The sequence below is a fragment of the Chelonoidis abingdonii genome, chromosome 10 (assembly GCF_003597395.2).
Source record: "Chelonoidis abingdonii isolate Lonesome George chromosome 10, CheloAbing_2.0, whole genome shotgun sequence".
Lineage (NCBI taxonomy): Eukaryota > Metazoa > Chordata > Testudines > Testudinidae > Chelonoidis > Chelonoidis abingdonii.
Window position 1 is genome coordinate 37,616,145 of NC_133778.1, and position 144,179 is coordinate 37,760,323.

Genomic DNA, 144,179 nt, shown 5'->3' on the forward strand with positions numbered 1-144,179 from the left:
GTCTGATACATTCATGTATTTTAAACAAGGTACTTTGTAAGTCTATAAGAGCTTCTATTTCCAGCTCAGTTGTTTTGTTATTGGATGTTTTGGGAACTCTCTAAGCATTCTTGATGTCTAGAGATTTAAATATGGTCTGGAAGAGGGAAAAAAACAACCAACACACAAACAAAGAAAGCTTCCTGTAGCTTAGGTGCCCTGACTGACCTTTCCAATTTCTCATTTATTTTGCATACATTATTTCACTAACCTCATAAGAGAACTTAGTGGCAGAAGTCTAAAATCTACTCAGGAAAGAAGGCATTTGTTTTGGAAAACAAACCATGAAGTATCAGAGGGGTAGCCGTGTTAGTCTGGATCTGTAAAAGCAGCAGAGAATCCTGTGGCACCTTATAGACTAACAGACGTTTTGGAGCGTGAGCTTTCATGGGTGAATACCCACTTCGTCAGACGCAGGTAGTGGAAATTTCCAGGGGTAGGTATATATATGCTAGCAAGCAAGCTAGAGAACGGTTAGTTCAATCAGGAGGATGGGCCCTGTTCAGCAGTATAGATAGTGAAAACCAAGGCGAGAGACTGTTCTGTAATTGCAGCCATTCACGCTTTGTTTAGTTACGAGCTGATGTGTCAATTTGCAGATGAACTGAAGCGCAGCAGTTTCTCTTGAAGTCTGGTCCTGAAGTTTTTGACTGCGGAGCCACCTTAAGTTCTCACTATGTGGCCAGGAGCTGAATGCTCTCACAGTTTTTTATATTGCCATTCTGATATCGTTGTGTCCATTTATCCTTTTCCTAGTGACTGTCCAGTTTGGCCATGTACTTCAGAGGGATTGCTGCATATTGCTCTATTACATTGACTGCAGGGATATGAACCCAGTATGGGTGCTGAACTTTAGGTCCTGGATGTGTCCTGTGTTAGATCTGTGGGCAGATGCATGAGTTGTTGCTGGATCTTCCTGAAGCTAGAAGTTACTATGAACGTGTCTGCGTTTGACCTGGGTGAGAATACTTTCTATGTTGGCAGGTTGTCTGTGAGCAGGATTGGCCTGCCACCAAGACCTTGAAAGTGTGGGATTGTCAGGATGGGTTGTAGATCCCTAGATGTGTTGAGGGTTTTGTGGGCTGGTATGTGATGCCAAGTGGCGTCGTTCATTTGCTTCTTGTTTGCTTGCATAGGCTGGTGTGTCATTCGGCTTGTAGCCATTCTGTTTTCCTAATCTCGTGCGGTATATGTTCGTTTATGATGAAGGCATGGTGAATAATTGAGGTGTTGGTCTCTGTCTGAGGGGTTAAGCAGATGCGGTTGTACCTCAGTGCTTGGCTGTAGACAATGGATCGTGTGATGTGCCCGGGATGGAAGCTGGAGGCATGAAGGTAGGCATAGCGGTCGGTAGGTTTTCGATATAGGGTGGTGTTAATGTGACCATCACTTATTTGCACCGTGGTGTCTAGAAAGCGGACCTCCCGTGTAGATTGGTCCAGGCTGAGGTTGATGGTGGGGTGGAAGTTGTTGAAATCGTGGTGGAATTTTTCTAGAGTCTCCTTCCCATGGGTCCAGAAGTGGCATGTACCCCACTGTAGAATGGTCACATTCTAACAGAGACACTCCAGATATATGTTAGAGTAACTGAGGGCAGAATTTGACCTAGTGTTCTAGTCAAATTCCCTTGAAATTCTCAAAATATTCATTTAATTCCTGTTCCTCACCACAGTAGAGCTGTATTTGTGCAGAGTCACCTTCATTCTTCCAGAATCAGTTGCCTTTCTAAATTGTTCAAATCTCTGTTCCAAAGTTGCCTTGTTTTTCTTCCAGATCAACTCTGGCAAAATGCCTTTGATATATCCTTTAATGGCAAATGCTTGAACAGAACTCTTCACCACATATGACTATAAGAAATTATTTTCAAATAGCAAATGATCTAGAGCAGATATTTCAGGTATCACTAGGGAGGATTTTTACCCTCATACAACCTTGAATATCTTTATGCATTTATTTTGCATATCAGCTCTGCAAAATTGGGTAGATATAGTAGGTAGGTAAGGTTTTGACCTTCTCTGAAGTATAAAATATTAGCTACTGCAAGAGTCATGACAGTATATGAATCATAGAAATACTTTTTGGAGTTATTTGGGGTCATCATAAAATCTGTTCTAGGTGGGTCTACATTCAGAAAGATCAACGCAGTTAATACAAGCTAGAAAAAAGCGAACAATTCTAATTTAGTTTCAAATAAGTCAGTGAGGGATGTAGAAATGAGTAATTTAGGATCATGTAAAGCTTGTCTCAGGGAGAGATGTTTGCAAAAGGATGGCTCTGGGTACATCAGGCTTGTAAGAAGCCCATTTTGTATGATTCTGGAGTGTTTATGAAAAATCAGCTCTTGTATAAAAGTAACCAAAGGAGAAATTGGTGGTGGAGGGGGGGACATATGCCCTACCATATTTTTTAGATCCGTTATATTCTTATATTCTTACTGTAGGAACTGGTCCAAAAATGCAAGAAAATCTTTGCTGTAGGTATGGACTCCTATATCTCTTTCTTAAGCCTTTACACCATTATATCATTGATTGTTGGGTAAAGTTGGTGTTGGAAAAGTCTGTTCAGTTTGGTGGGACTGGGTCATGCAAAGCCTGTAGTGGATGGCTTGGGAGGGAAGGAGGGAAGGAAATCTTTATTGTGTGGCTTCCCCTCAATGAAAGTTTGTTTTGGTGGCTTCATTTATTGAAGAAACCATTTAAGAATGAAATGGCCTTTCTGAGAAGCTTTTTGTTAGTAGGTTCCACATCCAGCAGCTTCAGCTCACAGGAGGTCTACACTTCAGATTGTTCTTCATCTTGTAAAGCCTGTTCTGCATGGTTCCAAAGTAGGAAGGCGTGTTCTAGGTCCAGGAGACTTCCCCGTGCATGTGTTAGGTTTGCAAATGCCAAGTGCTTAAGCACTAGGTGTGAAACAATTAAACTTCTTAGAACCATAAGTTTCAATTCCAGCAACACCCACCTAAGTCCTTCATCCTTCTGAAGTAGACAGTCTTCCATGCACTTTACTATGTGAGCATTTTTTGAATGACACCTTAGTAGATGAGGTCCGAGCTGCTCCATGTGGACATTGTATATCACATGTCAAGGATAAGATGACAAATAATAGTGTTTGTGTGAGTGCATTTATGTACATATGTATGTAACTAATATTTATAGTTAAAATACATTTTAAATCAATAAAAATAATGCATTATTTAAACCATCACATGGTATTTTTAATAAGGTAGGGTGTGTTGTTGACCAAAAACGTCCCAGCCTACGCTGTTCTGCTCTTTTCTGTTCTGTTATGCTGTGGACTAGTTGGCTGCTATCTTATTCTCCAGACATAGCTGACTTTCATTTGTGCTGTATGTACATAAGACCAGTCCTGTAATTGAATCTGAACAGGTTGAAGTTAATTGTGTTCTAGGCAGACACAGTGGTCCACCTGCACACATTCAATTGTAATAAGAGGTCTTTTAAGGTGATTTTTTTTAATCATAAATTATGTTAACCCTGTACGAACTGGTCCAATAATCCACCAAAACTTGCTGCATTATTATATCATCATATTCTATATATAGAAAGCAGGTCCTAGATCTTTCATGGTCGCAGAGTCTGTTGTGGGGATAATTCTAGCATTAGTGAAGTCCTGGAAAGCTGATTCTGGGTAACTTCATACAGTGTTAGAGGTTGTGAAAAATATTCTTGTAAACATGGATATTGGTTTAGTTAGGTTTTTAATATGTCCCTAAAGTAACAAACCAAGAAAACAGTTCGAAGAAATGACATATGAGATTATAAAAAGGTTAAAAAAAAAAAGCATATCAGTGCAGAAATCCTCTGAAGTGTTTATAAAAGCTATATCTAGGCATATTAATAGATTCACTTTAACCAACCGTTGATTTAATTGTCTGTTTAATGACAGAGATATAGCTAGTAGAGCAATGCAGACTTTTAACTCCAGTACACACAGTTGTTCATGCATACTCCCTCCTATTTATACATTTCAGTGCTCCATATTGTATTTTAGCAACCAAGTAAGGGTTTTGAAAATTGTATAGTGAGTAAACTGTGTTTAAAGATTTTGTATAATTTACATAGGAGTATTAAAAGTTTGTTTACCATCTGCCTGCAAAACTTATATAAAAGAGAGCCTTACTCAGAGTGTACAATGTATAAGAGTTTTCTGAAACAGCTTTTGTGTTGTAACATGTTTGAGAAACCACACTTTTGTTGTGTCCAAGATAGATGCTTGATTTGGTATCTCATTCTAAATCAGACATGCATACTGGTTGTGTGGGGAAAAAACAAAACCATTTTGTACATGATAATATAACCTAGCCTACTGGATATCTTTTGTGGCAATATATTGTACGACAACTGAATTGTGTACATATGAAAATTGGAGGCACTTTTTATGTTGCTTCTCAGGAAAGAGGGCAACAAAAAGTAAAATACTTTCCATATTAAATTTGTACTGTTAGGAATGAAATTGTATATGAAGAGTTGCTTTGGAAAAATACATGCTACTAATGAGACTTTATAACCTACTTCACACCACTGGAATCCCTATAAAAATATTGCAGAACCTTGATCCTATAGGTGACCCCAAACTTTGAGGAAGTAAAGATCTGGATCTGAACTTTGCATATGGCTCCTCTCTTTGAACTGAACCAAAACTGTGCGCACACTCCCAGTCTTCAGGATATTTTGGATCCGGTTCCAGGCTTGGTGGTTTGTACATATCTCTATTTGAATTCAATACCGTATTCCAGATACTACTTAGTGTTACCTTTGTATTATGCTTGATTTTACATCAATGGCAACACAGTGGAGTTAGAACTAATAGAATACCCCAAGTCATTTAGAACCCAGTCTTGTAGCTCAGATGGTAGATGCAGGAACTGCTGCACTTGGGGGACTGGAAGGAAAATGGAGCCCAGGCTGTATCAATTCCCCCTTCCCCACCTCCAACATTCCCTCTGCCCTCTCCAGAGCTGTGCCAGGTAGCCCTCTCCCACTTTGGGGGCATTAAAACCCAAGTGGTGCCTTTCCTCTCCTCCCAATCCCTCCTCCCTCCCAAACATGTGGCCTTTGGGGGAAAAAACTACAGAGAGGAACCAGCCAGGGACTTCAACCAGTAGGAGCAGCTGCAGAAGCAGCCAGAGCATTCAGAGAGCTTTCTACAGTTTTGTCAGGACTTTTATCTGACTTGTGCTGATTGGCTGCTTGCTCTATTTCTGTTCCCTCCTTCCCCTTCCTCACAGCCTCCACATGTCAGCTCAACTCTACATATGCTCTATCCAACTCACCCCCTTCCCTTCAGTATCCCTTCTGCCTTCACTCTCCTTCTCATTTTGCTTATCTCCTCCATCCTAACGTGGAACTGACCTTGCCACCACATTGTTCACTCTGATGGTGTGTGCTACTCCTTTGCCCACTTTGTCTCTGTCTTGTGTAGGTAGATTGTCAGATCTCTGGGGCAGGGACTGCCTACTACTCTGTTTGCACAGGGTCCTTGGGCACTACCATCATATAATAAATAATAATCACAAGAAGGCAAAAATGTCAGTGAAGTCAAGGGGGAGAGGTTGGTATTTTAGGCATGGTGCCTCCAGCTGTTAGACACTGAATGAGCCTGTGCATGGCCCTGTGACAGAAAATAGCTCATGGATGTGGATCTGCTGCTTCTTGTTCATTATTTGTATTGCCCTAGCACTTGGGAGCCCTAGTCATGGAGCAGGACCCCACTGTAGTAGGCACTGCACAAACACAGAACAAAAAGATGATCTTTGCCCCAGGGAGCTAACATCTATGTTTAAGAAGAGACAATAAATGGCAGGGCTAGAGATGGGCTGAACCAAAACCCCAGATCCAACCCACCTGAACTTTGGAAATTTGAATTCATAACAGATATGCTTGCCTCTCTGCTAACTCTAGAATGGGCTCAACAAGGATGCTCTCAGATCCAGCTCCACCTCCCTAAATTTGGAGAAGCTTGGATATGGAATCCTAAAATTAAAGCCTACATTAATGGACAACTTTCAAAGCAGGTTAGATTTTAAGTTAAACTGAACAATGACAGTACTTCAAGTAATGGCAATAATTTAAAATGTACAATGAAGCCAGCAAATGGCTGTTGAGACTTGCAGATAATACAGTTTAGTCTAGGGGAAGTGGCTGTTCTGCTTACATTAGAGTAATCTGTACTTTTTTTTTTTATTGCTATAAAGTAAAATTACCAAATATAGAAGTATTAAAAGGAGAATGCTCTGTGTTTCAAAGTTAGGGTATAGTCTCACCTCGTTGTACTGGAATTTGGGCTCATAAATTGATAAGAACACACCCCTTCAACTGCTGTTCACAGAAAAAGCACAGACTAAAATGGAATAATGGGCAAGGAGAGACTGAAAGGTAAAACATTAAGTGGGAAAGAAGAGAAACAAATAAGAGTCTACTGAACTAAATTGGAACATATGAAGGTAAATGACTCACTATAGGATTTCTTCCCCCAGGAAACAAATACAACCACAGTATGTTTCACATCTGCAGGATGCTACCACCATCTTTATTTAAGGGACATGAATAATTGAAACAAAGCTGAAAGATACAATGCTGACGTGCAGAGGAGTGATCCACTGCAGGATGAAATGTCCTAAATATAACACTTTTTGAAATATTTCGTCTTCTTCATGATCCAAACATTCATGAAAAGTTATCATCTATGTAAAACAGTGGTAGAGATACTTTCTAGAAGATTTACAGGTTAGGTATAAGTGCTTTATCCTACATCTCATAGGCATTACCTTCCCACATCAGACTAGTGGTCTATCTAGACCACTATCTATCTGTACCACTAGCATCGAGTCTGTGATTGTTGAGTCCCAGATATTTCAGAGGAAAGTGCAAGAAACTCATTGTCTGGGTACACGGCAAGAAGGACTGGAGACACTTGTTATGGATTGTAATTAGGACACAACTTTATTATATAGATGTCTGGGACTACCTGGCAGATAAAGTCTACAGTGCAGGCAAATCCATGCTTATTCAAATCAATTCTCTAGGGCTTCCACCAGTCCCCCTTTGTTTAATCCATGCTTATTCAAGTCAGTTCTCCAGGGCTTCCACCAGCCCCCCTTTGTTTCCATCCAGGTCCTCCAGCCGACCCATGGCTTGGACCTTATCATCCACCACCCTGGTAATAAGGTTAAGGTGGGCTATGAGAACAGGACAGGGTAGAGGGGGTTGGCTCCTCGCCGTACCAATCAGAGGAGTCCCCAACCCCCTCCTTCATTCTGTTCCTTTATTCAGTACCTCCTTTTAAGTCCTTTACCCAGGCCCTTTATCTGGTCACTGGCTGCCTTTCCGATGGAGTACCTACACTGGACATTTGCCGAACCTTACAAAATAAGTTGCAACATATGGCCTACCACCTTTTTTCTTCTCACCAGAAAAGGTCCGTCCTCACACCTGCTGTGGGAAAGGCGAAAACCTCACTCCACAGAAGCCAATTCTGGTGGTACGGGAAAAATTTCTTCCCAGCCCCCCTTTAAAAGGAGTGACTAGTGTAATGCCCACAGCAGGCCCTAACCCAGCCTGGCATTCAGCTCCATGAGGGGAGGGAGGGTGGATGCTGGCTTCCTCGCTGTGTGGAACAAGGAGACTTGCCCTACCCAGGTTTCATACCTTTATGCCCTTCAGACTTCACATTCCTGGAAGAGGAGGGGGGAGTCTGCTGCAAAGCTGACCACCGACCACCTCCTCCTTCTCCCCCACCACCCCCCATAAAGCAGAGCTGTCCTTCCTGGGTAAGCCCCAGACAAACTCTGCCCCACCTTAGTTGTGGTGCAGTTAGTATAGGTCAGCTATAGAGTAATCAATCTATAGGCAAAGTTTCTTCCTAACCTCCATCAGTAAGGGGTTGGTTTATAGCCTAAAGTAAGTTGTTTTACTCTCTCCTAATTTTTTTTTTTTTAAAATGCTGTCCAGTGGCACGCTGACTGCTCTTATTATTCATATTGTGTAATCTGTGTTTTGAATATTCTTAAGCTCCTGACCTCAGTGATTTCTAGTGGCAATGAGTTCCATATATTTGTTATGAACTGTGGGAAAAAATTCCTTTAATCAGTTTAATTTTTTTTACATTTTCATGTAATTGAATGCCTCCTTGTTCATGTATTATGAGAACAGTATAAATAGTAGTTCCCTGTTTACCTTCCAGTTCCAGTGTTTTCTTCTCACATGGTACAAAGATACCATGCACCAGAACATTGTGGCTAAATGCACTTGGCATACTTTTCATAGACATCATAGATTTCCTTCCTGATTGCTTATTAACTCACATTTGTTGCCACTGTTTTGTTGCTTTTCTTGATCCGTTTGTGATGGTCATTCTGAAAGTTAAAATGAAGATGAATATTTATGCAGGGTAGCCACTCTCAGGCACAACTTTTCCACTTAGTTTGAAAACATGTGCAACTTCACTGAGTTAAGAGCCAATAGGCATGGCTTGCCAATCTTAATGATGGCCAAAGTATTGCAGCGTTTAGAAAACGTTGTTACTTATAAGCCAGATAACAAAGATGGAGGTTCCCTATTCTGCTATTTCCTTCTTCAACTTCTACATAAAGATGATGTTGATTTTCCAGAGTATGCATTGAGAGAGACTGACACTTGATGGTAACTGTGGAGTACATATTATTACTAAAGTGTGAGTAGCACCCAGAACAACCAGTAAGGATGCATTATGCAAATAAACTAAATCAGTTCTGAGATGAGCAGAATTACCTCTGATATCACTGTCCTACTTTGCAACTCTAGTTTTCATAGTTTCACTCAGGCTGCTCTATAAACCACAGACTCAGAAGCAGTGGACAAATCTGGAAGTGGAGTAGCAATTTTAGTCCCATCTGGAGTTAAAACCAGGAGGTACTCACTCAAAACAAAATCCTTCAAGTGTGTCCACATAATCTGAGACACCAGAGACCAGGCTAATTTGAATGTACTGCTAATCTATAGATCCCCAGACACCTTGGTTTCCCTGAGGGGCTGATTGAGACACTGTCTGACATGGTGATGAAGTTTACAAAGCTCATTGTCTGGGAAGACTTCAGTGCCTAGGCACTGAAAACAGGTCTAACAGAAAAGCACAAAACTACCTTTAAATTTCTCCCGTTCAGTCTCTGGATGCACAAATGAAACAACAGGCCATACCTTGAGCCTTTATCTTGTGGATGATATGTGGGCATAAGGAGTACAAAGACCTTCTCACTTGTTTGATGACTTCCTCCTTTCGGTGGAAATCAGAACTCTCCTTGTCACGTGGCAAGAACTGTGGCTGACTTCCCCCAAAAAGCTCATATAAACAGCCAAATCCCAAAGCTTCCTTAAAGAAACCTCTCCCTAATCAGGAGGCCAGAGTGTAGAATCATTAGTGAAGCTGTGATCATGGAGATAGGTGTGGTCAGTGGAGTGCCAGGGGAGTATTTTGGTGCTGGGTGTCTGGCCTCAAAATGCTCTGTCACCTGGCTGCCCACATGCATCTCCATTGTTCTTGGACTAACTGTGACAGAAACAGCATAAGGAAAAAAGATTCTGAGATGGCAAACATTTAGATTACACAGAGAGACTCTGGCGCAAGGAATTATTGAAAAACCTGTGCCACTTCAGTACAGGATGGAAATAGATTCTACCACTCCTCTACCATAGACATAGAAAAGTCACACACTGCAGATCTCTTCCAAACTGTGAAATGAAGCTGTCTCCACTCAATCCTAGAAACCAGCACTTCAAGCTGCAAAGAACTCTCCCCTTATTTCACAAAGATGGCCTCTTAGGACAGGAACAGCAACCTGAAGAGAGAGCTAAGCACACAATACCCTCCCTCCAAGAATTTGATGCATTGACACCCAAATACTAGTTCTGGAAGCATTAATGGCAGTCAGGGTTAGCACCTGCTACTGTAATCCCTGCCATTCCTGGCTAGTAAAAGAGTTACAAATATTTGGGATCCCCAACAGAGAAGTAAACCACCTTCTTGGAAGAGGGAAAACTACCCCCAAATCCAAAGCTTGCAACAAGGTTTAGTATTACACCCATGCTAAAGAAGCCATCAGTCAGTGCTAAAATCCTCCAAAGTACCACTCAGTGTCTAACCCCACTTTGCTAAGCAAGCTGATTCAGAAGTAACCAATGAGAAATCTTCAGCACCTCCTATCAATGGCCAGCATTCTGGATCCTCGTCAGGTGGCAGGCCAATGCGCAGGATGCAGGTAGCACTTGTTGAATGAATGGATAACTTCTGTCCACGGACACAGGATGTACATTGATACTTGTCCAGCTGGTTCCCTCTGCAGTGTTGGCTGAGTGGTTGATCACCAGATACTTCTGTCCCACCTCCAAGAAGCTGCAGGGATTAACAGAAATTACTTGAAGTAGTGCAGGTGTTTTTCCTCTCAGATCAAATTTACAGGCTCATCAGTGAGTAACAACTTCACCACTTCTCAGAAGTTAGATCAAGAATGTGGAACTCTCTTTACCACAAGAAGATAGAATGGCTATTGATTTAATCAATTTTAGAGCTAAATGCCATCATTTTATTTATTTATTTTAAAACCCTACAGTCAAAACAAACCAAGTAAGTCCTCCCAATTCAAGGAGGAAAGGGAGAGTGAGTGAGTGAGAGAATCTTTTAATTTATTAAGATGCTCAGATACTACAGTGACAGAAGCAGAATAAAAACCTACCTAGGAGGTTGCTCATTCCCTGAGAGAGAGAGGGAGGGAAGACCCTCTCTTTTGCACTGAAGAGATGTTAGTTGGACTATGAGGTGTAATTATTATGACATTGCTATTCAAAGCCAAGCAGGATACAGGGTGGTCCAGGTATGTAAAAGCATGACTAGCGACTATCTGGGAAAATGTCTGTGTTTAGTGAGTTGTCAGGCTGAGTACATAAGAAATCCATATCCTCCAAAGAGTGAGTCATTTTTTCAGTTTATTGATACACCCCCTTGAATACACACTCCCCATGGAGCAATTACTACCCACTGAAAATACTGTGTGGAGGAGAACAGGGATCATTGAAACTGGGGCTGCTTTACTTTCCTCACTTCTTGTCCATCTCCATGCATTTCTTTTGCAGGGGAGCATAGTGAAAAGGAATCTTGGTCCTGACCATGTGTAGATAGTACAAAATGATCATTAAATAAATCATCAGGTGAACATAAAGCTTGCATTGAAGAGCATGAAGATATTACAAAGCTCCATTTTGGCCCTGTAATACTGCAGGGAAAAAAACCTTGTTTACACCTAGGCTGTAACTTCCTATCACCTGGAATTCCAGCAAAGTATGTGTGGTAAATTGATGAGCCAAGTCATCAGAAAAATGTCTGAAAATTTATGTTAAACAGAGTGTCTTCCTGTTCCCAAACATATGGACATTTAAGCATTGCCTCACCTTCCAAAACCAGTCCGAGACGATAAAACTCTATTTGAAGTGAACATGGGTGATTCACGTTTCTTTCTTCTCACTGAAATGGGGTTACCATTTACTGTGCACTCCCTCAGACTCAGAAGTGCCTCTGCCCTGCCCTACCTTTGCTCCCCCTCTTTGGGACTCCTAAGGAACAACCCAGAGTGTTTCTCAGGATCACCACCAGCCACTGCGTGGGGCTGACTAGTAACTGAAAGCAGTTCAAAATTGTCCTTAACGCTCTATATGCAAAGTCCATCAGAGCAACACAATAGTTCATAGTCCCCTCTGGCTCTTCTGCCACGTACAGAGCTCTTATTCTGCCCCAGACTGCTATTCAAGGAGCCACCAATCTCGTACTTCCATGCAGAAGCTTAGTCTTCTGGCTTTGTCTTTCTGTCCTGAGGGAAAAGGCAGCATATGTACAGCGCTCCTTTGGAGAGCTTCCACCCTGAATTGGTTGTGAGAGAGGGGAGCTTTAACTAACTCTACACTACTGAGCTCCTTGTCCTGGACCCTTCAGACCAGGATACTGTACCTTTCCCATCCAATTACTATTTCCTGGGATCACTTCCTGCTACAAGGCTGTTTCCAAGGCCTTTCTTTATTCCATTGTCCTTGGAACCAGGTCTTCTGGCCTCCCTTAGTCTTAAAGGGCCAGTATACACCATTACAGTCCCAAATGCATATTCTTCCCCAAAAAATTTGGCTGCAAGTTCTTATTTTTAGATATCAGGACTTTCAGACTAGAATGACACCATAAATGAGGGTTTTACCCTTTCCCTTCAAAAACCACTAAATCCTCTTGACTAAAAACTACAAAGGTAAACTATTAACTAAATTTTAAGATATCTCATAACATCATAATTAATGCATCTAGACACAAATGATGTCCCAAATTACTGCCCTTTACTTTCAGCAGTCAGCCTGTAGTTATGTTTCCGCAAGCGTTGTGCATAACATTAAAAATTACCACACAGTTAACTAATGTTCTGTTTAGCATTTTCTCAAAGAATAATTGACATGCATGCACAATCAATGCTGTCCATACTAACTTAAATTTAGCTGCTTCAGCTCTCATTAATTCAACAATTACATGAAAATGCTATATTCTTATGGTGAAAAATTTAATAAATGAAATACAATTCCATATTGAACCTTGTTGTAAGATTATGTAAAATAAACTAGGATTTGTGTGTGTGTGTGTTTGTTTTTAAAAGATGGTTTCAAAAGAGCCAAATATACTACAAATTCCTCAATGAACCTCATAGGATTTCTCTTTTAATCTGACTGTTTAACAGCAGTTTGTTGTGAAATTTGAATTATACTCCTTGATTTTAATGGATAATCTGTTTAAAAAACTACCCAAGCTTAATTGTGACATACGAAAGCCCTTATTTAGGGTACATTTCTAATTTGATTGCTGTCTGCCCTGCTGTGTAAATAGTCTCTTGGGTAAGGATTTTTAAAAGTATGTGTTCTCCTTTACATTTCACTGTATAACAATTCCTCTTTACACAGTCCTGCCATCCTCTAAGCAAGCCAAGAGCAGACAATAGATACATACTAATGGAGCTGTGTATTTACCATCTGTAAGAGCAGCTGCTCTCCTGCATCTGTACAATATGTTGGAACTGAGAGCTTCACTAATCTGCATAATAAGGAGAAGGCTTATCCCACTCTAGCTAATAATCACAAGCAATTGATGCACTTCATTCCCTCACTGTGGAACACAACAAAGTTTCAATATGTTTACCATATCCTCCAGATATACAGAGGTCAAGCAAAAGAGTGGACTGTTCATTCTGCCTCAAGCTAAAAGTCACATTCCATATCCTCTAAGCTATTTCTTAATACCACCAAAACCAGAGTTTTGTATTCTTTTTGTATGTAACTTAAACATAAAATAATAAACCCCAGAAAATAGATTAAATAGTGAATGTTTACAATCAAGGATACTTTTGGGCTGTCTAAAATGTTGAGTGTTTCATCACTGTAAAAAGTCCCCCCCTCCTCCCGCAGTACAAATGTTAAAGTAAAATTTTAGTTGTTATAAAATCCATTATAATGCAAATAGAAAGGTGATGATTCTGATTAATTTCTTGTAGTGTTAATTCATTTCAGAAAAACACTTGTGGAACATTGAACAGATGTCCCATTTCTAGCTATCATGCATATATGTGGGTAATTTAACATACACAGCCATTTTTAAACTGGAGGTTTTTGTCAACAAGCATGATTCCTTTACAGGCAGAACTAAGTCTAACAATATATTACACTGAGGAGCAGCAGAATGAGAGAGAAAAATTGCCAGACAATAGAGTGATGAGCAGCATTTATTTTCATTTCATTTATGATTCCAGCATGATATGTATATCTCATTTCTACCAATATCTTGCAGGAAACAATACTGGCAGTACCAAAAACAATGAGGACAATTATGTATAAACCCCCCTGTACATTTGAAGGCATAAAAAAATCTGTATTCTTTCTTAAAAATACAAGAAAAATAACACCCACTTAAAAGCTATTCACATAGATGCATAGATTTTTAAGGCCAGAACAGGCCTTTATGATCATCTAGTCTGACCTCCTGTGTAACTCAGGCCATAGATTCTTAGAGCAGATCTTTTAGAACAACATCCAATCTTGATTGAAAACTGATCAGTGATGAAGAATCCACCACAACCTTTTGATAAATTGCTCCAATGATTAATTACTCTCACTGTAAAAAAATTTGTGCCTTATTTCTAGTATAAATTTGTCTAGCTTCAACTTCCTGCCGTTGGGTCATCTTATATTTTTGTCTGCTAGATTGAAGAGCCCATTATTAAATATTTGTTCCCTATGTACGTACTTATAAACTGTAATCAAGTTACTCCTTAACCTTATCTTTTTAAGCTGAATAGGTTGAGCTCTTTGGGTCTATCACAATAAGTAGGCTTGGAAGGATTAGATTTTGTTGGTAAATGTCGGTAAACATCAATTCTACCACACACACAAATCAAAACAAATATTTCATTGATGATAATCAAAATTTACAGATAGGCAAAGTAAGAAAAATGCTGCTTGAGAACATCTCGAGACAAAATTCAGTGATTTAGACTATTGAATTAGGTTTGTTACAAATGGACTAGCAAATGAATAGTAAAAGCAGGTATGATTTCTTGATTTAAGGATATTTACTTTATACACTTTGACATGATGTTGACCATGTGCATTTCAACAGTTTATAAAGCTTTCACTTTTTGACTCTCAATGTCTATATTAAATAATTGTCTGACTTGCCCCCACCCATAATTTTCTTCAACTGTGAAAATATAAGTTGATAAAAAATGCTTAAAATAAACATCAATATTATCCATCAAAATTATAAAAAAATACAGTAAAATTCTGCCAAATCTAACTATAAAGTATGTTTTGTAATCCTTTAATTGTTCTTTGGGCTCTTCTCTGAACCTTCTCCAATTTATCAACATCCTTGAATGGTGGGTGCCAGGACTGTACACAATATTCCAGCAGCAGTCGCACCAGTGCCAAATATACAAGTAAAATAACTTCTTTAGCACTTGAAGATTCCCCTGTTTATGCATCCAAGAATCGCATTAGCCCTTTTGGCCACAGCATCACACTGAGAGCTCATGTTCAGCTGATTATCTGCATGACCCCCATTTTTTTTTTTTTCAGAGTCACTGCTTCCTAGGCTAGAGACCCTCATTGTGTAAGTAGGACCTTCATTTTTTTTTTTTTTTTTTGTTCCTGTATGTATAGCCATATTAAAACATACTGTTTGCTTGCGTCCAGCTTCCCAAGCAATCCAAATTGAGCTGTATTGGTGATCTGTTCTCTTCATTATTTATCACTTCCCTGATTTTTGTGTCATCAACAAACTTTATCACTGATGATTTTGTTTTCTTCCAGGTCATAGATAAAGATGTTAAATAGCATAGGGTCAAGAACGGATCCCTTCAGGATCCCACTAGCAACACACCAACCTGACAATGATTCCCTGTTTATAATGGTTTTAAAACACATTTATTTTAAACTTTTTAATCTGTTTAATGTGAACCATGTTAATTTTATATCTTTTTTTAGCTTTTAATCAAAATATCATGTAGTAGCAAGTACAGTACTCCTTACAATAGTTAAAGGAAATGGGGTTGCTGTAGTATACTTAATCAACACAACTTATTGTCCTGAGCTCTGTGAGTCATAGATTTCTCCTTGTCTCTCTGCTTCCCTTATCAATTTTCTACAATTCCTATCTTCTGATTTATAATTCATTACTATCCACTTTACCTTTCACCCATTTGTTATACATTTTTATTTATTTTTTATAGCAGTCTTCACTTCTTCTCTAAACCAGCTTGGTTTTTTTTAACCAATATGGCCTTCCTTGGTTTGTGGGATTGTGGCTTTGGGACATCTAGTAAAGTGTTCTTAAGGAATTCCCAATTACCATTCACACTTTTCTAACTAAATTCTTCCTCAGAGCTGGTTTGGCTCATAATTGTTTTCAGCTTTGTGAAATTCGTTCTTTTAAAGGACAAAGTGTGTGTGTGTATGGACTTTATTCTAGTTACACATTATAAATGTGATCAAGTCATGATCACTTGTTCCTAAGTTACCATTAATTTTTAGTTCTGTAATCAGTTTCTTTTTATCAGTCAAGAAAAGGTCTAATATAGAATTCCCCCCATGATAGATGCAACACATTGAGCAAGGAAACTATCATCTCTAATATTTAAAAATTCCAAGAATGTTTTAGTACTGGCAGCATGAGACCTCCAGCACAGGTCATTCAAATTGAAGTCCCCCAAGATCACACAGCTTTTCCCCTCTACACATTGTAGGTAGATACATAAGGAGCTGGACATCCAAGTTATCAGTGACTTGGATACAGGTAATGCCATTTTTGACATAAAGTATCACTGCCCTGCACTTTTGCTGCCTTGATCCTTCCTAAATAGCTTATAACCATTGAGTTGATTCCTTCTGAATCAGTTGCAGTTATATACGTTTTCTAATATTAATGAGAATTTAGTCTAGACTACATATAATGGAAATACTATTTTAAAGCAAAATTGAATCAGATCATATTTACAATGTTGAACTATATATGCAGTCACTATAAACTGTGATGCGGCAAGGCCAGATGGCTACAGTAAAGTACTGAGAAACAGGTATGTTAGCCCCAGGCTAAACAAATCCCTAGGACCATGGTAACCAAATGGCAGTTGCTCCAGGTTAATCAAGGCACCTGGAGCCAATTAAGACCTTTCTAGAAGGCAGTGGAGATAGCTACTTTAATTAGAACACCTGCAGCCAATCAGGGCAGGCTAATCAGGGCACCTGGGTTTAAAAAGGAGCTCACCCCAGTCAGGCAGGGAGGAGCCAGAGGAGAAGGAGTGCGAGTGAGGAGCTGGGAGCAAGAAGGCAAGGAGCTGAGAGTGAGAGAGTGTACTGCTGGAGGATTTAGGAGACAAGCATTATCAGACATCAGGAGGAAGATCCTGTGGTGAGGATAAAGAAGGTGTTTGGAGGAGGCCATGGGGAAGTAGCCCAGGGAGTTGTAGCTGTCATGCAGCTGTTACAGGAGGTACTATAGACAGCTGCAATCCACAGGGCCCTGGGCTGGAACCCAGAGTAGAGGGCGGGCCCGGGTTCCCCCCAAACCTCCCAACTCCTGATCAGACACAGGAGAAGTTGACCCAGACTGTGGGGAAGATCACTGAGGTGAGCAAATCTGCCAAGAAGCGCAGGACCCACCAAGGTAGAGGAGGAACTTTGTCACAAAACATAGTTAATATGTATCTCATTTCTAATGGCAACACTATTTTCATAATGCAGCGCTAATCAATGAAGTGCAGGGAAATGGGTCATCATTAATGCATGAAAACGAGGATCAAGTACTGTAGAAAGAATTGTTTCAAGAAGTATCTTGCTCAGCAATAGTTTCTACTTTTAATCATTTTGCCAACTTAAAACCTCATCTTCTAATGTGGGATGAAAGAAACTTTATTAAGAGGAATTCCTTGCTGCTAAAATCAATATTTTGGAACAGATACAGCAGCACAAGGAGTACAATCCTGACAACTCTGGGAAATTACATTAGTCAGTGTTTCAGAAAAGTCTTATGCTGTGTCAAGGAAAACGAAAATAGCTCACTTGTTCCCACCCATCTTGCTGACCTGCCCCCCACTGCAATGCAATTAGAGAGCAGTGCACCAGATGAGATTACTGGACCATTTCCACTTTCCCATCTTTAAAGCTGTATGCCTCTGCATGTCAAAAACTACACATTCTATTTAAAATAATTACTAGAGAGTTGTTGGAACTGAAACACCTCAAAGGAGAATACTCCTGGCGTATTCTTAAAAACACGGGGAAATGGCCAGCACCTGTAAAAATTAACCTCCAGTTTCTGCACGGATTCTTATCAAACATGATATCTCGTTATAGAAAACTTCCACAGGAGAAAGAGAGAGAATCCATACATATAAGGAACAGAGGCAAAAGGAGTGATGACACTTACCCATCCTCCTTCCATTGTACTGTTCATTACACTCACATTGTTGCATCTTGTGTTAAACTAGATCAGTGATTCTCTTTTCCATACTGGGACCCTTGCAGTCCCACTCCCGATCTGGCCAGGCTATAGCACGTTTGCTCCCATTTAGCAAAATGGGAAGGACAGGTTGGTCGTGACACGCTGAAACCTGTTTGTGGCCGCCAGGAAGTTACAGGTCCTGGGCCGAGTTGGATAATTAGCTCTGGGCGACAGGGAGTGTGTTTGTACAGTGTCTAGAACAATGGGATCAAGGCCTGTGGGTGCTACTGCAATACAAATAATAAATCAGAACATTAATGATGAGAAGAAAAACTGCTTCTGAACTGTGCAGTGAACTTTCTTTCACATGCTTTCAGGTTTTTAGCTTAGTCTAAACCAAATGAATGGCACACATTTTGCTCCGCAAATGAGGTAACTGGATATAATTACCAGGGCTTCTCTATTCGTAACAGTGCAAAGACATGGTACTACTGTAAGGAATGAGAAAGAGGGTAGGGCATGCTTAAAGAAGGTACTAGAAATAAGGTAGGGCATGTATTTGAAACCGTACTAAGCGGGTTGGTTAAAGAAGTGCCTGAATGTAAACAAATCTTTCTATGTCAGAAAAAATTCTGTGCAAAGCCCACATCTGAGGAGCCTCACACGCAGGCTTCTTTGAAGTGGCATTCTGCCACAGAAAACTTCCTAGGAAGGTGATACTCCAGGTGAACTAGTTCTTGCATCCTCCCAGCTGGCCTGATGTCCAGCTTGGGCCTTCCACTCACATCGCAGTCTTTTCAAGCATAGTTCATCAAATTTATTTCTGGAGTGATGAGGCCAGTAGAATTACATCAGGATGAATGTCCTGAAGAACTGGAAGATTCCTCTATCCCCAATAGTGTTTTTGTTTGGAAAAACTACAAGCTACTAGCCCACCACGCTGAGATTCATGTGAAAGCTGGGACAAAGCAATTAATTCACCTGGTCTGAGAAAAGCAGAGGAAAGTTGTTTTCATGCATCCATTTGTTCTTCCATTACATGTTGCATTTTTCCCAGCATGGCACTTGTTGCAGATAGTGAATAAGTGGCAATAGACACCTCCATGAGATCATTGCTGACTTTCTAAGTAACTAGTTCACATTAGCTTAGGGTGTTTGGCAAGTGGATTTCAATGGGTCACGGTGAGACTAGTCTCTCCCTTTGGGTTCAGCCCTCTTCCTTGGGGCCTGTGGGTCTCAGTTGTGAGAGCACCTGTCGTTTATGTGAGCTTGTCTCTTTATGAGCACCTTCCTGTAACTGAGCCATGATGGCCTTTTTATCAGACCCAGGTGCTTGTTGCTCATTTAACTACCCTGGATGGGCTCCTTAAATTAGCTGGTCACAGGTAGCTTGAAGCCAGATTCCCCTAAAAGGGGCCATCAACTTGTGAGATGGTTCAATCAATGTAGAAAGCAGGGTATGTATGGTTACCAATGATTTTGTCATCAGGCCCCCCGGAGCTGGCACTGAGCAGAGACCCAGCAGTCACTGCCTCCCCTCCTGGTCATGCCTGAGACAGCATCTTCGGGCAGACCTACAGCCAGGGGCTTGCCTCCTGCACAGGAAGTAATGAACTGGGGTGCCTGCATCCCAGCCTAGTGGGGGAGCCTCTGCTGGATCCCCAGTGTTATAGATTGAAGGGGAGCCCTGGCACTTCCCTAAGCCCCAAGTCTCAGGCAGGGTAGCAGCAGGGATGGGGGCAGGTGTTGCCACCCAGATGCCAAGACTTTCCATGAGAAGCAAGTGTTGGGAACTAGGGCCTGTAGCAGAGCCAGTCCCTGGGCCACCTAACAAGATCAGCTGGCCTGTAGCAGGCTGCCTGATTGGTCACATAGCCTGACTAGTGAAAAGAGGCAGCAGACCAGCTCTTAAGCCCAGCAGCAGCCATAGTTGAGTGGCTGCTCAAAGCATTCACCCACAGCTGTGAGAGCTCCTATGCCTGCTTGTTCCCAGTCCTGCTCCCACCCTATTCCTGCCCCAGACCCAGCTCTGCCCCTGCTTTGTCTCACTCCAAGTAACCCAGTGCTGACCCTTGGCTCCAATCCCTGACTCCAGCTCTGGTTCTTGGGTCTGGCCTTTGGCTGGTGCTAGGCTCCTATTCCTGGCTATTGACTCCTGCTCCAGCCACAAGGCATGACTGCCCACATCCCGCTGTCTGACAGCAAGGGTGATGGGGACTCAGAGAGCTGCACAGTACCAGCCCCTGTGTTCTCTGGGCTGCACCCGCTCTGGCATTGAGAGCATGGGCTCGGCATGTCCCAGTGCTTCCTTCCCTCCCTGCAGCTACCCAAACCTGCCTAGGGCTGGCTTTGTTCTCTGTGAGCCATATGCTAAGCTGGGCTGTACCCGCGAGGCATCCCATGCACCACCAGTTTCTCTGCCTCATGACTGGGGTCCCTTCCTTAGCAAAATCCTGGTTGCACCCCTGATTGGGAGTAAGCTATGCTACAAACTGCTGCTGAAACTCCACAGTAGCTTGACTGCAGAGTTAACAAAAAACAAAAATCAAACCACCATTTAACACTTATGTTGTAGCGGCAGATTTAGCAAACTGAACAATTGTCCAGGTGGTTTAACAACATGAAGAGTAAAAATTTCAAAAGTGTTTAAGCAATGTAGGGGCCTCAGTTCCATTTGACTTTCACTTGGTAAAGTCACTTGGATAACTTTGAAAATTTGTCTGATCACTGGTCTACATATCTCTGCTGTGAGCATGGCATAGAATAATGGGACTGGATGGGACCTCAAGTCCCCTGAACTCATGGCAGGACTAAGTCTTATCTAGACCATTCCTGACAGGTGTTTGTCTAACCTGCTCTTAATCTCCAGTGATGAAGATTCCACAACTTCCCAAGGCAGTTTATTCCAGTGCTTTCTCCTAATGTCCAACCTAAACCTCTCTTGCTGCAATTTAAGCCCATTGCTTCTTGTCCTATCCTCAGAGGTTAAGAAGAACAATTCTTCTCCCTTCTCCTTGTAACAACCTTTTATGTACTTGAAAACTGTTATCATGTCCCCTCTCAGTCTTCTCTTTTCCAGACTAAACAAACACAATTTTTTCAATCTTCCCTCATAGGTCATGTTTTCTAGACCTTTCATCATTTTTGCCGCTCTTCTCTGGTCTTTCTCCAATTTGTCCACATCTTTCCTGAAACATGACACCCACAACTGGACACAATACTCCAGTTGAAGCCTAATCAGCGAGGAGTAGAGCAGAAGAATTACTTCTTGTGTCTTGCTTACAACACTCCTGCTAATACATCCCAGAATGATGTTCACTTTTTTTGCAACAGCGTTACACTGTTGACTCATACTTAGCTTGTGGTCCACTATGACCCTCAGATCTCTTTCTGCAGTACTCCTTCCTAGGCAGTCGTTTCCCATTTTGTATGTGTGCAACTGATTGTTTCTTCCTAAGTGGAGTACTTTGCATTTGTCCTTATTGAATTTCATCCTATTGATTTCAGACCATTTCTCCAGATCACTTTCAATTATAATTCTATCCTCCAAAGCACTTGCAGCCTCTTCCAGCTTGCTTTACTTCATGCATTGCTCTTCACTGCACCGTTTTATAAAGTTGCCAGATAATCATTGCTTAGGAAAATGTGTGAGGAGGATCATGATAAAGGGATAGGACATTTGCCATTTTTTCTTATGACTAGTAAATTACAAGGCCCAAATCACCATGTGATCTAGACACTAACATAGGAAATAAAGGGCATTTAAAAAAACTCCAGAATGAAACTTCAAAGGAGAAACTACTTGACAGTCGTTTCCCCACTTGCTGGGATGGCCAGAGGCAAGAGGCCTGGTACTAAGCTGTGCAAGGGCTGGTCTACACTACGGGGTAAAATCGATTTTAGATACGCAATTTCAGCTACGTGAATAACGTAGCTGAAGTCGAATATCTAAAATCGATTTACTCACCCGTCCTCACCGCGCGGGATCGATGTCCGTGGCTCGCCATGTCGATTCCGGAACTCCGTTGGGGTTGGTGGAGTTCCAGAATCGATATAAGCGCGCTCAGGGATCGATTTTAACGCGCTGATATGGCGCGTAGTCTAGACGTGGCCCAAGAGATACCTCTGAGGACAGAACTCAAGACCAGCAAAGTAACTGTTGTCTTGTTGTTTTCAATTTTGATTTGCTGTATTAGGAAAATGAAAAAGGAATAAAAGCCTGGCCAGAAGGACCTGGAGACTGACGACTGGACAGAAGGGCCTATGAGACTGTTTGGTGTTAATGTAATGGGAGAGTTCTGAGGGGGGGAGAAATTGTTAGCAAGGAACCATAGAGGCACACGGGGGTGCAGAAGAGGCAGCTGACCCTACTATATGAATTTCATGACTTCATTCCATCAAGGAGGGAAGTGGAAACTGACAGGATACCATTGCAAGAGGGATAGAGGATATTGTCCACTTACTCTCAGAACTGCAACCATCGAGTCAGGCCCTATTGCTATAACTTTTGCAAAGGCAACAGAAGTAGCAGAAAGATACAGTATGCCAGCCAGCAGCAATGGCAGGGGTCTCAATGCCAACAAAAGAAGCAGTTTCTGCAGTAACTAGAGACTTTTAGAGGACTAATACAGGGTAGGCCTGGCCTGGCCTGGGCAAAATGGGGGCCCTGAGGATGACATTAATGCCTTTCTCTGCATCTTTGAGCAGGTCTCCCATGCTGTGGGCCAGGAAGACTCCACTTGGGCAACCAGAGCGGTGCCACTTTTCACTGGCGAGGCTCAAGCTGCTTATGGAGCTTTGAGTGACTCGCAGGCAAACTGAGTCATACCCCAAATTGAAAGCAGCCATTTCAGACAGATTAGGACTGATGCCAGAAGCATGCCAGCATAAATTCTGCATCGAGCCATTTCCACAGGGTGCATGATCCCATGTAGCAGCCCGGAGGTTGTGGAATCTGGCTGAACAGGGTCTGAGTCCAGAGATGAAGTCTCTGGGGAAAGTCATGGACTTCATAGTTCTAGAACAATTCTTGTAAGTCCTGCCTGTGGGAGCTCAAACCCAGTTAGTGTTTTTGGCTGGGGAAGGCAGAGGCCTGCTTGGAAGCAGAGGGAGCTGAGCTGTTGGAGCAATGGGCCAGATCAGGACCACCCAATTTGGGGGGAAGGCCAGTAGCAGGGATACCCCGACTAGGAGAAGCCCACAGAGGGAAGAAGTTAAGACTAGCCCAGGACATGGGGCCTCAAAAAAATGATCAACATCTTTACTGTCCTGAACCAATTGGTAAAAACTCCATAAGGAATGGTAGAGAGATCCCAGTAGTATATTTTTGTTGTGGGAAAGCAGAACGCATTCAGATGAACCACCTGTCATGGAATGTGACTTTGCAGGGTATTATTTCAGCCACATGGGAAGCCTAGGGTCATCTTCTAAGAATCTATCCCCTCTGAGGAGGCAGAAGAGCCCCTACAAGGTATGTTTCTCATGTGATGCTGATAGGTCAGGTGCCAGCTCATGCCAAGGCCCTTAGGCCTCACTGGACACTGACAAATGGATATCTGGAAACCAGTCTGGCTCACCTTTGTGGCAGTATTGTTAAAATAAGTATTAGATTTATACACGTTTAGCATTTAGACTTTGTGAAATGCTTATAAGTTGCTGCATGTATTAATCTCAGTTATATCTTCTGTACTCTGTGTTATAAGGTTATATTGCGTGTTTGCACTGTAGACCTCTGTAACTGTGTAAGTCATCAAAGAGGAAAGGAGCAATAATTAATGTAAAATGCTGACTTCTTACAGAAAATATTAGGTCCTGCTCACCAAGAAGACCCATTAAAATCAGATGAGCCATTTTGGAACATCAGAGGACAAAAGACTTTGTTGATTACTCCTCCCTACACCCACAAAGAGGAGATGTGTAGGTGGATTCATCCCATCAGCTTGAATTCTGGGGGAAAGGAATAAAAATCCCTGACAAGAAAGAACTGGTTCTCTGTGCTGCTTGGACTTTGGGATGGCTAAGCATAAGCATAAGCAAGGGATCCCCAATGCTTGGCCTGAGTTAGCCCTAAAGGGCTTATGGAGCTTGCTTATTATAGAAGCTTTTACCACCTTCTGGAACCTAACACTGTAACTCATTTGTGTGTGTATGTTTACCTGCTTTTACTTTGTAAATAAGTCTAATTTCTTTTTCTTAGTTAATAAATCTTTAGATAATTTATAGGATTCACTAGAAGTGTTGTCTTTGTTGTCGGACCTAGAGTGCAATTGATCTGCAGTAAGTGGCCAGTCCTTTCAGACTGAGAGTAACCTGAATATTGTTGTTCTACTTTGAGTGTCTCATCTTCTTTCCCTGGGTGATCTGTCCCACTTCCCTGTGGTTCCAGTCTTCAAAAGAGCAAGTACTCCACTTATGACCTTCCATCCCAATGTCAAGCTGTCTGGGGTGGTTCATGAGCCTGGGTACCAAGTTCAGGACAGGCTATTACAAACCAGGGCACAAACCCCAAACAGGTTGTGAGTTCTATACTTAGATTTCACCAACTAAGCATCAAGTGTGAATTCTAGCACTATAACAGCCTTAACATGGAGTCACAGACAGTCCTCTTGGGCACTCCAGTCTATCTTACCACCCAGGCAAGACTGCCTTTGTGATATATTGTCCCTTACCCCAAAAATCACAGAGTAGAAGTTTTAGTGTTAGGTCCCAGACAGAGAGGAGTCCTGGGAAGCAAGTGCCAGACCAGGGACAGTGGAACCCAAACTGGGCTCCAGGGGTTGCTGTTGGGACCTAGACAATATCCTATGGGGAGGCTGAGGGCACCCAAAGGGTGAATCTTGAGGAAGCAAGGGAAGTGTGAATAGCTCAAGCTCCTTCTCAGGGAACATGGGAACAGTTAGTTGAGGAACATCAGGCAAGCCTACAGGAAAGGAGCTGGAGTTTCTGAAAGCCCCATTCTTGCATTCATATGGCCAGTGACGCTGGTAAATTGTGTGTAGGTGGGTGGGAAGTATCTCCTCAGGTAGAACTTGCCCTGGGGTGGGTGATGATTTAGGGGAGGAGTGTAAGGAGGGCTTACTTGTAAGGGCTGGAAGGCCTAAGGCTAGCCAGCCCTGATTATGAAAGAGCCACAGCTTGTTCCACTATGAGAGCAGCAGGAAGCTGCTAGTCAGGGAGGTCATGAGAGTTGCTGAGGCTGCCAGAGGCAGGAGGCCTGGCGGTAAGCTGTGGACCAGCAGAGTAACCCTTCTGTTGTTGTTGTTGTCAGTTTTGGTTTGTTGTATTAGGGAAATGAGAGAGTCTCCAGAAGGACCTGGAGGCTGTTTGTTTGCTGAGTGTGTAATGGAGAGTCCTGAAGAGGGGAGGAATTGTTAGGAGGGCACTGCAGAGGCTGTCCTGGCCATGAGAGGATCCTGCTACACTCATCTAGGAAAGGGCCCGGAGTGGCACTATATTTCACATTTAGAGAAGCTGGGAAACTTACACTGACCTAACTACTGGACATAATGAAATATTTGTAAATGGCAGGAGGAGCAGGGGAAGTCTGGGTATCTTGATGCCTGCTGGAGAAGGATAATTTGTAAGTATATTCCTAGTATTGGAATTCTAATTATTCCCTCATCTAGGCTGAAATCCTGACCCCACTAACATCAGTGAGAGTTCTGCCAATGTTTTGAATGGGGCTGGGATTTCACATCGAGAGAATAATATTTTTAACGATCATCACCCAAATGTTTCATAACGAGAGTATTTTATAGGTCTGGACTTAAGAAATCTATGCAAAATTAGAGCAACCTCACTGCATTCAAATATAACTAAATTGACTGAGAGACGTTAAAGATTTTCTCTGTTGCTTTTAAAAGGAATATAGTGAACTTCATCACCAAACACAAATTAGGGAACAGGGCAGTAAACAAGTCAGACTAGTGAATTTAAAGCCAGGGAGTACTGCATGTCACTTTTGTCTGCTGAAAGGCTGTAGGAAGCACAATTTTATTTATAAGATCTTTAGGAAGCAGGCATCTGGTCTCCATATTTGTCTACATCTAGCATGTTTGGTACATTAAAATAAATACCATCCATGAATGAAATGAATGATTGACTGATTTTTGTGTACTTGGGTATCCTCAGGGGACAACCCAAATCTTGGAGGCTTTTCTCCAAATCATGCAATCTTCTTGACCCCTTTCCTCTGACAAGTTAGCATTCTCTCCATTTTAGCAAAGGTTCGTCACTTTAGTGCACTGCCACAAAATTGTAGTCTAACATAGTGAGATTGACTATATCAGTTCATGTTCAGCAACGTGAAAGGGGCTGTGGCTGCTGCTTTAGCTAGTTTCACTGGGTATAATCCATCAAATATATACCTCCTGAAAAACAATGTGTCTGTGCCACTGCCACTCTGAGAAAACCAGTGGTGCTATTGTATGGAAAGAAAGGCCAACTGTATCTTCCCCTCCCTCCTCCACAACAAGGCAAACTAAGCAGATCTTGTTGAACAGGAGCCAAACAGTAAATGATTACCAAGTGCTATATGTGAAGCCATTGGCTGTGCCAATAACTGTGCATCTCTAAATTTATTTCTAGACATGGAGGAGGACAAAGAATCTGGTTGTGTCTTAGACTGAGGAATCAGTCACTGAGTCAGAGAGAGGGGGCAATAATATTGATTGAAACTCCTAATATTCACAGTGTTTCTTCTAAGGAGGAAGAGGGGTCTGGGGTGCACTAAGCATACCAGTAAGGAAAGCAAAAGGGTGTCTACTTCAGGCTGGAGAGTTTCAACCTACATTATTTTCAGATTTTGGACGTCTGTCTCACTGAGCATCCAATAGTGCAACCAGGTGCAACAGCAGAGAATCAGCAGAAAGGTAAGATGGGCTGTGGTGGGTTTTTTTTTAACGTTGATAGTACAAATGGCCCAGCAGGTATTTTCAGTATCTGCTGCACATTGGTCAATTGATGAAAGCAGGATGGACGCCTGGGGATGTCACTGCTTAAATGACATTTAGAAAGGAAACACCAGCTCCAATGGGGCAAGTCCACAAAAACAAAGAGCCTGTGTGGCTCTAGTGAAGAAGAGTAATAGGCATATTTGACACTATTTTTAAATCCTCCTGGATTATCTGAGTTCCCCTCCAATTTTCTCTATTATGTAGAACTTTTCGGAATGAAAACATTGTGATCTTTCTCTTTGTGTGTATGTATATATATGTAAGAGTGTGTGTGTGTATATATAAATCAAAACTCTAGTTCCCTTGGAACATGAATAGCTATTTGATGACAAGCAACACTATGTAACATGGTATTACAGCAGCGGTTCTCAAACTGAGAATTGGGACCCCTCAGGGGGTTATTACATGGGGGTCGTGAACTGTTAGCCTCCACTCCAAAGCCCACTTTGCCTCCAGCATTTATAATGGTGTTAAATATATTAAAAAGTGTTTTAATTTATGAGGGGAGAGGGTCGCACTCAGAGGCTTGCTGTGTGAAAGGGGTCACCAGTACAAAAGTTTGAGAACCACTGTATTACAGCAAACTAAAGTATCTACACAGAGCACTGCAAACTCCAGTATGAATTAATAATGTAATTTAACATGTTCCCTACAAAAGTATTCTCACAAGTACTGATTCACTCTCAAACCCCAGCAGGAAAGGGTGAGGAAACACTCCAAAGACATTCCTGTTCTTCAGATCCCAGGGAGTTGGAATGTGCAACTGGTCCTCCTCTTCAAAACTTCTCATTTTTGTCGCACATAGATCTACCATATCTTCTCTCACTGACACACACTTTCTCACTATTAATAAATTGAAGAGTGAAACACTCAAAAGTTAGGGCATAGCAGAATTAAGGTTGCCTATGCCAGTGCAATCTTAATTTGGCACCTTTGTGTTTACATTATGATACAGTTTTTAATTACATGGTCACACATTATTTTTTCCACAGGGACTTCTACTCCAGTCAGTGCAAAGGATGGATAGTGTCCACTTACTGAGAAGCTATTCAATATTGTGTTTTCTCTTCATTGTTTAATGTAAGGGTCTAAGCCTGATGAACTGGATGCTATTAAAAAAAAAAGGTGGGGGGAGGCTCCAGAACTTTTTGACAAGAGCAACACAATGTATTATTTTGTTAGCTTCATTCTCACAAAAAATCAGCTAAACATTTAAAGTTTGTCAAGATTATAAGCAGCTGAAAATGTGGTCTTATAATGGGACCTGTCAGGCAACCTTAATAATAGGTGGTTCCCACCTCTGGGAACCTCCCCTGGCTGCAGGAAGCTCTGCACCACCCCTCTCTCTGTTTCTTTCCCCATTGCTTCCCAGCCACAGTGGGAGCAGTCACTGGATGGGGAGCTGCCTTCCCTCCCCCCATCCGCCCAACCCCCGTGCATCTGGACTCAAAGAAAGGGTGCTAAAAGTTCACCTAGGCTGTGATTTTCTCCTAAGTCTGGCCCTTCCTCCAGATGTACCATAGGACCCATCAGACCGCACTAGGGTGCAGAAGCTAAAGGAGCCTCAACAAATAAAATAATTTGAATAAAAAGAATGAATGAATGAAAGAGAACTAAACTTCTAACTAAGAACAACTACAAGTAGCTATATCACTGCTGATTGAAGAAGTGGATCTAGGCTGGATCCAGACAGGTTCCAGTCTGTCTGCAACCATAGTCAGAAAGAACTGAGGCAGCCAAAACACCACACCCCCTTTTATAGGGCAGCGGGGGGGCATGTGAGATTGCTCCAACAAAACTGCTGTGAAGTGTTCCACTGTCAGAGTTGCACCACTGACACTTCAAGCATGGGAATCTGTAGGGATGCTCAAAGAACAATAACAGGAGAAATTGATTTTATCATCTCTGGCTAGCCATGAAGCTGCATCAATTCCTATCAGAGGGCAATAGAGCAACTATGATGCAGGCCTTTCTCAGCTGGTTGAAGTATAGTGACTTACTCTATCTGAGGTTGATGGAAGGGGCCTGGCTGTGCTACACTGGCATGAATACATTGCTAAAGTGCACCCCATGAACCTCATAGGCTCCTTATTTGATTCCAGATACAGTTCAAGGCCCTGGCATCAGCCTACATGACTAAACTGATTGTGGCCAGGGCATCGCATAGACTTCCTCTGCAAACACATCCCATCAAGCAAGCTATATTCATCAGGGACAATGGAACTGTCAAGACCCAGGATGAAGCTGTCAGAATATGGAGGCCGAGAGCCCTTTGCAGAGATCCCTAGACTATAGAGTATTCTGCCTTGAAGAAATCATGCTGAGGCCAAGTCTCTCAGTATTCAGAGCTGGCTTTCTTATTGTGATGAGACAGAAGAGAATCATCACTTCTCACAAGAGGAGAAAAACTGCATGTGTTTTCACACAGTTTTCACTTTTTTTAACTCACGACTCCCCTGCACTGCACTGCATCTTCTCTCTCTCTCCAGCTTCCTCTTCATTATAGCGGCATGCCATTCTTATAGTGGAACTACCTGATCCAGCCCACATGTGCCTCCTTCTTAATCAGGGCTGGCTAGCCATAGGCCCTTCACCCCTTAAGGGCAAGCCACTCTGTTTCAATGAGCTTTGTGATTCATAGTTGTTTTTTAAGGCCAGAAGGGACCATTAGATCACCAAGCATTGGCCTGTATAACACAGGCCATAGAATTTCACTCAGTTACCCCCTACTGAGCCCAATGATTAAGTTTTACTAAAGCACATCTTCCAGAAATGCCTCGAGTCTTGGTCTGAAGACATCAAGAGATGGGGAATCCACTACTTTCCTGTTCCAGTGGTTAATCACCATCACCATTAAAAATTGGTGCCTTGTTTCCAATTTGAATTTGTCTGGCTCCAGCTTCTAGTCTTTGCCTAGTTCTTAATAGAAATGGGTGCAATAAAGATATATAGTTGCATATATAGTCTTTATTTTAACGCATTTCAAAACATAGCTCTGTAATTTGTAGTAATTTAGCCCATTTAGAAGCCAATAGCTCTTTAAAAAAATTGGCACATACATTTTGGGGGGCTGTGAGCTGGCATTATTTTGAGTCTTTGGATAAAATCCTGGCCCTGTTAATGCAAAACTCTCTTTGACTTTGACTTCTATGGGGCCAAAATTTTACCTCTGGCTTTTGTTTATAGGCAGTGATGATCTGTCTTTTGTGGGCTATTTGTGATTTCTTTTTTTCTGACTGCTATCTTTGACTCACAAATTCCTCTTTTAGGTGCTGGATTTGTGAAAGTATTATATTTTGTGTTGCATTTAATAAAGAGTTTATCATTAGCACTGAAGCTTAAATGGAGAGGAAATGCCTTTGACAGTAGGGTCAGACACTGGTAAATCTGATGGCCTAACATGAGGACATCACTGAAGAAAGATTTGGAGTGATTTTAATAGAGAAGGTGATTGCTGAAGGATGGATGCATAGATGGCTCAAACCTCAGAATACTTTTGGTATGGATTTTTTCCCTTGAGTTCAGTGTAGATTAGGATCAATAGCTAGAGATGTTCTACATTAAATGGAGTGTTCTCCTTTTGCAGTTCTTTTTTTTCAAGACTGGCTAAAATTATGGTATTCTACATGACACAAAGTTCTTTGACTTTCTCCACCTCTTACCCAATCCAACAGGTCTATTCCATGCTGTATTAAGAGAATAGCCTTCCACGGTTGATGTATTTCATTTAATTTAACCCTGCACATTTTTTCTTTTAGTCACCTTCTCCTGAGAGTGATTTCTTTGTTGTTGCAGTATTTGCTTTGTATGTACTTTATTTCCATTTAATATATTGCCATTGTTTTTCTGAAAGGTATGTGTGAAATCATGAAAATTAATCTAAAACCTTATTGGTGTGGCACTTTACATGCATTTTCCTCAGAAAAATATGTAATAGTTTGTAACGCTGAAAGAGCACAAGGTTTGAAGACAGGAAGTTCTGAGTTTTAATCCTGACTGTGCCACTAATTCATTGTAGATTTGTCCACACTGCACATTAAGCCCAGATTTGAATCCAAGAACTCCCTACATCCATATATCAGTCTGACTCAGCTCAGCAGTCACTCAGGACCTTGGACCCAGGACCTGCTGTAGGAGAGGGGGTCAGAGCCCAACTCTCACTGTGGCTTAAGTCCTAGCCCTATCATTTTGCAATGTGAACACAGTTCAAGCCACAGACCCAAGTTAGAAGGTCTGCATAGTGCAATATGGATGCTTTAGCACAGCTGTGAGACCCAGGTCCAGGAATTGTAAATCCAGGTTTACAATCCAGTTGGAAGCTCCAGCACAGGCTTGGAAACACCATGTCCACACCCACAGACCCAGGCTTAGTGTGCAGTGTAGACATCTGCCTGGTCTACACGACAAACGTATCAGTACAACTACATCACTCGGGTGTGGAAAATCTCCCGTTGACATAGCTACTACCTCTGGAGGAGGTGGAGAACCTATGTCAATGGGAGATGCTCTCCCGTTGGTGTAGGTACATCTTCACTAAGCGCTATTGGGGCCCAGCTGTGCTGCTGCAGCGCTGTAAGTCATATGCCACGTGACCTGGGGCAGTTCATTTTGCCGTTCTGTCTCAGTTTTCCCCATCTGTCAGATGATAATGCTGACCCTACCCGGATTACTTAATATATGTATGGTGCTTTTAACATATACAGTGCTATAATATGCCAAGTGTAAGTAGCAGTTTGTACTCGTAAAACACATGCTTCTATTATCATGGCAACCTTTGTCCTTTTATGCAAATGGCAGATTACCTTTAAGCACCCAACTATGGATCAGTCGTGGGAAACCTGCTGCCCGCAATCAGATTATGCATGTGGGAAGCAGCGCCTGCAGGCAAAGGGGCTGCAGGGACTTGCTGGCTGCCATTTCCCACAGCTCTCATTGGCCGGGAACAGAGAACCACAGCCACTGGGAGCAGCAGGGAGTGGTGCCTGCGGACAGTCAAAGTCAGCAAAATGTCTCGCAGCGCACAGTCAGATTACCCTGATGGGCTGCAGGTTGCCCACCTCTGCTATAGATAGTACTGGTAAAAGAAAAGGCACTGGTCTAATAAGTAAAATACAAGTGTTCATTAAAAAAAGCTAAATCAGTTTGGAAGTAGATTTAATTCCTATAATAATTATTCACATTTTACTTAGATATTTATATTGTTTTTCAATAAAAATAAAAAGTTATGGCAACTGCTGTAACTGACTATACGCATGCTACTCCTGAAATACAGTACAAAGCATCTTTTGAAAGCTTTTTTTTGAAGGGCTCAGTGTTCCAACCTGGACATCTTTAACAAAACATTCGGATCCACAATGGACAGTCAATAGTGCTGAGTTGTGCTCCATGATAGTATGAAAGTGGAGTTTTGAGGTGGGCCAGAGAAGGGGCAGTGCATTTGCAGGGTTAGAAACCTCAGAGACTTTTATAGATCCTGGGCAATAGCAGTGGCTGAACAACAGCTCAAGATGTGCTCCACAGATGGACAAGAAGGATTTCTTTCCCTAGCCTTAGCAGACAGCTCCTGTACACAGCTCCTTGACTTGGGCTTTGCTTAAGAAGAAAGAATTTGATCTTTCAATATTATTTTTTTTAAAAAAAAGTAATAGTGCAAACAAGTACAACTGCATCCCCATTAAGTGTGCCATCATTAGTTTTAGGCATAATGCGCTGGCGAATCTCAGAGTATTTAGCCCAATCTAACTGGAAAAGAGTAGCTTTAAAATATAGCAATTTCCATTAAGCTTAAAAGTTATTTAATTTTTTCTTTACTGTGTAGTAGGGAGACTTGTTTCTGTTTGGAAAATATGCAAAAACGAACATATTTTTAGCTTCACGACAAGCAGTGTGTGCTTATCCTTAGGAGTCCTTGGCTTGAGTGTAAGGTATTGGATTGGTGCCAGCAGGAGCTGTACTTAATAGACAAGGTAGAATTCTTGATTTAAGAAATGTAAAACCAGCACAGAAAATGACAGATCTCTTTACCCTTAACATAGAAAAAAGCACTTTCTCCCTAAATCTGCAAAAGTGGGGAAAGCTTTAAAGCATTAAGTAATGCAAATCTAACAGACAGATTTAGATTAGATTTGGAAATTTGTTACCTCCACTGCCTATAAACATAATGGGCCAAATTCTGCTCTCATTCACATTGCAACAACCCTCCTGAAATAAATGAGGTTTCCATTCTGGTATAACTGGAAGCAGTATTGTCAGAGTCCCCTCAGTTTAATTTAGAGCAGATTTAATAAACCTATTAAAATACTTTTCTTCTCTTTGTCCCCCTGTATGCTGATAAAAGGTGTTGTCATACAGCAGGTTATTATATTGAGGTGAACTGTAATTAGCTCATATCAAAAAGAGAGACTTTGATCATGAGCTCTATAATTAGTGAATTACATTCTTTCTGGGAGTATCTATCAGAAAGTAGTTAGCAGCCACGAGCCACCAGTATCCTTGGTGGTAGTTTCTGTCAGTACACTGTTCATGACTCTAGGAAGTGCTTACACTTTTAAACCAATAGGAATTTAGTGAACAATTTTCCATTGCCACTACAGCAGTGAGGCCAGAATCCATAAACTTTTCTGTCACTCAGGAACAAAGTGCTGACTTGAATAGAGAGGCTGGGACTAGGAATGGGGTATTGAGAGAGGCTTATTAATAGTCCTGTTCAGCTGTTGTGGTCACAGTTTACCTTCACAGGATTAAGAAAATGGGTGATCTTTGTGCTTCTTTATTATTGGAGAGTTCTAATTTTGCATAGCATATATTTATGAATTAAAAATAGTATAGCTTTTAGCCTTTAAAAGCTATGCTGAAAGTATTTCATTGTGCTTTTCAAAGTAGCTATAAAACATAGGAAGGGCTTAGGGGGAGAAGACTCTGCTCCCACAGTAAATTAAAAGTGAACAGACAAAGGTCAAAATACCAAAAGCCACAAGAACATTAACACTTAGGATATAAAGATTTCCTAAGAAACTAATGCTTGTTCTTGCTTTAGATAAAGCAGACACCTTATCTTTGTGAGTTTACAAAATGGAGCCAAACTATACAAGTAACCACTTTAACTAAACCAAGGCCTGGATCTTTTAGCAGTCTGCAGTCATTAAAGCTCTCAGAAAGTCTCCCAGGAGCCAATATGCTTGCTTAAGTATATGCTGTAAAAGGTCCCTGAGATTTACAAGGAACTGCTCCATGCTAAACTAGGCACCATCTGATAAACAAGCAATTTTAGCTGCAGGCTAAATGATGCTCTTTGAGGCTTTGATTTACAATGCTGCAGATGATATATTTGTAGTTCTAGGATGAGTTGTGTTGTGGACCTGCTGTGATTACTCATCCATGAACCAAAGTTAGGGGCTCAGATCTTCAACTAGGAGGTCAGAAAATTGCCAGTGGAGCAAGAAATGTTTGATAAGGCTTATTTAGATGCAAAACATATAAAAAGCTTAAATTAAGCAAACATTTGTGAATACGTGCGCTTTCTAGGGACCAAGCTATTTGTTAGCTTGATTTTAGATGTATTTTAAGTCCAAAATATATGAAAATAAGTCCCAAATTGACTCTGTTGGGTAATTTTACTTTCATTAGATTATATTTTGAAAAGCTGCATATACTTAGTTTATTATTATTGACATCTAAAAATAGGAAATACTCGCTTGGAACTTATGGAACGCTTTAATACTGCTCCCAAAAATCTAACATATCAGCTTGGAAGTAAATAAAGCAAACTATATCACATATGTTTAAGAGTCTTAGATCAGAAACTCTGAAAGCTGTGGAAAAAATGTGAAAACAGAATCCAGCTCTCTGGGATTGCTTTACTTTCATAATTCTTTCAGGCAGGTCAAGACATGTGGGTCCCATCCTGCAAACAGTGAAGTACATCCAGCAAAGTGGTGAGTGCTCTTAAACTGTTCCTAAAGTCAAGGATTTTTTAGATATGCTAGTGACTTCCTTATCAGGAGCACATGATTAATGGATTAGAGAATACGTGATTAAAACTTGCCGCTACAAATCCTTAGATTTATCCAAAAATACTATCACATAGGTTATGCCTTGTCTATTTGACCAGCAAAAATCTATAGCCCTCCCTTTCTACTTTTCAAACACAGCCCTTGTTCCTTTATTTCACTTCTGAAATGCAAACCAGGCAACCAAGCTGACTTACTCATCACTACTGCTGGTCGGGAAGTGTACTTTATTTTCCATGACAAATGGAGACAAAAACAGTTTATATTCACCTAGTTTTTTTGCCTAATTTTTCACAAACACTGAAAACCTGATTTTTTTCAGTTTTCAAAATATGATTTTTATTTTTATGGTTGTTGAAAGAATTTATGGGGTTTCAACAAGGACCCAAACACTTCCTGCATAAATTGAAGTTTTCAAACCAAATTTCAGTTATGTTGGAAAACTTTTTGACTAGTTTTACTTGCCCTTTTTGGACAATCTAGCTTATTAAGGACTCAATTTTGTGAAGTGCTTCATGTCCTTAACTCCCACGGGCTTCTTCGAGGATGTGTGGGTGAAACTGAGTTCAGATTTCAGTTTATGAATCCAGCACATCTGCTTTCATGGGAGGCAGTGTAATCTAGAGCAGGGGTATCAAACTCAAATTTTGACCACGAGGACCACATGAGGACTAGTACATTGGTCCGAGGGTCACATTACTGATACCTCCCCCCTCCCCCCGCTGGCCCTCGGCCCCCCCCACTCCATGAAGCCCCACTCTGCCCCGCCTCTTCTCACCCTTCGCCCCCATGCCAACCCCTTCCCCAAAATCCCCACCCAACTCCACCCCTCCCTGCCCCAGGGGGTGCAGGAGGAGTGCGGCAGGGGGCTCATGGCAAGTGGGTTGGGGTGCAGGAGAGGTGCAGCAGGGGTTCAGGGCAGAGGTGGGGGGCAGGGTATGGCAGGTGGCTCAGGAAGGGGTTGGGATGCAGGAGGGGTGCAAGGTGCAGCAGGGGGCTCAGGGCAGGGGGTCAGGTACAGGGTATGGCAGGGGGTTGGGGTGCGGCAGGGGGCTCAGGGCAGTGGATTGGGGTGCAGGAGGAGTGTAGCAGGGGGTTTGGACTGCAGGAGGGGTTTGGGGGGGCGGGCTGCGGCCCGACGCGCACTGGGGACAGGGCAGGCTCCCTGCCCGCCCACCTGCCTGCCCGCCCGCCCTGCCCCCGTGCAGCTCCACGAAGCGGACAGAACCTGGGGGAGAAGAGGCACAAGGGTGTGTGTTGCTGTTGCTTCAGGCACCACCCCCAGCATCTCCCATTGGCCGGGAACAGGGAACCGTAGCCAATGGGAGCTGCTGGGTGCGATGCCTGAAGCAATGTCAACACACATCCCTGTGCATCTCGTCCCCCAGGTTCTATGTGCTTCCCAGAGCGGCGAGGGGGCAAGGCAGACAGGGAGAGAGCTTGCCCTGCCCCCGGTGCGCGTTGGGCTGGAGCTGCTCTAGGTAAAACCTGGGGGGAGGGGAGGGGGCCCGCGAGGAGCTAGTAAGCCGCAGAAAATAAGCTGGCAGGCTGCATGCGGGCTGCATGTTTGAGATCCCTGATCTAGAGGAACAAGCATATGACTGAAGGAAGGAAGTCCTGAGTTCTAATTCAAGCTCTTACAAGGACTTCCAATGTGACCTTGAGCAAGTCATTTAACCATCTGTAAAATGCCAGTAAGAAATACTTAACTCCCTGGAGTATTGAAAATATAAATGTATGACATTTTAAGTGAGCAGACAATAGGGGAAATCTTCAGTTGGTATAAATTGACTTCAACAGAACTATATTAATTTACACCAGCTTGGCATCTGGCCCATAGTTTGTAAAATGCTGTGTTGTAGCAGTCATGCTGATAGCAAATTGCTGTAGTTAAGGTTGGAAAACACTAACATTAACCTCCTTTTCATATCTTTGTGTAACTCATATCCCACAGGATCAAATTAATATAATTACACTTTCCTTGGAATGCTGCTAACTCCTAGCACCTGAAAACTAACTGATCTGCATAAATGTCAGGTTCTGGACAGGCCGGCCACACTTAGAGAAAGCAATATATTGGGGCAGAGTTTATCTTGTACATATTAAATTGCAATGCAGATATATACAATTAAGTCCTTTCACCACACTCTTTAATGGAAGTTGTAATTCATTTTTGTCACATATACAGTATTGGCTACATAATGCAAACCTCCCCTGGGAGAATTATATTCCATGAAGCTCACTATTAATATTCTAACAGCTACAGTGTAATGATTTTTAATAGAATCAAACCAGGCATTGTGTATTGGCACCAATTCTGAGGCACTTCTAGTCAAGGTCCCCAGGGGCCTATTCTTCTCTTGATGCACTTGTATAATTCCCAGTAATGTGAATGAGATTTACAAAGGCTCTGCAAGAGGAGGGTATATATACATGCTGGCTACGGTAACAGGCTTTAATTAGCAATGTGTTGCATCAGTTAAAAGGAACTTGCTCTTTGAAAAACCTTTGAACTTGCCCTTTGAAAAAGTGCGTCAGAGCAACAGAGACACCTAGGAGGGTTATTCACTCAGGGCTCTTGTTTCTGTCTCAAACCATGACATGAAATAATATAATTTGTTTAAATGACAAAAGTGTCAGGCCTGAATGTCTCAAAAGTTGATAAGATATACAATGTATATTTTGGGGGGGAAAAAACAACTTTTTGAATGGTGTTTTTGCTAAAAGTTATTATTTCGGTAGTTGGGGTCTGTATAAAGTGTTTGTCCAAGTATTATTTCTAACAGTACATCTCATTTGCATGTCCTTATAACAAAAATCTATTTATTAGAACTCGGTGTGGAGAGCCCTCTAAAAGTGAATATTTTTCACATGCTGCTAACTCAGAAATACTTTTTCTTTTTTTAAGGTACCCCATTAGTTTCAAACTGGTAAATTATTTCTGTTTGCTACATACAACTTTGTGGAGCCAATCTAACTTTTTACGGAAATTGTTTATGCAACACAATGAGATTCTTTGCTGGGACAAGTTTACTAAAGGAGAGTTATTTAGGCTTGACCTTTCGCTTTAGACAGGAGAAAATTTTCAAAAATCTTAAATGCACATGTTCCAACTCTCTGAGAGAGAATGCCAAGAAGAGTGGGGCTCAGACCTTTGTTAAGGAGCTGGCTGTCCAAATGGGATTTTCAAAAGTGCTTAGAGGCCCCATACACTCAGCTGGGTACTTCATGACTTTGTCACAGTGCCATAATGAAGGTGAGGTGAGCGAGGCACTTGCCTCGGGTGCACAAAGCCGAGGGGCGCAGAAAGTGGCAGAGAAAAAAAAGGCTGCTATCACAGAAACATCAGGGGAGGAGGTGCACGCAGCACCCCGCAGCACCCACCATGGGGGAGGCAAGGGAGATTCCTGGACCTGAAAGGAGCCCTAGGAGCACAGTGGTGGGGGTGAGTGTGCTGCTGGGGGAAGAGGGGAGGGAAGGAGGGCTTCTCCCCAGAGCTTGCTGCTGCCAGCAGGGAAAGAGCTGGGAGAAGTCGTCCTCTCTGGCCCCTGTCCCAGAGCAGCCTACCTGCACCTCAAACTCATCCCCAGCCCTGCCCCACCCCAGAGCCACACCCCCAGTCAGAGCTTTCACCCCCCTCCCACATCCTCAACCCTCTGCCTGAGCCCTGAGCCCCTCTAGCACCCCAAACGCCTTATCCCCAGTCCCAGCCAGAGCCCTCATCCCCCCGCACCCTGACCCTCTGCCCGAGCCCTGAGCCCCTCCAGCACCCCAAACACCACTGTTAACTGTTGTCATCCAACCACCATTTCCGCTGCAACTCTGCTCTCCTGCTCGTGTCTCGATAGCAAATTTCTCCATGTTGTCTGTCATGAGCTCCTGGAAACATGTGTTCTTCCTCGGGAAATGTGCGTGGTGCTAACTATCATCCTCCATTGCTTCTGCTGCAACTCTGCTCTCCTGGTGCCATGAATCCACCTCACAGGTTGTCTCATCGTTCGGCATCTGCTGTCATCTACTGCTTCCGGTGCAACTCCGCTCTTCTGCAGACACAATACCATGGCAAGCATGGAGCCCGCTCAGCACACCGCTGCTGTTGTGAGCATTGTAAACACCTTGTACAGAACCAGAACCTGCAAAAGCAGGCGAGGAGGCGACGACAGTGCGGTCATGATAGTGATGAGGACGTGGACACAGACTTCTCTCAAAGCATGGACATCATGGTGGTAATGGGCAGGTTCATGCCATGAAACACCGATTCTGGGCCCAGGAAACAAGCACAGACTGATGGAACCGCATAATGTTGCAGGTCTGGGATGATTCCCAGTGGCTGCGAAACTTTGGCATGCATAAGGGCACTTTTAAGGAACATTGTGACTTGCTCTCCCCTGCCCTGAAATGCAAGAATACCAAGACAAGAGCAGCCCTCACAGTTAAGAAGTGAGTGGCGATAGCCCTCTGGAAGCTTGCAACACCAGACAGCTACTGGTCAGTCAGGAATCAATTTGGAGTGGGTAAATTTACTGTGGGGACTGCTGTGATCCAAGTAGCCAATGCAATCCCTGAGTTGCTGCTATCAAGGGTAGTGACACTGGGAAATGTGCAGGTCATAGTAGATGGCTTTGCTGCAATGGGATTCCCTAACTAAGGGATATGTGTTCTGTCTATAACCCCACCAATCTTGGGACTGGACCACCTTGGCAGCCAGTACGTAAACTGCAATGGTACTTTTCAATGGTGCTCCAAGCACTGGTGGATCACAAGGGATGTTTCACTGACATCAACGTGGGATGGCTGGGAAAGATACATGATGCTTGCATCTTCAGGAACTCTGGTCTGTTTCAAAAGCTGCAGGAAGGGACTTACTTCCCAGACCAGAAAATAACTGTTGGGGATGTTGAAATGCCTATAGTTATCCTTGGGGATCCAGCCTACCTTTTAATGCCATGGCTCAGGAAGCCATACACAGGCACCTTGGACAGTGGTAAGGAGCTGTTCAACTATAGGCTAAGCAAGTGCAGAATAGTGGTAGAATGTGCATTTGGATGTTTAAAAGTGTGCTGGCGCAGTTTACTGACTCAGTTAGACCTCAGCGAAACCAATATTCCAATTGTTATTGCTGCTTGCTGTGTGTTCCACAATATCTGTGAGAGTAAGGGGGAGATGTTTTATGGTGGGGTGGGAGGTTGAGACAAATTGCCTGGCCACTGATTACGCGCAGCCAGACACCAGGGCGATTAGAAGAGCACAGCAGAGAACACTGCGCATCAGAGAAGCTTTGAAAACCAGTTTCATGACTGGCCAGACTACGGTGTGACAGTTCTGTTTGTTTCCCCTTGATGAAAACCCACCCCCTTGTTTCACTCTACTTCCCTGTAAGCTAACCACCCTCCTGCCTTCAATCACTGCTTGCAGAGGCAATAAATTCATTATTGTTTCAAAATCATGCATTCTTTATTAATTCATCACACAGGATAGGGGTATAACTGCCAAGGTAGCCCGGGAGGGGTGGGGGAAGAGGGAATCACTGGGCAGGGTGGTGGATGAGGGGAGGAGAGAAGGACAAAGCCACACTGCACTTTAAAACATATTGAATGCCAGCCTTCTGTTGCTCAGGTAGTCCTCTGGGGTGGAGTGGTTGGGTGCCTGGAGCCATGCTCCCCTCCCCCTGCGTTCTTGGGAGTCTGGGTGAAAAGGCTATGGAACTTGGGAAAGAGGGTGGGTGGTTACATAGGGGCAGCAGCGGAGGTCTGTGCTCCTGCTGCCTTTCCTGCAGCTCCATCAGATGCCAGTGCATATCAGTTTGATCCTCCAGTAGCCTCAGCATTGCATCCTGCCTCCACTCATTGCGCTGCCACAATCTCTCTTCTTGTTCCCGCCACCTCTCATCTTGTTCGTCCCTCCTGTCCTGGTGTTCATTTTCTGCTTTCCTGGACTCTGACATTGTTTGCCTCCATGCATTCTGCTGAGCTCTTTCAGTGCAGAAGGACTGCATGAGCTCAAAGAACATTTCATCGCGAGTGGGTTTTTTTCTGCCCTCTTATCTGTGCTAGCCTCTGGGACAGAGATGATAGGGGTAGTGTTGAAACATTTGCAATTGCGGGAGGAAAAAAAAGGGAGAGTAGTATTTAAAAAGACACATTTTAGAGAACAATGGGTAGACTCTTTCATGGTGAATCAAGCTGTTAACATTACATAGCTCATGTGCTTTCGGTACAAGGTCACATTTTGCTGCTCATATTGAGGGCCTGCTGGTTTGGTGTGAGAGATCACACACGCAGGGCCGGGCAACAGAATTCAGCTTTCAGACTTTCAGCTTATTCAATCTTCATAACATGTGGGAATGGTTTCAAAGAGCAGCGTCCTCCTTTCCCATACCAAGCACCTTTTGGGTTGGCCATTTAAAAGGAGAGGCTGTACTGGCTGCGAATGCATCCCAAGACTTCAGGGCAAATTAATCATTAAACACACTTGCTTTTAAACCATGCATTATATTTGCAAAGGTACACTCACCAGAGGTCCCTTCTCCAGCTTCATGGTCCGTGAGCCCACCTTGGGATGGTTGGGAAGGTATTGGCTCTAGGGTAATAAACAGTCCCTGGCTGTCATGGAGAATGGTTTCTCCACTTGCGTGCTGTGTGCTATCCTGATCCTCCTACATGTCTTCATCTTCCTCATCCCTGTTGCATGACACTCCCCCCTTGCAGATGTGCACGGACAGAGGTGGGGTAGTGGGAGGGGCCCACCTAGAATTGCATGCAGCTCATCGTAGAAGCGGCATGTCTGGGGCTCTGACCTGGAGTGACCATTTGCCAATTTGATAGGCTTGTCTGAGCTCCTTAATTTTCATGCGGCACTGCTGCGGGTCCCTGTTGTAGCCTCTGTCCATCATGCCCTTGGAGATTTTGGCAAATATTTTGTCTTTTGGAACGGAGTTCTGATAGCATAGAAAATCAGATCCAGTACCTCCCGTTCGGTTCATGCTGAAGCTCTTTTAAGATTCTGGCACTGCATGGTCACCTGTGCTGATGAGCTCTGCATGATCATCTATGCTGATGAGCTCACTAAGCTGGCCGAACAGGAAATGAAAGTCAAAAGTTCGCAGGGCTTTTCCTGTCTACATCACCAGTGCATCTGAGTTGAGAGTGCTGTCCAAAACAGTCATAACGGAGCACTCTGGGATAGCTCCTGGAGGCCAATATCATCGAATTGCGTCCAGACTACCCCAAATCCGACCCGGCGATGTTGATTTCAGCGCTAATCACCTCATCGAGGAGGAGTACAGAAATCAATTTTAAGAGCCTTTTAAGTCAACAAAAATTGTTTTCGTCGTGTGGACGGGTGCAGGGTTAAATCGATCGAACGCTGCTAAATTTGACCTAAACTCATAGTGTAGACCAGGGCTAAGTTGCTGTTTACAATTGTGTCTAGGTTTTCCTGGATCCTACTATGACTTCTGTATTCTAAGCAAATGGTTCCTGCCTGCACTGAGCAACAGTGCAGCCATTGCACTGAGTTTCATCCTTGGCAAACAAAGATGAATGTAAAATCTGCATCTCCACTGCACAGATGTCAGCAGTGAAGGGGTCAAGCTGTAACCTGTATCAGTTCTTGCCTCAGACTGTGCTCAGAGCCCTTCAAAAGTCCCCAAATGCCAGTTTATTACATCAGTTATCCCTTCTAATGAATTCATATATTGGGTACTTTGTAGTAATGTCTCATCCATTCAATCCCAGATGTACTGACTGGTCCTTGCTCTGCATTATTTGCCTATAGCAGATAGTGTGAAGGAAGCACATTTCACTCCTGCTCTGATGCAACTATTTCTGAGGTTCTTGTGCCCTATGGCGCCTGGATTCTAAGGATATTGGGTTATCTTACCCTTGGGACCCAGATTCGGCAGGAAGGAACTGCTGAATCTGACTCCTCATTAAAATGATTATGCCCCAGATCTGAATTTTGCCAGATTCTGAATGGAGGGACCTTTTCACACCCTTTGCAAGGCCTTTCATCTTGCAAAATAAAATAAATTAGTAAATCTCCATTCCAATTGCAGAAGATAGAATCCAGGCAGCTCGCAAAAATGTGGAAATATGCAAAGTAAACAAATTGTTTCTGACAGTAACAACATCACAATTGCAATCTGATGATGCTTTTTGCAACATACCCGTATTAAGCTTTGAGAACAGCAAAATTCACAGAGACATAGTCTCAGCTCTTGAATTCATTATTACACACAGTCAGGCTGAAGATTTGCAGTGCCATGTCTGATCCCAAAGGTGGCCCCAAAAGATGTGCTCTGCTACCAGGACAATTTCATTTAGACTCAATTTCCCCGAGATCTGCAAAGAACTACATTGAATAAAGCTGATCTATACATTTCCCCTTATGACTTACTAGACTGTAAACTTCATCAGCTGGAAGTACCTATTGCTTTGCTCTAAAAAGCACATGTGGTGGCCAAGTGACAACAGCTACTTAGCTATCTCCTCTTGTACAATACTTAAAACCAAGCATATGAGTAGTTAAAGATATAATAATTCTTACCCTCATAACAAACACACACTCAGTTCTTACCAAGTACAAATAAATGCATATCTCATCACAACACAACAATGTTAACAGGGATGGGGGGGGTTTCTTATTCTAAATATTTTATTTTAATGGATACTGTTATACTGTGTGCAAGAAACATCCTTTGCCTTGGTCACTGAAAATATTTCTAAGTGACAGGGACCTCTCAGAATACGTCAGCTTTTTTTCTCTTCTCTGTCAACTTAATGGATGGAGATCAGTGTATAGTTTTCAAATAATGGCAATTTAAATATTATTTTATTATTCCTGGACCAAAAAGTGAAAGTTGCACTACCAAATATAAAAATCTAGTTTCAAATATGCTCTGTAATGAGGTTTTTCTGGTTAGCTATAGGAACACTTTTTTAAAAAGGAGGCAGTTAAAAGCCTTCTAATGAGAGAGAGTACATACTCATTTTATTCAGAACCCCTGGGGTGAAATTCTCACCTCTACCATGGTCCCTTCACCCTGGCTAAAGGGGCCGGCACCGTGTAATGGGGCTCTAAAAGCCCCAGAATGAGCTGTGGAGAATTCCCTTGGTGCAAGCGCCGCAGATACAACCATTAAGGATGTTCTGTTCTAATTATGGTCTCAGGACAATATTATGAAAGACAAAAGCATCCAATTGCCCTTCATGCTACACTCTAGCAATGTTTCTCACACTTTCTGTGCTGGTAACCCCATTTAGACTTAAAAAAATCATGATCCCCCACTAAAGAAAATGGCAACCCCCTACCTTCAGGGCCTCAGAGGTCAGGGCTTCAACCCCACCCAGGGCAGGGAGCTTCAGCCCCTCTGAGCATGAGGCTCTGGGTTTCAGCCCCGTTGGGGCTCCTGGCTGTGGCTTTCTTCAAGGCACAGTTTGAGAACTGCTGGTCTGTAGTGGCTCAGCAACAGGACAGCAGCCACTGGAACAGTTATTGAGAGTCCAGATGGAAGGGGAGGAACTGGGAGGCCCAAGAATACTCTGAAATTTGAGGAGATTAAAAATGGTAGATCCCACTAACCCCAGGGTTGGATTATTTGCAATACTGATTTCCAAGACAAGCAAACTCCTCCCTCTGTTAACTAAAGAAAAGCAGAAAACAAGTTGGGCTTTTGCAGGAAATAAATGGCTAAAATGGTAGTTATGACTGACAGCATAATAGTCTGGACCAGTGGGTTTCTCTCTCATACTCTCTCTTTTTTTAAATAAAACAGTTGTTAGCAGAGTGAGATTAAAACACAGTTTCCCTAAAAGACAGCAGCTGTTACACCTAACCCTTCTACTCGAATATAGTTTTTTCCTGTATACATAAGCCAAAAAGCCCCATTTTCAGTACTAAGAGTCAGCATGGGTACTTCTACTCAGGCTTCACCAAACTCAGGCCAGAAGAATGTGTTTATATCAAGTTGTTAAAATGCCAGGTGTTCTGTATTTGATCCCTCTGCCCCTGCTGGGTGGATTAGTAATAAGGCAAATAAGTTCAGAGCTCTCCTCCATCCCCACACTTCCAGTTTTCACCCAGCACAAGCCAAACAATTTTTTTTTCTGTTGAGACTTCAAATAGTTTAGTTGATGTCTTTAAGAAGCTCAGTATTCATGAGCCTCTGTACTTCCTGGTTGTAGCCAGGAGTGGGAATGCTAAAATATTTCAAGAAAACATGAAGTTTCCAACCAAGGAACCCTATTCTGTGAGGCATTGAGCATCTGTCTTCACTGGGATCTGAAGACACTTAGCCCCTTTTAGGAGCAAGGCGTTCAGCCAGGGCCGGCTCCAGGCACCAGCGTAGGAAGCAGGTGCTTGGGGCAGACAATACAGAGGAGCAGCACTCCATCCGCTATTGGGGCAGCTTGTCGGGGTCTTTGGTGGCGGGTCCCTTAGTCCCTCTCTTCCTCTCAAAGAGGAAGAGAAGGACCCACTGCTGAACTGCTGCCGAAGAATGGAGCAGTGTGACTGAGCTCCCGCTGAAGTGCCGCCAATCGCCTTTTTTTTTTTTTTTGCCGCTTAGGGCAGCAGAAAACCTGAAGCTGGCCATACAGGACCAAGTTGGATGAGAAGGAATTTGAACTGGGCTCTCCCAGCTCTGAGGTGAGCTCCCTAACCACTAAACTAATTCTCTGTCTCTGTTAATATGGAATGTGGAACAGCTTTAACAAAGGAGCTCGAGGAAGCCACATCAGACTAGACTGGTAGTTAGGGCACTCACATGAGGAGTGGGGAACCCCTATTCCCATACCTTCTCCTCTGGGAGCTGGGGAGCTGACTGAACTGGTATCTCTCACATCCCAGATGAGTAACCTCACTGCTGGGCAAAAGTTTATGTGGAGTTAGTCAGGCTATAGCATTAGGCCCCAGGGGCATTCCTCTGCCTGTCTTGCCTATCTTCTGCTTTCTGGCTTGAGGATTGCTCTGGGACTTAGACAGGAAATAGGCACCTGGAGGCTTGCCTGAGGCAACAGTGTCAGAGCAGAAATAACAAGGAGTCCAGTAGCACCTTGAAGACTAAGGGCATGGCTACACTTGCAGCTGTACAGCGCTGGGAGTTACAGCTGTCTTCATACAGCTGTGTAGGGAAAGCGTTGCAGTGTGGCCACACTGACAGCTACCAGCGTTGCAGTGTGGCCACATTTGCAGCATTTGCAGCGCTGTTGGGAGTGGTGCATTATGGGCAGCTATCCCACAGAGCACTTCATCCCATTTTGGTGCCATGGGTTGTGGGAAGGGGGTGGATGGGGTGGGTCATTCCGCTTCCTGTCCCACGCCCGTGATGCATCGCTTCACATCCCAGCAGTCACTGTTTTTCCGTCCACGTTTGGCACCATTGTGACTCTCCCAAGGGTTTCTGTGCAGTGCGATTTCTGTGGGAAATGGAGCCCAGGCTGCTGAGAAGTATGCTGATGAGTCTCGCCAGCACATCACGTTTGGCAGTTGAGCTATTCCTTCAGCTCCAAAGTGACAGTGAGGAGTCCAACGATGATATCGAGTCGCCTGACACGTATGACACTAAATTGCTTGTGGCATTCACGGAAATGCTCAGCACCATGGAACGCTGCTTTTGGGCTCGGGAAACAAGCACCGAGTGGTGGGATCACATCGTCATGGAAGTCTGGGATGACGAGCAGTGGCTGCAGAACTTTCGGATGAGAAAAAGCCACTTTCAGTGGGCAACTGTGTGCTGACTCGCCCACAAATCCCACGCGCAAGGAACATCGAGATTGAAGACTGCCCTGCAGTGGGAGAAGCGTGGCTATTGCGGCTGAACTGGCAACTCCCAGACATGACTACCGATTCGGTCGCGAACCAGTTTGGAAGTGGGAAAGTCGACCGTTGGAATCGGTGTTGATCAAGTTTGCAGGGCCGATTAGCATCCTGGCAGAAGACAGTGACTCTGGGGAGCGTCGCAGAGAGCTGAGGTTTTGCACAAATGGGTTGTCCCTAACTGGGAAGGGGTGACAGATGGGACGCATATCCTAACTAGACCACCTCCACCTACCAATCCGAGTACATAATCGAAGGGTAATTTCTCTATGTTCTCCAGTGCTTGTGGATCACCGTGGGCATTTCATTACATTAACACAAGCTGGCTGAAAGGTGCAGATGCACGATCTTTCAGACATGGGCCATTCAGAGAAGGATGCAGGCCAAGGACTTTCCCCCCGACCGGAATATGCACAGTAAGGTTGGACGTTGGAATGCCCATGTGTAGTCTGGAGACCCCGCTTACAGCCGTTAATGCGCTGCTCATGAAACCGTATACAGGGAAGCTTGACCAGGGACAAGAACGGTCAAACTAGCAGGCTTGAGCCGTGCCGAATGACTGTGGAGTGTTCCTTTTGGCATTTAAAAGGGCGCGGGCGATCTCTGAATGGAAGCTGACTTGGGGGAAAGCAACACCAATCCCTGCAGTTATAAATCCGCGCTGTACCCACGCATAATATTTGTGAAGGGAAGGGGTGAAACATTCAGTCAAGAATGGACCTCTGAGGTTAACGCCTGGAGGCTGAATTTGCACAGCCAGAGAGCAGGCTACTAGAGAGTGCCCAGCAACAGGCTAACAAGGATTACGGGAGCTTGAGGGAGGAATTTGAGCTGAAACAACGAATGGTTGAGTGCCTTGCCACGGGAGTGAAGTGCAGTGGTTACATGGTAGTAGGAACTGTTTTTCCTAATAATGATGTGCAGTGCCTGTTTCTTTCCTGGGCTATCGGTAAATCTTCACTTTCTGGCAATAATAAAGACTGTTTTCAAAGCCAAGAATTCCATTTATTGAAAAGAAAATAACTTTCTTGACAGACAGACTGCAACAGGTCTTGGGACTACCTGAAAGGTCAGGGGGGTGGGGTGAACTGGTACAGTCACAAGTTTGAAATGTCTGCTTCTGGAGTGTTGTACAATGACTGCGCACTTCAGGATGCAAAATACTGCATGGTGATGGGGGTTGAGTGCAGAAGGGTAAGGGTCGTAGTTCCCAGGGCTGTTGGGTGCAAACATGACAGGTGGTAGGGGGCAGTTGGTGTGGTAAACCTGTGAGTGCGGGGAAGGGGTTGGAGCTGACATTGGGGCACAGGGAAAGAGCTTTGGGGGACGGGGGGGCTGCCGGCACGTAGTGCTCTGCCTGCATGGCTACGAGTGACGGATAGAGTCCGCTGGCGCGCCAGGGTGGCTTATCAGCTGCTTTGTGCTTTTCTTCTTAGCTGCTGCGTTTCTCTGCCAATCCTGCTTTCCCTTTGTCTCCAGTCCGGCAGTTTTTTACTGCCTCTGGCAGAGTGATCCGTAACTGCCTTCAGCATGTCTTCTTGCTTTTCACACGTTTTCCTGAGGTTTTGTAGCCTCTGAGCATTCCGATGATATGGGCAGTCAAGTAGTCAGGACACTTTTCGAAAGGCAAAATGGGAACAGTTAACAGAGGCAGCATTGTTTCATAATCTCACCCAGACAGTACCGCCATAAGTGAAGGAGTACAAGTCTTCACTTTAGCATACTTTTCCCATATCAAACAGAGCTCACATAACCCACAGGAGCCATGAAATGGTGAATAAGGGGGACTGATTGCTTCAGGGATTTGCAGAGGTTCTTGGCATCGGGGAAAGCAAAACTGGTGCAGGGGGCATCTACACTGAACAGTCTTCCAACATTTCACAGGAGTTTAAATCCTGGAAGATATCTCGCTGCTGCAGTCACCTGGGAAAGCGGAGGGTCTTCTACAGCAATGCGGATTCCGCCCTGGCCCTATGGCAGCTTGCCTGTGTGCAGCAATGGTCCCCCACCTCTCGTGGCACAGTGGCGCAGACACGTTAGCCTGACGGGACAAAGGACACGTGGCTCTCCTATAAACTTGCGCAAGCGCATGCCCACGCTCTGGCGAATACTTTGAAGAGATTAACAGAGGCCAATTACCGAGACGTGAAGACCCACATCAAGGGCTATTCCACATCTAGGCATGATGCATGCCAGCCCTACCCTCCCTCCTCTCCCAAAACATTTCCATCCTGAAAATAAAAAGCCACTTACCGGGACCCGCTCCTTCTGCTTGTCTTCATCCAAGTACCGCTGCTGCGACTGGCTACCTTCCTCTTGGCTTGAGAAGAGCTCCTGGCTGCATCCTCCTGGGATCCGGGGTGTCTCCCCCCACCCCAGTACCCGCAGTCCGGTTCTTCCCCCTCCCCCTCCCCCTCTTGCTCTAAGTGTCCATCGTGCGTTGGATTGGCAGTGGGGGGTACCCCCAAGTATCACGTCCAGACTCCTTGTAAAAATGGCAGGTTGTGGGGGCAGCACCAGAGCGGCGGTTCCCTTGCGGGCTTTGAAATAGGCACTCCACAGCTCCTTCATTTAACCCTGCACTGCACCACGTCCTGGTCTGGCCCCTTTCCAGCATGGCCCTTGATATCTGCCCCATAGGATCGTAATTCCTAACGGCTGGAGCGCAGCTCTGACTGCACAGCTTCCTCACCCCAAGCACTGATGAGGTCCAGCAACTCACCATTGCTCCATGCTGGGGCTCATTTGCGCGTGAGGCATGGTCACCTGGGAAGATTCACTGATTGCAACTCCAACACCTGGCTGAGCAAACAGGAAGGGGATTTTTAAAATTCCCGGGGCATTTAAAGGGCGAGTCACCTGAGGCCAGGGCAGTAGAGTGCGAACTGATGAGCAGAGTGGTTGAACAGGCATTCTGGGATACCTCCGAATACCTCTGGAGGCCAATTACAGCGCTTTTCGTGGCCACACTGGCAGAGCACCGCTGCATCACCAGCACTGCAATTGTTATACCCCAGGCAGAGCAGGAGTATAGCCAGTGCTGCAGCCAGGGAGATGCAGCACTGTATGTGCCTTGCAAGTGTGGATGGTGAGTAAGTTGCAGCGCTGCAACTCTCCAGTGTAGCCAAGCCCTATCAGATTGATTTGGGCATAAGCTTTTGTGGGTGAAAAAACCCACTTCTTCAGATGCAACAATGCTCTTCAGGGCAGGAATGTAGGTGCACAGGGAAATTTTACAGAGAAATACAGGCATCCAGTGAGTTTAGGCACCTACAGGGTTAGGAGCAGCTGAGCAGGGGTTTTGTGGATCACAGTGGTGCCTTGTGGATCTGGCTCTAAATCACCAGCAATAGTCAGAGGCACAACTGCTTTCCTCCTGTGCTAGCTTTATTGGGATGAGGACGTCAGCTGTGCTTCTGAAGCCATTTGGAGCAGGTGGAACTCATTACCCTAATCAGGGGATAGAAAAGTCTGGGCTCCTCTCACAAGATTAGTGTGGGTGTTTCCAGAAAGGAGTATTTACTTGTCTTCTTCCCCACCCAGTTGATTGATTGTTCTTCCATATCAGACTCCTGTCTTCACAGATACTGCTCCTAAAGTCTTTATTCCAGTCAAACTCGTTTGAAATAGAGACTTCAGGATGGGCACTGTGTACAGAGTCCCACTATAACTGGAGAGGGGCTTTCTGGTAAAAGGTTCTGTCTCTCCTTTTCATCCTGGAAGTGGTGACAAAGCATTTCTTCACATCCCTGAGAGGTCCCCTGCAACTGGAGGCTTTGGTCTCCAGTTTTTGCTAGGAGTAGCTGGAGTAAAAGTAAGAAACAAGGCTTTCTCCTTAGTACTGCTCCCCCTTCCTCTTCTGTCCTGAGCAGGGGAGGAAGCGGAAGTGATTATTACCTTGTAATGCAGCTTTTAACGCTGTGGCGAAGGTGATAAATCCTACATTCTAAGTGGACTAGCACAGTGAAACCTACATACAATAGTGTAGCCAAGCTTTGCTGCAAGAAGAATTAAAATGCATTGAAGCAATTGGGAACTTTGCTATAGGTGGAGGCTTATTGAAAGTGGCTTCCTCTGTTTTACCTTACGCTGTACTGATGAGACTGGTTCCAAAGTATAGGTATGCAAAATATTTTTACTCTTACACAGTATATTTTGTACAAGACTTCGTTAAAATCAATAAACAACCTTAGATTGTACATATAAAATTAGTGTCTAAATGGAAAAGTGCATCATATTTAAGTGCTGATAATTGTAAAAGAAGTACAATTTCATATGTGTCCTGCTGAATAGAGGGGCTTGATTTTTTTTTTTCCTTTCATTTACACCTGTTTTCCATCATCAAACATCTCGGGATTTACTTCTGACTGAGATCTGAATCTGTCTCTGTGGTCTTGTCTAGGTTGTACCCCAGCCTCTGATGTAACAGAATCATTGCCAACTCAATCTAGATAAGGAAAGCAGCAACTTGCACTGATAGAGCTTAATGTGATTTCAAGCAGGAATTGAGTGAGCCTCACTCCTACAAACTGCTGCTTTCTTTATCCTTACATAGGATTTGCTGTTATGCAGTTATGTCAGTAACTGGCTGCTAATTGTTGGTATAGGGAGAAATTTCCAATGTATATGAGGCCTACATTTTGCAACATTTTGTGTAGTAATGTGTCATAAAAAGGAAATTTCAAATGTTCTTTATGCAGACAAAAAGCCTTGTTGATTCTTTTCTTTTGATCCCAACTGGTTTGGGTATTTTGAATATTCAGTCATCTGATTTTTGCTGGTTTCTTATTACCAGTTGACAAAGATGTGGTGAAGGACTCCCTGAACAGTATGAAATTCCCATCTCTGAGTATCTGCTGTTAACTTCTAAGGTAAGTAATATCCTCTGAATTCTTACATGTTTTGGTGTATTTATATAGTTTCTGTGCTGCAGAAAGAACAAGACGAAGAATTTGGAGCCATTTTGTAGTTGACAGGTCATGAATGCGTAACCCACACACTTTCTGGGTGAGGAGGAGGGGAGAGAGAGAGGGAGAATGTGTGTTTTTTAAATGAGTCTGCTCTACAGCCTTAGCGAAGAGGCAGTTGGTTTTTAGCTCATGCAATAGAGGCTCAGGCTTGAGCCCACATGCCAACAGATGTTACAAATGCATTCAGAATCTTCTTATTCACTGTTCAGTGACTAAAACATCAGAGTTTTATGTTTGGTGTCTATGTACAAAAAACCAAGACCGAACTAAAAAGCACAACCTTGCAAAATAAAACTGGTTGCATTTGTGTTTTCAGTTAAGAACACGTTGTTCCCATGATCTTTTCAGTTGGGAAAAATATCAAGGACTGGGGGAAAGTTAGAGAGGAGGGAGAGTAATGGGAAGTGAAGAGGAGAGAACTGGACTGAAGTTAGAAATGACCTAGCTGAAAGAGTGGGGGTGAGGAATCAGCAGGAAAGAGATGCTGTTTCTCATTATAAACAGAAAAAGAAATTGATAAATATGCTATGTTTGCCAACGTTTTGATTTCTCCAGGACTGAGCCTAAGATCTAGGTCCTGGAAGGATGGATCTGTGGTTTCTTTTTGCTGTCAGTGAAATGATTTGGAGTTTTGCAATGGAATGGAATGGTCACAAGGTTGGGTTCCTGAACCTTTTCTGAGTATTCTCACTCACTACTGGGACCAGAGAATGTCCCCAGGTGTGTGTGTGAGAGTAAGTGAGTGAGGGCTCCTAATGAGATCAGGTCAAAATGTGTCTTTTCCGATACAAGCTTGCTAGAATGGGGGGAAAAAACCTAGAGCCATAATGGTGGATGACCTAGTGTAAGTGGGTGAATTTCCATTAAAGCCATGGTCTTGCACAGGGACCCAACACTATGTGTTGGCCTTTGTCATTGCATTATCATAATTTTTCTGTTTTTATTTTGAAGGGGGATAGAGTTGTTTTGATTTTTGATGTATCAAAAATCGGTCAGTAAATGGCTATCTATAAATAATTAAAAGGTTTCTATAAATAATTAAAAGGTATTATTCCCACTTTGAACTTTAGCGTCCAGAAAGTGGGGACCTGCATGTACCCTTCTAAGCTTAATTCCTAGCTTAGATCTGATAGTGCTGCCACCAAACAGAAATTCCAGTGTCTGGTACACTCCCTGTATCCCCAAAATCTTCCCTGGGGGACACAAGACCCAAACCCCTTGGGTCTTAAAACGAAGAGAAATAAACCATTCCCCCTCCTAGACTTTCTCCCTCCCAGACTTTCCCTGAGAGATCACTGTGATCCAAACTCCTTGAATCTTAAAAGAGAGAGGAATTAACCTTTCCCCTCACTTCTTTCCCCCCACCACTCCCTGGTGAGTTCAGACCCAATCCCCTTGGGTCTTACACCAGAAAAAAATCAATCAGGTTCTTAAAAAAGAAAGCCTTTAATTAAAGAAAGAAAAAGTAAAAAACTATCTCTGTAAACCCAGGATGGAAAATGTTTACAGGGTCTTTAGCTTATATAGCCTAGAGGGACTCTCTCCCCCCTAGCCTAAGACACAAGTTACAGCAAACAGAGGTAAAATATCCATCCAGCAAAATACACATTTGCAAACAAAGAAAACAAACATAAAACTAATCCGCCTTTTAACTAGTTAGTACTTACTATTATGAACATGAGAGACTGTGTTAGAAAGAATGGAGACTGATCTGGGTGCACATCTGGCCCCTCTTAGCTCCAAGAGAGAACAAAGAACAAAAAAAACCAGCACAAACAAAGACTTCCTGCCACCAAGATTTGAAAGTATCTTGTCCCCCATTCGTCCTTTGGTCAGATGTGAGCCAGGTTCACTGAGCTTGTTAACTCTTTACAGGTAAAAGTGACATTAACCCTTAACTATCTGTTTATGACAATTTCTAACTCAAAATGTAATTTTTTCTGTATAATATTAATCAAAAGCATGATTTAAAAACATCCCTCTGCCTTTTGTGAAGGATTCTGTAAAAGTGGATCATCTTATTGTTTTAGATAATTTTCAGGTTAGTCTTTTCAAGTCTCTGATTATCCTGCTCTTTGCTAGAAGTAGGAAAAGAAGGTATACCACCCTTTCAATACTACATGCAGTTCTGGTTGTCTCATCTCATAAAAGATATACTGGAATTGGAAAAGGCACACAGAGGGACAACAAAAATGATTAGGGGATGGAACAGCTTCCATATGAGAAAAGTTCAAAAAAACAGGGGCTGTTCAGCTTAGAAAAAAGATGACTAAGGGGGAATACAATAGAGGTCTATAAAATCAGGAATGGTACAGAGAAAGTGAATAGGAAAGTGTTATGTGAAAGGGTAAATAACACAAGAACTAGGGGTTACCCAATGAAATTAATACGCATCAGGCAAACAGAAGGAAGTACTGCTTCACACAACGCACAGTTAACCTATGGAACTTGTTCCCATGGGATGTCATGAAGACCAAAAGTATGATTGGATTAAAAAAAAAATAAAGAACTAGATAAGTTCATGGAGGATAGGTCCATCAATGGCTATTAGCCAAGATACTCAGGGATGCAACCCTATGCTCCAGGTGAACCATATGACAAGTTATGAATCACTCAAAATTGCCCAGTTCTGTTCATTTCCTGTGCCAGAAGACAGGACACTGGGATGGATGGACCATTAATTCCTATTTTCATAAGTAGCATTTGTTGGAGCTGTGAGGAATATTTAATACTACTAATAAAGGCCCTAAAAGGTACAATAATAGGGCAACGCCTGATTTATAGATCATCTGTTCTAGTAATATAGAGGATTATGCAGGTGGTAATTTCTGATCAGCTCTGCTCTTCGGTCATTGGGACAAGTGGGTAAAGAAAGCAAAATGTTTAAGGAGTCTTCAAAGCCTCATAGCTTATTTAGGAGTTAGAAGTACAGGATCAAGCCCTTAATCTGAATTTGAAAGTATGCTGGAAAACTCCTGATCTGCTAAGACTTTCAGTTCAGAGTGCTTGGCTTTTTCTGCCACAGTTGAGGAGAGAGGAAAGATTTCTTTGCAAACTTTATACTTCTTTACTGCCAGCTTCTACTACTGCAATCAAAGTCAGTGAGAGTTTTGCAATTGACTTCAGAACTGCATGATTGGACCCTTAGCACTTTAGTTTATTGTTAACTATTTGTATTACTGTGTGTATGCACGGTGCCTAGCACAATGTTGCCTCTTAGTTCTAAAGTAAGAGACATCCTTACTCTGAAGAATTTGCAGCCTTAATAGATGAGGCAATAAGCAGTGGAGAAAGGAAGTATTATCTACATTTCATAGATGAGAAACTGATTTACAGTGATATTAAGTGAAATGCCCAGGGTCCCACAGGAAGGCTGTGGCAGAGTCAGGAATTAAACCTGGATCTCCTGATTTCCAGTCCAGCCCTATAACCACAAGGGTTTGTGTTTTCATCAGCTATGATAAAGCAAAGACAATACAGTGCCCTAAATTCAGGACTTAGCCAATAATTCAGTGCAGCCCTCACTCACGTAAGTATTATCATAACCTATCACTTGTATAATGCTAAGTCTGCAAGGTGCCTTTACAGACAGATATGACGCTGAGTCCCAGGCCACCAAATGTTACAATTTCTAATGAATAAGACTACTCAATCCTAGGCCCTAATGAGATCAGAAGGCACTGATTTTCCAGATATTTGGTCTGAAAATACATTTGTTTCAATTCACTGCTCAAGAAGCAATAAAGTAAAAATTATATTAAAGGCTAATAGATTATTCAGAAATAAACAATAATCAAGACTCAACATGGTGAAGAAAACTGTCTGCTTACGTGTGAAAACATATTTCATTTTGTGAACCAAGATGCATTTTAGCTTTCAGAAAACTGCTGGCCAGTTACGTTTGTTGCTATTCAACATATCTGTTGTTGTGTCGGTTTTCTATTACTCTCATATATCAGATTCATGATTTCATTCTTTACATTTATTTACATTTTTAAATATAAAACTTACACACTTTATGCCTTGATCAATTTTAAAAATAAAAATGTACGGTAATGGATCAAGATATCCTCATATATTAGCTGTTTTAGTAGAGTAATGATGTGTAGGTGTTGCAGTTACAACAGGATGACTACAAACAGTTTCTGACATGTAAATTCAATGCCATTCTGCATGCTTCCATCGAGTTTTGCAAAAGAGAATTGGTCTGTTTGGCTTATCTCACTTTGATTTTCCCAAGAAAATCAATATAATAAAGTAATTCTTTCCTGCCACCCTCCTCCATGCTAAGCTCTTCTGAGAACAGTTAGATTTTTTTTTCTTCAATTATTTCAGGCTTTGTTTGCATTAAATCTTTTCAAAGGGACCCATGTAAATGGGCTACTTTAATAATGATGTCTTCCTATGAAATCAGCTAAATAAAATTTAACATTTAGAGTGAGTAAGAACCAGTTATGGAGAAAATTGTTCAATATCTGTTTCTTCCTCATTTCTCTTTCACATGCAAAACCTGCTGCAGCTATATATTGGGGTAAGAGTTTGCTGGTATTGTATGCATAATTCATGCTTTTGGCCCGCTATCTGCCCGTCTGTTTCTGGAATCCTACATATTTAGATTAGGAAAAATTATTCTTTACTGCGCTCAGTACAATTCGTTTGCAAGGAATGTAATGCAACACGCAGCGTATCATGCTTAGAGCACAATTCTATTTTCAACTCTGAATGACAGATCTTGACTCTAATATACTCCCAGAGTTCTGCACATGTAAAGCGATCGCAATAATAGAGCTGAGATCTGCTCTATGGAGCTTGGAGCAGAATTTCTCTCTACTATTGTAATGACGCTTAAACAAATTGGATAGATGGATGCTTAGAAGATTTTTAATGTAGCTATGGCGGGTATTTTGCCAGTTGGTAGGATTTAATTTAAAGTGGAATTAGCTGTTACTGATTACCACTCGGTTATATGGATCATACATTATTTTCCAAACCAACAGTCATTTTTCACTGATGTGCATGCTCCTCGCTCATAGTGATGTGTGGACCTTGAGTTTTAGGAATTAGATTATCATTGCTGTCCTCTGATGTATTCTAAGGCAGGAAAAAAGAATTTCACACTTTTCTGGGTGCTGCAGCTTGAGACAGCCAATTAGAGCCTGTCTTTGTAAAATAGATATTTTGCTTCTATGCCACCTACTTGTCCGATTTGGGAAGTTTGCTGTTATATGAATATGAGTGTATTCTAGTGATGATTTGATTCAACTATAAAGATGGGTATTGTAAAGGAGTTAACTATGATATACTGTTAATTTTGTAAAACAATTTAGTTCAGTGACAGCAACAAAATTCCAGTTGATTTGACTTCACAATGTATTGAGCAGTCTCACCACTGCTGGTGTGTCAGTACTAGGGGCCTGACTCAAAGTTCATTGAGGTCAATGGGAGTCTGTTAACTTCATTGGGGTATGTATCAGGGCCTTGGAGCTAGCAGCTTAGAGTTATTGAAGAAACTTTGCAACTGCATTTTTTGTGACCTCTCATATTTGATTCACTATTCCTCCCCTGAGGACCCTAATGGAAGAACATGCCTTTGCTAGATAATTGGGAGTAGTGCTGGTCAAATAGGATTTGCAGAATATACAGGTTGGTAAATTTGGCTTTGTGAAGCATTCATGAATCAGCTGCATTATCTTTCAAGCCCATTCAGTATTCTAAGGTCACAAGTAAATAGAGTAGTTTATGGATTTTTCATGAAGTACCTTATGTTGGTATCCAAGCTATAAAATGGTTACCCAAGACACCAGTGGATCAACATATGTGTTCAGTGTCAGATTTGATTGAATATATATTTGATGTTGAACACTTCTGTTGACCAAATTGTGTAGACCAGTTTCAAAGCTGTGTAAAAAGCTTGAATACTCAAAGGTTCTGAGACAGCAGAATTGAGCAGAAGCCCTAGTATGGTATTGCTAACCCCTAGAGTTTAAACTTTGAGTCAGGTCTTCAAAAACATTAGACTGTCTTAAAATAATGAGATTTTTAAAGAAGATATATTTTGGGGTTCCTTTTCTTTGCCCTTTGGCATGCATCTTAGGTTGCACTTGGGTCACATTTTCAAGTTTTCCTCCACAATCAGGAGGACTAGAAACTTATCATAATTATAATTAATAATAAACTAAGGTTCTCATAAAACCATAAAATTCCAGGGCCTGGGACTTTTAAGAAAAACACCAACAGTCATAATATTCATGACAAATATACAAGAATTGGGAATACAGGTAGTATTCAAGGAATATGTCTGATTCTCCCTCTTACCACCCCTAATCCCCCAAGAACTAACTTGGTGATGCTATGTTGCTTGTCGTTTTATCTCATGATATCAGTGACTGGCTAAGAATTTGGGGCTAAAATTTGTGCTTGGGAATGTGTGTATCTGTGTGCATGCATGTGAATTCAAGAGCAGACACTGGCCAATTGATTACCTCTAATTACACCTTTTCCAGTATATCTTCACATTTTAATACTATTAGTAGTGGTATAGGGAGGAAGTGAAATTCAAGACCGATTAACAAATGTAGGTAGGACTGATTCTACAAACACTTGCAAGACAGAACTATGTGCATCCAGGAGACAAATACCCAGATATAGGAGCGCTGATTAACGGCAATCTGCTGCAGCTACTGTGACTTGATGCTGCGGAAGTGGCTGTGGAGAAGCTCCATATTCTTGGGGCAAGAGAGGGCAAAAATGAATTAAATCTTCATCCCTGCAAGAATCTTTTGCGCAACACATCTAGAAAAGTATGCTATTTGACCCTTTATATTTAGAGTATCACGGACAGTGCATCACAAGCCAATCCCTCTCTGCTAAACACCTCTTATTTAATGGTACTACTACAAAAAGAGAGTTTCCTTTTGTTTCATCACTTTGCCACTTCAGAGAAGGTCCAAGATGTATGAATGGTTTATAATAGTTGATGAATGGTTTATTCAAATCTGTAACAGTATTTTGTCATTTTGTTCATTGTTACGGCACTGTACTTTCAGTGACAAGTTACTTACTGCACACCACTAGAACTGCATCAAATATTTTGAGGTGCAGTATGTTGGAAGAGTTTTGGCCCTCAGGTTCTAATGCCTGGATAATTACCCTTGTATGCAGCCATTCTCCCGTGGGCTTGATCACCTGCTTCCTTATGACAAAACAGAAAATTACTGAAGCTGTGCCACGTGGTGAACATCTTGCAATAATAATGACCTTTGCACAGGCCTGTCTGAGACAGTGTCCTTACGAGTCTACAGAATGTTTTATTCCAGACAATATCATTGTTTTTTTTTAATTATTCATAGTTTTAATTATAAGAATACAGTAACGGTAGTTTTTTTTGTTTTGTTTTTCAACCAGTTTCATTTGAAAAATAACTGACATACAGTCTGCTCAAATATATTTGGGAGTGATCTAACGAAACACGATCTGCTGAGCAAGTCCGTAGTTCTTGAGAAGTTTTCAGCGAATTGGATGGAGGTCCTACAGAACTTCAGCTAGGGTTGTCTTATCTTTTTCCTTAAAATCTTCTGGATTTTGCCTAATGTATTCCATCAGCTCTCTGTCCAGTTTAGCATGAATATAGTCTGCATGTTTACTGAGAGAATATCCAACACACCAGCCCACGGTGGCATACCTTGTTGCCAGGCCAAGTTTTGTGTCCACAGAGTTGTCAAGCTCCCCAGTATTTTCTAGTTATCTGTTTTATGCTCAGGATTCCATGAGTTGAACACCAGCATTCCCATTAAACTGTAGCAGATAACTCAAACCAAATCTCTGTGGTAAATCTGCTTTCAAGCACCTGGTGCATTTCCTCTAATGAAGCCTTTTTCTCTCCATGATATGAATCCATTAGACACTGAGAAGCTTGAGTATGTAAAATATTTTGTTTATCTAGATCTCCTCAAAGGTACTGTCTGTCATCATAGATGTCTGTAGTAAATATAGCCACAGTATTGCTGAAAGAGGGGATAATGTAATAGTCAATTAGATTTATGGCAAGCATAAACTGTAAAGCTTCTAATAAGCAGAAGTCCTAACTTCAGTCATAATATCAGTATTAAAGTCTACTTCTCACAAGTATTTTGTGTTTCTAAAAATATCTTAATTGTAATCTCAGTGTTTTGCCTCCATTACAGTACCTCTAGTTTGAAAGCAAAAGAAGCCAGTCAAGTGGAGACAAATATATATATGGGAGGGAGGGGAGGAGGAGAGATGAATTGCTGGCTTTGTGTGTTGTGGCTGTGTGTGCAATTAAGTGGACAAATAGGGAGTCAAAAATAATTCTGTTAGACCAAGAGGAAGTATATATGAGAAGTCAGATCAGTACTGGGATGGGGTTAGAGCATGCAAGTGCACAGAGAGAGAGCTAATGTTGAAAAATTTGAAATGTCACCACTGTATTTTAAACATAATTTGAAACTCTATTAGAAAAGCAGCAATTGACAGCTAAAATGGGAGAGTGGTAGCAGGACTCTTATTAAAAGTAATTACATTTATAAAATAGGGCTTCTAAAGAGTTTCTTTAAATACATAGCTCTCCTTCACTCCAGAGCAGTTCATTGCTGTTTGTTAATGGCATAGACCCAAAGCTCAGAACTGCCTTTAGTGATTGATGGGTATCTCATGTTGGATCTTGACACAGACTTAATTGTTTATCAGACTGAGTAATTCTATGCTTAGTTTTAAGGAACATGGCATCAGCTCTGTCACATGTGATAATTTTTACATCCTTTTGGTACTGCAGCGAAGAAACTGCTGTTACGATTTCATTTCTTTTTGTTCTCCCTGTAAGTGCACCAAATTCTGTAGGCAGCAGATTGGCCATACCTATAGACTTTCCAACTCAAACGAATATAAAGCAGTTAGAGAAGCAGGTTCCCTTTGAGGAAGTGCAGACAATTAGTTTTATTGTATGTGGTTGATAGTACTGTCATTTTAATTAAATAATCAGTAGAATCTGTTTTACAGAATTTTTGAAGTGTTGCCACAAAAACAAGCCCTGCATTGGAATCAAAATTTCCAGGCTCCAAGCATTGCACCCTTACAGGAGACTGAAAAAAGTAAATGTGCCATTTATAAGTTGAAACGCGCCTTTGCAGAGATACTACATTGGGGTAGAAGCTGGTGAATTTCAAAGTGTAAGGGATGATTAGATGAGGTCAGGTGAGCATCCCAAAATTTGAATGCTTATCTGAACCTTCTCTTCTCCCTGCCCCCACTCTCTGCACAGAGATCCTTTCTCTCTCTCTCTTTCCTGGTCATAAATCTGTCTCCTCCAGCTAGTACATCATCTCCTCCCTACAATTTGTGACAGGCACTGAATCCTCTCTGCACCTAACCTCCAGAGTTCAAGTCATTTTTTTCCCCACACTTTCACATCCCTGTGACCACCCTGCATGCACCACGAGCAAGCTATGACTTTATTACCTTTGATGTTCCTATCATAGGGCTCAGGCCATCTCAGATTTCTGTTGTGCCTGCTGTTAGCTTTGTGCCAAAGTAAATTGCTATTTTCTGGCAGGAAAGCACCAAAATTAGCAAGAGATTAAACTGGCCAGGGTTAACAGATAGTGTATACTTCTAAAGCAAAGACTAGAGATATGCTGGACTCCACGGTGAGATCACTGAATGGACTAGCTCAGTGGTTCTCAAACTGTGGGTTGGGACCCCAAAGTGGGTCGCAACCCAGGGCTGGCATTAGACTTGCTGGGGTAGGGGCTGAAGTCAAAGTCTGAGCCCACCACTCAGTGCTGAAGCCCTCAAGCTTTAGCAGGGCTTGGCTTTGGCTCCCCTCCCCCCGGGGGTTCGGGCTTAAGTCCCCCTTCCCAGGGTCATGTAGTAATTTTTGTTGTCAGAAATGAAATGAAGTTTGAGAAACCCTGTCTAGCTACAGTGGTGGGCGAAATTCTGTGGCCTGCAATGTACAGGAGGTCAGACTAGATGATCATTATAGTCCCTTCTGACCTTAAAGTCCATGGGTTTATGAGCTCCAAGACTGGTTTGCAAGTGCCTGAGGGGACCGGTTTGTTGGAGTTCTCAGGGAGGGAGAATATAGGTGTTGGGTCTCAAGAGGGAATGTTTTTACAGGAGCACAGTATAGAAGGATGGTGGTGGTGGGGTGTTCAACTGAACTGCTCCAAACCTTAAACCAATTTTGAGGGAAAGGGTTTGGTTTAGACAAAGAGGAAGGATTAAGACTGAAGAGATTTATATTCCTCACTCTGCTGCAGAGCTTCCTGTGAGGTTTTGGACACAGCCCTTAAGCTCTTTTTGCTTTGATTCCCTCTTCCCTAAAATGGGGTAATATTTATCTACCACAGAGTTGCTGTGAGGCTTTCTGAGATCTTCAGTTGCAAGATGATATATAAATACAAATTACTATTTCTGAACCAGGTCACCAACAGTAATCTTCAATTATTCTTTCACAGAATAACTTTACTTTATTAAATGTCACTTGATAGACTAAAAATATTAAGGGAAGATGTTCCTAAATATTCAGATAGATATCTATTGCATTGCTGTGTCTTATTCCAGAAGCTCTTTCTTTGAAGGATGCTGCAGGATATTGGCTGTGGGATAGACAAGATGACTTTTAATAGATCTTCTGTATGTCTGGTTCAGATTATTTTGATTAATAGATTCAGGACAGATGGAACCATTCTGATCATCTAGTCTGAACCCCTGCATAACATAGGCTATTGAATTTTACCCACTAATTCCTGCCTTTGGCTCAATATTTTGATTGAACTAAAGCATATTTTAAAGAGAGATTTCCAATTCTGATTTAACAACTTCAAGTGATGGAGCATCTACCACATCCTTTGGTAAGCTGTTCCAATGGTTAATTACTCTTATTGTTTGCTTGATTTTTTTTTAAAGCATTGTTTCCAGTTTGAACTCTTTTTAGCTTCAACTTTCAGCTATTGGATCTTGTTATGCCTTTGACAGATTAAAGAGCTGTCTGCTAACAGATATATATTTAGACCATTTTCAAATCTCACGTTAGCCTTCCCTTTGATAAGCTAAATAGACTGAGCTCCTTAAATCTCTCATTGTAAGATATTTTCCAGAACTTCATTCTCACAACTTTCTCTGTGTCCTCTTTAATTTTGAAACATGTGGACCCTAGAACTAGGCACAGTATTCCTGTAGAGGTTTCAACAGGACTATATTTTGAGGTAATATCACTTCTCAACCCTGGCACAGTGTTTCCCTGTTTATACAACTGTGATGGGATCCCCGGGGTGCCCTGTAACCCCTTAACTCTCCAGCGCTTTGCTAGTGAAAAGCAATAAACCCCTCTAGGCGGTGTTATAGCTCAGTACAACAGCATGTGGAGCCCCACACCCAGTTACATTGCGTGAATACTTCATGAGCCACTCACAAATCACACAGAGAAAGGCACTCACAAATTTCCCAAGCCCCTAGCCTTGCACCCCAGAACTGTACCATCTTGTCCTGGTCAGAAGCCTGATAAGTTCATTACCCAGTCCAACCCTCCCTCAATGTGGAGAGGACACACATGAGCCTTTGTAAACTGATCTGAGATTTCCCAAACACTTCAACCAGACAATACTGTTTTAGGTAAGATATAAAACAGGTTTATTAACTACAGAAAGATATATATATAAAGCAATTATAAGTGGTAGGCACAAAAGGTCAGAGATAATCACCAAAGAAAATAAAAGGTAAGCATGCAGTTTAATTCTTAAACCTTATTAGACTAGGCTGTATTTGGATCAAGCAATTTTTCTTACCTCACTGGATTTTGTAGATAGGTTACATTCTTAATAACACAGGTTTCCTCTTTAAGCTTGGGACCAGTCTCCTCAGTTCAAGTCTTTGTCCTCCCAGCATTCTTGTTGCTTCCAGCATAGGTGGGGGAAAAGAAAGGCAAAAGCATGATGTCTCTGTCCCCTATTTTATATCCTCAGTCCGTGTGTCTGGAAAACACTAGCCCAGACATGTCCTGCTTAGCTTTGCTGATTAACCGGGTTGAGCAATCCCACACTGTGTGGTGCTTTACTTATAGAATTGTAAATCCCTTGTTTACAACTCCCCTGCTGATTAATGATCACTTAACATCCTACTGGGGTGGATCACCACCCTTGTTGTCAGTGGGGAACTAGCAATAGAAACTCTCAAATTTGGAAAATATTTCAGTAACACTCATACTGCAAAATTTCATAACTTCATACACACTAATGGATATTTGAACAGATCAGTGGGTTTCAGTAGATCACAACTTTTCATATGATCTCTTACATGACATGTTTTGTATGAAATATATCATTATATGCTGGGGTGAATATGGGAGTTCCAGGGTGCTGCTTTGAGGTACAGTGTGCCACAACATCCAAGGACCGTGTTAGCCCTTTTCACCACAGCACTGCACTGGGAGCTCATGTTCAGCTAGTTATCTACTAGGACCCCATAGACTGATAGACACAGCTTTTCAGGATAAAGTGCACGATCCTGAATATATGGACTATATTTTTTTTGTTCCTAGACACGCTTATATTTGGTTGTATTAAAACTCAACCATCTTACCAAGTGATCCAGATAAGTGGTACAAAAGATCTGTCCTCCTCATTATTTATCATCCCATTAATCACTGTGTCATCTGCAAACTTTCAGCAATAATTTTTTCCAGTAATATTATTGAATAACATTGGACCCACAACATATCCTTGCAAAGCCTCGCTAGTAACATCTCCACTTGATGAATCCCCATTAGCCATTATGTAATAAGATCTATTAGTTAGCCAGTTTAATCAATTTATTATGTGCCATATTTAATCTGCATAGTGCTAACGTTTTAATTAGTACTAAGTCAAACAGCATACAGAAGCCTAAATATATTATCAACCAATTCTGTAATCTCATCAGAGAATTTTGTGTGTCTGATGACCTATTTTCCATGAAACCATGTTGATTGGCATTAATTATAATGCCACTATTTATTGGTCGAGTCTCCTATCAGTCGTTCCATTATTTTGTCAGGCTAGGTAGCCTATAATTACCCAGGTTATCCCATCTAACCTTTTCAAATATTATCACAACATTGACTTTTCTCTTGTCCCTTGGATCCTTCCCAGGTTTCCAAGATTGCATGTTAATTCTGGACTAATTCTTCAAGGTACTTAGGCCCAGATCCTCAAGGGTATTATTTAGGCACCTAACTCCCATTGATTTCAATGGGAGTTGAGGACCCTTACCCCTTGGCTAGATAGGTCTATGATTGTGTAGTCAGGCTTTCAAAGATTTTTAGTGTCTCTCTACGTATTTAATTTTGCATTTTGTCAGTTAAACTACACATCTCTTACATGGAAATCATTAGCATATAATTTATGCCATGCTCACTGGAGTTAGTACTTTGTAAAGGAAATAATCTCTAATATGAATAAAAATTTCAGCACTACATGCAGTAATAGAAATGCTTTTGATGTTTGTGATACACTGGAAAGCTTAACCTTTAAAAATGTTCTTTTCAGTTTGTACGCCTTCAAATGGCTTCTGAATAAGTTTTCTTCAGCTGATTGCTTCTACGAATGTTGCCGTAACATCCAAATGACATTTTATATCACATATTTGTAATTTTAAGGTATGAAAGGTATGGCAGGAGAAAAGACAATTGAACTCTATATGAAATCTATAGCCCTTAGGAGAAAATGGACAAGGAATAACAAATTCTTTCATAGTCTGCATTGCTACTGCACCTCTACCCCGATATAATGCTGTCCTAGGGAGTCAAAAAATCTTACCGCGTTATAGGTGAAACCATGTTATATTGAACTTGCTTTGATCCACTGGAGCGCCCAGCCCCAGCCCCACCCTCCGGAGTGCTGCTTTACCACGTTATATCCAAATTCATGTTATATTGGGGTAGAGGTGTATCAGTAATTACCTAGCACATGGAAAAGAGTATAAATATTCTGCCATCATTCCATGTGGGGAACACTCTTTGACATCAGTGGGGAGTGTTATGTAAAAATCAGTGACTGAATTTGACTTGGGACCAAATCCATTCCAGGTGTTAATGATATGAATGGAATTACACCACTGATAAAATTGGCCCATTAATAACTAGTTCTCCAGGGTTAAAATCTGCCACCCTTATTTATGCAAAATTCCCTTTGGCCAGGTGTACACTAGAAATTTGTGCTAGGATAGCAATGTTTTGTGCGGGGAAGAGGGAGTTGATGACACATTTATACAATCAAAAGCCCTAGTATAGACACAGTTATACGGACATTAAAGTGCCTCTTTTTATTTTTTGTATAGCTTATTTTACTTGCAGAATGAATACAAGCTATATTGGTAAAAGCATTTTTTTGCTTTCATACACTGCGCCTACACTAGGAGGGTTTCGCTAGTATAGCTGTATTGGCAAAACCCTTACATGTAGACGATGCCGTCAGTGTCATTCGGTGAGAGTCTTGTTGGATTACGGACTGCAAGGGGTAACAGCTTTCTCCTATGGGTTATTGCCTCCTGATCTTGCTTGCCTGGTCAGTTACTGTTTTCTACACCTGCAGCCTGTACGCAAAGGTTTGAAAATAGCCCAGCCTGCTGTAAGAGGGCTACTAGTCACTCATCCTTTCCCTTCAATAATGCAGCCACAGACTTTCTTAGAATGTGCCAGGGGCTCCTGCAGCGGCCAAGAGAACAAAATGCATCTTCGATTGTGTGATTGCTTTCCTTGAGGGCTGATTGGACTCTTTGCATCCATGATTATTAATTACTGTCAGGCCAATGTTTTCAGTGATTAATTGACCTCATCTAGTTAAAACAATAAAGGCCATTTAATAAGCACAACACAAATGAAAAGGAGTATACTCTTATCTATATTTCTGAATGATCCTTAGTCATATGACCTACCTAAATCTAGTGGGAAAGCACTGAAGCGCACTAGCAATTTTGGCAGTTATAAAACCAAACAGTTTGTGTTCCTTGTTGCTGAGCATGCTGTATAGGCCAATTAATTACTTACTTTAAAAAGGTCCCCCTCTTCAGTCATGGCAGTCTCCTTGATTTTGCTTCTAATTAAACCCAGATTCTCCCTGAATCTTCTATGTAAAGGGCCAGATTCTCTTGTGCTGGTGCAGGGAGGTATACATGTCACTTCTCTGTGACAACTGGGTTTCCTTGACTGGGGGAAGGAGGGTGGGACTCAGCCCAAGAGACAGGTTGCTGCCATTTCCCTTCCTCTAAATTTCTACCAAGGGATTTGGGTCAGATTTACTTTAAGGTCTGGGGAAGATGCACTGAATTGGTGCATCCTCCAACCCTGCTCTCCAGCCCCAAACCCTTGACAGTGCCAGTGACCTTTTAGAAATGGTTGGCCTCCTCTCCCCTGTGTGAGGGAGGCTGTGATTATGTTCCAATGCCGCAACCTCCTTCCTTTGTGTCCACCTGCCTTCTCTCTCCATTCCTCTTCCAAAGGAGGAGTCAACTGTTGAAGCATTGCTTTACTAGCTAAAGGGATGTTTGTGTGTTTCCTGTGGTGTAAGACCTCCCTCACTGCTGCCACACGTTCATGCCCTACATGCCTGCTACATATACAGCACTTATTTTTCATTGGACCCTCTTTCTGACTCTCTGCTCTGTTTTTAAACAGCCCATCTATTTATTTTTAACTTTCTCCTCCCTATCCCTTTCTGTTTTCTTTACACCTGACTTTTCTATTTCCTGATTTTTTTTTATTTTATTATTTTTTTTTTTTTACAGCCTCCCTGAACTGGAATGTAAACTCAATAATGCTCAAGTCTAGCTTCAAAACCCATGATGCTTATGGAAGGTTGAAATTGGAAAAGCTAGTTTCCTTATTTCTGGTTCAAATATTGTGGTAATGTCACTGCCATTAAAGTGTTGGAGTTCTTGATTACTGTAGCATGTACCTGCCTCAGCCGTTTGGTTCAGCCTGTGTGTTACCGCTTTTCTTCCGTGTGTATAAAATAAAATGCAGTTATCTCGAAAACGTACAGCTAAAAATGAAAAGCTTCTGCAGTATTTTATTATTTCTAAGTATTATACTGTCCTCTCTATACTGTCCTCTTGTATAAGTTGACCCCTCCCTTACAATATAAAAGAGTAAATAAATGGAGTGCCCTATATATAAGCTGACTCACATTTTCCCACCAGTGCTCTCTGCCAGAATGGGTGAATTACTATTGTTTGTTTGCTGTGTTATCGGAGCCCCTAGGAACTCCAGTCATAGACGAAGACCTTATCCTGCTAGATGCTGTACATAGGTAGAACAAAAAGTCCCAATTGTCTTTTACAAATAGGATTCAGAGATCAGCCCAAACGAATTGAATTCAAACTTCATAGCTGTGGCCTGCCTCTGTTAAAGGTCTAAAATGGGAACCCAAATCTGAGCTCTTCTAAACTGTGGTTGTGAAATCCTGATTACATTAAAGTGAAAATTTTGCTATTGACTTAAATGGGACCAGAATTTCACCCTGGGTCTCTAATTATGACCCAACAAACACACCTAAATATGTCTGACTATCCTTCTTTGAAGAAAAAAATTCTGATGTCCACAATTCTCAATCTACCACAGTCATATTGATTTGAACTTGGGTGTTTTTTGGAAAAAAGAGCCTGTTGGGGTAACTGAGAACAAGCTCTAGCTCAAGGGTAGGCAACCTATGGCATGGGTGCCGAAGGAAGCACACGAGCTGATTTTCAGCGGCACTCGCACTGCCCAACTCCTGGCCACCAGTCTGGGGGGCTCTGCATTTTAATTTAATTTTAAATGAAGCTTCTTAACATTTTTAAAACCTTATTTACTTCATATACAACAATAGTTTAGTTAATTATTATAGACTTATAGAAAGAGACCTTCTAAAAACATTAAAATGTATTACTGGCACATCAATTCTTAATTTAGAGTGAATAAAAGAAGACTTGGCACAGCACTTCTGAAAGGTTGCCGACCCGTGCTCTAGCTTAATAAAGGCCAGTCCAAGGTTTCAGTGGCTTCAGTGGGAGAAGCTCTAGAATTTAGGTTTGACTACAATGGCTGAAAAGACATTCCAATATCCTGTTTCCTCCCTCCTCCTCTTCAGAAGATCAGTAAACATTTGTGGCTCACTGAAATCAACTGCTGAATTACATGATCTTATTTAATACTTTAACCGGAATTGTAATTGGCATCATTTAATATCTGACAGCGAAAATAACCTAGAGACAATAACACAGGAAAGTATTGTACAGCAGCAAGTTTTTTAGCTCAACATAAACTTTTGGGGCAATTGTAATGCACTGTAGATGACACTGCATGTCAATAAAATTGACTTAAGCATGTTGACTCAAACCCACAATTAGACCAGAATTGGCATCACTAATATATGTTAACGATAGGATGGAAACCTAATTTTGCAAAAACAATAATGATTTGTAATAGTTTACAAATGAGGTTTTTTAAGTCTTATAATTGGCCTGTTAATGTCCTCTATCTAATGCCTAAAGCAAGTCAACTCGATCCTTTCCTAAGCAACAGAAATAAAGTTCTGACCATTTTAAATCAAGAGGTTCATAGGAATACATCCTTAGCTGAAGTAGAGTTTTTGAAAAGAACTCCCTGTGTCTCTCTCCCAGTCTTCCCCAGTAAGTTTGGCCAGGAGAGGGGAGGGAAACAGGCAGGCCAATGCCAGAGGAAGCAAGCTGACCTAAGAAGAAAGGCTATCTGTTTAGGAAGAGAAATCCTGGATCCTACAGACAACCCCGGCTCTAGCCCAAAGAATGCTGTAGAATGGTGAAGAAACCAAGGCAGAAAAATGAATGTAGGGTTTATTATTTTTGTACAGAGCTGTATATTTCTGGTATGATTAACACATTATTGCTCTTTATTTAGAATTCTCTACCAAGTGTTTGTGCGTTATATGTTACACCTACCTTGTGGCTCTTTGAAGAGGGAGTCTAGAAAGCTCACACCTTTGGGTAGGGTTCTGGGAAGAGTGTGTAAGCTATGGGAGTAACCTGAGGGTTAGTGCTGTTCTTGGGTCCTAAGGCAGATGGCTTGCAGTGCTCCATTTCTGTGGAGTGGCAGTGCCCAGGATGTGTGCCAGAGAGGCCAACTGAGCAGACAGTACTGCCCCTTGTTGAGATCTAGAGGATCTTAAAGTACATGTGGGATCCAGTGGCTGGTCCCCTTGCAGCAGTCTAGTGAGCTGCTAGCCGTGACAGCTTGACCTGAGCTGTGACAGAGGATTCACTAAATTAAACACAGAATTAATACTCCAGCCAGTGGGGTCTAATCAGTTTTCAACTAGATATTCATTTTTGCTGCTCATTGAAAACTGAAAGTTTGGAAAACTCATAACTGCACTGTGGAATGTATAGGGAGGCTGGAGATGTTAGCAGCTGGAAAGGTTCTACCTGGAGCTCTTGACACATGGGAGGTGTGGAGAGGGGATTAGGGTCATGATAAGTAGTTTAGCTGGATGTTTCTTTTAAAATGATCAGCAGCGAAATGTCTAAGAATGTTGAAATTTATAGTATTCTTAGAGCTGGCGGCTAGCAGGTCTTTGCTCCAAAGACAATCACAGACCTGATTAAAGCAGGTGGGCATCATAAGCATCCTACTTTCAGGTTCTATGGAAGAAACAATTATGCCCTGTATCCAGAACTGAGCTGAATTGTTTTTAAGGGATTCTTTGATTGCAAATTCTGGGGCTTGGAGTTTGGCTTTGGTAAGCTGTATGTCTTTGGATTTGTCTACACTGAAAATGCTACAGTGGTACAGCTGCAGTGCTTCAGTACAGACGCCACCTATACTGATGGGAGAGGTTCTCCCATTGGTGTAGGGAGTCTACCCCCCCAGAAGCAGCAGCTGGGTTAATGGAAGAATTCTACACCTGGGGGTTAGGTCAGCATAGCTACATGTGGATTTTTCACACCTCTGAAAGACATAGTAATGGTGAAATAAGTTGCTAGGGAAGCTGTTGTGAGCATGACCCTGAGAGGAAGCAGAGAGACAGCATTTCTTGGGCATAGAGCTCACTGGAGGTTTCTTAGCAAGAAAAATCGTGCTGCTGTTTGTTTCTGCTGTGTTTCTGGAAACAGAATGTTGTGTACATTCTTTGTAAATAAACAGGATTGCCCCAAAAGTTATGTCATCCATTTCTCCTGCAAACTGAAACACCTCTACAAGGCCTTGAAGGTTGGCTAATTGCTCATAGTCATAGACTTTTAGGTCAGAAGGGACCACTATGATCCTCTAGTCTGACCTCCTGCAGGCCAAAGGAACAACAATACCATGGTTAGGTTTCAAAGTTCACATGCCATTTGGATAAAGGGGAATTTCACACCTTTGTTGTTTGACAGATGCAGATTCCAGCAGGTATCTCTGAACCTGTTTCCACTCAATTCTCATTTGAAAGACTTTCTTTAAAAACATAAAGGCTAGGCAATTTATTTTAAAAAATTAAGTCTTAAAATTTGATGCACAATTCTATGGCAAATTCCATGGCTGCGGAGGACATCAAGCCCTGGTTCTAGCTACACAATATATGTACCCGTGTGCAGGGCCGGTGCAACCATTTAGGCGACCTAGACAGTCGCCTAGGGTGCTGGGATTTGGGGGGCGCCATTTTCTTCAGCAGCGACTGTGGCGGCCGGATCTTCGGCTGCCCCAGTTGCCGCCGGCATTTTGGCGGAGGGAGCTGTGGTAGGGGAGCATGGGGTGGGCTACCTGCAGCAAGTAAGGAGGGGGGCGGCATGCAGGGGAACTCCCCTCCCCAGCTCACTCCTGCCCCGCCTCCTTTCTGCCTTGGTTGAGGCGCCAATACAGCTTAGTGCCACAGCTGGAGCAAAGGTGAGCAGTTGATGGGTGCTGGGGTGCTTTGTGTGCGGAGCAGGGGGGCTGGCAGGGGGGTGGGGAGCTGCTGCAAGGGGGGCACCTCAGGGCAGGGGTGCGGGAGGTGGGGGAAGGTGCAAGGTGGAAGTTTCACCTAGGGTGCAAAACATCCTTGCACCGGCCCTGCCCGTGTGTTCCCTATCAGTTAGGGAAACTAGAACTCTTCAGGAACATGAAAATCAGTTCTTCTGATTTTTATTGTAGTCATCTTCAGTGTTGACCAGACCAACAGGAGTGTGACATGGATAAATGCCAGCCTTGATAGTGTGGGAGTTATATTTATGCTTGGAACCAAACACTTTCTCAGGTTCCACACTTGATGAAATAGTTCTATGTTTCAGATATTTGGCGGTGATAGTGCTCCCAGGCGACATGCTTCTCACGTACTTTTGTCACACAGAATCCTCAGAGTAGCATTCAGTAAAATTGAGAGTGCGATGCGAGTCATTTTTACATTTAAGCTTTTCATATAGCCTAGGAAAATGGGAATTGCCTACTGGAAAAGACCAGTTATCCCTCTGCTCTGATATGCTGTCGGGGCCAATGCCTGGTGTGTGAAACCCAACTGTTAACCCTCAAATTCAGCTGAATGTGTTGTGGGGTGTGATTTGTTTCCTGAGCCCAGCTAGGGTACTGACTTTTTTTGCAGATGGGTATAACTTTCGTCTTCTGGGTGGCTGTAGATCCCCACACTTTTCCCGTATGACAATAATACGAGCACGTTGCACTGATGCTGCATTTTCCATTGAAGGATGTCAAACTGTAATGAGATAATGCCACCTCTCTGGATTTCTGCATCTAATCATAAGCTAACTAGGTATTGGTCTGCATGGTGAACCTCCAATGTGAGAAGAACTATGATTACATTGAAATTAGATGGTGCTTCAATTTTACAATTTAAATTCCCCCCGCACATACTTGGCTTGGCAAAAATCCTATATGCTCACCACTAAGGCGGTAGAAGCTGAGATGAAAATGTTGAGAAATAGCATTAACTTCTGCTAAACAGGCTGTAAAAAGTGAAACGGTTTTAGCAGAAAGGAAATGGAAAAGCTCATTCAGAGAGCATGAAATACTTGTGTTAGTAGGAATCACGTCATTGAGAAGGAGGGCAGATAATTGATTAGCCTGGAGCCTCTGAAGAACTCCACTGGAAGCAACTAACGAGAAAAATGAGAACTCAGGTAGAAAGAAGAGTGCTTTCAAGACATGCTTAAAGTCCAGCTGCCACCCCATGGAATACTTTGAAACGAGATTCTGCCTAATGACAATTCCAGTTATGCATTGTACATTTTCTGTATTTCTGTTTCCCGTTTTTTATTTTTACAGACAACTAGGATCTTTGCTTTTAAGAACTTAAATTCTTATCCAGTCCTCTAATCACAATTCTTTGTGACATCAGAGTTAGTGGTTTTGGAGTAGATAATATTATAAACTGGGGATTACAGCACCAGTATCAACATGGGAACATAGGCATTGCCAAGTGGATCAGACCTGTGGTGTATGTAGTTCAATGTCCTGTCTCTGACAGCAGTCAGCACCAGCTTTTTCAGAGAGAGGGATGTGCAAGAAACCCCCCAGATGTAGACAATAAAAGCCATAAAAGCTGTCTCCTAACAGCTTGGCTTAAACCTGAAGTAAGAGGTTCCCTTCCCAGTGTGGGGTGGGCTCCCTGGAGCTGCTGAGGAGCTGTGTGTTTGGGAGCTGGCATTTTCAGATCCCTGTGAGCCTACCAGGTGAGCTGCTGAGGAGTGAGGCAGGCTAGCTGGTAGGAAACCAGTCTGGTTTCCATCAGAATTTTATCAACATTGATCCATCTCCATGAAATATTTAAATTTCACCAGTGGAAGGGTGACTAATGGAAATGAAGCTATAGAAGTAGAAATTACCACATCTGAGGTGGAAGCCAAACTCAAACATCTTAATGGGATCAATTGGGGGAAGCGAGGGCAGCGGATGATCTCCAGCCTTGGAAAATAAAGGGACCAGCATATGAAATTGCAAGCCTAATAGCAAGGATTTTTAATGAATCCATGAACTTGGAGAGGTCATATCTTCTGACTGGAGAACTGCAAATATAGTACCTGTAATTAAGAAAGGGAGGTGAGGGGTGGAAGTTATTCTGTTAGTTTGACCTCAATTGTATGTAAGGTCTTGGAACAAATTTTGAAAGAGAGAGTAGTTTAAAACATAGATGTAAATGATAATTGAGATAAAATACAACATGATTTTACAAAAGACCAACCTGACCTTTCTTTGGGAAGGTAAATGGTTTTCTATACAATGGAAATGCAGTAAATCTTATCTACCTGGACTTCAGTAAGGCATTTCATACAGTTGTACATGGGAAATTATTAGTTAAATTGGAGAAGATGATTATTAATACAAGAACTGAAAGGGGAGACTACAATAGATCATACTGAAAGATAAACTATCAGGCTGGAGGAAAGTTACTAGTGAAGTTCCTCAAGGATCGGTTTTGGGATCAATCTTATACAACATTTTCATTAATAACCTAGGTACAAAAAGTGGGAATATACTGATAAAATTTTCAGATGACACAAAGTTGGGAGGTATTGCCAATATGGAGGAGGACTGGAATATCCTACAAGAAGATTTGGGCAACCTTGAAAACTGGAGTAATAAAAATGGGATGAAATTTAATAGTACAAAGTGGAAGGTCGTACTTGGGCACTAACAATATTTTTTACTATGAGATGTGGACTTATCAGTTGGAAGTGGCAGAGGAAGAGAGACCTAGGTGTATTGGTTCATCACAGGATGAATATGAGCTGTCGATGTGATGCAGCCATTAAAAATGCTTATGCAATCCTAGTATGCACTCAGGTGAGGAATTTCCAGTAGACAGAAAAGTGTTACTACCATTATACAAGGCACTGGTGAGACCTCATCTGGAATAATTTGTGCATATCTGGTCTCCCATGTTTAAGAAAGATGAATATGAACTGGAACAGTTGCAGAGAAGGGCTACTAGGATGATCTGAGGAATGGAAAACCTACCTTATGAGAGGAAACTCAAAGAACTTTGTTTAGCGTAATTAAAAGAAGGCTGAGGCAAGATATGATTGCTCTCTATACATACATTGAGGGATAAAATCAAGGGAGGGAGAGCAGTTATTTAAGCTAAGCACTCATGTTGACACAAGAACAAATGGATATAAACTGGCAGGGCCAGCTCTACCATTTAGGCAGCCTAGGCAATCGCCTAGGGCGCCAGGATTATTCGGGGGGCGCCAGGATTATTCGGCGGCAGGCGGCTCCGGTTGACCTGCCGCAGGCATGCCTGCGGAGGGTCCGCTGGTCCGCGGCTCTGGTGGAGCTGCCGCAGGCATGCCTTCAGATGGTCGGCTGCTCGCGCGGCTCCAGTGGACCACTCGCAGGCATGCCTGCGGCAGCTCCACCAGAGTCACGGACCAACAGACCCTCCGCAGGAATGACTGTGGCAGCTCCACCGGAGCCGCGGGATTAGCGCGGGGGGTGGCGAAATGACCGTGCGCCTAGGGCGCGAGAAACCCTAGTGCCGGTCCTGTAAACTGACCATCAACAAATTTAGGCCTGAAATTAGACGGAGGTTTCGAATCATCAGCGGAAAGAAGTTCTGGAACAGCCTTCCAAGGGGAGCAGTGGGACAAAAGACCTAACGTGTTTCTAGAGTGAGCTTGATAAATCTGTTAGGATTTTTTGTCCCACTGCTCCCCTTGGAAGGCTGTTCCAGAACTATGGAGCAGGTGGTATGATGAGGTTGCTTACAGTGGCATATGCCCATCCACAACTGATATTAGCAAATAACTCCAATGGTCAGAGATGGGATCCTAGATGGGAAGGGCTCTGCATTACTACAGAAAATTCTTTCTCTGAGTTACTACAGAGAATTCTGGCTGATTGGTTTTGCCGACTGCTACCACTGTTATATAATTGCAGCAAATCTTATATAAAGTATGATACATGGCCAGAAAGAGTTAAGCATACTGCAGGCTAATGACAGGTCAGCCTGTAGAGACATGTTAAAAAAGTATGTGAATGGTAATTAGGGCCATTCCATGGTAGATAGGGTAGAACTTTGACATGCAAACCTGTATTGTTAGAAATTAGAGGTGATACTAATAGTATGTGTGTACTCATATCTTGTTAAATGTTAACCATGTAAACAGACAGTTCCTGTCTGTCACTATAGATGTTGATTCAAAGATCAAAAGGGAATATTAACATTTAGATGAATCCTGAGTGAAATAATGTCATTGTCTATATGTCTCTTTAAAGTTTGTGATAGATTGCCTAATGGATAAATTGCCTTATGTTAATTTGTGTAACTAATTACCGGTGATGCTTAGAAACTAGACCTACTTCAAAGTCTTCATGATTGCCTATTGTTCGCCTAAGGACTCCAACCTGTCAAAGAAGGCCTGAAATTATATAAAAGACTCCTGGGTCCTGATCCTTTTTATCTCAGATCTGCTTGATGCTTCCTGCAGGGGAATCTTAAGACAAAAGGCTGAGATCTCCAGTCCTAACCTGGATACACCATGAATATAAACATTGGATTATAACCTATGAACTAATTCTGAAAGAACTCTTTGTAACTACAAAGCTCACCATCTGTAGTATGAATCTGATCTCAAAAACTGTACTCATGTCTGTATGTATAGTGATCTTTTAACTGATCTTAAAAACTCTTTCTTTTTAAATAAATTTTAGTTTCGTTAAAAAGAATTGGCTGTAGATTATCATGGTGGTCCTTTCTGGCCTAAAATCTAAGAGTTAATAAATTCCAACAAAGTTCTGTCTGAATTTTTTCTGACCAGCTTTAATTCAAACTTATGAGATTCTTAGTGCAGCCAACTGAGATTTCTCAGCAACTGGTCCACAACTGTGGAACTGCCCCCAGCACAAATCACTGTAAGCAGGAACCTTGCTGTCTTCAGGAAAAAAAAAACCGAGACCCAAAATCAGCACTCTGAGCTTGTAATGTAGGAGGCTGGGGTGGCTGGGACTCAGAATCAGTCTGATCGTGACTGAGGTGATTGATACTAATAGAACTGTGTGTGTGGACTTATAATGGTGGTGGTGTGATTCATGGGTAAATTTCTGCCTCCCCAAATGCAGTCAGTGGTTTCTCAACGTCAAGATGAGGACTGGGAGTCTGGACCCCGCTCCTAGCAAGCGGAGCCCCCCCTCTTGACAACACAATGCACATTGGGAATATAATTATTATTTGTATTGTGGTAACACTATACAGACCCAACTGGGAGCAAAGCACCACTGTGCCAGGTGCTATACAAACATTAGGAAGATGTACCCCAAAGAGTTTGTCTAATTTGAGACAAGATGGGCAAATCTTGGGAGGAAGGAACACAATGTTCATGGAGGTACATGTTAATTTCACTGGCTTTCTCTGCTACATTCTTTTTGTTGTGTTCTACTTTTTAAAATAAAATTGGGTTGGGGAATACAAAGGGAAGGTGGGAAGGGATGAGTTAGCAGTACAACACTTTCAAAGGCACTGGTTACTCTTCAGCTGACCAATGCCATTTCATGCAAAGAAGATGCTGGGGAACGTAGGGGATCAGACTGCGAAGATAAACTCCACTCCTTTTCTATCTGAAATGTCATCTTAGTTTGTAGATGTGTTTCATGTACCTAAGTTATGCATAGGTTTATGCACAATAAAACAACATGCAGGCTGAGGTGCTGAAAGAAAATGGCTAAAAGTTAGTGGGAGGACTGTGTAAAGTAGATACAGTATTTTGGAAACAGAAGTGAGCCCCAGAAAAAGAGAACCATAGAAAATTAAAGGAAACAAGAAAATGAATATAGCAGTGTCCCTAGTGATATAACATCTGCCTGATGTGCATTCTAGGGGCTAATATTTACTAAAATACCTGGACTACTCATGTGGGGTTCATATTGCAAAGCATATTTTCACCCTGAGTAATGAGGAGCAGCTGGGTGTTTTGGACTGATGGGAGGGATTGCTGCTGATACATAATTCTCATGAAGCTATATGTTTCCATATGGAGAGAGAAGGTATGCACAAGCTGTTGAAGTTACACCTTGGTGCCAAGGGAGATATTAAGATTGTTTAGAGTTAAACATCATGTTGCCTAAGTTCTGAGCATGACAAAGTGTTGTGTATTTGGTAGTCATGGTTTTTGTTCCTATGGCAACTGAGTTAGATTATTAGGGGATAGCCCAGCCAGTTTCGGCCGGTTGGGTGAGCTCTGTGTCTGTAAATAAATGGTAGTTTTGTTAGCTGTCTGCTGTCTGGCCTCCAGTGATTTCTTCCTAAACCGGCTGCCCCCAAGGGTATAACACAAAGGACTAATACAGAGCTTAGAGGCTACACCCTTTTATGCTAACCCATTTCTGCAGGGTAAGATGAACTCTGGTCAGCCATGGATGTCACAGTAATTCCACGGGGAGCAAAAAAGAGCCAGGGAAATAGATGATCGAGCACTTTGAACAGATGGCATTTGCTGCTCCTATAAGAGAGATGCTCAGTCCTAGAAGTCTATTGATATCATTAGCACAGAAAACCAAGAATAAACTGTGGGCATAGTTAGCGTCAGATTCATCAACATGTGTTGATGATAGTTTTATGTGTAAAGGATTCATAGATGGATAATATTGTACAGTCTGTCACAGTTGCGGGCAACTGTATTTTCCCTTCTGTGGTCCCTCAAGGGTACTCTAGGCTTCAGGCTCCTTAGCTGTCTCCTCTCTTGGGTAGACACCACATCTCTCTCCCTTCTGTCCAGGCTTTTATAGGCTGCACAGTTCCCAGTTTACAATATCACCAGCAAGCCAAACTGCCTAAACAGGAAAGCATCGGTGCTGTGCTTTCTCTTTGAAGGCTATGAACAGCTGTAATTGCAGCAATCACAAGTTACCATACAGCTTTTCTAAGCAAGCATATTTATTCTTAATTTGGAAGCTTTACAGAGAAAATAATAATTAAAAAAAAAGTTCTGTACACATATTAAAAGCTCAGCAGAGGTCACCCATCAGATAGGGTCTCAATAGGCCAAAGGTCCTTCCAACGATTCCCAATAAGAATTGGGGCCCTCAGGACAGAAGGTCCTGTCCACTTGCTGGATCAGAAAGAAGGCCCTGAGTTAGCTTAAACTCAAGCTATTTATCCCAAAGTCCTTTCTTTGTCTATTGGTCTCTGGAGAATCCAGTTTGAACCAGTATATACGAACCTCTCCAGTGGTGGGATCTCTCTAGAGGTATTATAACTTGAGCTAATTTCCCTAATTTCCCTTCAGTGTTCTTAGTTCCTGGAGGAGCTGTGGTCAATGTCCCCCATGGAATTACACATAATTCCCGACCCCCAGTGATACATAAACTGAATACAGTAAAATCTCCCAAAGATGTTGCAGGAAATTGCCATCTCTATCACTCAGTCTTTCCTCTGAGCAATGTAATGGAGAAGGGATGGGTTAAAATGTATCTGTTTTAGGTAATTTGTTAATCTGAACCCCAAAAGTTGGGGAAGGTAAGAAAGCAAATAATTGCATCAAGGATTATGTTAAAAGGCCTTGAAAGCCATTATGGAAGAAAAAGGATGTACAAACCTTCTTGTTGAACTGTATTTAGTGAAGGGAGGGTGACCAGCTAGAATGACTATGGAAGAATTGATGATGTGCAGTAGTTTGAATACAGTCACTTTAAAAGACAAAGATAACATTGCCAGTTTATATGCATTCTATCTGTTGGATGAATTCTGAGCATCAATGAGGCTTACAAACGCAAGTCAGGACAAAAAAAGACCTTGACAATTTTGTTGTTTGTGGTGTAGCAGTGCTAATCTGGGCTGGAAAAATTGTTGATGGAAGAAATATGATCAAAGAGCCACTAAAAGAACAGGACACTGGAAATGACAGACTGTGAATTTCCTTTTATCTCTTTCAGGATGATATCTCTTACCTGTTTCTGTTGGAGAAAAAACGTTCAAGGGCTAGTTAAGAAAGACGTATTAAAATACAGAATCATCTTTCAGCATGTCCTCCTGTTGTGTGTCCACATCAGAGTCTGTATCTAGAAAGGACTCAGAGCAATAGTTTGCACCAGAGTCATCACAAGCTTTCCTGCAGTGCCTCTCTCTTCAGTTTGCTACAGCTTTTTATGGCGACTATTATCTTCTCCATTTTACATACATAGCCTATACAAGCATATGCGATAGAGCAGCCTGAGGTAAACCTAAGGGACAAGTTCTACCCTCTGATGCCTGCTAAATACCCAGTCAATGGGAGCCTTGAGTGTTTTGTTTCAAAATATGTGTTTCCTTTATAAATCAGTGTGCTACTCTTGGAGTGAAAACAAGTAAACAAAAAAAGGGAAACATTTCCTAACACCACCACATTTCTCTGTTAGGTGCTTAACCACTGTAACGAGTTGGGTTAAGCCAGTTTGGGGGCATTGGAAACGTGATAAAGGTAAGGTTCAGCATATCGGTGCAGCCTGCTCTCTTGACCGAGATGTTAAGTGCACAGCTCTACATTGCTCTCTCTAACGGGAAAAATTAAATATCTTTTTCTAACTCGCCTAGCACCAAGTTACTTGCACACTTAACATTCCAATTAAAGTTAATCAAGCTATGATTCCCAGGGAGGTGTGCGCCAGGGGCTCAGTCTTGCTCCCATTGTTGTTAGTGGAAGTTTTGCTTTTGATTTCAATGCAAATAGGACAGGATTTTAAGGAAGCAGCAACTGTTATGCAGCCAATGACAATCTTCTTAAGGCTGGTATTCTTAACACCATGACTAATTATTGTATGCCTGTACAATGTTTAGGATTTAAACAGCGCCAGGAAAATAATAATGAGATGGGCCTTGTGTACAGAAATACCGTGTGTGCTATGTCTACAAGTCCTGCATATCCATTCCTCCATGCTACCCAGAAGATGGATATGGTACCTTTTATTTGAGATGCTAATGATTCTGTTGTGAAGGGTAAAATCTGTGAGGTGACACAGGACAGGTACTTCCTAGAGATAGACAAATACTACAACATTACTTCCCATAAGTATTCATTCGCATTTTAAAATAAACTCACTTTTGACTGTTTCACACCTGTTTCTGTTGGCACTATGGTCAAATGGTCACAGAAACAATGATATTTTACAAAAATAATAGAAAATATTTGTGGAGAGAGAATTTTGAGTTCTTAAATGCAAGTATATACTCTAGAAATATAATTTTAAAAGTTACGCTCAACCATCAATACTGTAATCTAGCCTTGGTTTCTATAAAGACCTGATCTAAAGTACTAACCATGTAGCAGTTTATCAGTGTTGGTTGGGGGGGGGAGGGGGATGATCTTTTTTCTCTTTTTTGCCAATATAGTCATACCAGTACAAGCCCTAGAGTGGATACAGTTGTACTATTATAAGGGTACTCTATAGCAGTATAGCTTATTTTGCTTCCTAAACTGTAATAAGCTATTACTGGTATAAGCACCCTTGCATTGGTGTATCTGTTTCCACATTCTGGGGTGAAGGTGGAGGTGGGGTTTATGCTACTTTCATTTTACTGGTATAGTTAAAGCATCCAAACTTTCCGGTGCAAACAAGCCGTAAGAGTGAAATGGACAAAAATAGGAAATTACCAAGCACTGTAACCTAGCATTATTAGTAACTATTAATGTCTAAAATTTTAGGTCCTTTTCAGGTTAATAGTCTCTCCAGAGGATAAATTCTTATGCTTTTAAAGATCCCAGCAGGTTTATCTCTTTGCTATAGTTGGTCTATCTGGTATTGTATTGTTGTAACAACCTCTCTTTTATCTTAGTCCATCTTTTTTCATGCATTGTAGTTTTTCTTCTCTCTCTATCTTTTGATCTGTTTTCTGTGAACTCTCTTCATTCATGGCTCTATTTTTATAGTGGTATATGTTTTTATGTGTCTACCTCTTTGTCTTCTCTTGTTTACGTCCCATTTTCTTCTGATTTCTGATGGTCTGCACAGTATGAATGCACAAGAGTGCATCAGTCCTGGACTGTGCTCTCCAGTCCAGATTTATTTCTGAATTTGCCAGCAGCATGTAGTTACGGGTATGCTTTGTTTATTCTTTCATGCAGCTGATGGCTGTTGCTGCTTTGGTTTAGAGCCATAGGAGTAAATGAGGCTTTGGGTGAAATAACTGCATGTCACACTGAATAAAGCAGCCCTCGTATACCTCATCTGCAAAAAATTCAAAATAATGGAAATACTGATTGCATAATTGCATAAGCAGAGCATCTGAGCTAGTTCAAGGTTTTGGCACCAAAAGGCAAAGAATAAAGCACCCTCTTCATTTAGCACTCATTGACAAATGATGATTTTTCTCATAGTCTCTTCCGTAGTAATTTTCAAAATGTAGTTGCCCCATAAAGCATACAGATAAAATGTTATATACATAAAACATCACCTTAATCAATAAGTTCTAGTAAAATAATTCTGGGAAAAATAAGCATGTTAAATAACTTCAGCACAAGCAAACCAAGCTTTTTCAGAAGTAAAAATCTGCCTTATATTGGTGCTAGTAGCACTTTTGTCACACATTTGTTTGATTCTCTGTAAGACTGGACTAAATATCACGTCAGAAATAATTCAGATGAGACAATGAGATGAAGTGCTAAATTGCACTGAGTCATTTTTTGTCTCCCAAACACGGGCTTTATTCTTTCTTACACATATTCTTTCAGTGTATTTACTCTGTGATCAGCAAAAATGAGCCCCCGAAAACATAAATGCAGACATCCCAAACCAGACAGGAGCCAGCAGAATACATGTTAAGTGCTCAGTCAGCAGTGGTGAACCCATGGAATAGCGTAAGATACCTGCCTCCAAACAACCAGTGTATGCTAAAGTTCTTGATGTCACTTTGGAACTCCTGTAAACTGCTGCTTCTACTTTCACTGCTGCTTGTGTGTGCTCTTCAAGTGATCGGTTATTTGGGGAGAGACTCTCAATCTTCTTGTGCTAACATGAAGAGAATCTATTTTAATGTTCAAATGCTGGAATTATATATTCAATGACTCAGCACTGTTCCCTAGATTGTCAAAGCAACTCACAAGGTTTTAGTGATAAGACTCCCATTAAAGTCAAGGAGATACATTCCGCTAAAATGCCATGCAACTCCTTTAAAAATTGACCCCAATCATTTCTTTTATGGCATCAAACCCCTAAAAGGAATATTTCAAAAAAGAAAATAAGTTTGCAGCAAGAACCTGTGCAGTAGTAGTGTCCTGAGGGATACAATACCATGCACAAAGTGAAACTCACATATATATATATATACTCTGAGAGTGGGGTTTTTTTCTTTTCATGGTCTTTTGCAGTAAGATGCAAAATGTTGCCAATTGATCAATGCTATTGGCATTGGAGTAAGGGAGAAGGATTTTTACTCTGAGATTCTCTGAGAAGAATAAAAGACTGAACACAACATATGTGGACCTTGATTATTGGATACAGTGCAGTAAATTGACAAATTATTCATGATATTTTTTTCATTTTTGACTAAGAGTTACACAGCTACTGTGTATCAGAAACTTACCTTAAATGGAATGCTCACATGGAGTGACTGCATTATCAGGCCCATAATTTTTTCCAGAATAAAATGTTAGGGTTGTGTAAACTGGACCATATGTATGTATGATTTCCTCTCTTTAACAACGTTGAGCACTGTATGCCTGCTTGTCTTTCAGCAGGGTTATTAAACCACAATATGAGCTAAATGCTACCCAGAGAATTGCACTGTAGTTCTCAGGACAACATTAGTTCTCTCAGATTCCTCAGAGAGCCCTGATTTAAGGGGGAAAGAGCCACTTAAGTCAATGATATAACATCTCTAAATATTATTCAACTAAAAATGTAGATCAGACATTTTTAGCACAGCAAATCCGAATGTCATCACAAGGAGCAACTTGAGCTTCAGAATCAGTGTAGCTATGTATTCAGTGGGGAATTACCGGAGCTGCCATTGAAAAAAAAAACAAAACAGCTTTTGTTAATCAATAACACGTAACTACTGCAGTTTCGTTTATAAGTAAAGAGGGGAAACCGTGGTGTCTCCATATATTATGGTGTGGTGACTGTTGGCTGAATTTGTCACTTTAATTTTAGCACCAAGCAGAGAAAGCCAAGACACCTGGCCTCATCCAAGTCATAAGAGAATGAGTGTGTATTGCTCTGGTAAAGATTGGAGATGATTTCAGGAGGCAGAAGTTGAATTTTCAGGTTCTGAGCACTCCTTAAATCTGTGAACATTCAGACCTATGGATCTGGTTCTGGCCCATCTGTGGAAAAGAGATGTGAATTTAATCTAAGGCTGGTGTTATCCTGGAGTTTGGGCATTAGGCTGCTCCTTGTCTGATGGCTCCAGTCAAATTCTTATGCAATAAACCATTTGTCTGCAGGATTTTGTGGAAAGGGGATTCCAACATCTACTACATATAACTATTATAGCCTGGTAGTTAGGGTAATCACCTGGAATGTGGGGGAGATGGTTCAAGTCTTTGGTCTGCTTGATTCACCCAAATAGTGCCCTAACGACTGGTCTATTGGCTATTTTGAGGTGGGTGTCAATCTCTCCCTCTCTTTTTTCCTCTCTCCCATCCTCTTCCAATCCTTCCCCGCAATATTTTTTTATAGGTCTCAGTGTCATCCTGCTGTGGATTGGAAACAAGTGTCAGAACCTCAAAACTGTTTGTGAAATGGACGTTTGACCACCAGCCCTGTCACTAGGACTGTTTCTTACTTAGCTGCCTAAATGACTTATGGAGAAAGTGTTTGTATCTGTACCTGATCTGGCATTATGAGGGATAAACTGTGCTAAGTTGCTGCCCTGCTCCTCTGATTTGTGTTCATTGGGTATATTTGATCATGTGAAGATTTGCTTATGTGTTGACTTGGTTGGGTTACTCTGCTGCTAGATGTCTTTGCCCTCTTTTGTTTTTGCTGCTGCTAATTTAATTTAGCATTAGAATTCTTTTCCACTGTGAATTCTTTCTTTTTCTGGTAAAGCACAAGTGTGTTGATAGTTGCTTGCTTCATACGTGTCTGTCAGATTATTAGAATAGGAATGGAAAAGAACTGTGAATAGGATTGAGAGGTTATTTTGTCTTGCTTTTAGTTATTTATTTTTCTTCCAAGTTTGAGTTGGTAGCATCCAGTGAACTGCCTGTGCTTAACTGGAATCATTTATTTCCTGTTGGTAGGGCTGGTGGTTGGGAGAAATCAGATTTGTCACCTGTGCTTCAATCTGCCCTTTTGGAAAAGTTCTGAGGATTTCTTAGGCCAAAATCTTTTTTTGTTACGCTTGTGTAAAAATAATGAAGGCAACAGGAGTTTTATAGAATCATAGAAATGTCAGGCTGGAAGGGAACTTGAGAGTCATCTAGTCTAGCCCCCTGTGCTGAGGCAGGACATAGAATACCCAGACCATTCCTGACAGATGTTTGTCCAACCTGCTCTTAAAAACCTCTGATTCCACAGCCTCTCTTGGTAATCCATTCTAGAGCTTACCGATCCTTGTCATTAGAAAGTTTTCCACACTTTCAACCTGAACGTAAAATTATGGGCCAAATTCCATGATCAAATCCACCCCGTTTGTGCTGCCTACACAAAGCAAAGTGATCAGAAGTTCTCATAAATCCTCTGATGCCCTATAATGCAGATTCCCCAGTAGGCTTACAGCCAGTGTAATCATCATCTATGTTTCCCTCCCTGCAGCCCTGATGCAGAAAGCTTTTTGGGGAGAGGCATACAGTAGTCATGACATGATGCATTGTCTTTCCCCAGCTGGTGGACAATCCCTTTCAGATCGTTGCCAGCTGGTACAAGTTAGAGAAACCATGAGATTGTTGCTCATATTTGTGCCAGGGCTGGGGCAGAGAATCCGAAAGCTCCAGCCAGCTCCCTGACAGCCTTCCACTCACTCTGTCTGGCCCTATGATTTCATTTTCCATACTCTTTGAAGATAAATTTTTGACTGCATATGGCAGTGACATGGTTGGGATACAGCTAAAAGAATCTTTTGTCATAGACAGAACAATGAACTATAATGCAGTCCTTGCAATTGCTACTTTATTGTAATTGAGGATTTTTTTACTTAATGAGAAAAAAATCTATAGAGCAGCTGCACTGAGATCAGGTTAGGAACATAGGAGTTGCCACCTTAATAACAGATCGATGGCCCATTTATTCGGGTAGAATCCCTGCCAAAATGTACCTACTAATTCTGCAATACCGTATCACAAGGGAAACATTTCTCTCTGACCCTTCTTATTGACTAATTTATGCCAAAAAACTCGTTTTTGTTCTAGGAAAACTGCAAATTCTATTCTTCTTCAGATACTGTGAACTGGATATAAAATAATGTAACCTTCAAAGATGCCCTTGAATGACTCCAGCACACTCTGTACTTAGGGGTAACTAGGATATCCATACAAATCTCTATTTTTAATCATTCCTACCACACTTGTTTAGCACTTTCCTCGTACTAAATCTCGTAGGTGGGGTGCTATTCCCATGTTTATAGATTGGGAAATTGAAGCACAGAGTAATTATGTGGCTGGTCCATGATCCCACATTTCAGAATGGCAGAGCTGAAAATAGAATTGTCCTTATAATGGATATCTGGTAGTAATAATTTCAGCGTTAAGTGGGAAAATATTTTCTGCATTTGAATTACTTGCTTAGTTTTATTCCATGTGCTTTGCCTAGTGTGATACCGTTTTCTTTTCTGATGGAGTAGATCAGATCTCAGACTCTGTGCCTTGCAGGGGGTACCCTTACAAGCCTCGCTACGTATCATCACAGTTCATATCTCGGTATAATTTAGCCTGCTTTTAAATTACATTAGGGATTCTGATCACTTTTAGCAACCAGTGCAGAGTTTATTATTAAGAAAACAATCTAGGTTTACATCATACAGCAAACTGGCTGCCCAAGTCATACATATACTGATCATGTTAGACTGTGCCCAAAATGCTTATAGTGCAAATTCAGCTCTGATTAATGCTGGAATCACTGAGCATACTTCAATATCAGGACATGTATAGCTTGTGAATTTGAACAGTACTCAGACATCCGTTTTTGAAATTGTAAACAAAAGTTACATGCAGACAGTAGATTCAGATTTGGTTTGGAGCCTTGTCCCTCTCCTTTCTTCAAGTGGATTAGTAGCTACACCGTATTGAAAAGTAGTAAATAAATATTGTTTCCTTTCTATATGTAAGCCTTTCTGAAATCTGTTATCTAATGGACATGTCTGGGTAGTAAACACAAACTACTCAGCTAGAAGAAAAATGAAGTATTTCTCAAGGAAAGCAAAAACCATGAAAGGCTGACCTCACCAAAACCAGTGGGTGCTTAGCACCTTGCAGATTCTAGCCCCAAATACTTCCATGTTTTATTCCAGAGCAGTTATTCAGAGGACATATCCTCCAGATTTTCCTCTTGGTTTGTTGGTGGAGGATGTGATATTCCTACTTGGGAACAGGGAAGATGCACACAGGTCTGACTGTGTAGACTAAGGTAAATAACGTACCTTATTTAGGAAACAGTAATGCAAACTGCAGGAAAATATAGAGAAAGCAATGGAAAAGTGTATATAAAGATGATGAACCAAAACTGAAATGGGCAAAGAATTTCCTTGAGTTCCCCTACTAAAGCTAGCTTGCCAGGACCTTCACTTATTCTATTCTCAACATTGAAACAATCCTGTTAAATTAAAGAATAACAACATTATGATGTACTCATGCTAATCTTCATGTGGTTTATTATTCTGCAATTCCTAAACCAACCATAATTTGTTAATTTTATCTTCCTGCACTGAGCAGAGAGAGCCTGCTTTACCCATTGGGAAATAGAAGAGATGATCCAACAGGTCTTTTGCATCTAATTTATGAAAGTCTATGAATTTCTGAATGTATCTATAGCATATTCAGAGAAAAGGACCCTGTATGGTACAGTAAATAGCTTTACAGTTGGACAGGTTAAAGCATCTAAAAATAAACCAATAGTAGTTGTTGCCATTTGCTTTACATCTGTCATGCACAGCATGTATCCCATTCTTGGTCCCATCAGTTCCTGCAGAATTTAAGCTGTATATACCTAGCCTTATCATTGCAGATTTAACTATTCAACTATCAACCAATGCAATGAAGGGTTCTAGGACAGCCTGAGAAGTGTGAACTTCCTTCTTCAGCTCAATGGGGTGACTGTAACATCCATTATGTCCACATTGATAACTATTTTGCTTATTTTATTGTATTTTATTTCATCTAACGTGCTCATCCGGTGTGGTTGGGTAACAGAAATTTTAGCTAGAAAAGATCTCTTAAATTTCCCCCCATCTTCACATATGTCTCTGGTGGAGTACAGGTGACTGGGAGGAGAGGAGAGCACTCCTCTGTGTGCTAGATCAGTTGGGCATATCTGGGGATAATGGTTATCACACCAGGTTGGAGAGCCCTGTGGAAGGCTCACAGTAGCTAATTCTGCAAGGCTTATCATTCTTTTCAAGGCTTTTCTGTTATCTCAAAAGGACCCTAATCAAGTTGAAATTGCCATATAGGAGCTGGATTTTAAATTGGTTCAGTGATAATGAAAACCTCAAGCCTCATCGTCACTGATGGGATTTTGTGAAACAGTGCTTGCAAGTCAAACATTGTACTGACCAGCTCCGAGGGTTTACAGATTTGAGTCTGAGACAAATGATTATCCAAGGAAAAGTAAGACATTTAATCTGATGGCATCACACTGCAGCTCCACTAATGCAGGGAAAAACCTCTGCTTTGCTCTGGCATCAAATCATCTGATTAATCATTGATAGCACAAATACTTAGTGGAAGTTTATGAAGAGCTCATGAGTCTGCATTAGCGGAAAGCTAAGCAAAGGCTCCAACTTTCTTAAGAACCTGCTGGAATATGTGGAATCGCATTCTTTGCTGACATCAAACGAGATATTGCTCAGTCCATGGTTGGAGTGAAAAAATGGCATTTTGCTTTTCTTCTGCTTTGTTTGTAAGTTAGAGGCTTCCATATTAAAGCTCAATTTTTTTAATTGTCTGCTTCAGAAGCATGATTTTTTCCACATTGACATATTCTCACAAAACGCGTGGCAATTGTTCTTATGCTGAATTGATTAAGAATCTTTGAAATTTACGTGAACAATTCATCTGTACATTGTTCTGTTTTCCAAGCTGCCTGTGGCTGGAATGAATGAAATTGATGGCAATGTTGAGCTAGAATTGATTCTGATGCTGGTTCTATCTTCTCCAATCCAAATTTGTGAAGAAAACATACTAAATTTCTATAAATGCTTGCTGAGTTACGTACAGCCCTAGTTAAAAAGCTTTTTTGCACAAGCTTTGTTAGAAGAACTTATAGACCTTTCTATTTATGATTGTGAATAAATCACCACCACCACAATTGAGTAAATGATTCAAGTCTACATCCCAAAATGTATGTGGCTAGTACGAAGTCCTTGTCTATTCCTGAGAATTTTGGCACATTAATGACTGTGTGGACCATCTAGCACACCTGTAATACCCAATGTATCTCACACAGCTGATGCCAACAAGGGCAATCACACTGCCTTGTAGATTGCATTTGATCTGAACAATGGTAACTAACCCACACAAGTCCATGACTGTCAGTCACTTAAACTGGTCGTCTTAGTGCAATCTATGTCTCAGACAGGAAACCTGCCAGTATGTGTCAAAAGCCACTGGAATGGTAACAAGTGACTTGTATGTGGAAGACCTGTGTTTTGTGGCATGTCCTACCACAACTGACAGTTTATGAATTTTAACTATAACACCTGTTTTAAGGATGTCGTCTCTCTGTGTGAACCAAATCATTTTTCCATTCGGTAAAAGGGTGTAAAGGAAGAAGGCTGCTTGGGGACTAGAGGATTTGGGGAGTGGGACCCTTCCCAGACTGGTGGATCATCAGGGGAAGGGATAGCCCTGAATAAACTGCTCCCAAATTCAATTGGCGCTACCCTTCTCTCAGTACAACCCCCATTACCCTGAGGGCTCCACCACTGCTGCCCTCCTGGACCAGAAGGCCCTCAGCTATTCCTTGGCAGCTCTGTACCTCTTGCCCCACTACCTCTTTGTTCCCTGTCCTTCAGCCACCCTGCACTCTCTCAGGGGGCAGAGAGGCCTGTGAGGTAAGGGGCAAAGCAAAATTGGAACAGAGGGGAGTGGGAAGGAGCAGGTTGAGCTGCCACTTGTTTCCACAAGAAGAGGGTGGAAATTCAGGGCGCAGAAGGAGCTGTTCTGTGAAGGCATGAGAGCAACTGAGATATTTCTCAGCTGCTCCCAGTGCTGCAAGCCCCCTGGCACTGCACCCTCTCTCTTTGGCCCCTACATGTGTGCAACAAGACCTTCCTGCCACCTTTGCTTTTCCTGTCCCCCTCCTCTTCCACTGCATTTTGTGTTATATATAGCTTGACTAACCTGCAGAACCTGGCACACTTTCCTATGGGGTTTCATATTTATATGTATCTAGTTTTATGCACACTATATGAATTAAGACTCTTTTGAACTACACAAAAAATGCCATGATGCTTTTCTAAATGTTGTTCAATATTTTGTGCTGGACCACATGCCATGTGACTTCAATCATAAGTTCTAGTTCCCTGAATGGTTGAGCCATAGCTAGTGAGCCTAGAAAGCTTTTTCACACTGGTTTTCAGAGCAGGAGTGCTTTTTGCAAGCTATTGGAAGCTACTGCAAAGAGCTATTATTTCTTTATTTACAAGTAGTAAAAATGGAAGTGTTCCTATTCCCCTGTGGCCTAACCTGTCACCCAGGCCTGGGGCTTCCTGAGCCCTGACATTTCAGTTGTATTAGTGTATTTATTAAAGACACTTCAGTTCACTATATAGTACTGCTACTGTAGTGAACCTTTGTGCTAGTATAAGGGGAGAAGTCCCCCTGGATGCGCTCAATCCTGACATTTCTTCTGTACTAGTGTACTTCCTTATGGCTATATAGTGGGGAAATGATAATCCTATTAAGTGTTTGAAAAGTATCTGCACAAAGCACACAATTTTTTCAGTCTTTCACTGTTAGGCTTTAAAAATAAAAATGAAGAGGGCAAGTACAGCAACAGTGGAGGAGAAGTGCTAAAGGAATGGGGTATTACTAAAAAGTATCAGGAGGTAGCTGTGTTAGTCTGTATCCACAAAAACAACCAGGGAGTCCAGTGGCACCTTAAAGACTAACAGATTTATTTGGGCATAAGCTTTCATGAGTAGAAAAAAACCTCACTTCTTCAGATGCATGGAGCGAAAGTTACAGATGGAGGCATTATATAATGACACATGAAGAGAAGGGAGTTACCTCACAAGTGAAGAACCAGTGTTGACAGGGCCAATTCGATCAGGGTGGATGTAGTCCGCTCCCAATAATAGATGAGGAGGTGTCAATTCCAGGAGAGGCAAAGCTGCTTTTGTTATGAGCCAGCCACTCCTACTCCCTATTCAAACCCAAATTAATGGTGTTATATTTGAAAATGAATTTTAGTTCTGCTGTTTCTCTTTGAAGTCTGTTTCTGAAATTTTTTTGTTCAAGTATAGCTACTTTTAAATCTGTTATAGAATGTCCAGGAAGATTGAAGTGCTCTCCTATTGGCTTTTGTATGTTACCATTCCTGATGTCCGATTTGTGTCCATTTATTCTTTTACGTAGGGACTGTATGGTTTGGCCAATGTACATGGCAGAGGGGCATTGCTGGCACATGATGGCATATATAACATTAGTAGACGTGCAGGTGAATGAGACCTTGATAGTGTGGCTGATGTGGTTGGGTCCTCTGATGGTGTCGCTAGAGTAGATCTGGGGACAGAGTAGGCAACAAGGTTTGCTAAAGGGATTGGTTCCTGGGTTGGTGTTTCCATGGTGTGGTGTGTAGTTGCTGGTTAATATTTGCTTCAGGTTGGGAGGTTGTCTGTAAGCGAGGACTGGCCTGCCTCCTGAGGTCTGTGAGAATGAGGGATCGTTTTCCAGGATAGGTTGTAGGCAGCTGATATTGCGCTGGAGAGGTTTTAGCTAGGGGCTGTACATGATGGCCAGTGGGGTTCTGTATTTCCTTGTTGGAAACTGTCATGGGGATAAGTAGAATGATTTCTGAGTACCTGTCCCTCGCTCTCATCAATCTGTTTCCTCACTTCCGTAGGTATGTAATTTAAGAATGCGTGATAAAGATCTTGTAGGTGTTGTCTCTGTCTGAGGCCTGGTCTACAGTATCGTGTTAAACCGATTTTAAGCAGCGTTAAACCGATTTAACGCGCGCCCCGTGTCCACACTTACAAGCCTTTATCTCGAATATAAAGGCTCTTAAATCATTTCTGTACTCCTCCCCAACGGAGAAGGAGTAGCGCTAAAATCGTATTCACCATAATACACTCAGGAATTAGGGTTAGTGGGCCACAAAATCAAAGTATTGGCCTCCGGCGGTATCCAGAAAAAAACAGTGCACCACTGTGAACGCGCTCGACAGCAACGAACTCGGATGCACAGTGTCCGCAGGTAAACAGGAAAAGCCCCGCGACTTTGAGTTACCATTCACGGTTTGTCCACGTGGAGCTCTGATGAGACAGGTGCAATGCAGTCCAAATCCAAAAAGAGCTGCCAGCATGGACGAGTACGGGAAGATACGGAATCGATCGCTGTATGGGGACAAAATCTGTTCTATCAGAGCCCGTAAAGAAGACGAAATGCCAAAAGCGTTTGATAAAAAAACTCCAGCTACAAGTGCTGCGTGAACAAGCATAACGGAAAGCCAAAGGATAATGGACGCTCATGAGGGAGTAGGGAGGGGGTATGGAAGGACTCTCCAGCTATCTCACAGTCCCAACAGCAGTCTCCAGAAAAGTATTACATTCTTGTGAGCTCCCAGTGCACCTGTTCGGTTCAAACACATTGTCCGCATGGTTCAGGGTAATAGTTCGTCAAATTTATCGCTCCCCCAGCACGTGAAAGAAAAGGGAAAGAAATTGGTTTCTTGTCTTTTTTCAATGTCACCAGCTATCTACTGAAAGCGGTGGTAGAGCGCAATGCTCCGCAGTGAAGATGCAGTATCTGCTCTTCCCCCTCCCCAGGTGGGCAGACAGTACAATATGACTGCCTATTCCGTCCTCACCCATCAGCCCGTGAGTCACCTGGCGGTCCTCGGTGAGGCTGGCTGGGGGTGTCTGGGTAAAAATAGGAATGATTCTGGTCATTCCCAGTAGAAATGGTAAAGAAATGGCTGGTAAACCGTCCCATCATAGCAAACTGGGCTGAGCTTCCATACCAGCCCCCTCCCTTCATGTGTAAAGAAAGATCTGTACTGCCTGGCTATCATATCAGTGGGATGCCGGGGCCCTCCCCGCAGCGTGCTTAAATGTCCTGCTGATGTCATAAGCAGCAGGAGGCTGCTCCCCTCATTTTAATCCATCACTAACAGTCACTGTTTCTATTCCTGCATCTTTATAACTTCATACATAATGGGGGGACACTGCCACGGTAAGCCGCAGGAAGGAGGGGGAGGAGGGAAGCAACGAGTGGGGTTGTTTCAGGGGCACCCCCGTGAATGGCAAATGCAGCAGTCATACATTTCTGCAGGATCTGAACACGGAGGAAAGAAGCTGTGTCTCTGATACACTGTTTCTCAGTACCCTTGCCCCCATATTCTAGGCAGGACTGACTCTATTTTAGAAACAAAAGGAGGGATGACTTGGGGAGTCATTCATAGTTTGCCTTTGCACCTACCGGCGACCTATCAAGCCAGGTGTACCCATCGAAGCAGCAAGACAGTACCAGAAACGACAGATAACGGTCATCTTAGCCAATTTACAAATGGCAGCAGATGTACAAGAACGACTGATAACCATCAATCTGCTATCATGCAAAAGCACAACGAATGCTGCTGTGTAGTGCTGCAGTAACGCCTCTGTCACGCATCCAGTACACACAATGTGAACAGTAAAAAAAAAAAAAAAAAAAGCTGAACAGCTCCATGGTTGCCGTGCTAATGGCGTCTGCCGGGGCAATCCAGGAAAAAGGCCGCGAAATGATTGTCTGCCGTTGTTTTTCCTGGAGGAAGGAATGAGTGACGACATTTACCCAGAACCACCTGCGACAATGATTTTTGCCCCATCAGGCACTGGGATCTCAACCCAGAATTCCAAGGGGCAGGGGGGACTGCGGGAACTATGGGATAGCTACGGAATAGCTACCCACAGTGCAATGCTCTGGAAATCGACGCTAGCCTCGGACCATGGACCCACACCGCCGAATTAATGTGCTTAGTGTGGCTGCGTACACTCGACTTTATACAATCTGTTTTACAAAACTGGTTTATATAAAATCGGACTAATCCCATAAAATAGACATACCCTGAGGGATTGGAGAAAATTCAGTTGTATCTTAACCGAAACAGACTTCAAAGAAAAACAGCAGAACTAAAATTCATTTTCAAATTTAACACTATTAATTTGGGCTTGAACAAGGACTGGGAGTGGCTGACTGATGAAAAAAGCAGCTTTGCCTCTCCTGGAATTAATACCTGCTCATCTGTTATTGGGAGTGGACTACATCCACCCTGATCAAATTGGCCCTGTCAACACTGGTTCTTCACTTGTGAGGTAACTCCTTTCTCTTCATGTGGCAGTATATTTATGCCTGCATCTGTAATTTTCACTCCATGCATCTGAAGAAGTGAGGTTTTTTACCCATGAAAGCTTATGCCCAAATAAAAGTGTTAGTCTTTAGAGTGCCACCAGACTCCTGGTTGTTTTTGCTAAAAAAGTAGGCAGCAGCTGGGAAATGAGGGTCAGTGGCCTGGTCTAGCACCGTGCAGCTTCAGAAACATTTTTTGTCTTAGCTGTATAATGCGACTGGGTGAAATAGTGAGCAAACAGAGATAGAGTCACTTCTGAGAGCCAGACTGTGGCCGTGGTGATCCTAGGAAAGGAACTGTCGCTAGTAAAAAATTGAGAGAACAATTTCCTCTGCTGCTGTAGATAATGATGAATGGCTGATGAGACTGTAAACACACTTTTATCCTCTCCTTCTTCACTTCCCAGCCCTACAAAACAGAGGAAATAAGCTACAAATATTTAGCATTTGTGTTAATTTATCATAATAACAACTTACCAAGGAGTGTGGTAGATTCACCATCACCTGAAAATGTTAAATCAAGATTGAATGTCTAAAAATATGCTCTAGTTCAATCAATAGGAATGCTCTGGATGCAGGAATTGCGGGTGGAATTCCATGGCCTGAGTTATGCAGGAGGACAGACTAGATTATCATAATGGTCCCTTCTGACCTTAAATTTAAAAATAATATTTCTGAGAGAGCACTATGTTCCATTTGCTTCAGTCCAAAATGGATTCCATTTTGTGATGGAACACATTTTGTTTCATGTCAGAATTATTGTATTCAGATTTTCCATTCCTCATTCTTAACTTTGGCAATATTAGGTAGAGCTGGAAATGGGCAACAAAAAAGGATGAAAATATTCTGTAATTTATTTATAAAATGAAATTTATTCTTTTGTTTACTTAACCTAATAAATGTCATGCACACTCTTTTTAGGTAGAAAACTTCATCAAACACAGTGGAATGTGCTCTGAAGTGTTCCTGGAAGGGTATAACAGTAGCTCAGCTCAGATCTTCCTCCTTGTTCTCATATCCCATTTCAGTTGAACAATTCTGGTACCAGATATTTTTCTCATTGTGACCCTAGTCCCTCCTGTCTTCACACCCTATACACTACTGCAGTTGTATGTGTATACAATATGCCTTGTGAGATATCATATGAAAGCTAACAACATGCTGGTTATTAACATATTGTAAAATGCGTGTGTTACGATTACTGAAAACATATTAAGACTAGACAGCCTAGCCTAGGTAAAGGTGAGAAACAGATCTGTCCTAAACAAAGGAATGAGGGGTAACCTCAGTTTACATATTAGCAGTAAGCAAAGCCATGGAACTAAACTATCTGGGGTTATCCTGATCCTGAACTCAAGAGTCAGAAAATTCACATAGCTCCAGCACCCCAGAGAGAGACAGGAAACTGACTCCCCAGGGGAGCTTCATGACTTGTAAGACACAGACGTCCCTTTGGGGATATAAGGAACAGAGAGAGATTCCATCTTTATCTTTTACCTTAGGAGACAAAGGGAGATGGGTCCTGGCCACACTGGAAAAGAGACTGAGTGAGAGAAACCATCTTAAACATAGACTGTGTCTTGCTGGATTAAAGGTGAAAACCTGCATCTAAAAGACACATTTATTTGCTTGTAACCATGTCTACCTTTATTTCTTATACATGGTATCACTTAACCCATGCTCTTTTGTTAATAAGCACGTTTTGCTTTCATTATAAATCATCAGTGCTGTATAAATTCAGTAAAGTGTGTTCTTCTAGAAAGCTGACAGATCACCGTAAAGGCAGCTAATCTAACAGTTTCTCTCAGGGTCCACAGAGAGACACTGGTTCCTGTAGTGGGATGATTTTGGGGCAAATTCAGGGCTGGAGGGACACTAAGGTCAGCTTGCAAGGAGTAGCCAGGGTGAGGCTTGTGGGCTGCTGGGGTCAGAGCTCTGGACCAAAGTTGCACAGCTGCAAGACACCCAGGGTTACAAGCCAAATGATGCTCAAACCCCTCACTGGCCCGGGTAAACCTCAAACCATCATTAAGTCATGTTGTTCTACCTATTGGATCAGAACAAAAAGAGGGATATATGCATTCTCTTGACCTCTTTTGTACAAACACTATTGTAGCCCAGGACATCTCACTAAATGCTCATAATCCTGAACCAGTACCTGATGTGTTATATCTATAATCTTTATTTTTCCTATATTAACTAAATATTTTTTGTATTTCTATTTACTGCTCATTTAATATAACTCATCCAAGTTATGTTTCATTTCATATATTCTATTAATGGAGTTTATAGAAATGTGTATGTTTTATAGATTTTCTTAGAATTTCTTTGTTTGTTTGTTTGCCTGTATGTTACTTGTATGCAGATCATTAATACCTTGGGACATTAAGATTGAAGGTCAAAATCAAGTCATTACAAATCTAACTTTTTAAACTTGAGTGCTGTTTAGTATGGTTTTCAATTCCTGATAGTCAAGGAGGTTTTCTGATCAGCCATTCACACATTGTTCAGGGAGCCCATACTTCACATGGGATGATCAAGCACATCCGGTTTTTAAATTAAAGGTAAATATTTATCCAGCTATTGTATTACATACATTATTAATTCAAGTCAAACTCTAACCCGTTTCCAGTGTGCGCATAATCTGCGAGAATACATATGATAGTTATGCTTTGATAAGAGGGCCTAAAATGTTTATCTGAAGGTGAGGTAGTGCCTCAATAGGTCTTTTCATTTTCTAACTTTCCCATCCTACAATATACTATGTTTGCATTGTAAAAATGGGGAACCATTAAAAGTTAACAAATATCTTATACTGATATGTACTTTCTGTTACCCAAAATTGGGCCAGCTAGTAAGTTTAGGAAGGACTAATGACCCACCAGAGTTGTGCAGAAAACAGCACATTTATTATATTGATAGCTAAGCTCAAAAGAATGGTATGTGTGATGGGGGAGGAGTTGCATACTCACACTCCCAGGAGAGGCACAGCACTGGAGATGTCAGGATTCTTCAAGGTAAGTGTCCCACAGCACAGCGATGGGCAATGCGATCCACTTCTCAAGTATTCAAAGAGGGAGAGGAGACAAAAGGAGGGGGAAAGTGTAACAGACCTTTTGAGCATACAGGTTATACATAGCATAGTAATATAGAGCATACAGATCACTACTGCTCCTACAACACTTTCATCTAGGATGCTGGAAATTTTAGAACAAATTCTGAAGGAAAGAATAATTAAATTCATGTAGGTAAATGGAAAAGGGGGATGTAATGCAACTGTGGTTTGCCAATGGTAGGTCATGCTAGACTATAACTTGACTTTCTTCTTCGATAAGATAACTGATTTTTTTAGCTCAGGGAAATGCAGTAGATCTAGTATACTTGGACTTTTAATAAGACATCTAACAATGTACCACTTGTGAAATTAGTAATTAAATTAGGGAAGATGGGGATTAGTACAAGAGTTGTAAGGTGGGTAAGGAACTGACTAAAGGGAGAAGCCAACTGGTTGTGCTGAAGAGTGAACTACTGGATTGAGGGGAGGTTATTTGTGGAATTCCTCAAGGATTGGTCTTGGAACCAATTTTATTCAGTATTTTCATTAATGATCTTGGCACAAAAAGTAGGAGTGTGCTAATGCAATTTGCTGGTGATACCAAGTTGGGTGGGACCATCAGTAAAGAGGAGGATTGTAATATTACACAGGATGATCTGGATGACCTTGAATGCTAGAGTAACATAAATGGGATGAAATTTAATAGTATAAAGTGTAAAGTATAATAATATTTATAATATACTAATAGAATAGTACACTAATATATACATTATAATATAATTATATTTAGAATATAATAATTTCTTCTATAAGATGGGGACTCGTCAGTTGGGAGACCTGAGTATTGGTTGACCACAGGAGGACTATGAGCCACCAATGTGATGTGGCTATGGAAAATGTGATCCTATGATGCATCAAGCAGGTAATTTCTAACAGAGAAAGAGATGTATTAATGCCATTGTACAAAGCACTGCTAAGACCTCACTGTGTACAGTTTTGGTCACCTGTGTTCAAGGAAGATGAATTCAAACAGGAGAAGAGTTTCTATGATGGCCAGGGAAATGGAAGGTCTGTCTTATGAGGGGAGACTGGAAGAGCTTGGCTTGTTTAGCTTAGCAAAAGTAAATCAGAGAGGGGATAAGATTGCTGTGCATAAATACATGAGGACAGTAAATGCCAAGGAAGGTGAAGAGCTATTTAAGCTAACAGATAATGTTTGCACAAGAACAAATGGATATAAACTGGTCATGAACAAATTCATGGTGGAAATTAGAAGAGTTTCTAATCATCTGAAGAGTGAGGTTCTGGAACAGCATATCAATAGAATTTGTGGGGGCAAACAACTTAATTAGTTTTAAGAGAGAGCTGGACAAATTGATGGGGGGGATTGTAAAATGGAGTTGCTTGTTATTGTAGGTGCATGGCTCTGCAGCCCTAGTGGTCTCATCTGGTTTATATTTTATGTTCCTAAAATCTCGTGTTTCAGCCAGTCACCAATAGAGATCAGGAAGGGTCCTCCCCATCCCCATGAATTCTGGGTGTGGCTTGTGGGAGGTTTTTCCTACTTCCTCTGAAGCAAGGATGGCCACAGCTGGAAATGAGACACTGGGCAGGGCTCTGAGATGGCACCGAGAATTCTCTGTTTCAGTTGCTTGGCTGGCTGGTTCTTGCTCACATGCTTAGGTCTATCTGATCACTGTTGGGATGGGAAGGAATTTTTCCCACATCCGATTGGCAGTGACCTTGCGGTTTTTTCTCCTGTGGGTTTGGGTCACTTACACCCAAATTAATTTCAGGCTATTGCAAGGGCCACGGGCATTGGTGCGACTCAGTCCATATTGTTGTCTATCTGTAGCACATAATAGTTTAGTCTCCTGTGGGCTGCAGTAGTTCGGTCTAATTTTTGTTGTTGGGTTTAGTATGTGGGTCTGGGTGATGTAGGTGGCCTGTGATATAGAGGAGATCAGACTAGATGAATATGGTGATCCCTTCTGGCCTTAAAATCTATGATTCCCAAGATAGGTTGTGTAGTGTCCATCAATAGCACAGACCCAGTAACTGAACAGGGCACTGATATCTCTCTTGATGGTGACTAAGCAAACATTTTCCGACTGTCTTGATTCCATGGCCTGTATGGGGGGTGGATGAGTGGGAAATGAGCACTTACCTAAAAGAAAAAATGATTTATCATGTTAAACAAAACAGGGTTATATTCTATAGAGTGTTCACTAAGATTGTAATCTGGACTCTGATCATGTACCCTGAGATCAAAGACCCTGAATATGGATCTAGGAAAAGGCACTGGAAGGACATGTGTCCTTCCATGCTCCTTTGTGGGATGAAGTTATGGGATGTCTGTGCATGTGTGAAGAGACCTCTCCAATTAATATTTGTGATGTCATTGTGCTGTACCTGTGTTCTTGTGTTATTTTTTCATGGTGCTAGAAACTTAAAATAATGGTATTTGCAATTCCATAGCCCGAAGGGGAGATGGAGAGAGACATGGAGAATAGTTTTTCCTAGGAATAAGATATGAATAGGGTTTCTGATTTCAAGTTTTAACCAATAAACACTGATTAAAATAACCAAAATAGAAAAATGAAACCTGTTTTATTTGGAAAAACACCCCAAATTGTTACTTATAGCTAAGGACTTTTCTACAGGGAGCAGTAATGTGGACTACAGGAGTGTGATTTCTCTAGCGAATTAATGTATTTCCCATTAATTCCTCGTCTGGTGTACACAAAAAGTTCCCCAGTGCTCTTTAACGTAGGACTGTTTGAAACAATACTACATTAAAGTATACTTGAAAACATTCCAAAGAGATTACTCATTACAGCATATACTACTGTATATAAAATACATTACTCAGTACAGCATACACAAAGAAAAAGTCCCAACTCCATCTAAGTCCGACATTTGGGCATTTACATAGAACTCAAAAATCATTAATTTCATTTGTCAAGATTTATTTTTAATAATAACCCCCCCCACCCCGCAAAAAAAAACAAAAAAAACCCAGAAGCCAGAGATCTGACGTACCAGGATATTTATATGGTCATGAAATAAAGACTCCCTTGGTTTGAACCCGAAGACTAATTGTAAGGTTTGCCCATGTATGGCATGCAGGAGAACTCTGTCTGTCTGCACATGCACAATTTCTGTTTAAATACCCCTATGTGCTCCATGATTTCAGTGATATATCTGAGAACAGATCTGTCAAACCATATAAAAATCTTACACTAAAACAATCGGGTCTTAGAATTCAAGCACTTTCTTGAGATCTTCTGCTCAAATACACCACCAATCTTAACCCTACAATTTGGGACCTCTGAAAAGATCAATTAGAAAAGATACCTTTACAACAGAAAAATGTACTATTTTCACATTACTCTTAACAATGATTCAATGTAAGAAAGCTATGAAAATAGCTTAGTGACTTGACTGCCACCTACTGTTAATCATGTCACATGTATTTTAGTTTCTGTAACAATAAGGATGATGCTTTGGTCAAATGTTAAAGAAAAAGTCTTTTATCACACATGCATTATTGAACTAGTGACTACAGCTGAATTTCCAAATATTAGATGTCTCTAGCACTTGACGGTCTATATATTTCCACCATAGCAGATACTGGAGAATTCAGTAAGGTGTACAACACTTCATTCAGGTCTGGTAAAGTCTGAGAAGCTTCATCCTTCAATTTAAAAAAAAAATAGTCTGTACATTAAAAGAAAATTAATTATTCAGAAGATTTTTGAACTTTAAAATTGCGATTATGAATCCTCATAATAGTATTGTTGTTTTGTTGCTGTCACTTTTAATAAGTTATGTCATCTGAGCACTAACTCCGTTAAAAAAGAAAATATGGAATCTGGCCACAAAATGTCTCTAGTCATTTTGCTCAATAAAGGCCCAATCCAGCAAAGTGCTTAGTGCAGGGGTCAGCAACCTTACAGAAGTGATGTGCCAAGTCTTCATTTATTCTCTCTAATTTAAGGTTTCCTGTGCCAGTGATACATTTTAACATTTTTAAAATGTCTCTTTAAGTCTATAATATATAACAAACATTTTAAAAACTGTATTTACTTTACATACAACAATAGTTTAAAGAAGCTTCATTTAAAATTAAATTAAAATGCAGATCTCCCTGGACCAGTGGCCAGGACCCGGGCAATGTGAGTGCCACTGAAAATCAGCTCGTGTGCCACCTTCAGCACACGTGCCATAGGTTGCCTACCCCTGGCTTAGTGTGTTTTGCTCCTACTAGCCCAAGTGACAATCAGCACTATGCAGTGCTCTTGTGCAGTGTCACGATGACTTGGGATCTTGAGAAGCAAAAGAAAATATTTTTCATGACAATATTTAATCAGATATTTTTAATCATAATAAACATGCCCACAGTCTAAAAGGTAAAGTACCATATAGAGTAGTTGCTGACACTTTGTCTTGAGCCTTGTGAGGCTGATATTAGATGTGATTTCCATACTGTCTCATGCCTTATTACTTAATTATAGAGAGACACAGTACAGTGTAAAACACTAAACGGTTATAAAAGTGACATGCAAAAAATGTGAAGCAAGCTGCTTGTGTAATTTTATATTAATATAGGAAATAGTTATTTGCTATTCAGACCAAAGGAGAACTCCATGTAAAGGAAAATATTAATGCTTCCCTGGAAGTGTAGCCTGATATTTGAAATTGATGAATCACCCTATAACTCTATACACTGAAGTCCTTTTTGTGTAATGCTATCATGGCAGGACTGAGAGATTAAGTTAAGTTTGCATCCTTTTGCACATTTTCACAAGAGGTGGGAGAAATTAATGAAAATTAAGTCTAGCAATTTACTGTGCTATGTTTGTGAAAGTTCATATACATATATTAACATAGGATGAATACGTTTTGATTTGTTGGAAAGTTGGCAGGAAGCAAAAAGTATTATGCTGCTATTCACAAGAGTTTGCATCAGAAGTATTAGACAATTTTGCAAAATTTTTACTCAATGCATTCCTTGAATAAGTACTATTAGCAAATAATCTGTGAACAGAAAAGAGACTCCTGTTTATAAATCTCAGATCATCCATCTGGGTAAAAAACCCACCCATAAAACTTAGGTGACTGATCAGATGGTGCAAATAGTTTCTAACAAAAATTCATAGTGAACTGTATATAAATAATTCATAGGCCAACATGTGTTTATGCAAACTATTAACCGAAAAATGTCAGGTAGCCAAAGCTCATGACCTGGTTGTGGATTATTTAGGAACAGAAAAATGGGCTAAATTGAACAGATTGGTGTCTGTGAGTAAGTCAACCAGCTGTACTTAACTTTAAGAAACATTCATCTTTTGGGTTGAAATTTTCCATATTTGGAGTCTCTCAGAAATTAAATGCTTCTTTTTAAACCTCAAACAAAATCCCCTTCTTGTGTTCGAGTTATGAGAGGCACTGTTTTTCCTGCTTTTAAAAAATTCTGACCATTCCCCTACGCCCCACCCTTCTGGAGGATAACAAGAAAAATAACTGAACTTCGAAATTTCAACATGGGAAAATAAATAGGCTTCAGTGAGGACTGCTTGGCTTACTAAATTTGCAAAGGACAGGTATAAAATAACAACAAGCACTGGAAAATACTTTGTTGTTAGCTGTACTCTTAAAAAACAGATGAAGTGTGCACATAAGTGTGCGGTTCATTGGTTAATGGAATTTGCCCTATATTCTTGTAAGATGTGAAGACCCAACATGACTGAAGTGAAAACGGTTGAACAAATGTCAATGATTATTTTACAGCACTTAAAGGTGTGATAGGCACCTCACAATACATATAAATGGAAACATGTAATCCCTGCTGCAGAAAGCCCCCAATCTCATTTCACACATGACACAATGAAAAGACAACAAAAAAGTGTGGTGGAAATGGGAGGAAGGGAAGGTAGGGGTCATAGTAATAGGATTATGTTACTCAGCAAAGGCATTGGCACAGCATGTCTGAACAATCTGGGGCAAGGTCAGGATATCTTATAAAAGGAAATGCCTTCATTTTTTTACGGAGGGATTTAAATGAGGAGTGGTTTGTGGCCTGGCACTAGGTTAAGGAAGGGCAGTTTATGCTTAGGATTGGGCCCATATGTATTCTACAAGTCCATAATAGCACATGGCAGTACGAAGTTTTCGTGGTACAATTTATGGCTGTCTGCTTTCCCCAGGAATGCCAAAGTCATGAGTGAGTTACACACTTTGTTCCAAACCAGTGCCAGTGAAGCCTTTGATTTTGAATCACCTAATGACACAGCTGACACATGCATCATAGCTGTACAGTGATCCTTATTTATATTGACTGACAGGCAGACCATTATATAAAGAGGTATTAATAATATGTTAATTAACCATTAAGCAAACCAAACATTAAAATTATAGGCTGCTGCTTCCATCCCAGTAATACATGACTTACTCAAATCTAAACAAAGAAGATTTTACTTAAAGTACTGGTAAACTAGCTGATAGAATAAAATTAAGATGACCTTTTGATAGATGTCTGTTTATTGATTTAAATTCACCTTTTTGTGAGCAGTGTTGAAGAGGTCTGTTAGAATACAAGCATGTACAATAACCTGAGCTAAACAATTTTCTTTGTGTGTCATTATGGAAAGATTGAAGCAAGCTTCACCTAAGTGTAGTGATGCAAAAAAAAATAATAGTTTCCAGTCTGGATGTGCAACAGCAGAGGAAAACAGGAGCTTCATATTAAAGTGCCTTCTAGGTAGCTGACATGATGCATCTAGTCAGACGTAAATAATGACAGACGGAAACTATCATGAGGTCTGTGAAGCATCAACATGCTGCCATCATTTTCTTTCTAACCTTGCCTTGCTAGCAGCTCTCAGACTTACAGGCTGAGAGATCATTTAAAAAGCAAATCCTAATGATGCTGCCCACTGTAACAACAGTCAGTGAGATTGGCATCTATTTAGCTCAGTTTAGAAACTGAGAATAGCAGCCATTGTTGACTCATGACATCCTAAAGTCATTGTTCTCCCCCCGCAATCCCTTCAGCTATTTATGCATTTCACAGAAAATTATTTACCTGTATGGAGGCAGGGAAGTGAATAGTCAATCTCTGTTATTCACCTGCCTCTCGTAGTATAAGCACTTTGATTATTTCTTTTTACTGGACTGGCTTATGTGGATACAAAATGCCTGGAAGATGTTTTATTTTTCTCTGTATACATTTTTTGTACATTACATATGCATAGGATAACAGTGAGTAAATAACATTCCACTGTCCCCGTAGCTTAATACTAACATTGTTATGGTTCAGATAAACACATTACATGGCTGCCATAATCAATGTGGAATGGCAGAGCAGTTTTGCAGATGCAACTCAGAGAGAAAAAACAGTTAGTTGTGTTGTCCAGATTCAAAAGAATCTATTCACCAATACAATCTACAACAAAACAGTAACACATTTTATTTGTTAAGCCAGTCACTTCATTGCAAGCCACTGGGAGCTGGAGCGGATGTGCAATAACATAATGGCATTCTCACTTTGCAAAGCAGCTTTGCTTGGGTGCTAGCAGGGCACAAGGGCTCAGACAGACAGATGACAACATGGGAAAAAAACAAGTAGCTCAGACTGCTTGTTTTTGATTGTAAACATAATTTTCATAAACAACAATGAATTTCATCCTGTTAGGTAAACCTGACCCAAGGCTATATACTGTGTTTTCATTGTTTGTATAGGGGGTGGGGTGTGTGGGGGGGAAGATGACAGGTATGCTTGGCAGATCTTTCCAACACTTTAATCAAAGACTAAGCATCTTATCTCAGGTTAAGATGCTAATTATTCTTAAAAGTAGCATTTTAAAAGACTTTCTGTTTCACAGTGTTGTTAATACTAATGCAGAATTCGTGACTCTCAAAGAAAATAGATGGCCTTTGATTCTGTTGATGATATCAGGTACTGTATAGGTTGATTTCCCCAGGCAGATGTGAAAAATGTACTATTTGGTCTTAAATTTAGACTTAATAAATAGCTAATTTAGGATCTTGTTCTATATGCAAGGATATAATCACAAGGCATTCATTTTTAAAAGGTTTCATTTATTCTTGCAAGCTTAATTATTGCAAGGAAACTCTGAGCAATTTGTTTTTTTTACCAGTGTCTGATTTCTGAGAATGGTTATTAAATATTAAATGGATGCATAATTCAGGCAATTAAGAAAGTAATCACACAAAGTAATGTAATGGAAGTTAATTATTACTGCATAAGCAAATAGTTCATTAATGCTAGTAGTTGCTATGGCTGCATTCTTAATACATGCAGAACTCAAGCATGAATCCTCTGTGTATTCAAAGAAGTACTAGGAAGTATGGTACTGCGGAAAGAGTGTTCCTACTGAAAGGCACAGGTAAATAAGGTCTTTTTTGACCCGACTTCTCTAAATAAGGTGGGATCATCGTTACTTAAGAGTGTGTTATTGAAACCATTGCTGCTTTAGATGCTTATAATATTTTCTGTTTGTAGTACAAACCATGGCTTAAATCAAGGAAGAACTTAGGGAATTCAGCTTGTTAAAACAAAAATCACCAATTCTACTTCCCCTGTTAAAATCCTACCCAGTGGTGTTCCATTTGTTAAAAAGCTATAAAATCATTATATGTAACTTAAAAGGATTGTACAATTTTTCAATACAAAAGCACAGCTGGCAACCACCCTTGTTAGATTCTGTTCCTCAACGACTTGTGCAAAATCTGACATTTCTTTGCTAACACTGTCTCCCTGAAGCATAACATTTCATAAAGACTATTTTAAGTTAAGTCTAGAGACACACGCAAGCGCTGCTATGTTCTTCTCAGTACTTTGTGATGCAATAATATTAACCTTAGAGCCATATGGTTCAGTATGAGATGGGAGTAGCTGTGGCCTAGGGATGAATAACACAAAGATAATATGTCTTTTCCCAGCATCGAATGGCATGGAGACCAGAGAGGCAGTCCCATTCATTTTGTGGCTTTTAGGAACATGTTGCATACCCATTTACTGTCTTACTCTTATTCTTTGGGGCATTGTGGGAAAAGACTGGCCTGTACCTATCACCTAAGCAACAATTATCATATTGGACAACTGATAGCTGGTGTCTGCTGACCATTATTATGAACAGCAGCACATATCTAGGGTTTCTTGCTTATTGCTGAATGGCTTCCACAGATGAATGCGTAGGTGTTGGAACTGGGTTCTGTTACTAGCTTTGCCACTTGGCACAGCTGAAAAGTGGGCATTATGTTACCTTTGGCATAGATTAGTTAGACTGAGGGCTTCTCTAAATTGCCCTGGCTGCCTGTTGCCCTCAAGGGGCCATCTGCCAGCTGGGGACAATCAGAGCATAGTGCCCATCAGCTACACCACCTCCCCATCTCAGAGGCTGCAGGGAAAGGAGGAAGAGGTAGGAGTATGAGTTGACTATGCTGGCCTAATGACCACTGGTTCCCCAAAGTGGTGATCTGGAGGTTTTCTGATCCCTTTGTACTGCACGAGTTGAACTGTCCATACAGTCTGAAAATAGAACCATGGCAGTTCAGTGCATGTGCACAAGAGAGGGCATGGTGCACCTTGGAAATGTAATCTGGCCATGTAACTGGCTCATAGGGGAGAATGGAGACATAAGGGACATGGAACTACAGCTCCCAAGAGGCACCATCATGGTTTAGGTGGAAGCAGAGATTAGCGTTAACCCAAAATAGAACATTTCAATCGAAAATGTCAAAATGAAATATTTTTGACATTGCTGAATATACATTTTTAGGAATTGTTCATTCTGTGAAAATGTTCTGATTTTGTCCTCCAAAAATGCAGAAATATTGGAAATTCCTGTGGGAAGAAAAATTTGGGTTTTGATCAGCTCTAACAATGATGACAAACCCATCAGCACTAACAATCAGGCAGGAACTTAGCCACCTACAAGAAAGCTCCTTTCACTGTGATGCTCCCTGGGGTACCCAGCATTGTAAGGCACCTTGCTGCCACCTGCCCTTAGCATGACGAAGACTTGTCTGTGCCTGCTGTGGCTCAGCTCCCTGACTCCCTCAGCCTCTGACAGCAGAAGCCCTGCCTTCCCAGCTTCCCAGGTCTTGCTGTGATAGGCACCCACTGCCCTGAGTCCTCCAAGTGCCCAGCCCCTGGTCTACTGAATGCTCACAAAACTCTAATTCCCTACTCCCAAAGGAACAGGACACACCAGCTTACTAGATTGAATTCAGGATCACCACTCTGCTTAATGCTTAATAGCACTTATATTTATAGTGAAAGCAAGAATAAGTTTATCTATCATCAAAGAACACAGATTCAAATGATAGTAAGTAAGGATACTGGGGGAAATAGTTACATATAAGACAAAATGATGATGTGCTTGAACTTAACTCACAAGACCTTTCTTGGGCTCCTTTACAGGATTGCTTACCCCAAGTCCTTCTCCCAGTGTTTTAACCAGGGAGGCTGAGATCTTCTTCTTTTCATAAGATTAAGCCCACTGGCAGCTTGTCTTCCCAGATTGACAGAACCTGGGTGTAACTCCATTCCCTCAGTTCCACCCCAAACATGCATCAAACACAGGATAACCCTTGCTGTTTTTGATTTCTTTCTGCAACACTCACGACCTACTTAGGAGCATTTAACTCAATAAACAAATAAACTTCCACTGTAAATACACAACAGTCAACCAGAAGATAAGTGTGCCCACCTCCTGTCTGGAGAAGTCTATCTCAATGCCTGGTACTAGTGACATACCTTTTAACTTCAAGGCCTTAAGAACATAATTCTCCTTATAAAGATATAACTCCTTACACACATCTGTACATTTCACAATGATTATAAGGACCAGTATGACACATGCTTTCAGTAGACCTTACATAGCCCCTTTTGGTGAACCCAGGGGATCCCTGTAGTCCTATCCCCTTTGCCAGTGGGCATCAAGAGATCTTTGAGTCACATTCAGTCCTTCATTTCAGAAGCACACTTTTCAACCCTTTTTGAAAACCCTGTCAAACAGATGCCTTTTGCAGTATGCCCGGAATGGCACAAAATTCACCCTAGTTCATACCCAGGTGTTGGGAAGCAAGTTCCAGAGTTTTGGAGCCCTCACAGAGAATCCCCCCAGGGCGGTTAGCAGGATAAGGGTTGTAGCTCAAATGTCTCTTGCTGACCACAACAGTAGTAGTCTGGCACAGGAAAATAGATGAGCCCTCAGCTAGGCAGGTAACAGACCATTCAGGGCTTTATAGATCATATCCAACACCTTAAACTCTACCTGGACACCAGTGGGCGACCAGTACAGATCCCAAAGCGCTGGTGTCATGTGCTCCCAGCAAAATGTCCTGCTCAATAAGCAACCCCTGAATTCTGCACCAACATCAGTCTCCAGATGGCTTAAATGTGTAGCCCCATATACAGTACATTATAATAACCAGGTCTTTGTTATCTCAAAAGTAGACTAACAGTGGCAAGGTCCTCATTCAAAAGGAAGATCACATCCTCCTACTTAGACACAGTTGGTAAAAGTTGACTGGGTTACTGCTGTTGCATGATCATTGAACAGCAGGTGGAGGTCTGAAATCATCCCAACATTATGAACCCTATCAACTAATGGTGGACATACTACTTTATTCAAAGAATCCTCCTTAATTGTCTGTAGCTGCTTCCTCCATCATCGCCTTAGTATTGTCTTCAGCCAGCGCCATCCATGCCCCAGTTTTAGCTAGGCATTGGCTGAGGATCTGAACCATATTGTCTGACTAGGACGAGATAGAGACATACAACTGAGTGTCATCAGCATAATGAATACATCACATCTCCTACTTACTAACCCTGTTGGTGACCCCATATGCACATTGAACAGACTGGTATCCTGCAGGTCCCATACTCGATAGCTCTTCAGGAAGAGGAAAAAATACCTATAATTAGCTGTTGGTCAGACCCGTCCATGTCTACCAAGGGTTGCAGGCAAGTTGTCAGCATCTCATGATCAATGGTCCTAAAGGCAACTTACAGATCTAATAATACCACTATAGACTCCTAGTCTTCATCCGTCACCAGAAGAAGAGACTCAACCAACATGACCAATGCAATCTCTGTTTCAAAGTTAGGTCTATACCCAATCTGACAAGGTCCAAGGATATCAAAGCTACTGAGATACTGTGAAGACTGTCTCACCATACCTTTCTCCACCATCTTACCCAAAGTGGAAAGATGTGATACTGATGGATAATTGGCTACATTGTCAGCATCAACTAGTGATTTCTTGAACACTTTTCCAATGCTATTTGTAAATCTTTATTTGGACTGTGATTGATCAGCTTAGTCATATGACATTATTTCTGCTTCCTAAGTGGATTACTTCAAAGCTCACAAACCTTTCAGGATGTTCACAGAAAAACTTCTGGCAATAATATTGGCAACACATTCTGGCAAACACCAATTTAGTGAACAGTAGTTCACTCATGTCAGAAAATGAATAAAGGGGTCACAAATATTGTATAAGTGAATTTGCAGGTTTTATTTGAATGAAAATTTGCATATATAAGTACGGACCTGACTCCACAAACCTTACTCACACATATATTCCTATTTATTTCAATGAAACCACTCAAGCAAGAAAAGGTTTCCAGGATTGAGCCCAAGAGTAGTAGTCATATGATGAAAAAATATTATGCTCTGAAAAATATTGACTAATCAGTATAGTGAATATGCAGTATATCTTTAGTCACTGTTATGTTCTGAATTCAAAACTTATTGATGTGTTCTTCTTAGCAGTATGGTATGATACACTGCATATCTCCTACTGACAAACTGTTTAGAAAAATAGAGTACAATTTTATTTTAGATAAACTTTTTTCCACATTCAGAAACTTTTGCTTTTTCAAGATTCACTTCCCTATATTGTGAATTGGAGAAATGTTTCCAATTTCTCATTTGTCTCCGAAAAAGAATATTGAAACTTTCATCCCTTATGTAATGGTTTGGCCTTTTCAAAATAAAATAACTTGATCTACAGTAATAGATAGATTGGTTTAAATTTAAACCATTTTGGCAATTATTAAAGTTCTGGTTTAATGTGCAGCTGACTAGTAGACATTTTTCTTTCATTAACCGTGAATATTTGTTTGAAAGAAAATTCCAAATCCAGAAGAAATAATTTACATTAACTCATACAATGAAAATGATCGAGCATTGAGCGCCTTGTATTAAGGGTGGAGAACTTCCATTCTTCACTGGGCTCCATGCCCACGCTGCTTCTCTTCAATTAATTAGCTAGAGCACTTATAACCTGCCTGACAACAGGTTATTTAAATTCCCGAGTGAGTCGTTGCACTGTATACAGCGCATGTAGAGTGGTGGGCAGAGGTCTACCATTAAGTATGCCAATCCAACAAATCCACAGACTGGAGTAAACATGGCAATAAAAACCAGCTGTCACTATAACAGTGCATGAGCTTTGGCCCTGGGGGGCTATATGTCTTTGGCAATATACTAATGGCTCTAAAGATGCATGATGATTACCACCTATTGGTGGCTACCAATTTCTATGTTGTCTGTGCCAACCAAATAGCAGGAACTGAGACCTATTTGAGGGTGTACACAGGACATGGTATAAATTCTACTTTTTTTTTCCTTTTAAAGGCCACTGAACTAGTAGGCCTTCTGACCATTTAATTGTAACTATTACCAAAATAATAAAAGCAAAAGTTTAGAAATAATTAAGGCAAGTCTGTTTACCTTACTGCAGAATTCTCCAACTGAAGTGAAGAAAAATCTTACCGTACCTAATAAAAATTCCCTGGAAAGATGGAAAAATCAATTGAAGTAAATGAGAACAGTTTCATTCTTAGTGGAGTTGTAATGAGGTAGTTTGCTGGTGAATTTCTCTGATTAAGAGTGTGCATATATAGCACCACCACAGCTTTCTTCTCTGTAGAGATGAGACATCTAATACAATTAAATATTGTGGGAAATGTAGCTATGTAGTGTCATATCCTTGCTAAAATTACGAGATTGCATGCTAGCTATAATAGTGGCATAAAAATCAACACCTTGCTGGGGCTAGAAAAGAGAAAGCTGCTTTGACTGTTCTATTTTTAAAATGTTTGCCCTAAAATGATTCACTAACATCTAGGGTTGGCCATGTAAAACATATTTGTATCAGTCTTTCTAACAGCCACATTTGGTGTTCCATTAGCAGCATGCAGTAGGCCCATGTGTCCTCTGCATTACACTAATTGTTTAAGCATGACAGGTTATTACTTCAGTCAGAGGGGTAATAAAGATTGGAAAAAAGTAGGGCACAAACAATTTTCTAGTTCTCAAGAAGCAATTATAAATAGATGAGAAGCCATAAAAATATTACACATGGGAAATGATCTTCAGTGCAACTGAAATGGATGCTGTGGCAGTAGACTGAAGAGCAAGATAGGTTTTGAGCTGACAAACTACAGCTGGTGAGTAAACATAGCCAAGGTATTCTTCAGGAAAGTGGAATGATACAGATTGGAATCAGAATTCTTAAAACACTTTCATCAGGAAAACTACTTTCACATCAAACCAAAATTCTAGAGAACTTTTAGACTGATCAGAGGAAAGTCTGAAAGTTAGTTAAGGTGTTTTTGCAATAATGAGGTAATGCTTATGAAATGTGCCAGGCTGAACAGGTGATAGCATGAATCATAGAAGATTGGGGTTGGAAGAGACCTCAGGAGGTCATCTAGTCCAATCCGCTGCTCAAAGCAGGACCAATGCCAACTAAATCATCCCAGCAAGGGCTTTGTCAAACCGGGCCTTAAAAACCTCTAAGGATGGAGATTCCACCACCCTAGGTTAACCCATTCCAGTGCTTCACCACCCTCCTAGTGAAATAGTGAAATTGTGTTTCCTCATATCCAACCTAGACCTCCCGCACTGCAACTTGAGACCATTGCTTCTTGTTCTGTCATCTGCCACCACTGAGAACAGCCTAGCTCCATCCTCTTTGGAACCCCCCTTCAGGTAGTTGAAGGCTGCTATCAAATCCCCCCTCACTCTTCTCTTCTGCAGACTAAACAAGTCCATTTTCCTCAGCCTCTTCTCGTAAGTCATATGCCCCAGCCCCCTGATCATTTTCATTGCCCTCCGCTGGATTGTCTCCCATTTGTCCACATCCCTTCTGTAGTGTGGGGCCCAAAACTGGATGCAATACTCCAGATGTGGCCTCACAAGTGCCGAATAGAGGGGAATAATCACTTACCTCGATCTGCTAGTAGTGCTCCTACTAATACAGCCCAATATGCCGTTGGTCTCCTTGGCAACAGGGGCACGCTGCAGACTCATAGCCAGCTTCTCATCCATTTTAATCCCCAGGTCCTTTTCTGCAGAACTGCTGCTTAGCCAGTTGGTCCCCAGCCTGTAGCAGTGCATGTGATTCTTCCGTCCTAAGTGCAGGACTCTGCACTGGTACTTGTTGAACCTCATCAAATTTCTTTTAGCCTAATCCTCCTCCAATTTGTCTAGGTCACTCTGGACCCTATCTCTTCCTTCCAGCGTATCTACCTCTCCCCCCAGTTTAGTGTCATCCATGAACTTGCTGAGGCTGCAATCCATCCCATCATCTAGATCATTAATAAAGATGTTGAGCAAAACCAGCCCCCGGACCAACCTCTGGGGCACTCCTCTTGATACCAGCTGCCAACTAGACAGGGTTGTTGATCACTGCCCGCTGAGCCTGACAATCTAGCCAGCTTTCTATCCCCCTTATAGTCCATACATCCAATTCACACATGCTGGCAAGAATACAGTGGGAGACCATATCAAAAACTTTGCTAAAGTCAAGATATATCACGTCCACTTTCCCCATATCCACAGAGCTGGTTATCTCCTCATAGAACGCAATCAGGTTGGTCAGGCATGACTTGCCGTTGGTGAATCCATGTTGACTGTTCCTGATCACCTTCCTCTCCTCCAAGTGCTTCAGAATGGTTTCCTTGAGGATCAACTTCATGATTTTTCCAGGGACTAAGGTGAGACTGACCTGTCTGTAGTTCCCAGGATTTTTCGTCTTCTCTTTTTTAAAGATGGGCACTATATTTACCTTTTTCCAATCATCTGGGACCTCCCCCGCTTGCCACGAGTTTTCAAAGATAATGGCTCTACAATCACATCAGCCAATTCCCTCGGGACCCTCAGATGCATTAGATCTGGACCCATGGACTTATGCATGTCTAGCTTTTCTAAATAGTCCTTAACCTATTCTTTCACCACCGACGGCTCACCTCCTCCCTATACTGTGTTGCCCAGGACGGCAGTGTGGGAGCTGGCCTTAGTCTCTGAAGACCAAGACAAAGAAAAGCACTGAGTACTTCAGCTTTTTCCACATCATCTGTCACTTGGTTGCCTCCCCCATTCATTAAGGGTCCCACACTTTCCCTGACCTTTTTCTTATTGCTAACATACCTATAGAAACCCTTCTTGTTACCTTTCACATCCCTTGCTAGCTGCACTCCAGTTGTGTTTTGGCTTTCCTGATTATGAAGTCATCAGTTTATCCACAAAACTAGTGCAGCAAGTCTGAAAGTTCTTTCACACAATCTAGCAAATTTACATCAGCTTCAGAGACTATTTATGGAGATGAAAGTTTAGGTAAAGTTACATGTTCATCCACTCCTTAGTCTTGACTGAGACTACATCAAGTATACCAGTTGGTACAAACTTGTGTGGTGATTTGTGATGTAGTCTCTGGTGACTGGGAACTGAAATTAGACACAGTGATTTCACACAAACCACCAAGGAAATATCCAGTCACAGTGATATGAAAACTCTACATTCACACTCAATACCCATGTATTGCCAGACTCTAGGCTGAGTTTTAGCTATTTTCAGGGTATTGAGCTCCTGAAGGCACAGGTGGCTTTTGAATAGCCCTGCCTATTCTTAGGTGCTTTCTTATTTTTGCCTATTGAGCACTCCCAATCTCTATTAAGACCACAGCAGCTCTGCAACCATTGATTTTGTCTCACTCATCTGGGGTGCTAGAACTCAGGGTGCTGAGTATGTGGCAGCACCCCCTGGCTTGAAGTGGTTTCCATCACATACAGGGTTTACAGTTTTGTCCATTGGCTCTCAGCATCCCCTCTACACAAATTGTTCCAGTGCTAGTGCCCTCATCTTTGTGATTGGGAACGGAAACACTTCCTTTCTGCCCTGCCTACCCCTTCCTTTTAAGAGGGAAGGGGGATTGTTACAAACAGATAGTTAAGGGTTAATGCCTCTTTTACCTGCAAAGGGTTAAGAAGCTCAATAAACCTGGCTGACACCTGACCAGAGGACCAATAGGGGGACAAGATACTTTCAAATCTTGGTGGAGGGAAGTCTTTGTTTGTGCTCTTTGTTTTGGGTGTTGTTCGCGCTTGGGACTAAGAGGGACCAGACGTCCATCCAGGCTCTCCAAATCTTTCTGAATCAGTCTCTCATGTTTCAAAATTGTCAGTAATATCCAGGCAAGGCAGATTAGTCTTATTTTTGTTTTCTCAACCTGTAAATGTCCTTTTTTGCTGGGAGGATTTTACCTCTGTTTGCTGTAACTTTGAACCTAAGGCTAGAGGGGGTTCCTCTGGGCTATACGAAATTGATTGCCCTGTAAAGTATTTTCCATCCTGATTTTACAGAGATGATTTTTACCTTTCTTCTTTAATCAAAAACTTTCTTTTTAAGAACCTGATTGATTTTTCCTTGTTTTAAGATCCAAGGGGATTGGCTCTGGACTCGCCAGGGACTGGTGGGGGAAAGAAGGGGGGATGGTTAATTTCTCCTTGTTTCAAGATCCAAGGGGTTAGGATCTGTGTTCACCAGGGAATTGATGAAGCATCTCAAGGCTGCCCAGGGAGGGAAAGGTTTTGGGGGGGACAAGAAGTGCTCCAGACATTGAAATTTCTGGGTGGTGGCAGAGTTACCAGATCTAAGCTAATAATTAAGCTTAGAAGTGTCCATGCAGGTCCCCACATTTGTACCCTAAAGTTCAGAGTGGGGAAGGAACCTTGACAGGGATAAATGGAAACTAAGTCTTAATCACCTTCCATGGGTTGAGGAGGAGGAAAATGAAGACTCTGCTTCTTTCCAGCTCTCTTCTCTTCTGGGACTGTGGGTGGGGAAAAGGAGGAAGATTTGGCCTTTGACTCAGGGCTGCCTGGAGGGGGGTGCGCGTGGGGCAATTTGCCCCAGGCCCCACAGGGGCACCACAAGAATATAGTATTCTATAGTATTGCAACCTTTTTTTAATGGAAGGGGCCCCCAAAATTGCTTTGCCCCAGGCCCCCTCAATCCTCTGGGCAGCCCTGCTTTGACTGGTTCCCCCTTCTAGTGTGGGGGCAGGGGAGACGAATCACTGGGTCTTGCTTTCCGTAGGAAGAAGGAAAGGTTGGAAAGGATGGCTTGGTAGTAAAGGAGGGTGAGAAGAAAGGCTTTTGGGTAGAGGCTGAGGAACAGACAGTGAGTGAAGAGGGAACTGAGGACAGAAGCAAAGTGCTTAGTGGGAGATTCTAGAGAGGTGTAGTAAGCCCACTGAAATGCTGCTGTGAACAGAATGATACCAAAGTTATCAACAGGATAAATAAGTATATATTGAGGAAACAGGACATGGAGTGCCCATGATTCACTGGGTGAGGGAAATTGGTTTCAGGCTAGAGAGTGTCAGAGAGTGGGGGTGACACAACAACACTGTCAGATAGTAACAATAGAACTGGTGGCCTACAGGTAAATGGTTCATTAATCTGTTACCAGACCTCTCCCAGCCCTGCTCCTGACAGTGTTTAAAGAAAATATATTTTTCTTTTTGGAATAAACCTAAGTTTAAAAATAAAATCTTTGTTTACTTTGGGGATCTTGATCCCCACAATAATCATAAACAGGTGTTGGGGGGTTGCAACCACCTTCTCATATGATTATGGTCCTTGCTATGGGAGAGGGGTTTTGGGTTTTGTTGGGGTGATGTTGGAATGTGGGGTACAATGTCAGTTATAGGGCTAGCTGCACTTCTGTGTTCTCTAAGTGTTCTCTAAGTGTACATTGAGGTGTCAGGCCTCATACCATTAGCTGTCCTGTGGTGGAGTCCCAAAGTTCTCCTGCTTGTAGACCAGGCCCTGTGCATCAACTGTGCTTACCCAGCAGGTCTGACTGGGATCAGCGTTCTTCCCTTCAGGAGTCTGTGAGCACTGGTGAACACAGTGACTAGAGATGGCAGGAGACGTGAATTCACAAGTTCTGAAATTCCAAATAAAACACAGTAGAAAAAGGAATTTGACATGTCCCCTGGAATGGGAATTCTGGCATTTTGTTTAGAATAAAGAAAAATAAGTGCATTTTTAATCTTCTGAAATGTTGCAAAAGCCCCTTAACCTTCCCAGAACCCTGGCAGCCCACCAGGTGGAAACTCAGGCTCTCCAGCAGCCTGCCAGTTGGGCTGTTGAGGAGCTGACACAAAACCAGGCAGAGTTCTCTTGGAATTTCAACTCAATCAACATATTTCTGCAAAGCATTTAGATGCTGACAAATCAGCATTTTCCGATGGAAACATGTTTTGTCAGAAGAGTTCTAATAATGACTAAACAGCCTTCAGAAACCCAAAGTATTGATTAAATTCAACAGTGGACACAAATCATTTAGAGAAAAGGATTTTGAAACAGTCTACATGCATATCTTTCTTATCTATAGGCTTATTAACCCCTAATGGTAGTCTAGACAGGCCCAACTTCTTCAGGAAAGCCAAGAAGGTGCCTATGTCTACCTGAACAATTCCCTAACAGCCGCCTCTCCCTAGGGTGAAACAGTGTCCATTTTTATCCAGCTATAGTTCTCTTGATCTTCTGATTCCCAGCCTTGTTTTGCCACACAGAGCCAAGTTTTATAACTTGTCTGAAGCCCAGAGGGAGAATCTTCACAGCTAATAGCTCAGGCATTGTGTCTTAACCACCCTGTAGTGTTTACCATGGAATAGCTTATCTTGAGTCATTGCTTTTCGTTTGTTAGTTTTCCAACATCCCTGTTGATTTAATCTAGTAGAGCCATACAAGAAACATCCCAATATAGCTATATGGTAAATCCCATTAACCAGGTCAACATACAGTATTAATAAATTATTATAGAGGAGCTCCCCTTCCATCACACACAACATAGAAAATGTTAAGAACCACTGCCTTACTTTATTTTTAATTTTCCTTCAGCGTATACACCTATTTTCCCTTGTCAGACCACAGGGTTATTCCTAGGAGCTGGAATGCTATCTCTAAATGCAGAGGAAAAAAGTGTATATATAATGCATGTGTATAAATATAAAAATTCCTGAACTTTGCTGACAGAATGGGGGAAAGTCAGCTGAATCTTCAAATACTCCTTTTAGTTGTGAAATTGCATCCTTTTGCCCTTCCACCTTTATTTTCAGAGTTTTCAATAAGCCTAGAAATTGAAATTGTCTAGCCAGGAAGAGGCCAGAACAAAGCACTTTTGTGTGATTTGTTTACAATGGCATTGCTTTGTTTTCAATTGTTAGTTGTATTTACTATTATTCAGTATTTATTTATATTGTGAGGCTCTTTATTGTCCCTCTACAAATACATAAGACACAATCCTTGCCCTGGAGAGCTCACAATTTAATTTAAAAAGTAACTGTCTTAACAAGTGAGTGTAACAAACAGTAGGAGGGAAGAGGGATGAGTGACAAGTTCACACAGTTACAAAGGCTGAACAAACTACATAATGTAATAGTTCCGAATCAGCTAAATGTCCGTCTTTACAATTATCTTTCTGTTCCTGATCAGATCATAACCCCCATGCTCCCTCAACGTTCACCTCACTCCTGCCCCCACCTGGGAAAAACAACGCTGGTCTTGCTTCCTGTTCAGTAGATGTATTGATTGATTGACTCCTTTGATATACACTGTCTCCAGTTGCCCCTATCTAAGGTTATATTTCCTGAAAAGGAACTAATCTTCTTAACTACCCCAGACAATGGGCTGTCATCTTCTACCAAAGCCCCAGCTCCCTGGGCTCCATAGAATTTCCCCACTATTTGGAGGGATCCCCGCAGGTGTCAGGTGAAAGGAAGCAGAAAGCCCATAGACAGCACAGTGTGATGTTACAGCACACAGGTTATGAAGGTGCTGCTCCCATTCAGCTACTCACTTTACTGTGCTCCCCCAACAGCCAATCTTCCAACTCCACAGAACGACTCAGGGTTCGGAACTGTCAACTACATCAGGTGAGGTTAGAAACGTGCCATCCCCTAACTCTGCTTGGAGCAAGTGCGGAGGAATGGACCTGTAGTGCTTCACTAGGCCTGGTTTCTTGGGAAGTAGGGGGCAAGGCAGGCTCAGCTCGCTCCCAGTCTCTTACCCTTTCCCCTGGTGCGGCTGGCAGCTGTTACTGTGCAATAAAGTTCCCAATGAATTAGAAGGTGGTGCAGCTGCATGAGTCGTGAACAGCTTGCTGTCTCAGTTTAGACATTGATTATCTCTTCCTTAAGCGTCGAGTGTCATACTAGTCAATGACATTACAGCAGGGTTCAAGAGCACAGAAATAAAAGAGCACACAAAAGCACAAACAATGCTAAACAAAGAGAAAATGCTAAAGATAAAGATAGAGTGAAGTTTCTGGGTGAATTTGAGTTGGGCACCTGCAGATCTCTGGTGGTGGTGATAGCGGTGTGTGTAAATTTTTGGAGTGTGTGATTGCAGGGGGGAGAGGAGGGTAGAACTTGGTATAGTTTTCCACCTAGCCTGGTAGTTCATTACTATCCTGCTTGTAGTCTTTCCCACTCCAGAAGTGATGCATCCCAAAAATGTCTGCAATTGATGCAGTGTTTTGTGGGTGGATATGGAATGACTAAAACAACTCAGAAGGAATTATTATTATTTATTGTTTCTGCCAGCTGTATGTTTAGCATTATACTGTACACAAAAACCAAAGGAAGCCCCCATGCTGAAGAGTTTATAGCCAAAAAGATGGACACCTAAAAGACAAGACACTGATTGAAATTGGAGGGTCATGATGATCCAAATGCCAGAGCCATCCCCCAGTTATGGAGAGAATATGGTGATATTACATATTTATGGGAAATATTTTTGAAGTTCTTTTTGTGCCTTTCTGTGGCATGTCAATGAAATGTAAATTGAATGGCAGATACTTTTTCATTTGTGAAGTAACAAACATATTTAGTGCATTGTGTGTATATAGACTGAAAGTGAAAAGACTTTTCCTAAGAAAACTTTTGAGCCCTCAGTCTTGTTAGTGAACCCTTAACATTGCTTCCCACAGCTTGTACTTGACTTGGGATATTCATAAACTACTTGATGTTGTTCAGTTAAGTTTTCTGAGCTACTTCTGAAGATCCTGAAGTCTGAGTGCACCATGAGTCCAGTCAATTTATGAACCAAGTTCTGCCCTTCTATTGCTTCAATAGGAGCCATCTCTGTGCATTTAAGGGCAGAATTTGGCTGCTAAGAATGAAACAGCACAGGATTTCTGATTTTTACTTTGCAGTCCCAAACAATAGAAGATTTTTAAAAAAAGTGAAGCAGCCACAGCTGTGGTCCCCAAGAGTCCTGGAGTAATTTAGGATTAGCTCATAAACAGGAAAAATTTGGCCAGACTGGCTGTTACCTAATACCTTTCATTAATTCAACACAAAACAGTATAGTGGTAGAGGCTTTTAGTAACAGTGCACCCAAGTTATTTGTGACTCCCTTCCAAACAGTGCAAAAGTCTGTGTGTGTCACTTTCTAAAATCAATTTAAAAAGTCGTATTTTTAAGTAGGAAACTATTTTGCCTGAAACAAGAACCAATCCAAATGTTTCTCCTCAACTCAAGCAAAGCCTTTTCTGCAGTTCCCCCTACTCCATCTTCATATTTTTAATTCATGCATTGCCATTCTTCAGCAGCACTCTGGTTCAGTCTTGTGGTTCTAGTGCCAAAATACAGGCAGACTCCTTCCAGACTACTGATGCAGACCCAAGATACGTGGATAAGCTTTAGTTAAGGGTCACATATTTACATCGTAATCTGAACCTCTGAACATTGTTCCCTCCTGTCTTCTGTGTGTGTCTACTTGCTAGACTTTTGGCAGCTAGAGCGGTCTTCAGATTGGTGCACTGTATAGCACCAAGCACATTGTCAGTATTTAACAGTTAATATAAATAGACTTACGTATGCACACACAAATATATCATGTGTGCGTGTCTGTGTGTGTATATAGAGTAGACAAGTAACTTAAAATATTGCCTCAACTAATATAGCAATTCATAGTGCTGAAAGTTTGCTTTCTTATCCTAAAACTTGAGTGAGGAAGACAAATTAGGCTGGAGACAGGAATGTTCTTGGTTTAGCTACAAGTTTTATTTTAAGCAATTTCGGAGCCAAGGACATTTTGAGGATCATTTCCAAGCTAGCACTGAGATAGACCAGTGTGTGTGTAATATGTAAAACATGAAAAATGGTCTAGCTGCTTATAAGTTTTCCAAGTGTTCTGGGTGTCTGGGGTTACCCAGAAATCATTTACTATGCCACATCAGTCATAATAATAATATTAAGCAAAAGCATACTTTAGTTTGTCCCACCAATTAACAGTTTATATCAGTTTCTTAGACCCAAATATGTATATACGGGAATGTGGCGAGCTTTGACCTCATTGACCCCTTACGTCAGGGGGGCGGGAGGTAACCCCACCTCTCTATGCCTACATCCATTTTCTACTCCCATCGCCCAGGAGTCAGCACAGTGTGGCCCAATGGTCAGGATTGATCTACTGCCTCTTCCCAAGTGGGGTAATGCAGCCTAGCAGCCAGAGTCCATTCAATGTGCTCCTAGGGCAGTAGAGCCCAATGGCCAGCGTCTGCCTAATGCTCCTCCTCTAATGGGATAGCACAGCCTAGCGGCCAGAGTCAATACAGCCTCCTTTGGATGCAAAACAAGGAGCCTAGTGGCTGGTGCCAGTAGGGAGTTACAGGCCCACCCGAGTCCACCAGGCCCCGCCAGTGGGGGAGCAGTCAGCCAGAGTGTCAGCTGGGAATCTTACCAAAACATTCTGACCTCATAAGGATGGGAGGTACCACTCCCTCACCCTCCCTGGGTCACTTCCTACTGGCTCTCCTGCAGCAGTGGTCCATATGGTATCAGAGTCTGCAGGCACCTCAGCATCAGACACTCCCTGGGGTTCTGATAGTGGCAGGCCTCTGGTCTAGGTTTCTGGCTCTTCAGCTTTTGTAGGTAAGGGTTGTAACAGCTCCTGGGTTGGAGCCCCTGCCGAGTGTCCTTCCTCCTCAGCAGTCAACCCTGACTGAGCAGCTCTGCAGGCTTTTATAGATTCATAGATTCGTAGACTCTAGGACTGGAAGGGACCTCGAGAGGTCATCGAGTCCAGTCCCTTGTCTTCATGGCCATCCTGGATAGACATTTGTCTAACCTACTCTTAAATATCTCCAGAGATGGAGATTCCACAACCTCCCTAGGCAGTTTATTCCAATGTTTAACCACCCTGACAGTTAGGAACTTTTTCCTAATGTCCAACCTAAACCTCCGTTGCTGCAGTTTAAGCCCATTGCTTCTTGTTCTATCCTTAGAGGCTAAGATGAACAAGTTTTCTCCCACCTCCTTATGATACTTGATACCTGAAAAGTGCTATCATGTCCCTTCTCAGTCTTCTCTTTTCCAAATTAAACAAACCCAATTCTTTCAGCCTTCCTTCATAGGTCGTGTTCTCTAGACCTTTAATCATTCTTGTTGCTCTTCTCTGAACCCTCTCCAATTTCTCCACATCTTTCTTGAAATGCGGTGCCCAGAACTGGACGCAATACTCCAGCTGAGGCCTGACCAATGCACAGTAGAGCGGAAGAATGACTTCTCGTGTCTTGCTCACAACACATCTGTTAATGCATCCCAGAATCACGTTTGCTTTTTTTGCAACAGCATCACACTGTTGACTCATGTGCTAAGTGCTGTCCAAACCTATAGGGGGACATAGTCCCTTTGATGAAAAGCTAGAAGTTTAAAAAGACAAAGAAGAGCTACACTTTGTGTATAACCCAAGGTGCTCCAAGTTAAATTAGATACTTATCTTTTTAGTGTCCCCTGCCCCTTTTTCAGGGGAGAGGTTGTTGGGGTTTTCTGGGGGTCATTCTGGGGTGTTTTGTGTGGGGGAGTGAAATAGAGGAAAGAAAAGGAAGAGAGGAAAGTGAATAACAGATGAGAAACTATATGAGAAGAAGGTGGAAATATGAAAGGGCAGAGAGAGGAGAACGTTCCATTAAGCAGGGAGTCAGGCAAGGAAACTGGGGGTTTGCAGTGGTTGGAGAAGGCAAGTCAACAAAGAAAATAGAGAATCTATATTCAGAGTCCAACGTTCAGAGCTGAGTGCTGATACTGAATCAGGGGAAGGTCCTAATGATTCACTGTTTGGCCTCTAGCACCACTTGGGAGAGGGCAAAAAGGTATTCAACAGCTACCTTAGAAGTTCTGCTTCTTGGGGTGATTGTCTGGTCCCAAATGAGCAAATCAGAGCAGCTAAGTTGCATTGGCTGTGATGATCTCCCAAGGGGCCTTTCAAGTAGACAGGGATTATTGGAGAGCATTAGCAATCCAGCCACATCCCATTTTCCTTTCCTTTGCCAGAGTGCAGGCAGGATGGGGTCAGTTAGGGTGTGTCTACACTGCAGTTAAACACCCGCAGCTGATCCATGTCTGCTGATTCAGGGTCGCAGGACTCAGGCTACAGGGTTGTTGAACTGCAGTGTAGATGTTCATGCTTTGGCTGGAGCCCAGACTCTGGGACTCTGCAAGGAGGGAGGGTCCTAGAGCCCGGGCTCCAACCCAAGCGCAAATATCTACACCACAGCTAAACAGCTGTGTAGCCAGATCTACGTCAGACTGAATCATCTGACACAGGCCAGGTGCAGGTGTTTAAATACAGTGTAGAAATACTCACAGATGCAGATACACCGGTTCCATTCATTGCCAGGAAAATCTCCAGGTAGCTGACTAAAGTAGGTTTAGCAGGGGCATGAATCTAGCTCAGTGTTTCTCAAATGTGGCCACAGGGCCTTTCCTTGCAGCCACAGCCATCTGGGCTATGATTGGGGGGAGGCGCAAAGCAGTGGCCCCTCTCCCAGGGCGACTAACAGCAGATGGGCCCTGCCCTCCTCCAGAGAGAGAAACTTTGGAGGTGCAGGCAGCTGGTGAATTCCCCACTTTCCCAGGAATAGAGGAGGCAGGTTTTGGCTACAGGGCTTTGGGATCCATTCACACGGTGGCAGGCTCTGGTTCCAGGCTACGGCCCCCACGCTCGCCACCTCCAGCATCGTCCCTGTGTCCTGTTGCCTCAACCAACTTCCTGTTCAGGACTTAAATTTGTCCTAGGGCTTGCCAGGGCTGAATAAGACTGCTGTGAAAAGTGGCATTAACACTTTACAAATATCACTAATAGAAATATCACTTTTCACATTAACACTTTACAAATATCACTAATAGAAATATCACTTTTCACAGCAGAAGACTTACCAACTAGCAAGTCTTAGAAGAAAAAAAAAGTGCAACCAAAAAAGCAAAAGAAACAACAACAACAAAACAAGAACATGCAAAACACCTTGTTTGTGTTTCTATTCTGTTTAGGTCCAATAAAGAATACAGACAACTGTACATTATTTTGATTATTCAGTCTGTAAAAAAACACCCTACATAAATAAGTTACAATTATTTGGATATGTATATGTGCATATTTATTTGTTTTTCCTAAAGTTAATTAAGTATTTTAGGAAAAATTGTCAGTGCGGCCACCAGCAAGAGTTGGTGGCCACACTCTGGGGCCACCAAAAAATTTGTTGTGAGAACCCCTGCCTCATGCCATCTATTTGAACTCTAGGCCCAGATTCTCAAAGGTATATAGGTGCCTAGCTGGCTGCTATTGAAATCTGGGCCTTGGTTATGTGGACTGCAGAGCAGGAGCAACAAATGACATACTGTTGCTTATTATGTAGTATTTATATTATGATAGCACCTAAAGCTCCTGAATGAGATTGGGGCTCCATTGTGGTAGGGACTGTACAAGTACAGACTTTCAGGCTGACCCTGACCCATAGAGACACAGGAAGATTCAGTGACTTGCTCAAGGTCACACAGTGAGTCCGTAAGAGTGGTTGCTGAGCTGCTTTGATATGCTGTCCTGCAGAGCCCTTGGTCTGCAAGAGCTCACCATCTCCTCTGTTAGACAGCCATTTATCTTAGCTTCTCATTCACCCATGTGCAATCCCAATGGACACTAATGCAGTAGTTCCGCCAGGAAGGCCTCCACTGTGAGGGGAGAGGGGCATGAGAATGGGAAGCTTAGTGTGTACCTCCCAGAATCCAATGCTTTTGTTAGGAAAGTTTCAGAGAGGAGGGAAGATGGCTTTGCTGCCACTGACTCCCAATTGTTTTGGTTCCATTAATGATGGAGATGTTGCTTGACCATCTCTCACTGTATTCCTGGCTTTCAGTGAGTAAGATGAACCTCATCTTCAGACAAAGGTGTTGTCTTCCCCCAGTGTCACTCCTTGATGACCACACTGACACATTTGATATTGTGTGAGTGTGAGGAGTTTGACACTACCTCAAAGATAGGTGCTGCATCAGAGCTTAATGGAGCAGCTCGCTGGTCACTGCTAATTCAAATCAAATTTCAGCAGATGAAAATTATACTTTTTTTAAAAAATACATAACCCATGTGAATTTAGTTAGATACTGCCATGACTTAGCAATAATTATAAATCCTTCCAAAGAGAATGGGTGAAAGCCACTGCAAATGCTGTCTGGAACATTCCTGAGCAGAAGAGAGAGCTGGCACCATTTTTATAGTTATGCCTGTAAGATTTAATAGACAGAAAGTTTCATTAGTGAACTGTGTTGCAATTAACTTCAAGTAGGTTCCAGCCTACTGTATGAAGTACTTACTGTCAGAAAATTGTTTACATTTCCTTTTGGAAATACACCTCTACACCACTATAACACAACCCAATATAACATAAGTTTGCGTATAGCACGGTAGCAGCAGGGTTCCAGTGGCGCTTTAAAGGGTCCAGAGCTCTGGCTGCTGTGGGGAGCCCAGAGCTCTTTAAATCACCGCTGGAGCTCTGCCGCCGCTACCCCGGGGCTGCGGCAGTGGGGCTCGCTGCAATTTAAAGGTCCCGGGGCTCCGGCTGCTGCGGGGAGCCCTGGGCCCTCTAAATCACCGCTGGAGCCCTGCCACCCCTATCCTGGGGCTGTGGCAGCGGGGCTCCAGAGGCGATTTAAAGGGCCTGGGGCTTCCCACAGCGGCTGGAGCGCGGAGCTCTTTAAATCACCGCCGGATCCCTGCCGCCCCAACTCCAATATAACGGGGTTTCCGCTATAACGCGCTAGGGATTTTTGGCCCTCCATGACCACGTTATAGCGAGGTAGAGGTGTAATTTATTAGATTTTCAGCACCTGAATATTAATGAATAGTAAGGGACACAATTCAGTGAAAAACAAACCCATACTATGTTATGTGATTTTTTTTTATTACTCTGCATATTAAAGGTCAAGCTATAGATCCTTTTTATTTCTCAATGAACACACCGACTGATGACAAGCCAGGGCTGAGTTGGCTTTAGGGGTGGTTTTACAAGATTCTTCACATTATCTACAGTATTGGTTCAAGATTCTCCACAGTAACATCAGAATTAAGAATCAGTGGGGTAGAGACCTTTTATTCCTTTATGTACAGATCTACCCTGCAGCCAAGCCCTGCTTGCCTTACTCTCCAGATAAAGGTCTGATGTTTGAGTAAGATGAGTGGGATTTAGGCACTAATCTCTCTGAAGATCATTTAAACAGGTGCCCAGTGTGAGAGAAGTTGGGCACCCTTTCCTCTCACTGACGCTACTGGATGTCAAGGGTGCACCTCTCAGGAGTGAAATATTTTATACTAATGTTGAGCTAGAATGTAGGTAAATTCTACTTCCTCTTCTCACTTTTTAAAATTGAAGCAGAATCATCAAAATGTAGGACTGGAAGGAACCTTAAAAAATCCTATAGTCCAGCCCCTCACTCTGAGGCAAGACCAAGTATACCCAGGCTTGGAGTTAAGTTTTTCCTAATATCTAACTTAAATCTCCCATGCTGTACATTAAGCCAATTACGTCTTGTCCTACCTACACTGGATATGGAGAGTAACTGGTCACCATCCAGAGATACAGTAGAGTGAGGTTGACATATGTCCATGCATTCTGTCTGCAGAACTTGGGAACCTGTGAGTCAATTTAAAGAGAGAGTGGGACTAGCCTTTCTGGCCCATATATGGGTGCCGAAAAACAGGTGAGGCTTCTAATGTGCATCAGTCAGCACTACGTAGGGTGACCAGATATCCCAATTTTATAGTGACAGTCTCAATTTTGGGGTCTTTTTCTTATATAGACTCCTATTACTCCTCACCCACGTCCCGATTTTTCATATTTGCTGTCTGGTCACCCTAGCACTACAGCAAGCCTTCCCTTTCATCAGGGCCAGAAAAATCCTGCCCACAGAGATGACTGCAAAATTCTCATTATAGTCAGTGAACATGTGTTTCTGAGGGCAGATTTAGCCTCATATTTACAGCTAAAACATACACTATAGTTATTCCTTGTGTTTGTCTACGATGCTGGGAAGAGTACCTCCACATGTCTGACCAGAACTTGGGAACAATTTTAGAAGAGGCTGGTCCCAGATATTCTGTCTCAGGTTTTATATTGAGCCCACTGCATATTCGAGCAGGACTCAGGTGTTTAGTCAATGCAGTATGAATATTCATGCAGCGCAGACATGATCACTAGAGCTTATAGTTATGTACCTCATTATCAAGTCACACTGCCTTGATTTAAGGTGCTTCCAGTAACCTGGGATGAAACAGTAATACACTGGGAATATCAGCATTTTTTTTTTTTAAAAAAGGCCACACAGAAGAGAATTTCCAAAGTGGAGGGGCATTCCAGCTTTCATTGCACAAACATCTCTTCTTTGGAGGAATATAATGAGGAGCTGGCAAGTTATTAAGAAGAACTAAGAGTTTTGCTATATTATGAATTGCAGCCCATGGTATTCTCCAGCAGATTTAAGCATTTCTTACAGTTAGGCATAGCAGAATCATTTTTGATCATTTCAATAGACAATATCTATATTTATTTTTAAGCACATTTTAAATTGTATTGATTTAAATTGTCAGTTGCCCAAAGTTATGGGTTCTAAGCATTTTATGCTATTTTGATCTATTTAAATTTTCACTGTTGTGTGAGATTATGGAGATGGGGGGGGTCAGACAATAGTTATATAATGACAATAAACATTGAGATTCAAAAGGTTAAAGCTTTATAATCGTTAAAACACAAATTGTCTTTGTCATATGTCAAAATAAACAGAGTAAATATTCTTAAACTCTAGCAATTTATCAAGCAGCATTTTTCTTACTTTGTCTGTAAAACATTTTTTTGTTGGTTTGTATGTGTACAATGAAATAGACATTTATCAACATTTATCAATTAAAAATCTAATCCTTCGAAGCCTACTTTCAGTTCATGGGGATTCTATGTACAGTAACTAGTGCATGATGTGTAACTTGTTCTTGATTTGGTCCCATAATTTCTAAATGAATGAACAGAAATAAGGAAGGTATTATACTGTTTTATGCTAAATTAACCTCACTATAGAGTACGAAATATCTATCTCTGAAGACATATCATAAAAATTAAGTATTTTCCCTACTACAACCATTTAATAAAGTATTTAATATTATACTGCCAGGGTGTAAAAATTACAAATCAAGATGAAGAAAAGACTAGAAGAATGAGAACCACTCAAACAAGTTTCATTTCTTACTGAAACCACACTTACTGGTCCAATTCCCTTTTTCTTTGGTCAAATATTTTTGAGGGGACCACTTTAAGACTGAGTGGGTTTTCCTTCAGAACACCACAAGTGATCAATAGTGGTTAGGGAACTTTAAAAGGCAAGTTATCAAATTAACTTAAATAGAACTACTCATCTACATAAGAACTATTCCTGTGAATAAGACATGCAGTATCAGACCCAATCTTTGGATGTTCAAGTTTAGAAAAACAGACCAAAGTTAAGATGTATTCAGATCTTCAGACACAAGACAATATTCTTCTTTAACGGGGTTACTGGCCTGGATTGAGGGAAGCTGTGGACATAATATCTTGATTTTCAGTAAAGCCTTTTACATAATCCCACATGACATTCACATATGCAAAGTAGAGAATTGTGGCCTAAATTAAATTACTATAAAATAGGTGCAAAACTGTCAAGGTTAAGTCTGAAGCGGTAGGCTCTTAGACATCTGTTGTTGCTGCTGTTTTTGTTTTCAGTAAGCTTAGAAATGGAAACCAGGGCATCAAAATATTAAATGCGGAATTTGAGCATTCAAAAACTGAGGTGTGGAAGACAGTGGTCCTTTGAAAAATGTTTCCTGTAAGCAGGTAGTCTCTCAGGCTGCCCCGAACAACATATATACACGCACTGTACAATATCCCAACTTACTTCTCTGGATTTGGACTTTACTGGTAATTCAGATACTAACAGAACATAATCCTCAGCCTAAGCTTTCTCCCTAAGGCAGACTGTTCCAAGGGCTTCCCTGCAGGACCTTTCAGTCTGTGCCTTTAGTTCTCTCTAGAGCAGAGTGATTCTCCATCCTACCTCCTAGATTGAAAACACCTGCTCTAACGTCAGAGTGACCTAATAAAAATACACTTCCATCTCTCTATATCAAGATGACCCCCAACAGAAGATCCCTGAAGGGACTCCCCATTCACAGCCCTAGATCTGTCACCTTAACAAAGTGTCTTTCTCAGACCGATGTTCTAAGTTCATAGGTTCAGCAAAGCTAAACAACATATATAAAAATTATGTTGGGGTAGGTTTTCCTACTCTTAACATGCTTTAATTAAAAGAGCATTAAGGGCCAGAATCTGTCATGCTGTTGCAGTACTTTACTCTGAGTAGTCTCATTGTTCTCAACAGTACTATTGTACTATTCTGTGTGTCAGTGTATTCAGCAGAATCTGGCTATAAGCAAATATGATGAAGCATCTTGATTAGGAAGGTATGAGACTCCTGCTCTGAAGCTTCCCCTCACACCTACGCTAACGTACTTTCAACAACTAGGATCACCAGCTGCTATTTAGACCTGGAACTTCTCTGAGCAGAGACTAACAATTGTTAAATTGTATTGTGGTTTTTGAGATGTAGACAAAAATCACTCCACAAGGAGTAGGTTGAGATCATCAAACTCATTTCATTTATGGCCTAAGCATTGTTGGAAAATAACTGTTCAAGGTGAATGCTAATGCACTAGCTTATAGCACTGGACAGCCTTCCAACATTTCTTGCCCCCCCCCCAACAAAATTAATCATTTTATTTGAGTAAGTGTAATTCTAAAAACAATACTTCCAAATGGCCTCAAAGGAATGTCATGCAACATTTATTAGTAAGTCACTACAGCAGTGACTCCTCCAACTTGCTTTGATTTAGTGTCATAACTTGTGGTTAAAAGCTTCAGGCAAGGCCACACACATGCAAACAGTGACTGGTGATTTGGATAATTAGTAGGAATAGCAGGGCCCTGTCTCTTTACAAGGAGGTTAGCAATGACATGCAATTAAAAATGAGCTACAAAGGTACAATCATGGAGATATGAGGAACACAATAGACCTGGTTGAGTAAAACAAAATAATAGCTACCACAATGAGAACATAGAAAAGATAGTATAATATTTCTTTATATTTTGTTAAAGAAATTATTTCTAAAGGTGGAATGGGAAAATCCACACGCTAATACTTCTCTGTTATTACATTGATGTAAATCTGAACTAACTCCACAGAGCAGAATTTGGCCCTTCATGTCTTAGAAACTTACCTTTACTTGATGTTAAGTTACTTAAACATAGGGACTTTGATAGGGGAAAATACTAAAGTATCAGAGTTAAACAGACAAGGACAAAGAACAGATTAATATTTACTCTTTTTTCAGAATTTTTCTTTTTTTTTTTTTAACTTGCCAGGATGCCCAGTTCTACAAACCAATTTCCCTTCACTTCAGTGGAATCATGTGCCTACAGCACATCTGAATAAGGATTGCAGGATGTTTAAAAAATCAGTGCTTCACTCTCTCACTGCCCATCTGCTCTTCCTTTTTGGACCTTACAGTGAATTTGTAGAGCTGAATTTGTGACATCATTCTATTTTCCGGACAACAGCCTGTGAGTTGAAATTACAGGAGCACAAGACTCACTTCTTTGTAGGATGATTCAGAAGGAGATCCTTGGATAAAAACTTTTGTTAAATCACAAAATTAGATGGCGGCAAAGGAATACAAATCTATTGGCCAAGTAGATTAACCATAAAAAACTAGGGTAGAAATGATACTTTAACAATGCCAAAGTAATGGTCTTACACTGTTGACTTTTTTTGTTTGAATATATCATGTCCATAACTAAGTTCAACTTCCTCTGTGCTATTTGTTACTATGGTTTCTCACCTATTGGGGTATTTCACCAGCAACTATATATGAGACTACTGTAATACCTTTCACCATTAGAGTTGTTTGAATAGATTTTTTTTAAAAAAAAAAAGAAAATATTTTCACAAATAAAAGCACAATATTCCAATTAGTATGATTTATGGTTTCATTTCTTCTTTGTAAGTATTTTCAGAACAGCTGGGTATTCATGACATTTCACAGATTCTATTTGGAGGTGTTATTTTGTTCTTACAAGAAGTTCATGCTATTTGTTACACACTTCTTATTTTTCTGGATTTTTAAATCACATCATCCAGTTTGGACACACAAATCATACCATATGACTTACATAATTAACCTTGCCTCATAAACAATGAAGAGCAAAAGATAACATAAACTGTTTACAAACAAACAACGTAAATTCTGAAAATTATTCTTCCAAACCATGCACTTAAACCCAAACCATAACTACAGTCTGAAAAATCAGGATCAGTTTGCTGGTGGTTCAATAACTGAAAGAGGGGCTTAAGTTCTTTTAAAAAATACTGCTGACTGGACTGTGTGCCCAGATTGGGATAAAAAGAGGAATACATCACTCCCTTGGACCTCTTCATGGGCTATCCAGACCTTGGGTCTGAGCATGCAGGGATAAAGGGCATTGCATGCCCATTTATTCCTCCAACCCTAAAGCAGATGTGGGGAGGAATGAGGAGGAAGGGGCAGAGAACAGACAGAGTCTTGGTTCCACTCCCCTAGTGCACCAACCACAAAGATGAGCTGGTGCCAGGGTGAGATTATAATTGGCTGGTAAAGCCAGCAGCAAATTAGCACCTCCTGGTACAAGGGAGAAGCAGAGAAGGTGGTGTGGATCTCTGAATCACAGTTCCTTCCCTGGGATCCTCCTGGGATAGCACAGCAATGACCTGGCCCTTACTATGAGTTGTGTCCACTGGGACACAATCTAGCCCATTACTTACTGTGAATTGTTGCGCTAATTCTGTTAATTATCATGAAATTAGTGCTGCTAACTGATAAAAAATGGAGGGAAATGTTCTGGAGGACAGTGGGGATGAGGAAGGGAATCATCAGCTCTAAGTCTTTTAAAATGTTCCTTGTAGCTGATTTTGTCAAGGTTTTAGAGATTGGCACATTTGGCTTGCTATTCCACAACATGGTGGGTTTGGTGAATATGGTAACCATTCCTCGCCAATCTTCAACTTCTCCAGCTCCACTTGGCAGTGCGGAAAGCCACCAGAAATACTGCATTTGCAGTGCAAAGGTAGTTTCCCACTGCCTGGACCTCCCTGCATGCTGAAAATAATATATTGCAGTTTCCATAGCATAGAGTTCTTGTGCGCAAGAAGAAGCTTCATTAAGGTATGACTAAGAGAATTTGAGATAGATGGGGAGTGGAGGGGAGAAAACAAAATCAACCTCATAGATCAGCCTGTCCATCTCTTGCTTATGCAGACTTGACTTTGTTTACCACTATGCTGTATCATTGGCTACTTTGCATAGCTCAGGTTAAAGTGATCAGATTTTTTTTATGGCACTCAAAATATGGCACCCAAGGATATGATTAGGAAGTGGATGCAGTTTGTTAAGATTCTATTGTTATTGTTGACCACATGCCTTGCCCTACTTTAATAATCAATAAGTATTGGTACAGCTGCCCAAACAGATGGGACTGCCCTGAAAACAGACCATCTTTTATGACTAACAGAGAAGACCCACTTGACAAACCCTCTTTTGGATTAGTTACTAGTAATAATAGTTCAAAGTCAAGGGTTTCTTCTTAGTAGGAATCTCACCAACTGGTAGACCATGGGAAAGGATTCTTGATTACAAGTATTGATCAGGGCTGCCCAGAGGATTCAGGGGGCCTGGGGCAAAGCAATTTCAGGGGTCCTTTCCATAAAAAAATAAGTTGCAATATTATAGAATACTACATTCTCATGGGGGGCCCTGCGAGGTCTGGGGCCTGGGACAAATTGCCCCACTTGCGCCCACCCCTGGGCAGCTCTGGTATAGATCTATCTTAGGGTTTTATACTGCTATCCATCACCACAGTATCTGAGTGCATTCCATGTTAACCCAATAGCCATGAAGTCTTTTGTGGATTTCATGGAGTACCTGGTTCACCTCCATTTTGGGGTCATCCTTTGCTCAGAGCTTTTCTGTCAGTGGACGTTTCTTTTTTGAGGGCAGGGTGTTTAGGAAAATGGAGGTGTCAGTGTTTTACTTGCTATGATGAAAAGTTTTTTTTCAAAGAAGTGTACCAAAGTCTTAGGAAATTATTTAGTACCTTAGTGAGAAATGTATCCATGGTAGCTTCCATGACTTTGAAAAAATATATTAGCTTTGTTCAGTGCAAAACAACAAGAGAAAAAGCTGTCAGTTATATTCAGTGTTAGAGGAAACATGAAGATACTTATCGGACATTTCTAATAAATCAAAATGACTTCATGGTATTTTGAGTACTGCATATTTATATTACAGCTTTAAATCTTTAGAATGCGGGAGCACCATCTAATCTGTGTATCCAATGATATAATACAGAAGTCTTGACCACCTGAAGTTATTAAAGATCCCTTGACATGCATCACAAAAGGAGTTTTTAACCCTAGTTTCCTGGACAAATGGATGATAGATATTCCTGGTGTAATTTATATTCTGCCTACCTATATGTTTTTTGAAGATTCAGTTTCCTATAGTGTTCTAACTCATTTCCATCAACTGTTGTATAGTATTGATTGTGTGTTGTCAAATGGCTATTGCGCTACACAATGCAGGTAATTGCATTTCAATCATGGGTGAATGGCTCGTTTGTAAATATATATGTATAATATTTAATAATAGTTCGTAATAGTGTTTTTAGAATGTAAACGACATGCAAGTACATAGTCATGCCTGCTTAACTGAGTGTTTAGGCTTGTAAATCATTAGCATTATACAGTATTCTTTCTGAATCTGCCATTCATGCACCAACTAGTCTAAGATCATATTAGGGCAAAAATCCTGACCATTTCCCCTTGCTATTATATATCACCAACAGATGATATCATGACACCTTCTGCTTACTGAAAAGAAATGCAACTGCAATGAATCATTGTCTTTCATATACATGTTTGTGTGGTCCTTTCTTCCCTCAGTGAAAATATCCTTTAAGGCACACATTGGAAGGATGTATGCCAGAGGAATGGCAACATTCAACTATTTGTGAAGGAAGAGGGACCGTTTTACTTCTAGAAAGCGACCCTATTAACTCAGTGCTTGAGTTTATATGAGAGGTTGCTCTCCAAGTTGTAACAAACCTCTCTTAGGCTTCAGAATTGGAGAGGAAAGAGTCTTAAAGTGCATTAACATAAAAAAAATCTATTTGCCTAGCTTTGAACTAGCTCTTAGCTGCCAACCTTTTCTTTCCTAAAATCTACAAAAGTCTCTCTTTGTATTGTAATAAGTTTGTAGCCTTGTAGAAATGTGCAAGAACTGGAGGGGCCTAATTCCCCTCTCATTTAAACCAGCATTACTATGGAGAAATTCATTTGAAGTTAATGGAGTTATGCAAGCGTATTGAGGCCCAACATATCTGAAGAGATCGGATTTACATGAATGTATTATAGTGTATCTGAAAAGATCTCTAATTATGGAATGCTATCAAGTGAAGTATGGATTGCTAATGCATGCATGCAAAATCAATAAGTGGTCTTGAAAACCCATGAAGACTGGTACCTCAGATCAAAAATCCACTGCCTAGTGGCCTGACATACGGCAGGGGGATCTGCTGTTAACAACTCTTGATAATACTGCCTAGCCTGGCCCTGTACTGGAACTAGTGGCTGGGTCTGTGACTTGTGCGGAACAGTTTAATGGGAAGGTGAGGGGAAAGGATGAGGGGATATTAAGGATAGTTTTGTTGCTGAGGGTCTTCTTTTAAACTAGATTGTTCCCATGAAAGTGGGGAGTAACTGGGAATACAGTAATGATGATAGAAGTACAAAAGGAATGAGGGTTCTGTTTTGGATAAGCATCCAGAAATCCTGATGCTCATCTGAGTTTATCCAAATAATGAAAAACTCTTGTATCTACAAAAGTGGTGAGGAAATCACAAAAGATTTCTAAAATTATTGGCTTCTGTATGGGCTAAGAATACTGCAAGAATGGTCTGTGTATTCTTGTTTTTGTTTTGTGGTATTTCAGCACTGTCTCTCCAATTCTTGACAGAAGCAGACGAAACAGATGAACATCAGAAGTGGAGTATAATAAACTAACCAGACGATTTTGAACTTCTAGAAAAGGTTTGGTTCACGTGTGGACAGAAACCTGGGATCTGATTTCCTCTGACTCAGTTAACTACTGTCTCTGGAATATACATATCTGGGAGGGGAGAATGGAAGAAGAGCAAATATAAGTCAGGGGAGAACTTGCTGCTTTGTGATATGGCTGTTTAATTTTATGCTGTAGCAAAAGAAGGTGACAGCATCGTCTACATTAGACTAGCTCTAAGGAGTGTTTGTACAGCACCTGTCTTAATGGGATCTTGGTGGTTCCATGACTTGATCTTGGGCTCTTGTGCACTATCCCAATACAAATTGTTGTTAATAATAATAAATGTATTTAGGTTTATGAGCCTAGTGCATTTGCTAAACCCATGTATTTTCCAGCGTTTACAACTTGACCAAAAACATCTGGCCTTCTGTTTGGATCAATTTCATTGATATTTTTAGTGAATGCACAGGTAATGTTATAGCTGAGAACTCATATAGCAAAAGAATCTAACCTAGCTGGACTTGACACTGGGATTTTCCTTTCTTTCTCTATCTATTTTTCTATTCATGTTTCCCTAAAAAGAATGTATTTTGTGACCTATGAAAAAGAAGCATGGAATGTTTTAGGGTTGTAATTATTAGCTGATTTGCATTTTTCACTAAAGGAACTCCAAGCCAACCAGTAGAATACACAACACTTGTTTCAATTTAAATGAGCAGTTCTAAAAAGCTTTCTATGCATCCCTGTTTGTTTAACTTGGCTTTGTCTCTTTGATCTCATGTTAACATACCTTAATGGCAGGTAATGATTGATAATGGTGTATTGTAAAGTTCAGGCAATAAATACTGCTTTACTCATAATAATGCTGAATAATGTACTTTTTATGACCGAGTTTGATGGAAAATTTCCTTGTCAGCTCTGCCTAATTGTCCAAACAAAACCACCCATTACTTGAAGAAATACATGTCTAACCTAGACACATTAATTAGGGTCATGACTGAACTGCACAAAGGAATATCGTAACACTTCAGTTATCTTTAAGTATGATCTTTGGACAGCAGTCCTAATGTTAAACTAAAGTTTAATAGGAAACTGTTGTTTATGCTATCCTTTTGTAGCTCACAGATGTATGTTGGAATTTCTCCATGGTGGCTGTGCAATGGCAAAAACAGTATTTCCCTTAAGGTCTTTAAAGGTCATAAACAGTATTAGTTTGAACATCAGAAGTCACAAAATCAAGTAACCCTGGATTGAAAAAGAAGAAAAGAAGAATTTTTTTAGCTAGACAGAAACTGAAGTTAGTAAATATCACATTGTATTGAGATAAGAGTTAAAAAGGGCCTTAGTTTCTAGCTGTTGACATGCTGGAATACTGTACATCAAAGTACCCAAGCAAGCACTACATGAGTGCTGGCACTTTCATGCTATTTAACCTTCTTTGAAGTTAGAGATTTTACAGAGAATTGAACAAAGATCAAGAACATAACTAGACAAGCTTTTAGAAAAAAGACCTAATTTAAAAAAAAAACACCAAAAACACCTTTCATTTTCAAATTGGCTGTGCTCAAAACCTTTTCCAAGCAAGTATTTTTTATTGTAGCAATCATTCAACACATCTTTGTAAGTGCAGGGGTATGTTAGGCTTATTCATTGTTTAGTATAAGGAAAATACATACATCATACCAAGGATTCAGAAGCAATTGCCATCTCATTTGGAGATATATCATATTTAAAAATAAATGTTCAAGAAAACCCATGCTAGATAAAATTTTCAGTCCCACTCTACTCTAATAATTTCATTTTCTGTCATGACTAATCTGTATAGATGACTTATTCCTTGAGCAGTTATAGCCTTTATCACTTTCACTGAAAGTAAGCACTCGGATATGCTTATTATATTGAATAACACTCTGCTTTGATTTCTATATAAAAAAGCAGCAAAAAATTCAGAGAGATTTCCCCATAAAAATATCTTCTTTTGTTTTAAAACAATACCTGCTCTTAATAGTCTGGGGTCCAATCATACTTCTGTTTAAGTCACTGGTAAAATCCTAGTGACTTCAAGGAAGTATGATAGGCTCCTTAGTGGTTAACCAAGCATTAGGCACTGGCTACTGTCAGAAGAGCGAATACTGAGCTAGATGGACCATTGGTCGTACCCAGTATGGCCATTCTTATGTTCTTAACTGTCTTAGCTCATTTGTCTTCAGGCTTATGGGAAAAAAGGGGAAGCTGCATTCTTTGATCACTTAATGTAGTCAGATTATAAAGAACATCTTTGTGTGACTGTTTTACTTTTTCATTTGGATTTTTAATATGTACATTATATAAATCCTTCTGGATTTTTACATAATAAAATCCAAAAGGAAAAAGCAAATCTGTCACACACAGATACAAAGCTCTTTATAATAAATATTAAATTATGTTTATATATAAAAAAAACATAAGTGCAGGGATATATTCTGGTCAATTTATAGAACAGATTCTCAGCTGGTATGTTCTTTAATAACAATCTCAATAAAGCGATAGTTACTAATGCCCTGCCTGCACTTTAAATAAAATTAAACTATTGCATTGTCTTGTCTGACAGAAGAATGAGATTTATCCTGCTCTCAGTGAAGTCAAGGAGTTTTGCCATGGATTTCAGTGGAAGTTGAACTAGAACCATGGTTGATTACGTGGGATCACAGATGGCATCTACAGGCCAAAGTAGTAGTTTGATTGGCATATTTAGATAGATTAACAGAATTTAAGATCTGGAACACTTCCCTTCCCCACAGCATCCATAGCTTCTTTGTGGGGAGGCAAATGCCAACTTCCCTAACAAAAATGGAAGAATGTATAGGAAATTCCCCACCAGGGGTACCTGACTGTCTCCTTGCCTAGGAACATAGGAATTGCCAGATCATCCTATGTGGTACATCTTGTCCAGTATCCTGTCTCTAACAGTGGCCAGTGACAGATGCTTCAGAGGAAGGTGTCAGAAAGCTTATAGTGCGTTGTAAGAACTAACTTACCCATAAAAGAGAAGTTTCCTCCTAATCCCTATCAGTTAGTGGTTGGCTTACATCTTAAAGCATGAGAGCTTATATCCCATCTAAAAAAAATTATCCCATTGAATGTAATGATCTATGCTCTCATTATCCATATAAATATTGAATCCTTTCTAAAATCCTGCTAAGCTCTTGGACTCGATATCTTGCTGCAATGAGTTCCAGAGATTAATTGTGTAGTATAAATATTGTATTTCCTTTTGTCACTATTGTGTAGTAAAAATATTGTATTTCCTTTTGTCACTTTCAAACTTTTTGCCCATCAATTTCATAGACTGTCCCCTTCTTTTCATATTGTGTAAGGACAAGCATGAATGCCCAATTTATCTTCTCTACACTGTTCACTATGTGTCATGTTGCCTCTTACTTATTTATTTTTGTTTCCTCTCAGCTAAACATCCCAGGTTTTTTGTTTGTTTTGCAATCTCTCCTCATGTAGAAGTCTCTCCATGCCTCCAATCATCGTCACCATCTCTAGTAGAAACTAAAACCCTTTTTTGGGGTGTGGGGTATTTATGTTATTTTAAAAGAATTAAGTCAAAACTTCATATTTCCTTTTAATTCTAAAAATAAAGAGGTCTTTCCTCCGCCTCCTTTAAATTCCTCCTTAATACTCTCTTTCATGAAACCTTCCTATGTTGAATTCTAATTAACAATACTTCCATGTCTCATTCAAACAGTTGTTCTGAATATAGAGTTTATCTGGGCTAAGCTGCAATATCTTCATCATAGAGATCCTACATTCTATTGGTTTTGTAAAACTCACTGTATGTCACTGGCACTCTATAAATAACAACAATAATATGTGAAATCAGAGACAATTGGATTACAAACCAGTATAGATCATTATTTTCTAGGTAAGCAGTGCAGAAATTCTGTATCCCAATAGAAGCACGATTCACAACAAAGCATGTGCTTAACAATTATAACATTATATATACTGCGTATTGCCCAAAATTATAATGAACAATAAAATTGTAATTCTTTAAAATGGTGAGATTCTAAATGGAAACTGTCCTATAGGACTGAACAGTTTTTAAATAAAGAGCTTCCTTGATGCTGAATCCAAGACCATTGTAAAAATAAATAAATTAAATAAAAAGGCATGTTTCCACATGTCATACAAGTGAGTATGTGACACTGCTGATTGAAGAGAATTTGTATTCTCCCCTGCAAATCCCATACAAGAAAGCATTGCCTGCCTGAAACAAAAGTATAAGGTTCAGTTTAAGACTGAGTGTGGCTTGGAATAAAATGAAAGAGCACCCCCAAAATCAGTCACTATATGTCCCTTTCCTATCTCTGTTGTTTTCATTCAGTATTAAGACTATATGCAATGTCTTGCCAAAAGGGATTTGTCCTTTTTATCTAGTCAGAAGAATGCTTTTGCTATTTACATTTCTGAATTGCTTAGCTGCCCAAGCATGCTTTATGTGTGCTGCTTGAAATGTGTCACTGAATCATGTGACTGCTGTTCTCTAGCTGATGTTGGTCTTTTGCCAACAAATATGGATTATGTTAAAGTCGGTTCTGAATTGACGAGAATATGTTAATAACTCCCAGATGGGCATCTTTGTGTTCTCCAGCAGGGAAATGCAAGCAGTGTATGGCAGGAGCTAGTGTTTGGCAGGTCCATCATTCCGTCATTAAAGGCCACATTATTACTTACAACTATGCTTGCATGAAAATTGCTTGCATAAACCCAGTCTCCCAATAATGAACATACAGAATTTGCTTTTAGATATATTTTCCTATTACAAGGAATTTATTTCTGCCAGCCAGTACTCTTTCCTAATTTAAGATCAGGAGGTTTTAGGGAAAAATAAAATGAATGAATGAAGGTATTAATTCCACAGTGTTCAGTGCCAGCCCTGGTGTCCAGGCTAGTTTGTATAATTTACATTAGCCCTACCTAAACTCCACCTGTAGTTAAAATTGGACGCAATATTTTTCACTTCCTGTCCTAAAGTGTTGTGTAGTGTTCCTGCACACAGTTATACATATGTCGCCTTCCATCTTAGAGTCAGACGGCTGCATTTCAGGGGTGGGTGAAGTGGTGTGTATATGTATGAACACGCAAAACACCACACATGATAGGAATGTATTTATGGCTTATGCAACTTTCATCACCTCACTTGTCCTCTGTCCATTAGTCCATCTTATCAGAACATTCCAACTCCTTCTGCAGATTCAAACAGCCACCTTTTTAAAAAAAAAAAAAATATCAACCGGAGAAATGTTTCCTCTTTTACTCCTCAAATGTGGATTCCTTCCCCCACCCTCCCCCCAAAAAAACCTACTCCTGTGGGAGCCTGAAGGTAGGGGGACGATGGCCAGAGACAGATTTTCTAAACATAACGTCACTGTTTGATAACATGCATCCCTTCAGGGCTAGAAATGAGAGCTTTGGGCTTTGAGAATGGGAGACTTCCAGAACCCAGCTGGTGCCCAATGTTCTTAATCTTGAAACAGCCCAACTATCGTGGGCTTAGAGGTGTGACATCTGTATGTATATAAAAGCTATACTGAGATACTTTTTATGGCACCTTCTGAGCCCTGTTAAGTTAGGTAAATGGTACCTACTTTCAAAGGCACTTGGCTTTACAGGTGGGAGAATATGAAAAATTGTCCCAAATATATATTGCAAATAGAGAAAGTGTGGTATATAGGCTTTATTAGCACATGTTTTTTTGGATGATCTGCATAACTCCATCTCAAAGACACGCTGATAACATTTTATTCCACAACTTTGTGTATTCTACAGGTATGCATATGTACATCTCAAATTCCACAGTTAGATTCAGATCTGAACTTTGCCAGGCATAGTGATGATAATTATTTTCACTTTATTAGCAGTGGAGGATGATATGTTCTGAAATAATGTCATTGTATTGGTCAATTTGAATTTACATTGCTGCAACATTATTCTGGAGAATACCACTTCCGGGGCAGTATTTTCTGGTGATGAAATCTCAAAATAGCAATACCACCTATGGTTTGGAACCGACCCAAGCAGCAAAAACATCAGCAGGATTCCACGTATCTTGGTGCCTGTTTCGTCTGTTTCTACATACTGTGATATTATCCTTCTCTAAACTGGCACTCAATTTTCTTGGCTCTTAAAAGGAGCTTTGTAAGAGTAGTTGAATTTTAATATTGTGACTCTTAATGCTACATAAAACCTTTGTTTCCTACAGGTTTATTGAGCTGGTATATTAGATTTCCTGCTGCATGAGCAGGAAGATTATGGTGGCTTACGTCTAAGTATACTTTTGGGAGACATTTTGTATTTTCTCTATAAATAGTCATTCTAAAACACAATTGTGAAACTATTAATGTTTATATTGCATTATACATCTCTCTAAGTTTACTGTACTGAGTGTACACTGTGGTAGCAAAAGGAAATCTTTGTGTCTAGGAAATGTTTTGAGAATTGTCATCATTAACCTGCTACTAAAAGATAAGTCTGTTACTTTTATCCTTTTATCTATATGATATTTTTGGCTTATTACACCAAGGAGCCATGCCAGTTTTCAACAGTGGTAAAATATATCTCTCAGATATTTAAGCACTTCAATAGAACTTGGAAATAGTGACCTTACAACAGAAACATTGAGGGTCTAGTTATTCCTAATATACCAGAAAATTGTGAAATCTGTCAATTTCTAAGATGAACTCTTTGCTGGATGTGCAGGATCGCATCAATTCATTTTTTCCCTGTAAAGATTATATTGCATAAACATTGTTGCCTTAAACAAAAGAAAATATTAATTTTCATATTCTTTTAAAATATATATACAAATAGACAAGATCCTCTGTTCTAGACAAAGGGAAAAAGCAGGGTGACAGGAGAGGTAAACTGGTAAGACTGGTTTGGGTTTTATACATAGGTTACATTAGACTGGCAACTGAAATGTATTTTGTTGAGGGTAATTTAATGAGCAATTTCTTCACATTTATAAGAAAATGCCACAGGCCTAACTCTACAAGGCTCCCTAGAGCCACTTATTCATCCACACACGAATAGCCAGTTTCATTATTTTTAAAATGTAACATGAGCAAAACAAATGGTTAGTGTTGTTACATCCAATGAAATGAAAGATTATCATCTCCAAACAGCAGAAATTAGATGTATTGGGTCTACCTCTGAATCAGTCTTAGGTTCAGATGTAACGTGACGTGACGTATGGGTAAGCTGCAGTTTGCTTGGGGCATTGTTAGCATGCTGTGCCTCCAGGGTAGGATTTTATCCAGGCCTGAAGCAGATGTGTGCTCAGCTATACAGGCACATTAAGTATACAGAACACCCCTGCTATTACCCTTGTGGAACTGGTGCCAAAGCCCCTGGTGACACAGAGGAGGTATTTGGTCAGATGAGTTACATTAAGTGGCAAGTGATAAATTCAAGATGACAATTGAAAACAGCAGTGTTTCTTCTAGTAATTAATTCCAGTGGCGCCTGAGGCAGTGCTTAGTTACTACGACTAGTGTGGCCAATGCTGAGCAGCTAATGAGAAAACATTATAGCGAGGATTAGAGGCCTGTACATTCTGGCAGGATGAGGTCACTATGATTAGAAAATATTAACACAGACTTAATGTAATAAACTAAGTACACCAAAGAGATTTTATTTTTTATTTTACTCATGTCAAAATGGTTTAAAATGCAAAAATCTTATTGTGGTTTTTCCCATAGATGGTATGTACATGGTCTAGTCTGGTGTCACTGAGTCCTGCTTTGCTATGGTGTCATAGTTATGTAATAATGATGAAGGATTGTGGTGGGGGGGTTATGCTATTTTGGGGTGTAACAATGAGCCCTGAGGACAAGGAGAAGGGACTTCTTAAGCGGTTATCCAATAGGTAGACAAAATAGAAAATAATACTCCTTCAACAAACTAACCTGAATGACTTCAAACTATATCCTAACAAAGACTGGCCCATCCAAAAACTCATCCAAACTCCCCCATTCTTTGGCAGAGTCCATGTCAGAATTGAGTATTACAGATGCAGCCGAGCTTATTAGTGAATGATGGGAGGCAACTCTATAGCTACTTTTTGATAGGTGCATTCTTGAAGAGGGATACACACATAGTGGAGCTTAAAAAAAAAATCTCCCAGCAAGCTTTTCCCACAGTCCTTTCCTATCTCCTGTGGTTGCAGAATTTTTGTTATGGATAACTATTGACGTTATATGGTGTGTTAACAGAGATGTGTGGCTTGTAATATGCTTACTGGCCACTTTTAACAATAGCACTGAATAGCATCTGTTCCTTATGAGTCAATCTTACTTCCTAACTGCTTTCAATAAACTGGGGTCTAGTATCCGATACCCTTTTTTTGCTTATAATTAACTTGGGTATGAATGAGAGTCAAGATGGATTAGATATTGGGCCACTTGCATTACCTTGCTATCTAAATTGCCTAAATTTTACTGGAAGCTCTTTGCATTTTTCCTTTGATTGTTTGTCTTGTTGCTATATTAGGTGACAATCACCTCTGAATAGAGAGGGAAAGAAAATTGTAAATACATTGATTTTTGGCTTACAGACTTGTATAGAACAGATAATAGTAGTCTTTCATTAGAACAGTGAGATGTCAGCCAGTCCCATGTGTAAAATAATGTAGCTAATATGGCAATACTTGTGGCCAAATCCTCACGTTATCCACAGAGAAGCAGGAAGTACTTGAACTATCATGAGTGCGCCTGCTAAATTTCTGACATCAATGGAGGTACCTTTATAAATTAAACAAAAAACACCTTTTAAGATGTTTCCTACTCCATTATGACAATTGCATTTTCCTTTTTCTGACATACACATTTTAAAAGCTCAAAAATGTTTAGGGAAACAG